Source organism: Furipterus horrens, unplaced genomic scaffold (genome assembly GCF_987537825.1).
Source record: "Furipterus horrens unplaced genomic scaffold, mFurHor1.1.pri manual_scaffold_8, whole genome shotgun sequence".
In the NCBI taxonomy this organism is placed as follows: Eukaryota; Metazoa; Chordata; class Mammalia; order Chiroptera; family Furipteridae; genus Furipterus; species Furipterus horrens.
Genome location: NW_028327178.1, coordinates 103,672,562 through 103,806,281, shown reverse-complemented (window position 1 = coordinate 103,806,281; position 133,720 = coordinate 103,672,562). Strand labels below are relative to the sequence as shown.

The window sequence follows — 133,720 nt, the reverse complement described above, 5'->3', positions numbered from 1 at the left end:
CTGAATGCAAGGTCCTTTAACAGTACAAGGGCCCGAAAACTGAACTTAGCACTCTCGCCAACCAGACACAACTGGTCTTGAAAGGAGTCGCTCCACATTCTTTTCTGAATTTGAACCTCCCCAAACAGGCCCATACTACTCTGTGAACATGACAACCTGGAGTAGCAGAAAGTGTTGCAAGTCCCAAACAAACAGAATGATCTTAGGCTTTGGAGCCAAAGAATCTCAGGTTCAATTCCCCAACAGGCCACTGCCTTGGTGTGTGTCCCTAGGTACATTACCGAATTCTTCCTCCATAAAAAAAGAACACTAATATCCACCATGCTGGGGAGACATGAGGCTTAAATGAAATAAAGAGGAGAAAGCACCAAGAACTGGCCCAGAGTAAGTGCTCAGTAAATAGTGGCCACTGCTCGTCGGCAGCCGTCCGTCTCGAGAGACGATGGTGTAGCTTCTTAAGAGTCTATCTGCACCGCCGAGAATGGCTGTGCAGTCCGACTCGGGAGTGACACGGTATCTGTCTCCTCCCGTGTTGAATCGACATCTTGCGATGACGCTGGAGTGTCCTCTCCAGTGAAGCTGAAGCTACAGAGCCTGGGCAGGGTGATATGGAGGGTCTGCTGTTGCCCATGCAGCAGACCCCCCCTCTCTTCGCAGCTGAAGGGTCCAAGGGAAAGACGGAGTCAATACAGCTTGGCTTCAGGTGCGCCGCAGGAGTTGCCGGTGTTGACTACAACGTCAAACCGCCTTAGGGACTCCGGCTCCGGATTTTCTGTCGGGGTTTACTCCCTTAGCCTTTCCCCTGAAGAGGTATGCCGCAAGGCAGCAGAGGTTTTTTGGAGTCAGAGTTTTCCTTCTCTGATGTGCCCTGACTGGAAGATCGAACCAGCGACACTTAGCTCGCAGGCCGACGCTCAATCCACTGAGCCAAACCAGCCAGGGGTAGTGGCCACTGCTACTATTGTTAATTACTCCCCCCAAGCTCAACAGCAGCAACAAAAAGGGTTTGATAAATAGCACACACGGGATAACGGGGGCGTGCTTCGGCCTGATCTTGTAGAGCATTTCAAGGGCCTTTCACACATCTTCACAGCGGTGGCTGCCAATTACAGGTGCGTTTCCGCACTTCGTTACAACAGCCCTGGCAGAACCACAGTTTGGAGATATTTTTTTCATTAGCAGCCGGATAATGAATGTGGGGGAACTGCATCACTGTGCAATTATTCAGGGGTCTGGGTGTCCCCCTGCCCACCCTGTGGCCGGGATGTACTCCTCTGCTGTGCTGCATGGCTCTGGCTACTTAAGGAGCCTTCTGCTCTGCTGAACACTGCTTTCCCCATCCAGAAAAAAAAAGTGGGTAATGATAATGCCTTTCTCCGAGGGCCATGTGAGGATGGGAGAGGAGTAAATGGCAGAAGGCAGTAAAGTGCCAGGCAAAGAGGAGATATTTAGTAATACTTTCTGTCTAAAACCACTTTGTAAAAATTAAAATGGATATCGTGTCAGGCAGGATTATCATGTTTGCAAATAGCAGACAACCCAGCTCCAACTGTCTTGGGGGAGGTGGGGGGTGGAGAGAGGGAATGTGGTGGCAGAGCGAAGTCTGAACAGAGCACGTTCCTAGGCTCACATAACTGAAAAGTCCCAAGGCCTTCAGGTGCAGTTCAATGTCATGAGGCCTCAGTTTCCCTCCAACTTACAATCTCCACCTCGATGGTTTCGCTCTCCTGTTCCAGCTGGCAGCTCAGAACTCTCCCTCCATGGTGACAACATGGATTCGGCACCCCAGCCTCTCATCGTCTCAAGTTCAAGTCTACCAGGAAAGAGCAAGATACCTTTTGAGTAGTTCCTGCCCTAAGTTATGACATTCGTCCCGACTGGAGTAACTTAGACCACCTGCCCATCCATCCCTGAGTCAGTGAGGCCACGAGGAGGCAATGCTCTTACTGGCCAGGCCCTGGGGACCTGTCTCCCACGTGGTCTGAGAGAGAATGAAAACAGGCAGAGCCAGCAGTGACCCTCTAGCGCCCTCTACTGAGAATGCTTAACATTGCACTCACGGCAAAGAAGAGATGCTTAGTAAGGAATTCTGTCCATTACAAGAGCAGGTATCAGTGGGTGAATGTGGAGCTGAGAGGCAATAAATTGGTAACCGGCATACATCCCCAGCTCAGAGAAATGCACAGAGGCAGCCCAGGGCAGGAAAGAAGCAGGTTAATAAATTTCCCAACGCCCGTCTTCTGCCTCCCTGGGCAGAGGTGGGTCTGGGGAAGCAGCACAGAATGCTCAGCTCAGTAGGCATTGTCATTACCCGCACTTTACAGAAAGGATAAGGAACTTGCCAAGGTCTCACGTGACCCAGCTCCACCATGCTGAACCACCCAGCCCTGGAGCCATCCTACACACACAGCAGTGAGAGAAAGTAGGGGTGATGGGGGGAGGCTAGAACAGAGACTCCTTAAAAAAAATATTCCTAGATTCCTAGAAGCTCAAATGTCAATGTTATCCCTTCTAGCAACTTCCAAAGCCTGCTTCTACTTGCTCAGGAGAGGGAGAGAGAGAAAAATAATCATTTCGACCTCTTTCCAGCAGGGAGACCAGCAAGAGTTGTCATCTTTCCCAGGACTGGCACTCATTTGCACATTGATCCAGGGTGAAAAGTAAGTGGGGTGGAGGCGTTGCGGGGAGTGGAGGGAAGAGGAGAGAATAATGCAAATGCAATCACCGTGCACCCAAGCAGGAGAGACTGCAAAACTGGAAAGTAAACCCAGCGAACAGCGCCTGTGTTGGGGGCTGTCTGCCAGTGGCGGGCGTGGGCTTAGACGAATATATATTCAGCAGCTGATTTGCACTGCAAACCCGGACCCGGAACAATCCAGTGGAGAGGGGCCTGGGTTGTGTTTGCCTTGGGAAATACAGATGTGCTTTGGGGGTGATCGTAGCCTCTCTCCTAGTCATGATAGATGGTTTACAGTCGCCTGAGTATGCTCTCCACCCTTGCTGCTCAGACTGTGGTCCACAGACCAGTGGCACCCACGCCCCATGGAAGCCCGTTAGAAATGCAGACTGTGTAGGATTGCCGTAGAAACTTATACTGAAATACAGTTATCAAATTATTTTTAAACAAATAATTGGTTCAATAATAAACGAGCTTCTTTATTAATCCCATTAATTAACAAGATAGAGCAATGGTTTAATAATTGCCATAATTTGGAGCTATTGCAGAGCATAAACATATCTCAAGATATTTTCATACATAGCCCTAGCGGGGAGGCTCAGTTGGTTTGAGGCTCAGTGGGTTTGATTCCTGTTTGGGCCACATACAGGAGGCAACTGATAGATGGTTTTTTTTCTCTCTCTCCCTCTCTCTCTCTCTCTTATCCTCTCTCTAAAAATCCATTTAAAAAAACATATCCTCAGGTAAGGATTAAAGAAAATGTTCATATATATTCAACAAGAGTAATGTAACATGAACATATCTGGGATTCTTTTGGTGCTAAGTGATAGTGTAAGGAAGGAAAATAATTTTTTTCCTTCTACCCTCCTCACTTCTTAGCTGGATGCTAAGAAAAGATCGAGTTACAAGAGAACAGCATAAATTTATTTAGTAAAAATTGTATGGGACCCAGGAGCCCTCCCAGGGAGAAGACCTAAAGCAGAGGCTATACCTAAGGGCTTATATTGGAGGTTGAACAAAGAATAACGATTAAGGAAAAATACCTGAAATACATAGGAGGGTAAAGGAAGATGAATCATTTTGACAAGTCTGTTTGTACAGATATTTCTTCCCCTGAACTCCATCACTCTGGTGACAAGGATGGTCCTTTCCTCCCGGTACAGGGACGACATCTTTCCCACAGCAGACTGAATCCAGCTACGAGAGGCATTTTATTGGAACCACACACTGTCTGGTGAGTCACTAACATTCTAAAACCTGGAGCTTTTACATAAAAATCTAGATTTCTGGCTTCTTGGCTGCACCAGGCCTGTATTCCCATGCAGCAACCATTGGGTCAGCTGGCCCTTTAGGTGCGCATGCACAGTTCTGTGCTCGGGTCTCGGAGTCCCCACCACCAGTAGCAGGCAGACCAGGCACTGCCTGACCTCCAGGTAGAGTGTTCAGGTTGCAATGCTTCTTTTAATAGAAAAATATTTCTCTGCACTTCGCATGCTTACCCAAACTTGGGAAATGAAAAAAATGTTAAGAAAGGACACGTGTTTCTCACACCCCCTGCCTTTCCCAATCCTTACGTGCCCTGCGTGACCCCCTGATTTATACAGTAGCAGGAAAGTGGGGGGAGGAAGCAGTTTGCATGCAAAAAATCTTTGAGGTTCTTTGGCCCATAACAAGGGCTGCAATAATGTTCACTAATTTCCCTCCTTCGGAGCTCATATGTACTCAGACAGACGAAGGTACCAGAAGCTGGCGTTCGCATACTTATACTTTTGAGCTAGATTCAGGGAGTTAGTTATGGGCTCAACACGAATTGCTTGGTCTGGAGGCTGCCAAGAACTGCTGTCTGTTCCCTGTCCTTCGCCACCACCTACTGGTCTTTTCAAGAACTACAACCATCTCTCCCCACTTCCCTGTTTGTAAACATCCAGATTTGTAAAGTTCCGTAAATGAGGTGAGAACCCTAACATAGCTGCGTATCTGGAAGACATTCTCGCGAGGGATCCCCTCTGTCCCCCATGTTCCTCTGGACCTTTCCGTAATTAGCTGTCTCTAACATCTGCTCCATGTGAAGTGTGCAGACTCGGTGGGCTTCTTCACAATTGTTTTATGGCTTCAATCTCAGACGAGAAGTCAATCCCCAAATGTGCATAATGTAAGTATGAGAAGAGCATCGTCGTTCCCAGGTCTTCACATGTCTGGCTGCTTGTCATTCTTCTCTCCTCAAACTCAAATATCACGTTACCCTCTGTCACATCACCAGGACTGATTTCCCTCACAGCTAATAAATATTATTTATCGTTTAGGTATTCTCTACCTGTTGATCCCAATAGAAGGTAAGAATCCTTCTATTTTGGTAGAATTTGACCCTCACTACCGCCCTTTAGGACTAATATTATTGTTATAAATACCCTTTTCTACGTTAAGACAGTGCTTTCTCGTGGTATAAAATTAAGGTCTTTACCCCAGCGATTCCATGGCTACAAAGTTAACCTACATTCATAAGTAGGGATGTGTGCCAGGGTAGTCATTACAGCATATACAAGTTTGTATTTGCACAGTGGAACCTTGGGTCTCGAACTTAATTCATTTGGAAGGCTGTTTGAGAAGAGATGTGTTTGAAAACCGAATCTCCTTTGTTTGAGCCTGAGTATCAGCATGAAAGGATTGTAGCATAGAAAACCAAACTTTTGTTCAACAACTGAGACATTTTTTCCATTAACAACTTAGTCTCAAACGGAATTGTTGAAGATGGGAGACTTTTGAGAGCCGAGGTTTGACTATAGCAGAAAATAGACCAGAAACTAGATAGGGCTCCTCAGCCCCGCAGCCAGAGACTCCCAGAGCATCCTTGGATAGAACTGTATTTCCATATACTTGGTTTCCCTGTATTCCTTTGTGTCTTACTTTATGCACAGAAAAACCTTTTCTCTTCCTGAGAAGTCCACAGACTCCAGCAGACGGCCAAAAGGAACTATGGGACCAAAAAGAATTCCTTCATCAAAAGAGACTTGTGGACTTGATCACGGTATGTCTCTACAGTGGAATTGTAACCGAGCTGTTAGAAAGGATTAGGTCTATGTACGTGTGCTGATCTAGAACAACCTCAAAAGTGCACTGCTAAGTGAAAAAAGCAAGGTGGGGAATGGAGTGGAGCGTTTGCTTACTGTGTAGTTAAGAGGGGGTGACGCTGTTACAGCTTTGCTTGTGTGCGCTCGGACCTTCTCAGGAAGGAAACGTGAGACACCGGTAACCAGTGCTGCTCTGGGGCAGGGAACTGGGGGACTCAGGTTGGGGTGGGGAAGATACTCCCTTTTTACCCTTTTTGTTTTATTTAGATTCTTTAAAAGCATGAGTAAACATCTTTTTTTAAAGGTCAAGTTGGAAAGTGTAAATAACTCTGAAGTGTAAACCTTGAAGCCACAACATTTAGTAGGGTCTCATTACACTTGTTGGGGGAAAGATAAATAAATACATGATAAAGTGACTACATACTTACTTTAAATATATATATATACAAGATCAAGGTCATGGTGTGCCCAGCTCAGAATCCTCTCCCAGACAAGGGCCCTGGGGTGACACCAGGAGAACAGGGCAGTCACAAGGTAGACGGAGAGGGCCCCGATCTCTGCACTCGCCCTGAACACCGTGCTGTGGGGTCCATGCACAGGGCTTCCTTCTTATTGTCCTTGAATCTTTTTTGCATTGGAGAATATCTAAATGGCTGGACCTCGAAAAATAAAAAATTTTATCTTACTCTAAAAAAAATTTTTAATTATGGTAAAAAAGCACATAACATTAAATTTGTCCCATGAACCACTTTTATGTGTATAATGAGTGTTAGGTGCAGCAAATTTCCAGAACTTTTTCATCTTGCAGAATTGAAACTCTACAGCCACTGGACCACTCCCCAGCCCCCAGCCCCCGCCCCCCAGCGCCTGGCAACTTCCATTCAACCTTATGTCTCCATGGTTTTGATCACCCCAGATACCTCATATAAGCAACTCTTAACACTTGCCCAGGGCAAGTCTGCCAACCTCTGCCTCCATTTCTTTATCTTTAAAGGAGTGATAATAATAGTGGTACCCTCATATGTTGTGTGTGACTTAAATGAGGCCATATTTATAAAGCTGTTAGTACAATGCCTTGTTCACAGGAAGTGCTATATAAGAAATTGGAATTGTGGTGGTGGTTGAGATGTATTTATTTTCATGATATGAAGGAAAAAATTAAACCAGTACTACAGAAAAATCTATAAGTTAATGGATATTGTTGCTCAAAATGAGACCGAAGTGTGTTTTTAATTTTAAAAAGTTGATTTAAAGACTTTCACTTTTTAAAATAGTGCAAGTGTACACAACAAGGTGTTTAAAGGGATCTAGCGCCCCCTCCTGGTAGTGGAAGGCAGCTGTCGGGCTGAGACGAGATGCTCCAAGTGCCAGCCCGGAGAAATGTGGCCTTGCTTAGCAGGAGCCCCCCACCGTGCCGCCGTTGTTCAATGATAATTCAGGGCTCAGTTGTGGCCCGGGTTGAAAGGTGGCCTAGATTCAGCCAGCCACTTTGCGCCTTCTCCAGGGTCCCGCTCTGGTGTCTCAGCATGGTGCTGCCCTGGGCAGCCTGGTTTGCTCCTGGGAATGTCTGCAGGCTTGAGGAAGGCCAGGGGAAACCCCAGCAGGAGGTCTTGGGGCCGGGGTGTCTAGCCCCACCCCCAACTCCAGCCAAGACACACCAGAAGGACTCACCTTACTGCCCTCACGCTCTTTATATATCATGGCATTTTGTTCTTAGTGGGTCCACAGAACAAATTAGTCACCAAGCCCCGCCTCCGGCCCATGGTTCCGACTCTGTCTGTCCTGTCACCTCCCCTCCTCCAACTCCAGCCACCCCCTAACCTCTGCCCTCAAATGCACTGAGCTTACCCCCCACCCCCAGAGCCTGTGCCCTTGCTGGCCCCTCCACCCAGATTTTCACACGGCTCATCTCCCTGGTGCCATCTCCTACAGATGTCACTGCAAACATCGGTCCCAAGCTGGCTGGCCCCCTAACTCTCTGTGCTACTATTCTGCTTTATTCCCTTCATGACATTCTCAATGGTGCCATTAATGTCTCTCTCTTCTTACCTTTTTATCATCTTTATTTTCCCCACCAACTGTGAGCTTCAAGGAAACTGGCTCACTCAACGTCTCAGTCCCTTTTCAGTGTTCAATAAACATTGGTTGGACGAATGAACATGAGCGTGAACATCATTCCCACTTCATACGCAAGGAAACGCAGGGAAGTGGAGTGACTTGCCAGACAGTTAGAAGTGTCCCTGAAGGTCATGCCTTTGCCCTATGCCACACTGCCCAAGACTGGCATTGCCACATCCCAGGATGGTCCAGGCATCCCCCGTGAAACTGCTCTTTCCTCTTGTGGGGTGTCTGTGGGGGTGTGGGGAGGTCATCTCTGACTCTGGTGACATTACATGGGGGAGATTTAGTCATCGAGTTGGCTCCTGGGCCAGCTCCATGGTGCAATCCCTTGGCCCATGATTCATCCCCACTGACATTTTCAAAGAATGTGTAGACACAGTATCAATGGAACTTCTCACTCACAAGGAAGAGTAACGGGTTACTCATGCCCTCAGCCACCGAATCAGCGACTGAAATGCCTCTGAGATCTGGACAAAAGGGGAGGCTGACGCATACTCAGAATTCAGACACGTCACACAGGTTTTTTTAAAGGGTCATCAACAATTCTAAACCCTTATTCAGACCATAAGGTGGTTGCCAGAGTGATTCGGTCAATCATCTGACAAATATTTATTGAGCATCTACTGTGTTCTAAGCACTAGGATACACAAGGAACAAAACGGGCGCAAGTCTCTGCCCTCCTAGAGCAAATGTTTTAGTGGTGGAGACAGACGGTAAACAAATAAACAAGGAAAACAGTATGTCAGAGAGGGGCTCCCCATGGAGAAAAACAGAACCTGGAAACCTGGAAGGAGGTGCAGTTTTAAATTGCTCGTTAAATTTTTTAATTATTTAGGAAAGACCTTCCTGAGAAAGTGACATTTGGGCAAGGCAGAAGGAATAGCCTATGCAAAGGCCCTGAGGCACACATCTGGTGTGTTGAAGGCTCAGCAGTGAGGCCATGTAGCTGCGGTCAAGTGAGCAGGAGGGAGTATAGGAGTCCAGGTGTAGAAGTCAGAGGGCAGATACAGTCCCCTGGCGAATTTGGTCATCACACTGAATGAGATGTGGGAGCCAGGGGAGGGTTTTGAGCATGGGTGCACTAGGACACCACCTAAGTGTTAACAGAGTCCCTCTGGCTGCTGTAGGATAACAGGTAGAGAGGGGGCAGGTAGGAGCAGGGAGAGCAGGGTGCATGGCCCAGAGGAGGTAGTGAGAAATGGGCAGATTTGGGTGTATTTTGAAGGTAGGGCCAGCAGGGTTTGATGGCAGATGGAGTGTGGAAATATGAGGAAAGGAGGAGGCAAGGATGATTCCAAGGTTGTGACCTCAGCACCAGGAAGGATGGTGGTGACGTTTAAGAGCCACAAACTCAACTTCCGGCCAAGATGGAAGCCTAGAAAGACACACTGCATCTCCCTCCACAACTAAGAAGGAATACAACTACCTCAAAACTAGAAACAACCAGAAGTCCCAGAAAATCAAACTGCATGGAAGTCCAACAAACAAAGATATAAAGAAGAAACATCCAGACAGGTAGGAGGGGCGGAGCCGGGGCGGAGAGGACGAGGTGTGGTGGTGGCAGCAGTGGTGGCAGCAGCAGGCCAGCAGAAAGCAGAGTTACATGTTTTAAAAAGTCAGGAGGGACACCTGGGGAGCGTTCCCAGCTCCTCACCAGATCATGCAGCTCATGGTCCCAGCACTGGGGAGAATCAAGTCTCACTGCTTCTGACAGTGCAGACCAGTGGGGGTTGGGGCGGAGGCAGGAAATGCCGGTCTCTCAGCAGAGTCCACTTGTTTAAAGGGCCCCCATGGTCCTAGAACATCCACAGACCCACCCACTCTGGGAACGACGGCAAGGGCAGCAGCTAGAGGGGCGCCAGTCCATTATGAAAGTGGGAGAGATGCCTGGAAAAGGGGTGAGTGCTAGGCAGATGGCATTGTTCCCTCTCAAACCCCTCCCCCACATATAGTGCCGCAATGTGGGGAAACAGTTCACCCTGTACTGACGATTCCTTAAGGTTCTGCCCCTTCCAATGTAACAGGAGCAACAGCTCTATCTAAGACACAGAGACAAACACACACAGGAGACTTCCAGCCAAGATGGAGGCCCAGACTGACATGCTCTGTCTCCCTCCACAACTAAGAAGGAATACAACTTCCGCAAAACCAGAAATAACCAGAAGTTCCAGAAAATAAATGGAAGTCCAACATATGAAGGTATAAAGAAGTGGTGCTCGTCCAGACGGGTAGGAGGGGTGAGGCCGGGGCGGAGAGGTCAAGCTGTGCTGTCTGCGGTGGCAACAGTGGCAACGGCGGCAGGACGGCGGTAAGCACAGACACCGGTATTTAAAAAGAGGCGAGAAGCACCTAGGGAGCACCCCCAGCTGCAGACCAGACCCGTCAGCTCGTGATTCCAAAGCCGGGGAAGGCAGATCCCCCCTTGCCTTGGACTGTGAGGCCCGGAGGGGGTGGGGACGGAGGAGGAGGCTCCCAGTCTCTCAACGGAGAGTGAACGGCAGGAATCCATCTTGGACCCCCACCCCCACACAGAACGCCACAGTGTGGTGAGAAGGGTCGCCGATAGTGAAGAGTGCACGGGGCTCCACCTCCTATAGCGTAGGAGGTGTGACAGCCCTTCCCAGGAAGCAAAGGTAAACACAAAACTCTCAGGATGGCACAGATCATGATGGAGATTCCGGTGACGCAGCTGACCAGACAGCAAATATCCAATCTAACGAAGCAGCAGATAGGAAATCTTTCTGAGGCACAGTTCAGAGCATTTTTTTATACAAAAGTTTACAGACGTAACAGCAGATCTTAAACAAGACGGGGAAGGAATGAAGGCTAGTCCTGCTGAAATGAACAAAAACACATATGAAACTAGTGGTGAGGGAAAGAAAACCAGGGATCAAATCAACAAATCAGAACATAGGGAAGGAACAAACAGTCAACCAGTACAGAAAGAGGAAATGAAAAGTGAGGGAAAAAAGGAGAGGATCAGAAACCTCTGGGACAGCTATTAGTGGGCCAACATCTGGATCATAGGGTTGCCAGAAAATGAAGAAGAAGAACTAGAAATTGAAAAATTATGTGAAAAAATAATGACACAGAACTTCCCTAACTTGGGGAAGGAAACAGACTTACAGGTCCAGGAAACACAGAGAGTTCCAAAAACCACACCAAGACACATTATAATCAAAATGTCAAAAATTAAGGATAAAGAGATTCTTAAAAGCAGCAAGAGAGAAGAAGAGAATTATGTACAAAGGGGTCCCAATTAGACTATCAGCTGACTTCTCAAGGGAGACCCTGCAGGCAAGAAGGGACTAGTAAGAAATATTCAAAGGAATGAAAAGCAAGGACCTACAACCACGATTACTCTATCCAGTGAAGCTGTCATTCAGAATAGAAGGGCAGAGAAAGTGCTTCCAGGATAAAGTAAAACTGAAGGAGTTCATCAGATCCAAACCACTGTTATATGAAATGTTAAAGGGACTTGTTTAGGAGAAAGAGAATCAAAACTATGAACATTAAAATGAAAACTGTGTCACAACAACCAACAACAGAAGCTAGGGAATTGAAACAAAGGAAAACTAAGTAGGCAACGAGAGTGGGAAAAGAATTATAGGTATGGGGAACATACAGTGGGGAGGTCAGCTGAGAGGGGGAAGAGGGGAAAGGGAGGGAGATGGTTCAGGAATTAAGAAGTATAGTAGGAGGGAGTGGAGTAGACAGGAAGATGTTGAGAAGAACTATATGCACAACCAATGGGCATGGACTAAGCAGGGGGGGACAACTGAAGAGAGAGGGGTCACTGGGTGGAGGGGAACAAGGGGAAAAGAAATTAGGACAACTGTAACAGCATAATCAATAAAGCACATTGAAAAAAAAAAAAAAAGAAGAAGAACCAAGGACTCCCCGAGGAAGAGCAGGTGTGGGAAGGAGGGTTTGGGAGCAGATCAGTATCACAAAGCAAACTTCTTCTTTGGGTTCATAGAGATTAAGTTCACCCCAAAACAATCCCTGCAAAAACTCAAACTCAGTCCAGTGCCAGGGACACTGCTCAGTTCAAGCCATTTGCAAGCAGCAGAAAAACACGTTCAATGGGCATGCAAAGCTCCTGCTGGAGTAAGAAGAGAGAAAACAGGCTGCCAGAGAAGGAGAAGGCTGAGAGCTGAACACAGAAGCCTCCTGCTCGAGGAAAACGCTCCCAGCCCTCTCTCCCCACACAGGATCCACGACCCACACTCAAGGTCACCTCCATTCATCAACTTTTCCTCCTGGGGTTCAACTGCAAAACCAGAAAGGACGCACCTTCTAATCTGTGGCTTCTAATGAATGCCCAGCTCCCTGGGGAAGGATCTCAATGAATAAGGAGGTGGGAACAAGAAGGGCAAAAGCCCTGAACAGCCCGAAGTGTCTAGAAACCTGGCAGCCACCTCTCGGTCCTAACGGCAGCTGCCCTGATGGTGTCTCTCACTTTGCCCAGTGCTGTGCCTTAGAGGTGACTATCAAACCTCTTAGCAGCACCTAAAGACAAACATACTCAATTACTCTTGACTACCCCCTGCTCCTGGCGACAGCAGGCACAGTTTCTGGATGGTTTTTAATAAAACAAGAGGGCCTGGTGCCAGGGGACGTGAGAACCACAGCCACTGTCAACTGTCAGCTTTTCCCGACAGGGAGCAGAATGAATGACAGCGACAGATGTGGCCCATGGACCCAGTGACATGGGACCGAGACGTCTGAAGAAGACCTGGACATATTGGCAGGGATCCCCGGGTAGGACTACCAGGAGGCCTGTAGGTGCATCCCAGAGACAAAGGATGACGGTCTGCCTGGGAGAGGGGATGACAACTGACCAAGCAGCGTCTGAATCTGGGGCCAGAAGGGGCCGGACCTGTGTTTGGGTAGCTCCTGTTTCGGGCTGCCCGGCACCCTCTCCACTTCTGGCCACAGGAAGTGGGTTTTCCTTTGGAGAACTGTATTCAGCCTATCACTTTGTCATGTCCCCCTGGCTGGTTTGGCTCAGCGGATTGAGCGTCGGCCTGCGAGCTAAGTGTCGCTGGTTCGATCTTCCAGTCAGGGCACATCAGAGAAGGAAAACTCTGACTCCAAAAAACCTCCGCTGCCTTGCGGCATACCTCTTCAGGGGAAAGGCTAAGGGAGTAAACCCCGACAGAAAATCCGGAGCCAGAGTCCCTAAGGCGGTTTGACGTTGTAGTCAACACCGGCAACTCCTGCGGCGCACCTGAAGCCAAGCTGTATTGACTCCGTCTTTCCCTTGGACCCTTCAGCTGCGAAGAGAGGGGGGGTCTGCTGCATGGGCAACAGCAGACCCTCCATATCACCCTGCCCAGGCTCTGTAGCTTCAGCTTCACTGGAGAGGACACTCCAGCGTCATCGCAAGATGTCGATTCAACACGGGAGGAGACAGATACCGTGTCACTCCCGAGTCGGACTGCACAGCCATTCTCGGCGGTGCAGATAGACTCTTAAGAAGCTACACCATCGTCTCTCGAGACGGACGGCTGCCGACGACGACGACGACTTTGTCATGTATTTTCAAGGTTTTGACATCTTGGGGTCCTGCTGACTCTGGAGGGGCTGCCCCTCCCTGAATTAGCCAACTCCTAGAGATACTACACAGCAAACACTGGAGGGCTCTTTTTGTCCACAAAGCAGCCAATCCAGAGCCCACAGCCCCAGCCTCCCCCTTGTCTGACCCTCATAAGCCCACTTGCCCTAATCACCCAGGGCCAGGTCCCAGGCAAGTCGGGTCAGCACACAGCCTCTGAGGTCTTCGCAACTAGCCAGTCCTAAACCTGCTTTCCCCACCTCGCAGTATAAATCTGTCTTTTTCATGTCCGTCCTCTCCTGATCCCCTGGCCTCGCCTTTCCTGAGTAATAATAAAACAGGCGTCTTAAAAACAGAACCACCTGTCCCTCCCAGTCCGTGGGATCCTGGGATCGGACAGAGGTGTACCCAGCTTAGGTCTAGGGCTGGGCATGTGACCAGATGTGACCAATCAGAGGGTCCCAACCCTGCTTACCACTGTGCTTACTAACTGCACAATGACCCTACTTCTGAATAATAAAGCCTTTATTATGCTCTCCGGGACAGATAAATGTCCACAGAATCCTTGTAACTAGGAGTGAAAGCAAATTGAAGTCCAAAGGAATTAAAAGTCTGAGCTCCAATCCACTTGCCCTTATGAGCTGTAAGAGCAAAGCCTCTGGGGTCTGTTTTGTTACGGGAGCATATATAATCTTGTTACCGAACCCCTGATGAACCATATTGGATAACTAAGCCGGCCGTAATTGGAGGTGGGAAAAGAAACAGGGAATTACTTTCAGTGAGGAGTACCGGGTAGGCTTTCTGTGTAATTTAAAGAATGTGTTTTCCCCAGCTCTGCTGAGCCAATCGGTCTAGAAGGAGCCACAAGGAGCCCGGGCTGATACTGGGGTTCAAGAAGGCAAGCCCAGAACTGGTACGAAGGACTGCTGTTCCCCGGGGGGACAGCTCTCCCCAGTTGTCCCCAGGCTTATCAGTTCTGCTTTAGGGGCAAGGGGACCAAAGGTGGGAAGAGGTGGGGGGACATCTATTTCCCAGTCTTCCTGTTTCCTCGGTTCAGTGCTTCTCAACCTCGGCTGCAGGTGGGAGTCCCCCGGATCCCAGGGTTGCCAGGTTTAGCAACTGAAGACAAGACTCCCGCTAACTTGGCATTTCAGATAAATAACGCTGTAGTACAGGCAGGTCCTATGCAATTGTTGGGACACAGCTGGACTGAAAAATGTATTTTTCTGAAATACAGTTAACTGGGCATCTTTGTGGTTTATGAAAAACCCTGGGAGATTTTAAAAAAAACCACACACACACACACACACACACACACACACACACACACACACACACACACACACGATGCCTGGCCCCTTAAATTCTGGCTTCTTTTTGGCTGGAATGCTGCCTGGGAACAAGGTTTTTCGAAGTCCCCCAGGCAATTTCCTCTGTGGCCACAGTGGAGACCCCTGCGCGGGAATGACAGTCCTGGCCCTCTGACCCTTCCTGGCCCTCTCATGCCTCCCCAGGGAGGACGACTGACCGACTCCGATGGAGAGGTGAGGAGAGGGACCTGGGATATAAACTATGACCCCTTCCTGTCTCCTCTTTTTGAGATTGGTGGGGCGGGGGCGTATCCTGATGAATAGCAGTGGGCCCTGCAGTCTGGTGGGGGGGGGGACAGCATATGAGCAAGGTTGGCTGTCCCTAAGCACAGTCCCCAAGTAGCTTCCTTAGTTAGAAAGGTGGAATTTTCACCTTTTGTCTACCTAAATCCCATGTCTCTTTCTCACTCAGTTTTGAACCTCTGCAGAGAACAAAAGCATGTTGAGAACCGACGCCTGAAGACTCCAACATCTGTCACCTCCTCTCCTTCTCCTGAGTTTGGCTCATTCATACTCATTCTTCATGTCTCAGCTCAAAGGGCCTTTCCTCCAAAAAGCCTCTTTTTTTTTTTTTTTATCTTTCTGGCCCATATCAAAATTGTCATTGACTGAAGCAGGATTTCACAACCTTGACAAAACTGCAATTTGGGGTCGGATAAATCTTGGTTGTGAGTCTGTCCTGTGCATTGTAGGCTGTTTAGCAGTATCCCTGTTTCTCCCCACTAGATGCCAGTAACCCATTCCCCTGCCCACCTCCAGCTGTGATAACCACAATGTTTCCAGACATTGTCAAATATCCCACACACTGTCATTGTGTTTAGGGCCAGTGCAGGCACATGGGACCCCACACAGTACAAGGGGCAGTGCAAATTACTGAGCCAGTTCTGGTTGCGTATCAGTGTGAAAAAGAAAATATCAATGTTCACTCTCCAACATGGATCAAACCCTCAACCTAGGTATATGCCCTGATCGGGGATCGAACCCGCAACCTAGGTATGTGCCTTGACCGGGGATCAAACCCACAACCTAGGTATGTGTCCTGACTGGGGATCGAACCCACAACCTAAGTACGTACCCTGACCAGGAACAGAACCTGCAACCGTTTGGTGCACAGGAGCACTCCACTGAGCCACCTGGCCAAGGCACACATCTCATTTTCTTAATGCTTCTTTCCCATGGCGACAGGGGCTTTGGGAGCAAAGAGAATAACTACCTTCTCACTGCTGCATCTCCCAGTGGTGACAGATAAAAGTACTAAAAAAAAAAAATTGAAGACAAGGACCAAGGGAGAAGCTGCAAGAGCCCTGCACCTACCCACGCTGAGAACAGAAGGGAAGTATAACCTCTGCTGACCCGCGTAAGTCGCTCTATTCAGTAGCCTTCCTTCCTGAGGCTGCTGAACATTCTACCCGACTCCTCATGCATGTCGAGGGCCAAGTGTACCCTGTGTGGTCTTTCACACAGCCCTCCATATGCTGTGTCAGCTGGACTGAGCACTAATCCCCAGATGTAAGAGGATAAGGCCCCGGGGGAGAGTTTTAACGCTGAATTTCTGAGCTCTGTCCATTCAAGGCAGGCCTTCACTTTGCATTAATTCTGGCCAATTTAGCTCGTGCTCCCACCCAAAAATCTGAGTCCACAAGAGTCAGATAAGCTGAGGACACAGGCCCTAGGTAGGCAAGTATAATGAGCACTAAGAAAAGGCTGTTTATGGTAAATCTATTTAAAGTGGGACTCAGCCCTGGCCAGGGTGGCTCAGCTGGTTGGGCTTCCTCCCGAAAAGCAAAAGGTCGCCAGTTCAATTCCAGGTCAGGGCATATGCCTGGGTTGGGGGCGCCTATGAGAAGGTACAAAAGGGAATTGATCGATGTTTCTCTCCCTTTTTCCCTCCCTTCCCCTCTCTAAAAATAAATAAACTCTTTAAAAAAATAAAAAATGAGGAACCAAACTTCAGAGTGAATAGTGGAGGAAAATTTTTTGATTTTTGTTGCAAACTGGTAAGTAAATTGGACATGCAGAGGGTTTTCTCTGGCCCACAATGCTTAACTTTCTTTAAACATTTGCAGCCAAAGATACAAAGATTTCCCGTTTACATCTGTGATTTCTGGTCAAAGGTAAGCCTGCATGCAAGTCAGTTGGAGAGCAGAGGTGCCCTTTTACCACCAGTATATACTCACATACCAAATTTTTACTTTTAATTTTGTTGTAGATATTGGAAATTGGGCAGAGTACCTGCCATTTCATGGAAACGTTGTTTATAACAGATTGGATAGGAAAGGGCAGGAGGAGGGTGGAAGGCTGGAACTTGGACTTGAAGATTTCAAAGCAAGCCAAACCATAATATACAGTTTAGAAAATGAGTACAACATAGGGTGGACCCTGAAGCAAACTTGAAGGGGAAAAAAAAATCAGAAATTTATAAGAGAAACTGACATACTATGAAAATGGCTTCCTTTATCTTGCTAACCTATAAATATCACTTTGATATGAATTCAAAATATTTAATATACAGAATGACCACTTTCCAGGTAATTCGAACAATGTATATCTTTAACATTTTTTCTGTAGTGTATATATCCTATGATTTGAAGTAGAAATAAGACCTAAAGAACATCTTTAGTAAACAATAAACTGAGCTGAAATATACTACCTGTGATCAATTCAGTAAGACTAAGTTTACAACAACTTAACTGCAGGCATAACGTAGACCACTTAAAAGAGCTTTTTGATTGGGAGAGGCAGGACAGGCAAATGATTTGCAGATTAAAACACAAAATCCCATCCCTTACAATATAGCTCACATGTTCAAGACACCCTCCAAGTAAACTCAAGGCAGTTCTCCAAAACAGAACTATAATCCAATTCAAAACTATATCATCCAATAAACTGCCATCCTCTTAAAGGTACTATGACCATCCACATCTTTCTCAGGTCAGATGAGGTGTATCAGCCACCTCAGTATTGCGGAAATGTCCTATCGATTTTGGCAGCCCAGGCCATGAGCCCTCCGACAACATCCTGAACTGTTAGAGAGTCTAACCCCTGGCTCGCTGTCAAGGACTGCAGGATCTTCACAGCTTTCTGGGATTCATTGCCCAGTTTGCAAATCACATAAACGGGGAGAGCTGCCCCTTCCTGTGTGCCTTGCCTCCCTTTCTGGATTGCTTCTCCTAAGAGTTTCAGGCTCTCCGCATCCCCCCGTTCCAAATGTTTCAAAGGGATGTGCAGGGCATGAGGCAAACGGCAGATGTCCACTTCCACCTGAGGCCTGACGTCCAGCAGCACGTGGGGTGACCCAGAATCCAGAAATCGCTTATAGTCGGCGACAGAAACTCGCTCCTCTGGGCTCAGCAACTGCAGGGAGCGGCACTTATCGGTGGCGGAGGAGCCACAGAAGGCTTCATAGTCCTGCAGGTCAGTGACAGTGGGCCGCTCCCCGCAGGCTGCACAGTCCGGCCTGCGGCTCCGCAGCTGGATACAGCGGAAACGTCCTCGGAGAGCATCGAAGAGCAGCAGTCGGCCGCTGTAGGAGGGGCCCAGGCCAGCGGCGATCTTCAACACCTCCAGCGCCTGCAGGCAGCCCAGGACCCCGGTGACGACACCGAGCACCCCGCCATCCGCGCAGTTGGTCACCGTCTCCGCGGGCGGCGGCTGGGGGAACACGCAGCGATAGCAAGGCCCGCCGTCGTAGTGGTAGACGGTGATCTGGCCCTCGAAGCGCAGGGCGCTGGCCGACACGAGAGGCCGGCCGGCCAGCACGCAGGCGTCGTTAACCAGGTACCGAGTGGGCGCGTTGTCAGAGCAGTCGGCGACCACGTCGTAACGGCGGACCATGTCGAGGGCCGTGGCCGGCGTCAGAGCCTGAGCGTAGGGCACGCACTCCACGGCCGAATTGAGACTGCGCAGCGAGGCGGCGGCCGAGAAGACCTTGGCCTGGCCGGCCAGCGCCTCGCCATGCAGCACTTGGCGGGGCAGGTTGCTCATTTCCACGACGTCGTAGTCCACGAGGCCGAGGCGGCCGACGCCGGCCGCTGCCAGGTACTGCGCCAGCGGGCAGCCGAGGCCACCGCAGCCCACGACGAGCACGGACGCGGTGGTCAGGCGCAGCTGCCCCTGCACGCCAAGCTCGGGCAGCACGAGCTGCCGGCTATAGCGCAGAATCTCATCCCGGGTCAGGGCGGCCTTCGGCGGCAGGGGCGACACCGCGACCGGCCGCGCTGGCTCTTCCTCCGCCAAAAGAGCCGCCGCCAGTCTCTGCTTCAGCAAACTCAGTTCCTTCTCTCGCTGGGCAACCTCAGCCTGCAAGGCCAGGACCTCCTCCCTGGCAGCCATGGCGTCCTCTTTCCCGTTACCTAGAAAGGCACTTCCGTTTCCGGTTTACCGTCTCCTAGCGACTGCAATAAACTAAACTTTATGTCGCTTTGGAAAAGGTGATGAGTAGACACGCATTTCCTGAAACAACCTCCAGGCTCAACTTTAAAGATTCATAAGCTCTGAATATTTCCAATGGAACCACAGAGAGGGCCTCAGGAGAGCTAGCATTCAACGACACAGGCCGGCCCCCTGTCCCCAAAGCTGGCACGGTCCGACTCGGTCCCTTTCCGCGCCGCGATGACGTCGTTCCGCTTCCGGCGTCTCGCGCAGTTCCGCGATGGCCTCCAAGGAAGCGAGCCGGACCCCTCCGAGGTCTCGACGGGGGCCGGAGGGGCGCGACCGGCGACAGGACAAGTATTCGGTGCTGCTGCCCACCTACAACGAGCGCGAGAACCTCCCGCTCATCGTGTGGCTGCTGGTGAAAAGCTTCGCGGAGAGGTAGCGATCCCGGGGCCGCCCTCCGCGGGGAGAGGGCTGAGCCGGCTTCCCCGGCCTGCTCGCCGGCCGTTGGCTGCGCGCGGCGGCGCGGCCCGCGCCCTCTTGGTCTGCTCGGGGGAAGGCTCGGGGAGGGGGGCCCCCCTGCGAGGGACGCAGAGGCGGATGCTCCAGGGGTCCTCTCCGCGTCCGGGTCCTTCTTCCCGCCCCTGGGTTTTGTGCGACACTCCTTCATCTTGACTGCACACTCCCCCCGCCCATCCGCACCTCCTTTTTCTCAGAAGGGCTGGTCGCTCGTCCCCGGGGCGAGGCCGTGAGCCTGTCCGCGCTCCGCCGTCTGGGCGCCGGGAGGCCGCGAGCTCACTCCCTCTCGCCCCCGCGCCGGTGCTTATGTAAGCGGGAGGTTCGGTGTCTGCGGCTGGGCGGAACGGCCTCTCTGGGGACAGCAGCCCGGCAGCCGCGCCGATCACGGGTGTGTGGTTGTCGTGGCGTTAGAACCTGGGGCTTGGAGGTTGAATTTGAAAGGGTTTATACAATACAGTTAAAAAAAAACCAAAAACGTTGGTAACTCCTGGTGTCAGTACAAAGTAACGTGTTTCTATGGTGACGCTGATCGGACGATGGTGTCGAAATATTTGAAGGTCTTTCCAGATTATCAGCACGTACATACTTAGCGAATTATTTTGAAAACCAAGTAATAGGCCATATGGCTGTGCTATAGTTTATCTAACTGGGTCATGTCAAGCAACACAGATTATTTTCAATTTTTTTTTTTTTTTTTTACTTTTGCTTCACAAATGAGAATGGGGACTTTGTTTACCCCACATTTTCCAGCCTTTTGAAAAGTACTTGATACATAGTGAGTGTTGCAGCAATACTCCTACTGTTGCTGGTACATCGGGATCAGGTCCTCATGGGGGTATTGCTGGATGGACAGACGTGTGCTCAAAAGTGATGGCTATTACCGAATTGTCCTCCCTGCAGTCGTACCGGCTTAGGACTCCCCAGCATCCTTCAGAGAGTGCCTGTTCCCCACGGCCAGTCAAGCTGAGTATTAGCAAACGTACATCGTTGGACATGCTAATTGGTGAAATACATCGCTGGGCTGTTCGTTGGTTTTTTTCCCAGCTGCACCATCGTATTCTTTTTTTTAGTTTTATTTTTCAATTACAGTTAACATTCAGTACTATTTTGTATTAGTTTCAGGCATATATCATAGTGGTTAAGCAATCATAAACATTGCTGTTTGATTTTTTTTTTTTGAATGAGGTAACTATTTTCACATACGTAGGCCTTCAGTTTTTATTCATCTCTTTTGACATTATCTTTTTAATTTTGATTTCTACAAGCTCTTTCCAACTTAGAGAAATTGCCACGTAGCTGATCTTGTTCCTGTTTGTCTTCTGATTATGCAATATTTTTGCTTTATTTTAATATATTTTATGTAGTGCAGTTTATCCTTTAATAGTCTGAGTGGATTTTTTAAATGAAAATGAAGTTTAATAAAGGAAACAACTATTGTCAGATGCAGTCAAATTACCTTATTAATATCTGCTCAGCGTGATTCCTTTAAGCTGCCTCACCCTCCGGTGGTATGGGTGCTTTGAAGTGGAAGAGAGAAATGATTTTGCTTATGAAATATAGCTCTGTCAGCCCATCAGCTCCAAAGCACGTGCCCAAATTTAAGGCACAGCTGGGAAGCTGAAGTCATCATATCTTCTGGTGGAGAACAGATATGCTGAGTTTTGCTTTCTGGCAAGTTTGCTGGGGCTGACTTATTTTTTATATATATATTTTTTATTTTACTTATTATAGAGAGAGGGCAAGGGAGGGAGAAAAAAAGGGAGAGGAACATCAGTGTGTGGTTGTCTCTCTCGCACCTCCAACTGGGGACCCGGCCCGTAACCCAAGCCTGTGCCCTGACTGGGAATCAACCAGCGACCTTTCGGTTCACAGCCAGCGCTCCACCCATTGAGCCACACCAGCCAGGGCTGGGGCTGACTTCCTTAAGTCTTTAGCAGCAGAGTGTGTTTTCTGGTTGACTTCTTGCCTGTTTCCTGAAGTAGGACCAGGAAGAAACAGAACGTTGTGTGTGAAAGTTTGGCTGTGCCTCGTTTTCTCTCCACTTAAGTTTCCCAATAAAGTTAACAGAAAGAATGTTTTTTAAAGGGAATAGATGTGATCGTGATCTCACGGACATCCAAGTATTGGCTCGTTTATAGAATAGAAACTATCTGGTAAAAACAGTGGAGAGCAGCAGAGATGTTAATTTTAAAGCATATTGAAATCTTTTGTAATTCTGTTAATTTCTTTTTATCTGGTAATGTAGGATAATGCATACAACTCCTTGATATAAAAGATTATGTTACTGTTATTCTAAAGTGGGTTTTTTAAGGGTGAAATTACATGGGATTTATTTCTGATTATGCTCTTTAAATCATTTGGGAATTAAAAAGAATAATCATTCAGAACTACTCAGTCATTTTGAGTTGTCTTTTAAATATACTTTTGAAATAGTTAATATAACTAAGATTGGTACTAAAGTTCCACAGTTCTATTTCCAAAGTAAGTAAAACTTAGTATGATATCTTATCATATACATATATATAAAAATCACTGTTTTCTGTGTCAGAATTTTCTAACATTCTAGAACTGTATAGTAGCATTTCCAGGAACATGCTCAGTTTGGAGGTGAAGTACTGAGTATTTGACATTTCATTTGATAATTGAAGTTGTCCTTAGTGATTAATATGGAAATAAATTTCCACTACTGGTTAAGTATTAGTAGTTTTAAGCCCTGGCTGGTGTGGCTCAGTAAATTGAGTGCCAACCTGTGAACCAAAGGTCGCCGGTTTGATTCCCAGTCAGGGCACATGCTTGGGTTGCGGGTTAGGTCCCCAGTTGAAGGGCGCATGAGAAGCAACCATACATTGACATTTCTCTCCCTCTCTTTCTCCCTCCCTTCCCTTCTCTCTAAAAAATAAGTAAATAAAAATCTTAAAAAAGAAAAAAGAATTAGTAGTTTTAAAATTATTTTTTTAATTTGATAGTACTGTAATCAAACACTACAGATATCTTTTTTTATTTTTATTTTTTATTTTAGTGAAATCAACTATGAAATTATAATCATAGATGATGGAAGCCCAGATGGAACGAGGGACGTTGCTGAGCAGTTGGAGAAGATCTATGGTTCAGACAAAATTGTAAGTCATGTGACTGTTTTCCTCTCTTGCCAGTTGTGTGTTTGGAGGGGAGAGATGAGAGACGGGCAGTACCTCCGCTCAGTCTGGCTGTCTAGAAGCTGGACAGTCAAAGAGCAACTTAGACACTTGGGATTTAGGTGCATTTTCATTGTGCTAGAGGTTTTACACCTGTTTGACAATGTTGGGTCAGTAGTTTTATAGCAAAATAGTCTGTAAATGAACTTTTCATGACTGATTATGACGAACTTGATGCATGATATTGAATTGACAAGGAATATTATAGAACTAGGTTGCAGTTAGTAATCTTGCTCCCTTTCTCGTGGTGTTCCCGTCCTTTCAGTAGAGAACACTGCCTGCGGGGAAAAGCATAGAACTGAGGAAGGTGACTTCTCGTGTGGAATAGGGACGTCTTTTCAGACTACTTGGAAGTGTTGTTTTTATTTTTATTTGTAGAATAGTCTTGTGGGAGTAGGTTGGCTTTGAGTCTTAAAATTCTGATTTTTCCACTGTACCTTGAAGCCTGTTCTTTGGGAGTAAGTTAGGCAGATGTAGAGTTCATTTCATAATGGCTTCATATATGTATGTATATGTATTTTTACTCACTGGTTTGCATTTTCAAATGTGTGAGAATACTAGAAAACTCGACTTTGGATAATTCTTGGGCCAAAGCATAGTCCATATTTAATTAGAAAGCACGTTCTAGGCGTTGGCTATTGTAGTTTATATAGACCAGACTTTTTCAGTCTTGGCACCGTTGACATTTGGGACCCAGTACTTCTTTGCTCTGAGAGGCTGTTCTGTGTGTTGTGGGATATTTAGCATGGGCCCTGGTCTCTAGCAGAATTACCCTCCTTCCCAGTGTGGCAACCAAAAAATGTCTCAGGGTTTTGTCAGATGTCCCCTTATGGGCAAAATTCTCCTCTCCTCCCAATAAAGAACCACTGGTGTAGACATAAAGAAGCCTCTTGGAGAACCTTTATTGATATTCGCAATTCAAGAAATAGTCACTGGGTCCAAATATTCTTGATTAATCTAAATTTCTGTTTTATTTGGAGGAGATCTTGGTTGGTGGGGAGAGTTAAGGAAAGTGTGTTACTCTTATGTGCATGGTAAATCTGTCCTGTAGTAGAGATGCTTTCTGTCTCTCTCACGGAGCAGCAGCTCACAGACCTGTCACTCCTCCAGTCTTCTCGAATATCTCCTATTATATAGGAGGTGGAGAGTGGCAGATTTTCTGTCTTCTAGCGGCGACTTCCAGTGATGCTAGGTTCATACGTTGGGCCAGTGATTCCCTAGTTTCTCATTTAGCACTTCTGGGCCAGGGCCACTGATGCACGTTTATTATATATAGAATACTCTGAAGTTATGCCATTTAATCTGGGAACATCAACCTGACAATATTTTGAATATTTATGTCATAGAAACTTAGCCTTGAGGTGAAATTGGTTGATTGATTTTAGGGATTGTCTACTAAACTGACCTCTACAAATTCTAAAACAACATTGATCCTTTTAGGGTTTCATTTTTCCCATCAACCCAATAAAATTCAAATGAGTAAGAAAAAAATTAGTGCCTGCGAACCAAGTGTCGCTGGTTCGATTCCCAGTCAGAGCACATGACTAGGTTGCATGTCAGGTCCCCAGTTGGGGGTGCAAGTGAGAGGCAACCACACAGTGATGCTTCTCTCCCTCTCTCTCGCTCCTTTCCCCTCTCTCTGAAAATAAATAAATAAACAAATTAATTAATTTTTAAAAATTAAAAAAGAAAGAAAAAAATTAGTATTTACTATGGTGATTTCCTTGTAGTACCAGGGAAATTCCCTATTCATTCATTATTTTATGACCTTTGAATCATTTAAACTAGAAAAAACATTTTCCATGTCAGGCCTTGCCAAGGCTTGCACTTCCTTGCCTTTAAGTGACATATGTATGTTTAGTTGAAGGGAAAGATGGATGACTGATGATTTTTCTCAGATAAAGTGGTGCAGCCCAGATGCTTTGTCAGCTAGCCTCTCAAGCTAGTTGAAATGAATGTTTCAGGGGGAAAAAAATAAAAACACAAGGAAAATTTAAATAAGAAAACTATAGTTGAGGAAACAGACAAGAGGGTTCATTCTTGCATGGCTAACTAATACATGGCAGAGGTGGGACGATAGGGAAACTGAGGACACATGTTATGAACCATTGACAGTGGTTACGAGGCAGGGAGAGCTGAGACTATGGAAGGCCTCCGTCCTTCCTGTGGAAGGCTTCTGTCGTGAGGGGCTTTGTTCCAGCCCCCAGCCTGAAATCAGAGTCGGCGCAGCAGTGCTGTGCAAATTATTCTCTGCTAATATAACTCAGGTACTAATGACTGAAAAGACAGAGGGACAAAGCCTGCATGGCACCAGGGGCCACACCTTCTGATGGTGGATACTGTCACCAGCTTGATGCTCTTCTCGGTGGCCATCCTGGCCATTACTAACAAAAGTATTTATGGTTACCTTTTAAGGAACAGAGATCATCATAGGTTAGGCAGCTCTGAATGTTTTAAGAACTGTGAGGTTAGTCAAAGGCCACATCAAGGAAGCACAAAAAGATGGAAGTGGTTTTTGTTCACATCTGCATTTGTACAGTAAGATGTGTTCATTACTTTTAAAACATCAAACATAACTATAGGATTGAGAGGTTTGACTAATTTATTAAAATATTTTGTTCATCCCCCAAATACCAAATTTTCTCTTAACAGAAAGATCAGTGCCCCAATCAAGTGTATAAAAACAAATAATTCATGAAACAAAAACTACACATGGCCAAAAATCGGCAGGGGGGTGGGGGGTAAAGAATTGCATATATGTATATGTGTCTGCATCTTAGAATTAGGTATTGTGCTGGTGTCTTTTGTTTTTAAATATAAATGCAGCCTTTCTGTATCATTGTTACTTTCTACTGTCTTGGAAATTTTTTTTGTCACCAAATGACCTCATTCTTTTAACTGTTCCATAACACTCTATCATATGTAATATGGTTTATAGTTTGTAAACTTGAACATTCTGAAACATATAAATAACAATTTTTTTTATTTGAAACAAAGATTTTTCCAGCTGAAATATGGAGTTATAGGAAGTCTAAAGGGAACTTGAAAAGATCGGCTTTTTCAGGGCAGAGATCAGATGGGCTCAGTATTTTGCCAGTAACTGTCACAAAATCAAATAAAATCGGACAGAGCTTGTCTGATTTGTCCAGTGAATTGCAATCATTATAGATGAGTGACTGTCTTGCTGTCAGGCAGGAGTGTATTTTATCTGACTTGTTCACCATCCCACCAAGACCTAGAGCAGCATGCATGTAGTAAAAATATGGATCTGCCCTGGGCGACTGGACCTGAAAAGGAGGGGGCAGGATATATGCTCAGGTGCAGTGTCTGCCTGAGCCTGTGTCTCAGAAACTTACAGCAGAGTCAGAAACTTGGCATTCTACTTTTTCGGAATTTTTCAGATAAAAAGAAAAGCAACCAAGTTAGGGTTTATATATGAAGCAAAAAATGTAGACAGACTGAGTAATTGACAAAACTGTAAGAGAATCTATAACCTTCTCGTCACTGGGCCTGTAGAGAATGAGATGGGACCATTCAAGCATAAAGTCAGATAAGTTGTTGGAGGAAGGATGATATCAACATTTTAAATCACAAAGGGAATTGAAAAAACAAATCAGACTACCAGATATGCCAAAATTGTATAGGATAAGTAAGACCCACAGTTTTCCTTGGAAGGAATTCATAGATGTTTAAAATGATAAGTCAAGTGACAGATGTAAAAACATTGTTCACAGAGTTTTCTGGATAGCACCAGAAAACAAAATTCTTGTGTGTAAATTTGGCTTTTATTATGAGGTTGGGGTAAAAAAAAAATGTTGCTTTCCCTTAAAAGCTGTTAAACTACTTGATTTATTACTAAATGCTTTTATTTTACTTTGGCCAAAAAATGTTAAGCAGACTTTGCTCTAAAGTCTAAGAAATGCACCTATACTGTTAAAATGAGTAGCACTTATTGAATAAAATAATAATTTGTAATAGATTTTTTATTATTTGTGTCAAAGTGTTGTTTCTTATTCTTACAGCTTCTCAGACCACGGGAGAAAAAGCTGGGACTAGGTAAGCAGAACCTCTCACTCCTTATACCTGCTTTTTGCCTTGGTGTGATTGTTCAACGTGTGTTTTCCTAGTTTGGAACAGGATGAAAGTAATAGTAACCTCCTGTGATGGTTTTTAATAATCTTAATGACATTTAAACGGCTTGAGCTGCCCGTATCAGTCAAGGCCCACCACTGTAATTCCTCTGGTTTGGGGAATTGAATACAGAGAATCTGGTTACGCAGGTGAAGGGATTGCTGAGAAGCCAAACGGAACAGTGAGCTGCTCAGAGATTATTAGTAATAGCTAGAGATTCCTACCCCCCCAAGACGGAGCAACAATAGGAGGTGTTGGTTTTAGAGTCCAGGACCCGTCCCAGGCTGCCCAGAGGGAGGTGGAATTGGTGGGGTTGACGATACCCGGCAGGAGCTGGAGCCACTGAGAATAAATAGGCAGTCAGTGCTGGGAGGCAGAGTAAGGGAGGGAGGCCACGCACACGTCCCCCTCCTCTCTCCTCTGCCTCCCACAGCTGTTTGGAAGCCAGTTGACAGGAGAACCTGGGAAATAACTTCCCTGTAGTACCGGGAAATGCCAGAGCAGGAATCTGAGGGCAGGCCTCTGGCACCAGCACACAGCCTTACCTTTGAGCATTTCTTTAAGTTACAAGTCTTAAAAAGGTATTCTTTATTTTTTAAAAAGAAAGCTTTCCCAGCTTTTAAACATAAAGAAAATCTCAAATGAGCTCAGTCATTCTGAGGTGAAGATTTAAATGCCTTTATTTTGTTGTTAGTCACGGTTGCTTATATTGAGAATTGGTATAATTTTACTAAAAAACGGGGAGCACGGGAGAAGCACAGTTCTGAAAACTTGAATCTGTTATCCTAAAGACTGTTAGTTAACTGGCATCATCAAATGTTCTGAATATCTGAATCCAGAAGGTTGTTTGGGATTAAAACAATCTGAACACGGCCATGAAAGCAGCCGAGAATTACGGATAAGTCGGTGGTGTATCCAGAAAGCTATGATGGTCACTTCTCAACAAAGTAAGGGAGAAGAGATCAGTCCTGCTAATAAGACACTGGGGGGTTGGGGTCAGAGAATACAGGAATAAGTAATTGACAGCTGTGCCTTTGGCCCCAAATACCAGAGCAGGGCTCTGCTGTACCAGGCTTCCTACAGTGTAGAGGACACTGGCAGGTAGCTTTTGTGGAAATGGGCTGGGAGAGATGGGAGGAGCAGAAGCAGGGAAACTTGGTAGGGATGGTGCCTGGGGCTAAGGTGAAGTTGGAGACGCAGGATGGACTTAAGAGATGTTTTTGATTGAGAATAAACAGTATTTCGTTACAGTTCAGGATCACCTCCGGAGGACGAATGTATGCTTTTCAGTGCTTACCAGTTTCTTCTCTGTTCAGATGTATATGTAAGCATTTCCTGGGTTTTCCTTAAATGGAGATAAATATTTTCATTCTTAGGAACGGCATATATTCATGGAATGAAGCATGCCACAGGAAATTACATAATTATTATGGATGCCGATCTCTCACACCATGTAAGTGGCATATTTCTTTAGTAGTGATTTATGTTGTCTTAGCCTATTTTACTGACTTACTATTTATTCTTTCTAAATTTCAGCCAAAATTTATTCCTGAATTCATTAGGTAGGTAAATTCTAATATTTGAAAAAATTGTATGATTCAGATCATTTATCTTACATTGATTTTGGACTTATTTTCATTCTTTATTCTTCATTAATTAAAAACGAACATGCTATTTTGTTTGTTATCAAAAATAAAACATATAGACTTGAGATTCACGAGTATATAAGATATGTGACTGATCAACAGGTAATTTCTTTGTTATCTAAATTATTCCAGACGACATAAAAAGATAGAAGGTGACTTCCTGTTAAATGGAGTTAAGCCTTGCTTCAAACAAATAGGGTTTATTCCAGGAATGCCAGAGTGGTTCATCTTCAGGAGTTCATCAACATAATTTATCACATTAACAAAGGAAGCAGTGTGATTAAGTCTGTAGATGCCAAAGGATATTTGATCAAATTCACTAGCCATTTCCAATAAAAACTTTAAAGCAGGAATAGAAGAAACCGTTTACACATGATTGATAAAAATAACCTAGTTCTAATATAAACATTTTACTATATGGTGAAACATGGAATCATTTCTAATAATTAATCAAGATAGGGCATACCAGCTACCGTTAAACACGGAGATTTTAAGTAATGTTCTAAGATATGAATTTAGTATAAATATTGGTAAGAATACAAAATTATATTTATTTGCAGGTACTATAATTATATTCTTAGAAAACCAAGAGACCAGAAAACCTCTCAGAATAAGAATTTGGGAGCTGATCTGAATATAAGCTAAATATAGAAAAACAAAGTCAAATTATGTCACTCCCGTTTAGAATAGTTCATGGAGTTCCCATTAACACGGGAGGGTTGGGGGGGGAGGAATCCACGCTGCTTTTTTTGCCCCTGAAACTGCTGAGTGATCTGGCCCCTGCCCGCCTTTCTGGACTGAGTACCTTGTGCTTCTCCCCTTTGCTCTCTCTGCTGCAGGCTTATTCCTTCCATTTCCGGTTCACACAGAGCGCTGCATTCCCTTTGCCTGCTCATTAGTGGCCAAGAATTTTTCGTCTTTTGATCTCTGCATAAAGTCACCTCAGAGATAGCATCTCTGCTTATATTTCCAGTACACAAAGCCCCTTTGACCTGATAAGGAAATAGAAGCAGTAGAGTAGAAAATGGGAAAGATACGAACAGGCCATATGTAGAAGAAATCCAAATGGCTAATAAACCTAGGAGAAGATAGTCACACTGCAATGTCGTCAGGGAGATGCAAATTAAAAATTATTGTTATTATTACCCATTAGTTTATCAAAATTAAAAACTTATCCAGCACTCTGGCCAGATGGCTCAGTAGGTTGGAATGTCCTGTATACCAAAAGGTTGCAGATTTGATCCCCCATAAGGGTGTACATGGAAGGCAGCCAGTCGATGTTTCTCTCTCATATTGATGTCTCTTTCTGCCTCCCCCCCAGTCAACAAACATATCCTCTGGGAAGAATTTTTAAAAACAAAACACTTGCCCAGCAGTACATCCAACGCCAATAAGATTGTAGAAAATGAGCACACTCAAATATTGCTGGAGAAAGTGAGTTGCTAGAACCTTTTGAGAAAGTAATTTCTGATGAGAGCTGTTAGGGTTATTTTAGCAATTCCATTCTGTTCTGCTATGGGTAGTCTAAGCACCAGGACACACGTTTATAAGAATGTGGCAGTACTATTCCTTGTGGCTGTGTTCTTGGAAGTGGGGGGACCCACCATGGAAACACCGTAGGAGAATATGGGTGTAATATTCCATGGAATATTTTTGCAGGTATTAAAAAGAATGGGGAAATTCTCTGTTGACCTGTAGGGATACCCATGATTCCATGATGTGTATTGTTTACTGGCAAAAAAGCAAGTTAAAAATGTACTTTTTTTGGATTTCAATTTTGTAAAAGTGACCTAAAACCCTAGAAGTGTATTCATTTTTGAGTTATCTTTCTATAAATAAAGAAAAAGACCTAGAATGTTACCAGGCTGTTTTAGCATTGTTTATTTCAGGAGTCGAAGAACAGAATGCATGGGGATTGGGAAAATTTAATTTTATTATTACATTTTAGGATGGTTTCACATGGTGCAGTCTGCAAATTTATTGTTGTAAATATTAATAAAGGGAAACAAATCAGATTTGAAAACCTTACTTTGAAAGACCTTTCAGTAGTATAGTTCATCTGTTTTCTTGGCATTGTTATTTTCTGGATGCAAGTCTTAAAAGTTCTGTTTGTGTGGCTCTTGAAAATAACTATTGAAAGCTCAATAGCTTTCTCTGATTAACAGCTAATTTATTTGTTCTGCAGGAAGCAAAAGGAAGGTAATTTCGACATCGTCTCTGGAACTCGCTATAAAGGAAATGGTGGTGTTTATGGCTGGGATTTGAAAAGAAAATTAATCAGGTACATATATGTGCTATAATTTCTCTGTTTTTTAATGCGGCTATTATATGTTTATACCTGGTACTTAGGTTACATTAGCATGCTGCATTGGGGTCAGGGTATAATACCCCATAAGCGTTTCCAGACAGCTTCTTACCTACAATTTCTCCTGATTACAGTATTTTATTTTGGATATTGTTCACTAAGGAAAAATCAGCATAAACCTTTGAACCTGTGGTAAAAACGGTGTGATTCAGCACAAATATATTCTATTGGACCTTCAGCTTTTTTTTAATTGAATATTTTATTGTCCTATTACAGTTGTCCCAATTTTCCCCCATTCTCTTGAGCTTTGATTTTAAGGGAACTATTCATCTATGTTTTGGGACTATATAGGTAGTTTTTTTCATATATATTTTTTATCATTTTAAGTAAATAAGACACTTAAAGATTTCGGGTTTTCTAAGCAGCATAAGGTAGTAAGGCTTCGGAGTCAGACCTGGGCTGAAGTCCTGATTGTTCCACTTAATTACCTGCGTCACCTTGCACGGTGCATGTTTTACCTTCTCTAAGCTTTACTTTCCTCATTGTAAAAAGGAAATAAAACCTGCTGTCTCCGTTTCCTAGTGCTGTATAACAGACCAGCCCAAAGCTTAGTGACTTACATAAAACGACGACCTGTCCCTGCCGCGGGCCCCCACGAATTGGCCGGCGGGGCTCTGCTGGCTTCCTCCGGGCCCGTTCACGCTGGGCCCCTCCGCTGGCGAGGCCGCGCTGCTGGGTGGCCCCGGGTGTCCTTCCTCCGTGCCGTGGTCAGCGCTGGCTGTGGCCGGGGCAGCTCCGTTCTGCCTCTGGCTCCTCGCCTTGGGAAGCTAGACCAGCTTCTTTACGTGACATCCCGAGGGCAGCGTGCAGCTGCCGCAGGCTTCCGAAGCCCTGGGTCCTGGGGCTGATGCCGTTCATCCTCGGTCGGGGCCCGCCTGTGACCACGCGGTGGGGAGATGGAGGGAAGGCCTGCCGCGGGTTTTTGGCCGTTCGTGCTTTTTATCCCACTTCATTCCCGTTGAAGGTTCTATTCATCTCCGTTTTGCCTTTTAACTGTGAACCTTGGGTGAGTCATTTAAAACATGTAAGTGCCTCTGTCTTCAGAGGAATGAAGGGGCTGGATAATACAGGGGTTTTCAGTTCTGCTGAACACTGGAGTCGCATCAGGAGAAAATGATCCCCCGCTGCTCCCACTCACCCTCCCTTTGTCATGCACACAGGCTTCCAGGGGATGCTGCCCTGCAGACAAGGTTGAGACCCACGGTGATCTCTCGGGCCTCTCTGTGTTTGCTCGTTTCAGCTGTCATTTAAAATTAGGGAGTTCCGATCAGAGACCGTTCACAACTTTTAGCCGGATCATTTAGTTGTACCTGCCATTGGTTGTGAATATCTGAGCTGACGGAACATATAAACTCCAGAGAAAGGTGATGTTATCACTTGCCCAAGGTCTCACTTACATGGTCCAGAATGAGAATTTGAAATCAAGTCCTTCAGACTCTTGCTGCATTTTATTTGAGATCCCAGTTTAAAACTACATTAAATAGATGTACAAATACATACATACACATATACTTGTATACACACGCACTCACATTCCTTTGATTGCACACATTTTAGAGGTTAAACTATGCCCTGGGTTTTTTTTGTTTGTTTGTTTGTTTTGGCGGGGTAGCTTTTAGAAGCAAATTGAAGGGGAAAAAGTTTTTGTGAGCCATTATTCCAGCTATATCCCTAACTATGTTGTTTATATAAAAATACTCTTTCTCCAGTAGAAGGCCTTGGTGGTTACTTTGGCTTTGGAAACTCTCTCCTGGCTGCCCTAGAGAACTTTATCTGAATCTGAGCTCAATAAAATTGCTGCAATACATAAGTCACTTTTCCAAGAGCACTTTACATCTTTTTGAAATGTTGGTAATAGCTGTTAGTCAGTAGTTGCTTGTAATTGATACTTAGTTGTGTTTGAGGCACAAGCCCTAAAGTCATTGTTATGGACTCAGTGTGTCTGCTAAAAATCCGTGTTAGAGTACCTTGGAGTACCTCACCCTGCAAGTGTTGACATTTGAAGGTGAGGCCCTGGGCAGGGAGTAATTAGGTATAGATGAGGTCCTGAGTGTGGGGGCACTCGTCATAGGGTTAGTGCCCTTTGAAGAGAGAGCTTGAGTCTCCTCTTCACCCCCCACGCTTCCTCCCACGAACCCACAGCAAGAGGGCGGCCATCTGTAAGGAGCGAAGAGGATTTCCTCTTCCTTGGACTTCCTCGCCTCCAGTCGCTGAGAAATGAGCACCTGTTGCTTCAGCACCTCTTCCAGTATTTTATTAGAGCAGCCCAAGCAGACTAAGGCTAACTTCACTGACTAAAGATTTCTTTGTTCTATAGAATTAATATTTTTGTAAAGTAGTGTTGCATTTATTTATGAAATTAGTGCATTTTTAGTACTTTGCTCTTGGTTGTGTTTCTCTTGCTTAGACACTATTTTTATAAAGAAAATCCGATTGTTTTATTTGACAGCCGTGGGGCCAATTTTATAACTCAGATTTTGCTGAGACCAGGAGCATCTGATTTAACAGGAAGTTTCAGGTACAGTGAAAACCTGTGATTTTATATTGCTGCTGTTTATAACTGCTTGCCTAAATTTCTTGCTTTACAATGCCTTACCTTAAAGAAATGCTTTCCATTTCTACCCTGTTTTTGTCCTGGAACACTAAAAAGGATGACATTCCTTAGAAGCTGCTAATAAAGCCTAAGCATTTTAAGAGAAATACTGTGCTTTAAAAAAAAAGTATCAAAGGTGGGGCTCAGGTTAGTGTGCTTGTTTACAAGAGTGTTACTGTCAGCCCCTAGGGGGCCCAAGGTGACCACTCACTGCTCATTCTGAACATCACTGTCACTGGTACTGTGCTCCACAGAAGACCGCCTCTTCCAGGAATTTTCTGCAGTTTATATGACTATTTTTAACATTGATCACGGAAAAGTTTAAAATCTTTAATATTTATGTAGAGCCTTTTCAGTTACCTTGTTCTCCATATGTTTTTAATAAAAAATTAGTATTTAATTGGTGCAAAGCCTCCTGCTAGGTCCCTGGGGGGTTTTTGTTGCTGTTTGTTTATTCTTGGGGTGGCGGGTGTGACAGGGTGTGTATGTGTTTAATTTTAGACTTGCTGCGGTAGATGAACTGTTCTATATGACCATGCCAGATGATTAAAGCCTGCCAGGTTTTTTTAATCTCTGAAACTAAGATGCCTGTTCATTTCTTTAAGGCCCAAACCTAGGCGTTAGTTAATAATTTATATTTTTTGACATTGACTTTTCCCACTAAATAACGTTGATTTTCTATCCTCCGTTAGCATTCACACACACACATGGGAGCTGACTGTGGAAGGTAACTAGTACCTGTAGTGTAACTGCAAGTCCTGACTATCAGTTCAGAGATAGTAAGACTGAGAGGATCGAAAGTGAAGAGAAATTTTATGTCCTTATTTGGTAAAATAAAAGTAGTTATGAGCCAAGGGCAACTGCCCTGCCCCCCCCCCCCCAAAAAAAAAACAAAAGAAAATGAAGAGAGGAGCCATCACAAATTAGAGGTCAAATAATGAAAATGAAGCCTCTCTAGAATTAAAATGTAAATTGGTTAGAAAGCAGAATTTGGTTTATAAAAGACAGATGGGGCCCATAAATGTATCCCTTTTGTTCCACACATCAAGGCAAAGGAATAATGTATTATCTGATTAAGATCACTGATTGCGCTGGAGCAACAATGCAGAGGGTAGCGGCACGTGCAGAATCTCTGTGCAGACAGCATGACCCCTGTGGACCTTACAGAACATAGGTGTGATGACTTTGACTGAAGACCCAAGGTGGCTCCATGGGTTGTGGTGATAGGGGCTTTGTTTTGGGGCCTGCTTACCCTATTGAAAGCTCTGCAGGTGCTTGCAAAAAAGCTAAAAGGTGATTCATTTTAGAGTCAAGCAAATATTGATTGCATGCCAAGCATTGGACAAGAGTCAAAGTCCCTGTCCTCATGGAGTTGATATATTCTAATAACATGGGAAGTACAACTACATAAAATAGGTGCAGCATCACATGAGGATTCTGTTGTTTAGAAAAACACGAGAGAGTAATGGTGCTTCATTGCCACCAGATCCATGTAGGGATCAGAGGCCGGGTGAGGACCAGGGATGGCCTGGAGCTCTGGAGGTCTCTTAGAACAGTGACTGAGTGTGCTCTGCAAGTATCGGAGCAGACACACATGTACACACATGTGAGCCTGTCAGTTTTACTACTTTTAAATAGTTCATTGTCTCTTCCTAAGATTAGTGCTTAAATACATGCTTTGTTAAAGTTCAACTTCTCATTAAAGTTCATTGGTTGTCATTAGATTCCTAGTATTTAAGAGGCATGTGCCTTTTACAAAATAAATGGGAACTCAAAAAGATGCTGCTCCAGGAAAACCTCCCGTGTCTCCCCTCCACCCCAGGCATTGCAAATCGAGGTGGCCTTTAACTGGGAACAGAACATAGGCCAAACTGCCTCTCCGTCCTTGTTCCAGAAAGACAGAGAAACTGCCGCTTTCCTTGTCACTGAGACTGTTGGGGAAGGGGGGAAGGGTGTTCGTTCACCTCCGTGACTGCACACAGGGAGCTCAAGACAGCGGCTGGCTTCACTCGCCGGCCTTCCCAGCCCGTCCTGCTTTGTAAACCCGATGAGCTTTGCGTTTGGCCTACAGTCTATCTGAAGTTGGGCTCCACGTTCCGTGGCCCATTATAAGGACCTCACTGTGACATCTGTTGGTGATAGCTGGGTCCCACCAGGATTGCCTGGGCCCTGGGATGCCTAGTTTCTGTCTTAACCTAACTCATCCTGGAGGGGCTTGTGTATCCCAAGGAATTCACTCAGTGGATCTGCAGAAACAGATGCTTGTCATAAACATTTATGAGGCAACGCCTGTTCATCGCTAGGTCCTTTCTTGTCATCTAGTTTATATTGTTGCTTCATTGTCTGTCAACTCTGTTGTTCTGATATTTGGAACAATTTATACTCTTCCAACTTTAAAAGTAAATTTTAAGAAAATGTAAAAATAAAAACAGTAGTGGTTCTGCTTTGAATGATTCACATTATTTTTATAATTTCTGATAGTATGGTAGGAAAAAATATTAAGAATTCATTTTCTGAATTATTTACAAAATACTTTATGACCTTTCTGCTTCAGGATAAATGTATCATAATATCAACTGTCAGGACTTTTCTATACAGTATTCCCTCACTTACCGCAGGTATTACGTTCTAGACACCCAACCCCCACTCTCCCGTGGTAGGTGAAAATCCGCACAGTAGGAACCTTACATTTATTTTAATATTTATATATTTTTTAAGGCTTTATAAACCCTTCCCACACACTTATAAACCGTTCCCAGTCCCTTATTAACCTTTCCCACTCCCTTATTAACCTTTTCCACACTTTCATAAACACTACTTATGTTCTTAAACATATTCTACACTCTTAAACCTACGTAACTTTAACATACGTATACAGTACCGCAAAATCCCGCGATATAGCGAAAAACCCCTGATAAATAATTAAATTATATTTTTAAAAATCCCACAATACAGTGAGGCCACGATGAGTGAACCACGATATAGAAAGAAACTACCGTATACAAAGGACTAGTGAATGTTTTAGGTATTAGAAATACCAGTGAACTTTTTGAAAGGTCAGGATACATGCAGGCAAGTATATTTATCCAGGTGTTTATATGTTTTCTTTAATTTTGTACAGGTTATACAAAAAAGAAGTTCTACAGAAATTAATAGAAAAATGTGTTTCTAAAGGCTACGTCTTCCAGATGGAAATGATTGTTCGAGCAAGACAGTTGAATTATACTATTGGCGAGGTATGCAGCTGATGGTAAATAGTATGTGTTCCTTATAAAGAAACAATAAAGTTTAGACTTTGCATGACAAAATGTTTAATTTTGGTAACTACCAAATAAATGTGAAAGGCTTCCAGATTTTTAGAATGCCCATGCAGTAACAGGTGAAAATTCACATCCCTTTCACATTAATACATTTGACCTACCAAGATTGAAAACATTAACGGAAGGCAGCATTCCCTTTTAAATAATTAAAAGTTACTGGTATCTTCCCCATCCTTGCCCTTTTTTCTGAGCACTCAGCATTCTGGGATGAGTCTGTCTGTGGCTTTTCCTCTTGCCATAGCCCATAGCCACCCACTTTAAAGTGAGTGGTAAGTCCCATGGCCCATATCTTATCAGGAGATGAAAAGCCCAGGAATTACGGGTGGGGGGGGGGGGTGTCTGTAGTATTTACAGCTAGCTAGTGAACTCGAGGGAAGACTCTCCCTGTTGAACACTAAGGCTCTTACTCAGAGCAAGAAATAGCCAAATTTGACAAATGAAAAAACTTAAAAGCCATTTTACTAATTAAGAGTATAATTTTTCCTTGAAATACAGTCTGAAACTTGAGTACACCAACTTAATATGCAGGATCAATGCTTTTCAAGCAGTTGTCAATTTGTTTATAATAGATAGCCTACTTTAAGATAATAAAGTGCTTGTTTAATTGTAAAGACTTGGAGGCACACACAGTTGCTGTAAGAATTGAAGGAATTGCTGTCATAGAACTAATCTTGTTTTGGTGGTATTAGTAATTTTTACATGCCTGCTATGCTTCCTTTTTAATATTTTAGAAAACTGACTTAACATGTATTTTTTTTAACTATTAATAGGTTCCAATATCATTTGTGGATCGTGTTTACGGTGAATCCAAGTTGGGAGGAAATGAAATAGTCTCTTTCTTGAAAGGATTATTGACTCTTTTTGCTACTACATAAAAGAAAGTTATTCACTTATATTTATCATGTTCATTTCAAGTTAAACATAAAGCCTGGTTGCTGATTTTTATGAAATGTACTCTTAGAGCATCAATCATAGGGAAGGTAAATTTCATGCATATCTTTTTTTCTGAAGAAATTCCATTTTATATGTCAAATTAAATTAGAAAAATGAGCAGTGTTCTCAGTTTTCTTTAACATTTTACTGTATTAATAAGACCTATAAATAAAAGTATATGGGAGTTTTGCATAAAATATTGCTGCTTTCATTAGAGTATTTGAGTGCAGAATTTCTTACATGGGGAAAATTTTGAAATATTCTCTATAAAAACTAGATTTATAGCTCTTTGTTACCTAATAGATGTCAGATGTCAAGAGGAATGCTAAATATAATCATGAAATATATATATGACTTTCTATATGAAATGAAAAAGAAATACCTTTGCCCTTTCTTTAAAAATGTATCTCGTATTTCTTAAATCAGATAAAACAATACACTTATAGCACAATTTTAGAGTTTGGTTCTTTGTAGCTGTTGAATTGATGAAGCAATTCACCTGCCAAAGCAACTCTACTTAAAATATATATATTTGAATTGGAAACAGCTTGACAACAGTTGATGGCATAGCTGCTTTTTTCTCTTCTGAGCAGTGACTTCTATCAGTAAAGAAAAATACTGATGTGGAAACAAAATTTAGCTGTTAGAGTAATTTTTAAACATCTTAAAAACTATATGAAGATTATTTCTTCCAAAATATTTCTTTTCATATTACTTCAGGACCTCAACAAAGCATACATCTTTACTAATAAAATAAAAATCCCTTTCCTATAGCTTTTCTCTCTGTTCAGTAAAGTGTTCTTGATGGTTAAAATGCAGGTTAAGTTGTTAGGTAAAGCCACTATAAATATTTCTGCTTACCTTCACTAAAGTAAGGATTTTCAAAAAGATCCCAAGTTCTAACTGTGACACAGCTTTTGGATCATACAGTGTCTTTAAAAATTTTGGGTAAGACATATTAATGAGCATACAAGGTTAAGATCAAGTTAACTTTCCTTCAGGAGTAAAGGAAGAGGCGTCTCTAAGTTATTTAATAAACATTTAGTGAACGGTACTCCTGAGGATTACATGTTCCTGTCTTATTTTGGCTACTAAAGTCAAGAAAATGCAGTCTGGTTTTTCCGTTTCTGTTTCTAACAGATCCTACAGAGTGTTAAACCTTTGATGGCATTTTGAACATTGCCTCTTCCCAGAGTTGAGTCCATAGGACACGTTACAAAAGGGGCGTGCACTGCTGCAGTTCCCTTTCACAGAGCTGTGCGGTGGCCCACCAGGGACCCCTTCCTCGGGGAAGTGACTTCTCATCATCAGTACCTGTAAAATGCATCACTGTTTGATGTAAAATTAGTTTTACGCCAACATAAATAGAAATAGAATACCCTTTTAAAAAGTGTTTAGAATCTATTCTTTTCCATGTAAACCCGAAGTTCGGTTTTCATTGTCAAGTGTGTGGAGCAGGGATGAAGAACTGCCTCAGAGAACCCACTGGGAGTATCGCCTTCTGACACCTCCACTGGAGGAGACACCTTTGCCATTTAATCTTTCCGTTCTTATTCCCACGATCATTACAGCACTATCACTACTGCAGTTTAAAGAGAGCCTTTGAGCAGTGAAGACTTTCACCATTTGGAAGTTATTTAGAAAAGAATCTGGACTGAGGCATTTTTGTAGTAAATGCAGTGACTTAAACTCTAAAATCATTTACATGTGAATCCAGCATCCCTTTTTACTTTGTAAATGAGGCCAAGGATGAAATCCAGATGTTGTCCCTTTGTATTATCACTGTATGCAATCTAAGTCTAACTAAGGAAAGCTCCGATCTTGTTTACTTCATATTAGCTTTTGCCTGTCTTCTGCAACATGTAATTGAGTCAGCTTTGTCTCTCTAAACCAGCGATTTTCAGCCTTTTTCATTTCGTGCTACACGTAAACTAATTGCTGAATTTCTGCAGCACGCCAAAAAAATTTTTGACACTGACAAAAAAAAAAGGTATGATTTTGATTCATTCCTGTGAGCGGCTGTTGCGTTGTTGGTTGTTGTCATTTTCTTAATCTGATAATCGAAGGGGAAAAGAGCCAGTGCCCCTGGCTCAGCAGTCAGGTATTGCATGTTTTTTACATGTTTGCACCACACTGGTTGAAAATCGCTGGTCTAAACCAAACGCTCTGCCCCCCGACACACACACACTATTTTTATTTTACAACTTTTCCCAGCTCTTTTCCTTTGAAATACTGATTTGCTGTTTAAGGGTGTATTTTATCGCAACTTCAGAAATTAATGGAATACTGCGTTACTAACTTAAGGTTACATTGAGCAACATGTAACCAGTTTGTACTGTTTTCAGTTCAGGTAAGGTTCTTCGGGCGTATAGTTTGAAACTGTTACCTTGAAATTTAGAGTCACAGCAAAAGTATTTACAGAACGGATCTTAAGAAAACAGGCTTGATTAATGCTTCCCAGTTGGCATGTACTACCCGGTACGTGTAGCCAGCGGTATGTTCTCAGACGCCTTCTGCCGTCAAAGGTGGGTTTTCAGATGCCGAGGGGAGACGTGGGCTGGGGTCCGTCTAATTTTACAGCCGCAAGCCGTCCACATGCTGCCCTGGGCCGCCAGGTTGTGGCCGGCCCTGCAACTGCAGCGGAGGGGTCGTGGTTAAGGATCTTGAGGGCCATTGGCAACATCATTTCTTGTTCTTCGGCCTCACCAGTCCAGTGGCCTCAAACCCCAGGGATGCCATTTGTTTTCTTTAGGCCGAAGAGGCCATCACTGCCTTGGAAGAACGTCAAGTCCGGGGGCAACAAGCCGCCTTCTGTAAAACAGCCCCTGGCCCTGAAAGGCCCTCGCCATTAGGAAGGCATCAGCCTTGGGGTTGTCTCTCAAGTCGGTGTGTGAAGCACGAGGCCCTCACACCTCCTTTAAGGCTGGAAGCCTCCGGCAAGGCCGCCCAGGTGTCCCTGCCCTTCCGGCTGCTGCCCGGCCAGTGAGCGCGCGGGCCTCCCAGCACGTGGAGCCGCGGGGCTGCCCGCACGCCCCCTCCCGCCAGATGTAGTCCAGGCCCAGTTGGGCCCGCGCACGGATCCCCAGCGTGGCCACCTGAGCGCAGGGGGTGCTGCGGCCCTCGGCATGTGCCTCCGCCGCCGGCGCTGCGGCCAGTGGAAGGCGCCCGCCGTGCACACGGGCCCTGGAAGCGCACTGCGGCCATTATTCGCGGCGCCTCCTAGTGGGTCAATGGCAAATCCTGGTTCTCGCGAGAGCTCCCCCTCAGTGGGGGGATTATATAATGCCCCTTAGGTGGGGTCGAGGGTGCTGGTGCCACCCTCCCTCAGAAAAAGTTAGGTGCAAGCACATGTGGGAGTAGCAGTTCTCCCTGGGGGACACACGGGGAAGGGGTATTGCGCTCCCCCTCCAGTTAGCTGGACAATGAGTCCTTATGCTAATGAGTCCTTACGTCACTTCCGCTCTTTCTCGGCCGCCATTTTGGCTAGGGCAGGTTCAGGGACTCGCTCTGAGCCGCTTGTATTGTCTGCTGAGGGGAGACGCGGGATCAGCCCCCTCCCCCGCCCGTTGCCGCCGCAGCCTTCGCCGGCCCGGTCTCCCCTCGCCGCCCGCCGAGATCCATGAGCTGAACTCCCGCCCCCCCTGGCCGCCGCCATCTTGTGCCCCCTCCCCCTCCCGCGGGCAGCGCTAAGGGGGATTTTGGCGTCTCAGGCACAGCTCCCTCTCTCGGTCCCCGCAGCTGAAGAGCGAGAGGAGCGCGGCCGCCGCCGCCCGCCTGCCCGCGCCGGTGAAGCGGCCTCTCCCACACCCTCCGTCTCCTCCCTCCGCCCCTCCTTTGTCTGCACCGCTCGACGACGCTGCCGCCGCCGCCCGCGCGGGGACTGGAGGGAGCCGCTCGCGCCGCCGCCGCCGCCCGCCGCTCTGTTGCGCCCGCCGCGCCCCCCGGCAGCAGCCGCGGCCGCGGCGCGAGCCGGAGCCCGCCGAGGCCACAGAGCCAGAGCGCGACGAGGCCCCGGGCGCGCCCTCGCCGCCGCCACCGCCGTGCCGCCGCCGCCCGCCCGCCGCTGCTACCGCCCGGCCCCCGAGCACGCCGGCCCCGCGCGCGCCTCGAGGCCGAGTCAAGGTAAGCCGCGCGCGGCCCCGCGGCCCGGCCCTGTCCCGACCCCGCGGGCGCCTTGTTGTTTAAATTGCCAGCCCTCCAGCCACACGCGCTGCTTTGCACACTCCGGGGCTGCCGGAGCGCCCGCCCTGCTCGGGCCGCTCCCCGGCTCTGCTCCGGGGGCCGGGCGCCTCCCCCTGCAGCCCGACCCCCGGCCCCCGCCTCGGGAGCCCGCGGAGGCCAGCAGCCAGCCCGGTCCCGGGGCTGGAGCCGCTGATGGCATCTCCTTCCACCCCGCCCCCAGCGAGAAGCTCGGTTCTCCCATCGCTGGAACTCGCCCCTTCCTCCAGGCCCCCACCCACACCCCCAAAGCCTAGGACGAGCGTCCTGCCAGGTCTTCCCACCCTCCGCCACGGGAAGGGGGACAGCCTGGGGGGCGGGGAGCGTGCATGGCACGGAGTGGAAGTCTGCCTCTGCTTGCAGCCCTTCCTCCGCGACGTGCCGGCTCCCCTCCTGTGCCCTCGGAGGCCACGCCACCCTCCTTACCCAGTCGCAGTGCCTGGGCAGCGCGACGTCTTGGGAGCGTTCTGAGCCCCAACTTTGCAATCAGCTGGTAGAAAATGGAAATCCTGAAAGCTGCGGAAAGATGTCTCTCTTTAATGCAATGAATGGGAGTAGTTCTCTGAGTACCCTTTTATTCACCCCTTCTTCCCTCTGCCCTGGCCTGCCTGCCCCCCCCCCCCCCCCGGGTGCCTGTCTGCTGGAAAAGGCGCGATTGCTTCTCTTCCTCTTCTGCCCAAGATCAGGCGCCAAGAGCTAATATCCCTTTTTAGCCACACACACCCACATGAAGTGTTCTTGGTGTTCTTTCATTCGCCAGTTCCCCTGGACAGTTCTTGCCATAACCCCATTTCTCAGACAAAGGGTTAGGAGGGAAAAAGAACCCAACTGTTCCTTGCGTTTGCCATTTTACTGCTGCCCATCCCCACACACCCAATTCCTATTCTTGATGCTCCTCGGGCAAGTGCCTTGAACCTTCAGGATGGGGTGGGGGCGGGAAATCTCCTGGGGACCTTGATACAGTTTCTCCAAATCTGCATTGTTGCTTCTGGTTTATGGCCATGAAGAAAATACCAGCCCCCACCCAAAATGCACCGCAGCCAAGTCGGCTAAAGGCAATGAGCGTGTGAGTCAGTAGGGGGCGCATTCCCCGCACCGGGTAAGGCTGCAGCGGGGGAAGGGCCCCAGAGTTAGAACAGGATGTGCTTCACAGCGCCTTCTACAGACCGAGGGAAAATGGGCCCAGCAAGACACTGCACCCTTAGTGGGTGAGCTGACAGCAACATGGCGAGGGATCCAGGGAGTCAAGAGCAGTGATTTTATGTCTTCTAGAGAATCCACCCTGCATTTTAGAAGTTCTGTCTTTACTTTTCAAAAGTGTTGACCCTCAATACTTTTGTTCTTGATGGATCACCTTGACACATCCTTGGTGCACGGATGTCCCCTTCTCTGGAATTCTGGAATTCTTCCACCTTGAACTTCGCAGGTGTCACCATGTCTTTCCAAGGGCGGGTGGTAAAGGGAAAAGCTTCAAGCCTAAGAGTAAATGGTTTGGGGTATTGCTGATTACCTCCCTTCTTCATGGCCCAAATCCTTCCAACTCTCACTTGAGAGTTAATCTTGAGGGGTAGTAGATGTTAGTGGGGTAGTAATTTTCATAAGCATGTAGCTGGGTGTCATGATTTGCAAAGCCTTGTTGGTAAACATCAAGCCAGTGTTGAGTTCTGCATTGTCAAACTCAACAGTTGATTGTAAAATTTTCTTTTCAGCTTTAGAATTGCAGTTGCCATTCATTATCTTAATAGCCAACCACCTTTGCAAAAGCGTTGACACCCGTCTTCTGTGAACACCCATCTCCTTAGGGTGTGTTGACTTCTATAGATTTTACTCCTCTTGTTATTTCCATAGGTGTGAGATGCACAATGCGAAACCTAGGCCCCAGCTTTTGCACCATGATGCACAGGGTTGTACTTTCTGTACTGAACTGATAGGTGGCCTAGTGGTTATGCCCTGTACTACCATTTTGAGGATCTGGACTCCGTTCCTGCTTTGCTCTTTGGACCACATTATCAATTCACACCGGTGGGTATATTCATTTTGGTGGGTGGGAACTGCAGCAACAGGGAAGCCAGAGACTTTTCCTGCTTGGTCTCCACCAAAGCCAACACTTCCAAAATTTCAGCCTAGCCACAGTTCTCAAAGAACCGGTTAGAGCTGGTTGCAGTCATGGGTTCCGAACAGAGAAATGACTTATGACTTGTATAAGAGAAAAATTTTAAGTTGCTGATACTGTTTAATCATTTGCATTCTGCACTCTTGTACATAAAGTATGTTCTCAATTATGCTATTTTGATGACCCAATCTCAAGAGTTTTTAAGCTTCTAGAAACCTTAAATATACTCTGATCAGAACAGGCCTTTTTCATGAACATGCACTTTCTACCAAAGATCGACAGTGGTTGACACCCAAGGGTACTTTGAAGACTTTGTTACAGGTGTTTTACATAGGTACACCAAGATAACGTTTATGGGAAAATGAATGGGTGTACCCTTTGATACACAGTTAACCACTTGGTGCTTAAGGAAGACTTTTCATTGGACATTTGCTACCAAGTAACATTTTGCTGAGTGGAAAGGGAGGCAGGTTGGTTGAGGTGTTCCATTAGACTTAATTATCCTGCTTTTATAATTATTCAGTAATTACAAGAATCAGATACTTAATCTAAGTGGATGTTATTTGTAAGTTTTAAAAACTGTTTAGTGTTTGTTAAACAGAATTCTGACCTGTATTTGATCTTTGATATATAGTTACACGAGATTTAAATGAGTAATTTGAAAACAACTTCTAACTTGAGGATATGTTTGAGATGAGGTTGTTGAGGATTCTTTTGTCTGGTTTAGCAAAAACCACCGAAGGTACAGTGTTAACTGATGGCCTTAGTGGCAGTAGCCGTTCCCCTGCAGGAAAAGTTGCTGCGAGCTCTTAGAAAAGCGTGTATTCTGTGGTTTCAAAGGTTTCCTGGTTTTGACACTAAAAAAAAAAAAAAAAAGGTGAAACAATTGTGTTTGAAGGCTGGAATTTAGATAAATTGTGAGGGTTCATTAAAGTATATAGTGAAAAGCCTTAATTAACTAGAGGGTAGGGGATGAGTATCCTGTTTAATTGAACTTCAGGTAGAAATTCCTTTATCTTGGCTCTTGTTAAAAATTTCCTAAGACTACCTTGCTAGCGGCTGCTGTACATTAAACAGACTAAGTCTTTGGTTTGGGCTCTTCGTTGGGCTGTGAATCTCTAAAGACCCTTGTTCACCTTGCCTATCTGGGTGGGAGTCATTGGTTTTAAACATACCCACTGGTCACTTGTTTTGCTTAAATTTCTCTCTTTCCTTAAACCGGGGTGCAGGAGAAGTTCTAATAAATTTATATTAAAATAAAATGTCACCATATTGAACATATTGTGTCAAGTAATTTCTCAGTTACTCTTATTTTGATGACCCAATCTCAAGAGTTGCTAAGCTTCTAAAAAACTTTAAAGATTTTCTGATTAGATTAGGCCTTTCCATGAATGTGTACCTGCTACCAAATAACCAATCAATAAATAGGGTTTTATCAAGTAAAATGGCGTTTGATTTTCATTATAACATACATGCATACATTTATTATTTATATTTAATTACTAAAAGCATAACTATACACTAAGTTGTTGCTTTCCTTGTAACTAGTTATAAATTCTGAAAAATGTCTATTATAATAATTACTAATATTTTGAAAATTTAAATACTCAGCAATCTGTTGGTTGCTACTTTTAAGATGTACACATTCTGGCTACACATTTAATTGAAAACTAGTTTAATAAGGAAGATAGAGCTTAGAAAAAGCAAGTAGGAATCGATTGAAGAAATAAAAGAAAATCTTCAGAATTTTTAAGTGTGCTTTTTTTTCTTCAGAGAAACATATACAGATAACAGGATTGCACAGGTTGTAATAGACCTTAGCAGATTACTCCCATTAATACACGTGTATACACACACAGAAGATGCAATCTGCTGTTCCAGAGTTGAAAATGTAAGTGCAGAGAAAAACAAGTAAGAATTAAACTGTAGATTTTTTAAATAACCTATCTGAATCTTAGTGAAATAAACTTTTTAAGAACGATGTAAAATACAAAAAGGAAATTTTTGTTGTATAAATTACAAGTTAATGCGTAGTTTACATCAAGATGCCCAGTACTGCTGTGTAATAAGCCACTTGTTCAACCTCAGCTCCCAAAAGACTTTCACTTTAAAAGAATGTCATAAACCCTGTTATGTCTTGCAGAAGGTAAAATACTTGCCATGAGAGTTTTAACTTTCATTTACTTGCCTAAAAAGGCATGAAGATTAAGAAAAATATTGCTCCCTTATGTAAATAACTTAATTATAGTTAGGTTAACAGAGCTTGATGTGTTATTAGCATCACATAAACTTACCGTTTTTCCTCCTTTAGTTTTGTAAACTTGTGGTATTCAGTCTGGAGTAAATGGCATATTTTGCGGATGTGCAGCACTGTCAGTTGTACATCTTATGTTGTTAGTTTGCAAACTTGGCATTTGAAACTGTTACGCACCAAAGCCCGACACTGACGGAATTGATATTTTGAATGTAAGAAATGTTTCTTATTTATACATTGGTACTTTCCACCTTGATTGTTGAGACACTTTATAAGAGAAACTATCCATGTTTGGCCAACATGAATGGCCATGGTTCCTTTCGTGGCTTTTTGTTTGTTTTCCTGACCCTGTTAATTAGAAAGTGATAGACAGGTTGGCTGTGCTCCCTCCGTCCCTCGGGGTCTTAGCACTCCTCACACCTGTGCTTTGGTCATGATCTACCTTTGATACCTGTCAGGTTAAGGGTCAGCTTCACTGAGAGGAGAAGGCTCCCTTCACATGATAATCAGGCTTCTCGAATTGAGATATATGTACATCAACCTGGTTGTATTGGGGTGGGGGGTATAAAGTCACATCAAATGGGAGCAAACTGGATAAAGCGCCAGTTTTGATTGGTGTGTGTACATTTTTATTCTAATCAGTGTAAAATCCAAAATTCTTAGCACTGTTTCTGTTCTGGGTTCCCTCAGCCGCATTGATGTATTCACTGTCCTCTGTCCTCAATTCTCTTGAGAGGCACTCACAAGCTTCCTTGGTTTATTGATCCCTAGCATAATTCTAAGGCAGCAGGTAAAAATCTAAAGAAATTCACTGTGTTCCAGGAATAAAGGAGAACATAAAAGATTTTTGGTAAGAGTTTACTAAGGGAAGACTACCCTGAACGTATACTGCAGTTTAAGAATTAAGTCAGAAACATGCGCATCACCTATGTGAGACTCACAGATTGTTTGGCCACCCATAGAATTGAAAATAAATCCTTACCTGTCCAGATTCCCTCTTCGGTAAAGAGGTAGATTTGTAATTGAGTTGCTCAGCTTCACGTTGTTTTTGTGTGTGTGACATTCTCCTGTGACTTGGTTGGTGCCTTTAATAAAGATGAGCTGTTTTAAGTGTAAAGGCCCCCTCGTTGGCCTTTTGTGGTATTATAAAATAATATCAATGGCTTGCCTGCTGTATTTTCCAAGTACTTTATAAATTATTCTCAATTCTCTCAGGACTGTCCTTGCTTCACAAATAGGGAAATTAAGGCACCACCGCATGCAGCCATGAAGTGAGCCCCAGAATGTGTCTGGGTTGATTCCCAGGCCTGTGCGTGGAACACGGGCTGTTATAATGCTCCTGTGAGCTGTTTGGTTGATGAAGGTCCCAGCGAGTGCCTCATGACTTCATAGTGATGCTCGGTACTTGTATGTCAGCTCACGCCCAAGGATACCAGATGTGCTCCACGATTCCAGAGGTTAGCCACACCCCCATCAGCAACAGTATGGATGAAAATTGTGGGGGTACAGGCTAGTTCAAGTAGCGTGTGTCTGGTTTCAAGTTATCTGTGTAAGGGTCTGAAAAGAAAGTTACATTATGGTCCTCTTGCTTTCCCCAATATTTTGGTTTAGGACAGTCTTTTTCTTTCTCCCCTGTGAGCAGTTATTTTTGCTGAAACAGATCATTGCTGGCTTTTGCCATTCTGCCATTTCTGTCTTTTTCTGAACCCTTTATACTCCTTTAAAAAGCTCACAGAAACTGTCCTCTCGAAAATCTAAATCTTTCCTTTTCTGGCAAAAGCTACCAGCAGTTGAGAACCTTTATGAGTGGTGTCTTTTGAAACCTGGTATATCTGAAGAAACTTCTGTCTAGTGGAAATACAGCAAAATTATTAAAATTTTAAGTTGAAATTATCAATTTAAGTCAACAGTTCTGGCTCTTGTGAAAGGTGGATTGAGATTTGGAGTGTCTTAATGAAGTGAGTACTCAGAATCCTGTTTCAAGATCAAGTTAGATTTAAAAACAAGAAAAATAAAAATAAAATTTCTCTGCAGAAAATGTAGGGATTGACCATTAAGTGTCAAAACCTGCTGTAAGAATAAGAGTACTTTGGCTAAGCCTGGACTCCAGGAGATGGGTTATAAAAGCTTGGTAAGATGATTCAAGTGTGTTGTATTTTTCAAGAATGGGGAGAAAAGTACATTTGCTGTTACTATGGGAAAATATTTCTGAGTAGGTTTCATAGAGTGTGGAAAATTTTTTAAGGGGTTGAAAATAACCTACTTTTGTCTTATGCCATTTAGATGCAAAGACCAGCCACAAGCTTCGGGAATGAGCCCGAGGACATATCTAGTGTCCTCTTAGGTGTGCTTGTAGATTGGTTTCCTTTTTTCACATTTCTCTTAAGCCAGGTTTTCCACCTGTATTGACAGCAAGCAGCTGTAAGCCTGTGGAGTTCTTAGGTAGACAGCAGAGCGGGAGCCCCTCCCACAGAGTGAAGCAGGGAATTGGTAAAGGCCCCTCATCTCACCCCCCCAAAAGCTGGGGTGGGGTATCAGAGACCGTCTCAGCCCTTTTTCTCTTACTCAGCAGTGAGGCATCTCATCTGGCCCCCTTTCACACAGACTGGACATGAACTCTGGTGTACAAGGCAGACTGGGTGTCAGGGAGCCATGTCCCCAGTTGCGGCTGCTCGGCTTTCCCCGGTCCCTCCCCGGGCAGCGTCTGCCCTGAACCCTGTTGGTTCCGGTGGTGTTCTAGACACTGTGGTGGTCACAGCTAGGACTCTGGTCTGAAACCTCAGAAGAACAGGGTAAGCAGCACATCATAGCACTTTCACTCGTCTTTCCGCCTGAAAGTCTTAAAGAAGGAGGGACTCACATATTTTTTTAATAAATATGCAAAATCTAGATCACATTTTATGTTTCTACACAACTGTAAGTCACGTAGGGTTATTTTGGGTGTTTGCAGATGTTCAGTTGCATAAGCATTTTAAGTGCCACAGAGCTTGTGAAGTTAAGAATACGCTTGCTCTGCCCTGGCTGGGTGGCACCGCTGGCTGGAGCGTTGCCCTGTGACCGAAAGGTTGAGGGGTCGATCCCTGGTCTGGGCTGGTACAGGAGGCAGCCAGTCAGTGTTTCTCTCGCCCCAGTTCTTCTCTCCCTTCCCCTCTCAAGAAGCAATAAAGAAAATGTCCTTGGATGAGGATTTAAAAAAAAAAAAAAAAAGCTTATTCTGACATGAATGGTTCACACACATGTAAAAATACTACTATATGTATATGTGTAAGTTTGCATGCACATTTTAATTATACAGGAACAGATGTATGGCAAATGCATCTGATTGTCAGGACCAATAACTTCATGCTTTTTTTCTTTTTTTAAGATTATACTCTGGTGTGAACTCATAATTTTCAAAGTGATTATTCCAGTGTCTGATCTGGTTTAAGGTCATAATAATAACTGCTTTTAAGCATTAACTGTCGTCATCTCATTTAATCTTCACATTTAAACAATACTATCCTTCTGGTTATACCATAAAGAAATAGACCTCCAGAGGTTACGTAACATTTTTAGGGTCACAGAGATAGTAAGTGGCAGAGCAGGTATCTAAACACAGACCTGTCCAGCTCTAGCACTGTGTTCTTAGTCACTATAACCTCTTCTGGCAGAGGGAAGCTCTCCTGTGCTTGTCACCTCACTTCTTGTTGCAGAAATTGGAAGTTATGAGGGGAAAGTTCTCACACATGGCTGATAAGTCAGCTAAGTTTTTGTCCATGAAAAGAATGTAGTCTTACTGCAAAGCACAGACTTTGATGTCGGCTGCAGGCTTTACCTCTCAGCCTTTTCTGTTATCATTTCAGTATCTTACTGTCTTCTCCCTGAGGCTCTGGGGATGCTGCAGCCCTTTCAGAGTGAGGAGGTCTGGAATGAGTATGGTCGTCTTCTGTACCGCTCCGTAGTCCAGAATCATTTCAGGTCTGCAAAGCTAGAAAATAGTTGAGCTTCTCATTAAAGTAAACCAGTTGGATTCAGTCTATTAAGACAGAATTAATTGGAGCCTCTGACATTGACAAAGTGATGATAGCAGGTCCTCATATAATGTCGTTCTGCGCGGCGTTGTTTCCAATGAGATGGCGACATCCGAGGGCCTGAACCTTGTTTGACTACTTAACAGTGTGAGGGCCGTTGGTGTATCGCCATGACGTCGCTCACTCGGTACTGCCCGGCGTGGTCTGGAGTTCTGTCAAGGCCTCCAAAGTTTCTGTATTGCGTCCAGGAATTGCTCTTCAGTATCTGTACTGTGCAAAGGAATCTAAACAGATGTTTAATATTCGTAGTTTGGGCAAAGAGACCCATCAGTGACAAATATCCCGAATTTTGAACCCAGGCTACCCCGCTGATAACATTGCAAGCAAGTCTTAATCTGGTTCCATATTCACTGCTGTTGCCCTAACTTTTCCAGTAGCCACATTTTTTAATTTTTTACCTCTTTTTACTTATAAAATATGCGTAACATAATGTCATTGTAACCACTCTTCGGTGTACAGTTCTGTGACATTGAGCGCACGCGTGCTGTGGCACAGCCGTTCCGTCCATGCGTCTCCTGAACGTCTGGCTTGCGAGACCGAAACTGTACCAATGGAACGGTGGTCCCCACTGCCCCTCCCCAGCCTTTGCCAACTACCCTCCTGCTTTCTGTCTCCGTAAACGTCACTGTTCTTAATGTCTCAGAGTGGAATCATACCGTATTTGTCCTTTGGGGAGCGGCTTCTTTTATCTGTGTTTCGAGGGTTCATCTATATTGCCAGTAGCCACATTTAAAAATATAAAAGTGAAATTAATGTTAATAATATTTTAACCCAGTACAGTATTCCCTCACTTATCGCGGGTATTACATTCTAGACAGCCCCCCCAATAGGTGAAAATCCACAAAGTAGGAACCTTCTTATTTTAGTATTTGTATATTTTTAAGGCTTTGTAAACTCTTCCCACACATTTCCAGTCCCTTATTAATCTTTCCCACACCCTTATTAACCTTTTCCACACTTTTATAAACACTACTTTTCTTTTTTTAAAAAAACAATTTTTTTATTTGTTTTGTTTTGTTTTAGACAGAGGGGAAAGGAGAAAAAGAGAGAAACATCACTGTGTGGCTGCCTCTCACTCGCGCCCCCACCTGGGGACCTGACGTGCAACCTAGTCATGTGCCCTGACTGGGAATCGAACCAGCGACACTTGGTTCTCAGGCCGACTCTCAATCCACTGAGCCACAGCAGCTAGGGGACTACTTATGTTCTTAAACATATTCTACACTCTTAAACCTACGTAACTTTAACAACATGCGTATACAGTACTGCAGAATCCCGCGATATAGCAAAATATCCACAATAAATAATGAAATACAATATTTTTTTAAATCCCACAATACAGTGAGGCCGCGATGGTGAACTGCGATATAGCGAGGAACAACTGTATACTCAAAACGTTCTCATTTTAACATTATATTTTTGTAAAGGTATTTATAAGATATTTGGCATGTTTTATACTAAATCTTGGAAGTCCTAAGTATGTGTTATACTTAAAATGGACAAAGGACTCAAACAGGCACTTGTGCAAAGAAGAAATACAGAACTGGCCAAAAAATCCCAAGGGTTGATGGGGACGTAGCAAAGCGGGAACCCTTGTGTACTGCGGGTGGGGTGTAAGGGTAGAGCTGCCCTGGAAGCACAGAATTATGTGGTGTGACGGCAGTACCTGGGGGATGTGCCACCCTGGACGGCCCCGTTCGTAACAGTGTTAGTCATAGTAACTTACGGGGGGAAGCAGCCTAGGTGTCCGTTAATGGATGAATAAGCAAAATGAGAACACGTAGCGTGAAATATTATTCAGCCTCAGAAAGGAAAGAAATTCTGACATCTATAATATGAATAAACCTTGGGGACATTATGCCAAGTAAAATAAGCCAGTCACAAAAAGACAAAAGTTTTACAATTTACTTATATGAATGTACTTAGAGTAGTCAAAAATCACAGAGACAAAATAGCAGGGGAATGGTGGTTGCCAGCTCTAGAGGGGGACAGAGGGGAGTTACCGTTTAATGGGCACAGAGTTTCCGTGTAGAAGATTAAAAAGAGTTCTGGCAGTGGATGGTGGTGATCATAGCACAATATTATGACTATTTAATATCACTGAACTGTACACTGTAAAATGGACTATCTTAACCATTTTTGTTATCTGTACTTTACCACAGTATAAATAAACAATAATTTTAAAAGCACATCCCAGTTCAGTTCAGACTAACCACACTTTAAGCTTAATAGCCATTTAAGGCTAGTATCTACCTTAATGGAAAAAACAGTTCTTAAAACTTCACAAACTTTGTAAGCAACATTAGTTTTCTTGCTGCATGTATAAACGCTGAAATACAAAGACTTTGTTTCTTTTAAAAGAAAAATTATATGTGCATAAAAATCTGGAAGGATAAATACTATCCCAGTGTTCACTGTTGTTGTCTTGGCGTAAAATTTAAGTGATTTTGTGTTCCTTGCCATATCCGTATTTAGTTATCTTATTCTGGGCTTTATTACTTTTTTCTTTTTGTAGTAGTTTTATTGATAGCATTCATATACCTTAACAATTCGCCCATTTAAAGTGTGCAATTAAATGTTCTTTCCGTACATTCACAGAGCTGTGCGACTCGCACCAGAATCACTTACAGAGTGTTTTTATCACCCCACAAAGAACTCGGTAGCAGTCGCCCTGTTTTCCCCTAGCTCCCCAAGCCCTAGGCAGCTTTACTCTCCTTTTTCTCCCTGCAGATTTGCCTTTTGCGGACAGTTCATGTATGTGGAATCATACAATGGGTGGACTTTGGTCACTGACTTACCATGATGTGTTCAGGGCTCGTCCATGTGGAGCACAGATCAGTACCTCATTCCCTTCTGTGGCTGGATCATCCCAGTGTGTGGCTGATACTACAGTCCGTTTATTCATTTATCGGTTGAAGATCTGGGTGGGTTCTCCTTGGGTAGTACGAGTACTGTGGAGAACACTGGCGTACAGGTTTCTGTTTGTTTGGAGCGTGTTTGTGTGGATGTATGCTTTCATTTCCCAGTTGCTTTTGTAACAAAATCGAATGGCACTTGATTTGGGAAAAGGCGCTAAAGAGGCAGTTAAAAGCTGGCCAGCCCCATGCCTGCCTACCCCTGCCCTCCAGGAAAAAAAGATCCTTGAAGCCTCTGCTTTTCCAGGCATTTGGGGGAAATTGATAATGGGAAGGTGATAAAGGAAAGACATAGCATACCTTTGTTTTGTGACAAGCTGTTGTTTTATTTAAGAATACCAAGGTTGTGATTTTTCTGGTACAAGATATTACCGTTACAATTTTGATAGAAAGATACCTTTCGGAGGTGACTGTCCAGTGAATGTTGGCGTCCACAGTGATGGTAAAGAGCACTTCGGGCAGACGGTCTCCAAGTGGAGTTCTTGGTTCAGTCCTTCTCTGCGTGTGGCGGGACTGTCTGACCTGAGATGAGTGTATATTCCTAATCTCTGTATCACCGCTTGAGCTATTACAGGGTGGGTGAACTTTTTCAAGCTCATTTCATCCTGGGGATTGAAGATCTGGTGCTTCTGGATGTATCTGTGTAACTTGCTGTTGTTTACTGTTAATTAACGTCAGAGGTCAGAGCTTCATCTGTGTGGGTAATCGCGGGAGGCAGGGGCGGGTACACTGCGTCGTCCTAGATCTGGAAATAACCTGGAGGCCCTGCTCTGTCACCAGCAGGCCGACCATCCTTAGACCAGTTGCTTCTCCCAGTTGCTGATGTATAAAGTGAGAAGTCTAGATTAGGCAAACCCAGTGGTTCAGAGTGCTGCTTTTCCATAACCCTGCAGCCAATACTACGGTTTGGACGAGGAATCTCTTATCTTTCCCAAGCCCTGTACTGGACATTTGTTCGTTTCATTTTAGGATCAGAATGCTCGTGCCCCGTCAGCTGAGAAGGCGCTTAGAGACAGCTGATGTTACTGCCCTTCTAACCAGACGTGGATTCAGGATAGAATATCTTTTTTCCACCAGCTGAACCAGCTAATGCTGAAAAGGGGCAGCACACAGGCAAAAAAGACTACATGGGTTGGTCATGTGTGTGAGGCGGCTGCCACCAACACAGATGCACCACCTTTCAGGACATTAATTTTAAAATAATATCCAGCTCTGGTAAGTGTGGTTCTGTTGGTTGGGCGTCATCCCGCAACCTGAAAGGTCCAGGTTCAATTCCCAGTCAGGACACATGCCTGGGTTGCAGGTTTGGTCCTCAGTTGGGGCGCATGTAAGAGACAAAAGAGGTAACCAGTCGATGTTTCTCTCCTTCTCTTTCTCCATCCCTTCCCCTCTAGAATCAATAAAAGGAAAAAAACATTTAAAAAGAAAAACTCTTAAAAAGTAATTACGATACCCAGAATTAGAGAGGGTCGTCCCACTTCACCTTCAGTCATGTTGCGTTTGGAATACCAGTTGATTCAGCGCATCAGAGATTGACAAGCTGGAGCCCACGTGTTGGTGACGGGCATATGTGCTATCGGAAGGGACGGTGAAAAGTGAGAATGGGTAACTCAGAGAAGAGGCAGAACCTGGGAGGGAAGCAGGACGTGTCTTAAAAAGTTAAAAGACTGTCATGTGGCCAAGTGACTAGACTGCTGTAGCTGCGCTGAGTTATGGGAGGGTCACACAACTTTGTAAAGAGGAAACGTGAACAGAGCTGTCCTTCGAGGTAGGGTTTGTGCTCCCCTCCCTCAAGGTGGTCCAGCAGAGGAGAGTCTCTTAGAGCAGAGCTCTCTGTGGGAGGGAGTCACACGCTGGTGACAAAAAGTGCCCCAGAGCATTCCTAGGACCAGATGGTTTCGTATGTACAAAATACTGTATTGAGGTAAACATACTCACTTTGTCTTCGTAAATATAGTCTCCTAAAGAAATAGGAGAACTTAAATATACGGAATTTAAAAATTGAAGAAAATCAAACGTATTTTTTCTGAAGTGAAGACAATTTTGTATTTGACATTTTACTCAATTGGGGTGTTTTTTTTTTCCCATTATCAGACAGACTGGTAAGCGTCAGTGCAGTTAAGAATAAAAGAAAACAGAAATTGATTACGTTACCTGCCTGCTGCTTGTCTTTATTAACAGTGTTGCAGTATTACTGTCCTGGACCACATACGTGATGCTCATTCAGATGGAGCCTTTAGTACAAGTGTGTCTTCATTTGCAAAGTAGCTTCTCTTTCTCGTTCTCCTGGGCTTTGCAGATTCCCTCCCCCGCCCTCCACTTTTTTTTAGCCTCAACACTACTGCACGCTGAGAGTCTAAGCTTTCTTTTCTTGCCTCTGTCCTGCTGCAGTTTTATCTGCTAATCCAGAAAAGCGTTCTGCCCGCGAGGGTCAGGTAGTTAACTTGTTCTGTGGTATCTGGGTCTTGACAAGGAGAGAAGACAGAGCTACCTTTCTGTGAAGAGCTGCTGGCACCTGGAAGGGTTTCTTTGCCCGAGTTTATAGGAAGTTGGAAGAGAGCTGCTTCTGCCCAGGGCGGTGTTTTAGGAGGAGACTGGTGCTTGCAGACGGAAAGTAGGCTTTGGGCTTGCGGACTGGAGGGTTCTCCCAGCGCGGCCTCACGAGGTTCATCTTTTAAAATACAGATAGCGATATATAGACCTTTTCACAACAGGTTTCCTTTAAATGGAGGGCTTAGCGACGCTTAAAAGCAAATGAGGTGTCTGTGTTCTCTTCACACCCCAGAATAGTCAGGAAAGAAGTGCATGTTGCTTATAAAAAGGAAGTGTTTTACGATGGCCACAGTTTTACTCAATGAATGATGTTGATGGGTATTAAATATGTGGCTGAGGGGGGGGAAGGAGGGAAAGAGGGTGCATGAATATGGGAATGATCTTTTCTTTCTGTGTAAGTAGTGTTTATCGTAAGCAGGTCCTGAATGTTCCCACAGAGGCACTGTACAACTTAAGTGTCGTCATGTGTAGCAGTGAAGTAACCGATGCTTTGATTCTCTTCATGAGAATCTTCTTAAAACGCCTAGCTTCTTAGAAAATAGCTTGGCTTACCAATTTGTAGTTAGTTAAAGAAACTTCAAATATCTTGCTCTTAAACCCCAGTGTGGGTTTAAGGTCATTACGTACTTTCATCAACTTTAACTGGAGTACAGTTGACCCTGTGGGCCCGCGCTTATATGCAGGTATTTTTCAGAAAATATGTACAATACTGTAAATACATTTTCTTTTATGACTTTCTTAATATTTCCTTTAGCTTATTTTATTGTAAGAATACAGTATATAATACATATACTGTATGCTGATACAAAATATGTGTTAATCAGCTGTCTATGTTACTGGTAAGTCTTCCAGTCAACAGTAGTATAGGTTTGGGGGAGTCAGAAGTTACACTCAGATTTTCAGCTGCACAGGAGGTCAAGTGCCCCGAACCCCCATGTTGTGCTAGAGTCAACTAACTGTACTTTGTTTAGAATTAAGTATCAAGGGTCTGGATTTCTTAAATGCCAGTTTGGGTTGATGATGTTTCCAAAACTGAAATTGTTTATATTATAGTAGCTTGAATGTCTTCCTAATTTTTATTAACTTAGAAAATATACAGCAGCCATTTTATTTACTAGTAATGATACCATTTCTGGTCTTTGTTGTTTTTCCCCCCTCCAGGTAAAAGATATTCCCAGAGAAACTGTATTTATCTTTACAGCTTTGCTGTAAAAATGTTTAAAAGACAACATCAAAGTATAAATTATGTTCTAATTTTCAGGCTTACTGTGGGCCTCCTATGACCATATTCTAATCAGACTAATTTTTTTTTTAGGGTATATTTTTACTAAACTAGGCATTCTGCTATAGCCATCAAATTTCTTGCTTTGGTTGATTTCCGAGTTAGGTCCAGATTTTATGTTTAAGTAACTATTTAAAGGAGCTGTTCAGGGACAGAGAACTTTTTCTTCCTTTCTTCATTTCACCCCAGTCCTTCCACTTTTTATCTTTTTTATATTTCAACTAAGATTTCTTCAGAAACAAGGGGTTCACCCCTTCGGAGGGTTGGGCAGGGTTAAAACCACTGGTTTATAATAAGGAGCTTACGTTTAAGTGTTTCCTGGAAGAAATGTAACCCTGTTGTCTGGCTCTCAGTGCATTGTTAGAAATATCTTCCTATGAAGATTGTTGAGTTGCATCTGCTGATGTAACTAACTCACTGATTGTCAGTCTGCTGTATGTTCGGAATTCAGTTCCCAAATTCAGGGATGGGCAAGAGTAGGTTTGCAGTTTTGAGTATGCGAAAAACAGTTTATTCTCTTATTATTTATTAACTATTATATTATTTGTATTACAACTGTAAATCTACTTTTGCCCATCCAAGTAGAGTTATACCAGCAGGTGATAGAAACTAGGACACATGGTCATATTTACTTCTGTGTTTTCTGACATGTAAAGTAACACATGTTCTTATTAGGGGTTTGGGGAACATCACATAAGAATGCATAAAAAATATCAAGAATTATATACTGAAAAATGCCGTGCTAGATCTACACTTGTAGTAGCTTAAAATACAACCTGGAGAGGCGTAATTTGGAGGCTTTATTTCCTCCTGGCTTGATTATTTATCTGTGCCTGGTCAGAGGTTTATGGTTAGGTTTTATGTTCTTTTTGTTTCGTCTTACTCTCTGATGGCACAGTTAGGAGTGCTTTTCTTTTTTCCCTTTTCTCTTTTTCCCTCTACCCCTAAAAACAGGGACTAGATGATACCATCTTTGATCCAGCGGCTCTGCAGAGGGACAGCTGTACAGAGACAAGCCCCACTGACTTCTTGGCGTGTCAGGGTCATCAGGCCTGGCCTGGAGCCTGCTGAGCTAGGACTGTCCTGTGCTGGGTTTCCCTTCATCTTCCTGACCCAGAGAACCCGAGTGCACCTGCCTAGGTGGCAGGCCTTTTGGCAGAGCTGTATTTTCATACGGATTATAATTATGTTCCCCGGTTAATGACCTTTCTGCTTCAGTGATGCATCCTCCTCCTCCTCCTCCTCCTGTAAAGAATCAGCCTGTAAATACTTCCTCATGAGACAGGCTCTGTCTGCCTTTATTTACCTTCTTGGTACTTGGAGTAAAGGAGTATTTTTGCTTGGAGGGGAAAGAGGTGTATGCATTTGATCAGTCTAATATGTAACTTATATGGCTTTAATTAATCTGTAGCCTGGGGCTAGAGGTCTTAGATTGGTTTTTTGGTTATCTGATGAAAGCATATGAATAGGAGTTCTGCCCAGGATTAGTAAAACTCAATGTTTTGGCCCCAATAGGTAGGTAAGAGTATAATTTGCAAAGGCTGATAGAAAAAAGGAGTATGACTCAATTATTCATTCAACAATAAATTTAAATAATACTGAAAGGATAAATTTAAGTCTGGTTCATCAGGTATTATATGCTTACCCAAAAGCTACTTATCTTTAATTGTTAATAAAACACTTGCAAATGTTAACTCTTATTAATAGGTCATTGAGCTTTCCCCAAATTCTTAGGATTTAGAAATGTTTTACTCTTTCTACATAGTGTTTTTGATTAATGAAACCAGGGGTCAGAGCGTCTTTCAGGCTGACCACATCATGGCCAAACTCCTGTTCTGCCTTTAGGCCCAGCTCACAAGTAGTAGTATTTTGCACAAAATTCCCATCTTCCTCTTATTGCTCACTTTCTCCTGTGTCTCACGTCAGGACTACCAGGGCTTCTGATTACAAATGATATGAACCAAGCAAAAACTATAATGTGTTTGCTCTTGTTTCGAAAAGGTGTGGTGGTGGTGGTGGGCTGGCTTTCGGGCACGGGTGGATCAAGGACCTTACACAGTGCCAGCAGGAGTCTCTCCCTCCCTCTGCTTCCTGCGTGTAGTGGCAGGTCCTGACTGCTTTTCAGCGTCCCTGTCAGCCCTGTTTGAGACACACATCCCACTCTATACACATCAGTGTCTACAGAGGTGGACCACCCTACCTGGTCGACCTGAGTCCCGGACACTCTGCGTCCTAAGTGACCGTACGTCAGTAGCGGCAGGCGTGGTCCCAGGAGGAAGTTGGGCAGGCGGACACCAGTATCTTTCCTCCAGGGACCTTGAGACTACCGTGTGCTCTAGGTTCGTCTCCTAGAATCAGTGGGCTGTTGAAGGGTAAGAACTGTGTGCTGTAAATCTTTCTCTTCCTAGTACACTGACTGGCAAGTGTGGGTGCTCTGAGAGCGATTGCACGGTGGTACCACTCCGTTCAGTTGGGTAGTTTTCCTTTTTCATGCCCTGAGCTGAGATGTTTATGGTTTGGCTAAAGGGGCTCTCTTCGTGTTGGGGTGGCGGTGCTGACCTTGTGAAGATGGCCATCCTGATACTCAGGGCGGCTCAAGAGAAAGGATTAGTGAGCTACCAGGGACGGATCTGGAGGGGGACGTAAGCCCATCTCTGGGTTCCTTTCAAAGCCCAGCTCCACAAATTTTTGACATTAATGTAAGACATCTTATAGAGTAATGACGATAAATACTGTTTTTAGCTCTCTTTCTATTCAAAAGAGAGGAAACTGTTCTTAATCTCAGGCAGTGAATTTCCTATTTGCTCTGTTCCTACCCTTTAGTCACTTAAGGTGTGGGCACCTCGTTTAGATTTCTAATTCAAAGGGCTTTTGAGGGGTCGGCAGGAGGCTGGCGGTAATTCTTGTAAAAGTATTTAAACAAGAAACCAAATAGATTGCATTAATGAACCCAGGAGACAGTCATTGATTTGAAGTTATCTTAACAGCAAGCAGTAGGCTGAAAATATATATATATAGGCCCCTTAAGTTCTTTTTCTTATCAGTCATAATAATTGACATTAATTGGTAGAGTCTGTTGGAGGCTTTCTTTCAAGAAACACATAGAAAAGCTCAGCACATATACACAAGAAATACTAACAGTGTCCCCCTTCTGGGAAGGGGCACTGCATGGCTGGAGGACAGGAGTAGGGGGGAAGCCTTCTTTGCTTATTTTCCTGTACTGTGTACCTTTTTGTATAACAGAAAAGTTTTTAATTTTTTTTTTTTTTTTTAATTTTTTTTCTTGTATTGATTCTAGAGAGGGAGAGGGAGAGAAATACTGATCAGTTGCCTCCTGCGTGCACCCTGACTGGGGACCGAACCTGTGACCTTCAGTATGCAGGATGACACCCACACCAAGCCAGGGCAAAAAGTGTTTAGGGGGGGGGGGCAGAGCAGAAGAATCTTTGTAAATTATAAATTATAATTTTGAGGATGCTAACATATAAATGTTATTCTAGCTCCAGATGAACAAATTCTTGGGACAAAATCTTGCCTATGTAAGCAAATACGTAGAGGACACCTCCATCTGGGGAAGGAGGCAGATGATAGAATTCGCAAGATGATCAGAAATGTCATGAAGACGATTATAATCTTAACTCAGAATACTCCACATCCTTCAGTGTAAACTTGAACTTGGGTTCCTCCTGGTTGCTAATCATAGAACAAAGAACCGTTTTGTGCAGCATTTTCCAATTCACCGTGTCGCTATTTTATCTATAAGCCTATTTAATTCTGCCTAAGTAAATAAACTTGAGGTTTACTCTGTGGCAGAAATGTCACTTTTATAAATTATAAGCTTCTTGTAATGAAGTTCCCTTATGAACATCCCCACTTTTTCATGATTGTAGGTGGGTAGACTGGTACCTACTGTGCAGTGAGGTGCTGCTTTGGCGACTTTGTTAGCTGTGGGCAGGCACTCAGGTGCCTGGTGTTCCCCATCAGAGAGTGGGGTTTCCTCTACCCTGAGCTTACGGTTTGACTCCCTGAGATGTTTCCTATGTGGCTTTAGTGGTGGCAACATTTCCAGGTCTTTGTGTCTTTGTTTTTGCTGAAATGTTGAGCTGCTTATCCTTGTGAGCAGATCTCTGCTCTGAAGGGAAGGAGAATTAACTTGGGAAGTTCCAGAACAGCTGCTGGGTTTTGGCCCAGGGAGAGTTCATGAAATGGCTAGGGAAACAAGGTGTCCCTTTAGCAGTCACCTTTCCAAAAGGTATAGATTTGGCCTTGAATGCACATTAAATTGTATCAGAAGTGACATTATACAGATGACTGGGTGGCAGAGGCGCAGATAATACCGTAGTGCTGCTTCCTGAGTAGCAGCAGTTCCATCTTGAAGGTGAGAAGGCTGATAAGGTTTTCTCAGTGAAATAACATTGCTCTTTTGGCCTCAATTTTGGTTCTTCATAAAAATATTTTGAGACTTCTAAGTTCTCATAACAGGTTCACAATTCCTAGGAGTTACTGATTTGGTAGGTTTCACCCTTTTTTTTTTTTTTTTTTTTTTGTTCCATTCTTCATAGTTAATACTGACTTGGGTTAGAATAGTAAATGAAGTAACAAGATTCTACATTTGGATTAGTTGACTTTATGATTGTGGTTTACGAATGGTAGTGGTACTACAGAGTTCTGTAACAGCCTTTATTAATTAGAAAAGCAGGTCTGCATGTATTAAGTTTTAATTCTTGATGCTTTTGTTTTAGGTTTCTAGAACTACTTTATATCCTACAAAATTGATGTAGATTATTAAATTGATGATAAATTGTTACCATACTTTATAAGAAACATTTATGGTCTCATTGGAAGACATAGAAATTCTCAACCACCCAAGTTGTACTAATTTTATTATCTTAACCTTTGTTTTTAAGGAACTTGGGAAAGTGGATCCAAGTTTTCTTTTGCTGTTATGTCATTTAAATAATTTTTCAATTCCCTCACACACATACAGGCTTTTCATTTTTCAAAATAATCCCTTAGAGTCACATAACAGTTACCATTATTCGCTCTGATGCCGAGTGCCCAGCTGTCCCGAGCTCAGCGTCCATTCCGTCACCGTGAGTGCCTTTGTCCAGTGTGGCACTGGCTGAGGGGCCAGCTACACAATTATTAGTGTTTTTGTTTGAGTAATATACAAAAACTTTTAAGAACATGTCTTTAAAATACCATAGCAGTGTGCAAGGCAGTTCCCAGACAACACGAGCTTTTTCCCCGGCACTCAAATTATGTGGTAACGATGCTGAGATGGTGGCCGTTTTCTATTTTCAGAGATTTAGGACCACAAGGGGAAAAGCACTCACACTTGATTTTTAAATAATCCATTGGTATTATTAACCTAATTCTCACCTTTGGAAGTCCATCACCAAAAGTTTAATCAGAATTGTGCCAGGTTAGACTTATAGTCAATCTGTAACATAAAGTGTCTTGTTAAAAATAGGAAAGATCAGAGAGCACTTATTTGCCTGCCTGCTTCAAGTGTTCAGAACGTACTAGAGGAGGCTATCTACTCACCCTTTTTTGTCAGACTGGGCCAGGGTTTTTGATCCTACCATCAGTGGAATTAGTAAATATTACAAGTTGTACGTGTTTTTGACTTGACTTAAATTTTTTTTTCCAATAGAAACTATGTTCCAACTTCCTGTCAACAATCTTGGCAGTTTAAGAAAAGCCCGGAAAACTGTGAAAAAAATACTTAGTGACATTGGGTTGGAATACTGTAAAGAACACATAGAAGTAAGTAGCATGCCATTTTTTAATTTTAACATGACTCAGCTTCTGATCCATTACTTTGTGCCAGCGGCCAGGACGGCGGACTCTTAGGCATGAGTCTGATTTTGGACCCCATCACTAGTTTCGCCGGGGCTTTCTCAGTTAGCCCAGCTTGTTCCCGTCTCACTGACAGGGCCTTTTTCGTCTTTGCGTCCTAAAGCAAGAGCAGCTGCCATTGAGGCCGTACACAGGTCAGACGTTTCACCGGGTGCTTGAAAATTGTCTCTAAATCCAAATCCTTAAAACCAGCCCTGGAAGGATGTAGAAATTCTTATCTCCAATTTACAAATGAAGAAACTGGAAGGAAATGGGTCCACCTCACGGCCAAGCATGTGGCAAGGTCTGTCTTTGGGACGCCAGAACCCGTTCCCATTCTGACACCCCCGAGTGTTCTGGGTGACCTTCTGGTTGTGGAGCCCTGTGGTTTGGGTGCCTGTGGTCTCTCTCTCTAGGTCTGAGCATTTGTTGGCCCTTTTGCCCCATCATAGACTATTGTCTTCCCCTTGTGTAGCAGTGTGGACTAGACAGACTTTTCCTGGCCTTTTACTCTGTGAGCTTGATCTGTAACAGCCCCGCGGGACAGCCGGGGCACCGGTTCCTCCTCTTCCAGACCTCACTGCTCCAGGTCAGGTCTTCCAGGTGGGTGGTCAACAGAGCCTCTGATGGGAAGAAATGTTTAAAGCCATGTTCCCCACTAGACTTTTAAGTGCCATGTGGTCAGGGACCTGGACTGCCTTGTCCATCTATGTATCCCCAGCACCTAGCACAGCGCTAGGCACTCAGTAAATGTCTGTATGGAATTGAAAATAAAAAAGCGATGTACTCTATTCAGCAGGTTTTCTTTTCCCGATTCCCACTGAGAGTCTAGGGGTTTGCAGCGCAGACTGAAGCTTCTCTAGTCACGTTGCCCCCAGCACTCCACTCCCTCTCAGCCCCTCCCGCTCAGGTAGATCTGCCTGATAAAACAGTCCGTTTTCATCACGCTCGGTGGGGTGATCTTCCTAAGCATAAATAATGCAAATAAGGTACCTTTTTCTGTCCTGCATTTGATTTCCCCCCCCCCCCCCCCATTATTAACACCAATTACATATCCTGGAATTTACATGTACTTGATTTTCCCACACTGAACTGTGAACCTTTTAGGAACAAGGGGAATTATACTCTAATACCTTTTATCTTTCTAGCATGGGGGAAGCAGGCCATTAAATTTTTAAATAAGAGTATAAATTTAATATTTTCTTAGAATAGTTTCCTTTCTTCCTTTTGGGTTCAAAAATCTTGAGTTTTCTTTCCAGTCCAATCCCCCTACCTCACCTCCAGTGTCAGAATATCACACCTGTAGTGCTATAAGCAAACAATTACACTCCAGTCTACTACAACTGATTAGTTACAGATACTCTAATGAAGGGTACTTTGGTATTAAAATGTGGCTACATTTTTTTAAATGAGAATTTCCAGCCTTTTCCTTGGAAACCTGGCAGACCATTAGGGGAATGTTTGAGTGATAAGTGTTCAGTGCAACGTCCCTATGCCTTTGTATATTTCCCAAGAGGTTTGTGACTCCTGGTTTAGTTCTTGATGGGGTAAATGTTCCAGTACATCACTCCAGCCCTCGTTAAGAGAAAGGATGTATAAGTAAGTTTGGGCTACAGTTGATGCCACTATGTTTTTGTAAACTTCTTTCACTGTTTTCTAGGATTTTAAACAGTTTGAACCTAATGACTTTTATTTGAAAAACACTACATGGGAGGATGTAGGACTATGGGACCCTTCACTTACAAAAAACCAGGTAAGTGACACAGGTATACTCCCTTTTCCGCTTTAGACCTTGTGTAATGATGAATTGTTTGTAGGAGTCCTACAGAGGGAAACGTCAAAACTGATTACAGTCATGCGCCGCATAATGACATTTTTGTCAATAATGGACTGAGTAGTGGTGATCCCGTAAGATTAATATAGAACTGAAACATTCCTATTGCCTAGTGATGTTGAAGCTGTTGCAAGGTAGTAAGTAGTGTTAACGGTTTACTCGTGTGTTAGTGACACTGGTATAAACAAACTGCTGGCACGCTGTCCGTCATACAGAAGTATAACACATACAGTTACGTACAGCACTAACATTTGATAATGATAATAGCTGTTAACTGGCTTATGTTTACTATTTACTTTTTATTATAAGACTATATTCTTTCTACTAAACATTTTCTAAGTTTGCTGTAAAACTGTATGCTATGTTATGCCAGAAACAGCTTCATGCATCTATTTACCACATCTCTTGATTGCAACATTCTTCTTGTGCTTGATTTAATCTTGTTTGTTTTGTTCATCATGACCCCTGAACATACCAAACCCACTGCTAATGTTGGCAGTGAGAGGCCATGTAGCGCGAGTGACCTGGAAGTGAAATTAAGAGGGTTAAGGACTGCGAAGGCGGAAACCAGTGGCGGTTACTGCTCAGCAGCCGGGCACGGCCCATTCCACCAGAGCCACGACCTAGAAGAACAAGAACAAGGTGACAGGAGCTGTTGAAGAATCTGCCGTATTAAAGGCAACGAGACTAACACAAATTCAAGAAAGGCTTATGTATCAGTCGTGGAGGAACGTCCAGTGACCTGGACTGAAGACCTGGCACAGATGCACATACCTCTCAGCACCGTGCCCGTCACAGCAAAGCAGAGCGTCTGTGATGATGAAAGAAAGGGCGAGACCCAGCTACGATGTCGAGTATACTCCTAGCTCTGGGTGGTTTCAAGGATTTAAGAATGAATCATTATTCACTACCAAATGCAAAAGTGAGTGGTGAGTGATGAGTGCTGGTGCTGATGGGAAGGCAGCTGGAGAATTTTTGGAAACTCTAGGTAAGCTTATTATAGAGGAAAATCACTTGCCAGAGCAAACATTCTGTATGGATGAAGCCTCACCACTCCAAAAAAGGGTGTCTGAAAGGACTTGAATCCGTAAGGAGGCCAAGGTCAGTGTCAGGTTTCAGGGCCTTAAGGGCAGGATAACAGTCTTGCTTGGGGGCAGTGTTACGGGCTACAAATGGAAACCTTTGTGTTCTGGCACAGGGAGAACCCCCCCGCCCTCCCCTGAGGTCTTCCCCATATCAATAAGCACACAACCAGTGCACTCCAGGAGTAATAGGCAGTCATGATGACCCAGCTCCTCCTCCAAGATGCCCTCCTGAATTGCTACACCAGCAAAATGGAGAAGCACTATTTGGAGAATAACATGTCTTTAAACATTTTGCCTACTATTGATAATGCTCCTGGACATCCTCCTTTTATTGGTGATCTCCACCCCAATATCAAAGTAGTGTTTCTCCCTCCAAACACCACCTCTTTGATCCAACTAATAAATCAAGGAGTTATAGCCACTTTTAAAGCCATGACCTTTGCCCGGGCTGTTCCTGCAACTGAGAGAGAAGACACTGATGAAATTCTAGAAGGATTATAGTATCTGTGACTGCATAAGAACCTTCTTGGGGTGATGTCACCTAGGAATGCATGGAAGGCATCTGGAAGAAGACGCTCCAGAGGTTTGTCCATGACTTCAAAGGATTTGCCAAGGATGAGGAGGTTGCAAAAATCAATCGGGCTGTGGTTGAGATAGCAAACAACTTTAATCTGGGCCTGGATAAGGATGACATTGAGGAGCTCCTGGGGGTGGTTTCTGAAGAGTTGACTAATGAGGAGTCGTTAGGACTGGAACAGGGACACATAGCCGAAGAAAAGGCAAGAGGACAGGAAACTGCAAGAGAAGGAAAAGAACCCCTTCCCCCGAGCCAAGGAACTTCACAGTGAGGGGTTGAGCAGAAAAGCTTCTGCAGACTTCAACAAGCTCCTTAAAAAGTTTGAAAACACGGACCCAAACACGGAAGGGTTCTCATTAACAGAGAGAACTGTTCATGGTGCATTATCAGCTTACAGGCAAATCTGTGATTTAAAAAACTATTCAAGCAAACCACCATGGACATCTCTGAAGAGTGATACCCCCTCCAGAAGAAGACATCGTTGTCATCAGAGATGACAGCTCCGTGCATTGGAAGACCAGACCTTCCAATGGGACTGGATTTGGAGGTGAAAGACAGTGATATTCATGATTCTGACCCTGTATAGGTCTAGGCTAATGTGTGTGTCTTAAGTTTTTAACAAAAAAGTTTAAAAATTGTTCTTTCTAGCAAAAAGCTTATAGAATATGGATATAAAGAAAAGATCATTTTTATACAGCTATACGATGTTTTTATTCTTTAAGCAGTTATTATAAAAAGTCAAAACATTAAAAAACTTAAATTTATAAAGTAAAAGTTACAGTAAGCTAAGATTAATTTATTAAAAGAAAATTTTTAATGAATTTAGTGTAGTCTACATGTGTAGTGTTCATCAAGTCTGCAGTAGTGGACAGTCATGTCCCAGGCCTCCGCCTTCACTCACCACTCCCTTCCTGGGTCACCCAGAGCACCTTGCAGTCCTGCAGCCTCCATCCACGGTAAGTGCGCTCTACGTACAGGTGTGCCAGTTTTTATCTTTTACACCATGTTTTTCCTGCCCCTTTTCTGTGTTTAGATACATAATACTCACCCATTGTGTTGCAGTTATCTATAGTATTCAGTACAGTAACATGTACAGGGTTTTGTAGCCTGGGAGCAACAGGCCGTATACCTTTCCGCCTAGGGGTACAGTAGGCTAACCCGTCTGGTCTGGGAGGTTCGCACAGCGACGAAATCACCGAACGATGTATTTCTTAGGATGTGTATCTGTTGGTAAAGCGACGCATGACTGTATTTCATATTCTCTTTAAGTGGTAAGGAAAACTAGGAAGAACTTTGTTGTTTTTGTTTTGTCGTTGGACTAAATCTTCAAGTATAAAAGTTAGAAATTTTGTTACTTAAAAGTTCTGCGGCCCGCCCTGCTCGTGGGGCTCAGTGCTAACCAAAGGGTCGCTGGTTCAATCCCAGTCAGGGCACTGCCCTGGGTTGCGGGCCAGGCCCCAGGTGGGGGCACATGAGGGGCAATCACACCTTGATGTTTTTCTCCCTCTCTTTCTCCCTCCTTTTCCCTCTCTTAAAAAAAAGTAAATTTTCTTATGTAAAAAGCAGTTCGGAAGCCCCCTGTGTACCAGCATTTACCCCCTCCCCAAAAAGTGCTACGTCGGTGTCTAAAACCCTCCCAGCACGTTGTTCATCTGGGGCGCCCATTGCAGCCCTTGTTTTTTCTAGAGAGGGACGAGCCAGCTGGCTCTTCCATTTAAATTGTCTTACTTATGTTGATGTCACCCACCTCTGTGGGAGGGGGAGGGGTCGGTGGTGCTCTGTAAGATAAGAGTGACAGAAAGGTGTGACTTAAATTTTTACGAATTGGAGTTAAAAACTGAGCACAGGGCACTAGCGTTGCAGCGGGTATCACTAAGTGAAGATATGACAGACGTAGAGGAAGTGAGTAGGTGGTATTTCCTTTTCCACAGGAAGAAGTGATGGTCAGTTCAAACTTGACCATTACCTATTTCAGTAGTGGCTGTAATTCTGGATTATTGATCTGTTCATCTGTTGGACCATACTTGTCAGGGAATTAACACTTTTAAATTCTTCCTCCAAAATTTGATAGTATAGTTAACTTGGTTCTGTCTTATTAATTCCGTAGGAAGAGATATTAACCAATAAACAGTATTAGAATAAAAAAGCTTCCAAGTGAGACACATACTCAGTTTTATGAATCCCAAAGCCTCATATTCTTACACTAAAGAAAGGTTGAGATTTAAGAAAAGATAGAGTATTTCATTTTGATTGAAATCAGTATCTAAAACAAAGTAGGTTTCTAGAAAGAAAATACAGTCTTTGGCCAACCTCGTGTCTCACCTGTCCTCACCCAAGGACCAGCTACACAAGTGCTAATGAGCATAGTTCTGAAGGTCGCCCTTTGATACCAGCACTTCTGCCTTTTGTAGAACTATGGACTCCTCACAGTCTGTAAGACGTTTTTTATTTAATTAATTTGAGCCGTAGAAGCTGTCGCTTCATTACCTTGAAAAGGTTAAAGCTGCTCTTGGTTACGAAGGAACAAATAGCGTGACTTGTAGAAGAAAGCCTGCTTTTCCCATCAGGTGTTTGATCAGCAGTGGAATCTGAATACTGTACTAGACTTCAGTCAGAGGGGAAAATGTTGGAGATTTTTGAAGATGCGCCTTTTTTCTATGAAAATTTTCCATGGTGAGAAGGATAAAAGGTGTATCGTTATATTTTATTGCCTGATTGTCCTACCGCGCTCTGGGCTCTGCATTTTCCTGTGTACTGAGTCTGAAGCCATGCTGGGTCACAGGGTGAAAGTGATTACCCGTGGTTTGTTCTTGTCATTTCTAACTATAGAATGTTTTGTCTTGAAGCTCTTTGTCTTTGGTTTGTCTAAAACCAGTCAGCCGATGCAACTGGTCTTTCCTCAGCATGGAGGAAGAACTTAGAACAGAGTTTTTTACTTACACTGTGGGACTCGAAAGTATTTAGTTTAAAACAGGTTCCTCACTTGAGTTTATATTTCATAAATTTATTTTGCCAAAGAACAAAATGCTTTTAAGAGTTTCAGTTCTAAAAATAAGTTTTCTATTAAGACTAGAGAGGGAACAAAACCCTAGAACCTGGTGTTGCCTGAGTGGCGTTCTGATCCCAGTTTTTGTCTTTTCTTTAGGATTATCGGACAAAACCTTTTTGCTGCAGCGCTTGTCCATTTTCTTCAAAATTCTTCTCTGCCTACAAAAGTCATTTTCGGAATGTCCATAGTGAAGACTTTGAAAATAGGATTCTCCTTAATTGCCCCTACTGTACCTTCAATGCAGACAAAAAGACTCTGGAAACACACATTAAAATATTTCATGCTCCAAACGCCAGCGCCCCAAGTAGCAGCCTCAGCACTTTCAAAGATAAAAGCAAAAACGATGGCCTTAAACCTAAGCAGGCTGACAGTGTAGAGCAAGCTGTGTATTACTGTAAGAAGTGCACTTACCGAGACCCGCTTTATGAAATAGTTAGGAAGCACATTTACAGGGAACATTTTCAGCATGTGGCAGCACCTTACATAGCAAAGGCAGGAGAAAAATCGCTCAACGGTGCTGTCCCCTTAGGCTCTAACGCCCGGGAAGAGGGTAGTATTCACTGCAAGCGATGCCTTTTCATGCCAAAGTCCTACGAAGCTTTGGTGCAGCATGTCATCGAAGACCATGAACGCATAGGCTATCAGGTCACTGCCATGATTGGGCACACAAATGTGGTAGTTCCCCGATCCAAACCTCTGATGCTCATTGCTCCCAAACCTCAAGAGAAGAAGGGCATGGGACTCCAGTCAAGAATTGGTCCCCTTGCTTCTGGAAATGTCCGGTCTTTGCCTTCACAGCAGATGGTGAATCGACTCTCCATACCAAAGCCTAACTTAAATTCTACAGGAGTCAACGTGATGTCCAACGTTCACCTGCAGCAGAACAGTTACGGCGTCAAATCCGTAAGCCAGGGCTACGGCGTCGGTCAGTCGCTGAGGCTGGGCCTGGGTGGCAGCGCGCCCGTGTCTGTCCCTCAGCAGTCTCAGTCTGTGAAGCAGTTACTTCCCAGTGGCAATGGGAGGTCGTACGGGCTTGGGTCAGAGCAGAGGTCCCAGGCTCCGGCACGGTACTCCCTGCAGTCTGCTAACGCCTCTCCTCTCCCGTCTGGCCAGTTAAAGTCTCCTTCCCTCCCCCAGGCCCAGGCCTCCAGAGCGCTAGGTCAGCCCCCTTCCAAACCTGCCGCTGCTGCCACGGGCCCGCCCCCGGCCAACACCTCCTCCACCCAGAAGTGGAAGATATGTACAATCTGTAATGAGCTTTTTCCCGAAAATGTCTACAGTGTGCACTTCGAAAAGGAACACAAAGCGGAGAAAGTCCCGGCCGTAGCCAACTACATTATGAAAATACACAACTTTACTAGCAAATGCCTCTACTGTAATCGCTACCTGCCCACGGACACGCTTCTCAACCACATGCTGATCCATGGCCTGTCTTGTCCCTACTGCCGCTCAACTTTCAACGACGTGGAGAAGATGGCGGCGCACATGAGGATGGTTCACATCGATGAGGAGATGGGGCCTAAGACAGACTCTACCTTGAGTTTTGATTTGACATTGCAGCAGGGTAGCCACACTAACATTCACCTCCTCGTCACCACATATAACCTGAGGGATGCCCCCGCTGAATCTGTTGCTTACCATGCCCAGAATAACCCGCCGGTCCCTCCGAAGCCGCAGCCAAAAGCCCAGGAGAAAGCAGACATCCCTGTGAAAAGTTCACCTCAAGCTGCAGTGCCCTATAAAAAGGACGTCGGGAAGACCCTCTGCCCTCTTTGCTTTTCGATCCTCAAAGGGCCCATCTCGGACGCCCTCGCACACCACCTGCGGGAGCGGCACCAGGTCATCCAGACGGTTCACCCAGTGGAGAAAAAGCTCACCTACAAGTGTATCCACTGCCTTGGCGTGTACACCAGCAACATGACCGCCTCCACCATCACTCTGCACCTAGTTCACTGCCGGGGGGTCGGAAAGACCCAGAACGGCCAGGACAAGACCAACGCGCCGTCTCGGCTCAATCAGTCGCCGGGCCTGGCGCCTGTGAAGCGCACTTACGAGCAGATGGAATTCCCCTTGCTGAAGAAGCGGAAGCTCGAAGATGACAGCGATTCCCCCGGCTTCTTTGAAGAGAAGCCCGAGGAACCTGTGGTTTTAGCTTTAGACCCCAAGGGTCATGAAGATGATTCCTATGAAGCCAGGAAAAGCTTCCTAACGAAGTATTTCAACAAGCAGCCCTACCCGACCAGGAGAGAGATTGAGAAGCTGGCGGCCAGCCTGTGGCTGTGGAAGAGTGACATCGCTTCCCATTTCAGCAACAAGAGGAAGAAGTGTGTCCGGGACTGTGAGAAGTACAAGCCTGGCGTGTTACTGGGCTTCAACATGAAAGAATTAAACAAAGTGAAGCACGAGATGGATTTTGATGCTGAGTGGCTGTTCGAAAATCACGACGAGAAGGATTCCAGAGTCAATGCTAGTAAAACTGCTGACAAAAAGCTCAACCTTGGGAAGGAAGACGACAGCTCCTCAGACAGTTTTGAAAATTTGGAAGAAGAATCCAATGGAAGCGGTAGCCCTTTTGACCCTGTTTTTGAAGTTGAGCCTAAAATCCCTAATGATAACCCAGAGGAGCACATACCGAAGGTAATTTCCGAGGATGCTTTCGAGTCCGAGGAGAAGCTACACCAAAAAGAGGACGGTGGTTCCAAGTATGAAACTATCCATTTGACCGAGGAACCAGCCAAGCTCATGCATGATGCTTCTGACAGTGAGGTTGACCAAGATGATGTCGTTGAGTGGAAAGACGGTGCTTCTCCATCTGAGAGTGGCCCTGGTTCCCAGCAGGTGTCGGACTTTGAGGACAACGCATGTGAAATGAAGCCAGGAACCTGGTCCGATGAGTCTTCCCAGAGTGAGGACACGAGGAGCAGTAAGCCAGCTGCCCAAAAAAAGGCTGCCACGCAAGGCGACAGGGAGCAGTTGAAGTGGAAGAATAGTTCCTATGGAAAAGTTGAAGGGTTTTGGTCCAAGGACCAGTCACAGTGGAAGAATGCATCTGAAAATGATGAGCGCTTACCCACCCCACAGATGGAGTGGCAGAACAGCACAATGGACAGCGAGGACGGGGAGCAGTTTGAGAACATGGCTGACGGGGTCGCCGAGCCGATGCACGGCAGCCTGACCGGAGTCAAGCTGAGCAGCCAGCAGGCGTAACGGCCAGGCTCCGGCGTCAGGGACAGGCTGCGGCCTGGGACGCGCTTCTCCTTGGAGTGTGACTGCAAGTCTGTGTTCTAACTGGTACTGCCTCTGAGCACTGGGTCATCAGGCTGTAAGGACAGGGGGCCGCTGCAGTCCCAATGGCTACTTCGGGGACACGGGCTCTTGCTTCAGAACTTGCTGTGACACAGTAACGAAATGTGAAAAACCGACAGGCTGGTGGCCTGCGTGTGCACGCGAGGAAAGCAAAGGTTTATTTTATCTGCCTTCTCAACATTTCTTTCCCTCTGTAAGATGTTCGGTCGGATGTCCTCCGAAGAAGTGTTACACTGACCCACCTGGTAGCATAGGGCCAACACACAAGCTGCCAGTCCACCGTGTATAGTAGACTCTGGGGAAAATTGGTTTTTTTCATGTACTCATTCTGAATAGTTGAAATGTATATTTGTACAGTCTTTTAGACCTATTCAAGTGATGCTTATGATACTGTTACTGTGTACCCACCCTAGGTTTCTTTTTTTTAGTGTTGCCCTTGCTGTGTAATAAACGCTGTATCTAGTTTACCTAGCAAAAGCTTGAAACGATGCTAGTATGGACTTTTCAACAGACTTAGTTTTTGCACATAACCTTGTACAATCTTGCAACAGAGGCCAGCCACATAAGATATATATCTGGACTCTTGTATTATAGAATTTTTTCTTGTTCTGAATATTCTTGACATTACAGCTGACAGACAAAAACTGGTATTTCAGATCTGTTTTCTGAAATCTTTTAAGCTAAAATCACATGCGAGAATTGACTTTGCAGCTACTAACTTTGACACCTTTTAGATCTGTATGAAAGCGTGTTGTGTTGCAGCAGCAAACCAATGAGCGCTGCATTTTGGATATTTAGTTTTATCTTTAGTTAAACACCACGTGGTGTATTCATTTATACCATCTAATATATGACACACTGTTGTAGTATGTATAATTTTGTGATCTTTATTTCCCTTTGTATTCATTTTAAGCATCTAAATAAATCGCTGTATTGTGCTTAATGTAAATATTTGCTTTATTACACATTACAGTTCTGTGTCCACTCTGTCTGGTGCCAGGTGGTGCCATGGCGCGCTCCTCAGATACGGAAGCCACAGCCGCTGAGGACACTTGTGGAAGACCGCGGTCTGCCAGTGACATAAAGAATGCTCTCGTGGCACCTGTTAACAAATTCTTTTGGTTTTGTCTTTTTCCTTTTTAACTGCTAAAATAAACATCCTTGAGTTTTTTTTTAGTTTCCCTTTTGTTAAAAGAGCAGAACCTACTTATATTATGTAAATGTCTCAATGATAAAAGGATGTAAACATAAGTTGGCATTAATTTGCAAACAGAATCTTAATGCCCAGGTGTCCTTCTAAATGAAGTAAATGTTAGTTTTCACCTTATGGGAACAATTGTACTAAACAGGTAACTACTCTCTTTTGTTAAAACTCTTGACCATCTTGCTATTAAGAAAAAGGCTTTGGAGATCACACGTTTGGAGGGCTTTCAAGATGGAAGGAGCTGGTATGTTTACTATGCAAAGATTCCCAAGAGCGACTCATACTAATAAGATCCGTAATTTTCAAGGAGGCAGTGTTAGCCAACGTTTTCAGCAGGTATTAATAATGATGGGATCCTCCAATCCATGCAGGGATATTGGCCTAAAGAGTTCCGAAGTGGCCGGTTTTTATAATTTCTAAGACTCTTTCAAAAGATTAATCTTGTTAATGCTTTTGTTACCTGAGAGTAGAAATTTGACCTACCTCCTAAAATGTCATGCTACTCAAGACAGGAGAAAAGCATAAATATCTTTAGGGTGTTAGGGGCTGGCATGGGGCTAAATTTAATTGTTACACAATTAGGTTAGACATTCTGTGGACACCAGCTAATATTTATAAAGGACAGGATGTCCCCAAATACCAAAACCAGGGTGGGGGGGGGAAATGGCATTGAGAAGGTAAGGTCTAATACTTGAGGATAGTAATACTAGCTGAATTTAAGCCGGCTCACATTTGTTTTGAAATTACTCTGCCTAATTAACAGGTGGGAAGAATTGGGCCTGGGCTTTTTAGTCCTCCGTGGGGTACTAGTGAGAGGCTTGCGCAGTAGCCCCGAGTGGGGGGGTCCTGGTCGGACTCTGAGCAGCGACGGTGAGAGTGCGTCCTTGTTGAGGTGGCGGGAGTGAGCCTTGTTGATGTTCAGAAGAGTTTAGCCACCTAAGAAGTGGACCAACTGAAAATGTTGCAGAAGCCCTAAAAGTGTCTCAATAAAAGCCATTTTATTAAAAGAATGTTGTTGCTACTGTTTGCTTTTGGAATAATCCAAAAATAAAAGCTGTGGCAAACTGCTGCATCATTAGAGAGTATAACTGGAAGTTGAACAACCCTGTAGATTTTCTTTTTACCAAGGAAAAACACAATTCCAGGGAACTTGTTGCCCTCCAGAGTTCTTGTGGCCATGATTCCAGAGTCGGGCTGACGAGCACTTTGTTTCTCTCCCTTTTCAGCACATCAAAGCCTTGTCCCTGTCCCATCTTCGGTTCCCTGTCATTGAGCAGTTACAGGGTCTCCATCAAATAGCTCTTTGTCCCCACGTGAGATCCAAGCTGTAGAGTATCTGTGTCTCTTATTGCCTCGTAGTTGTGTGTCTGTCTGGTCCAAATGCCTGCCCGTTTGTAACACTGCACACTATTTCAAAAGAACGAGTGAGTGCCAGATCTGAACGATCGAGCAAAGGTGCGGGAGGGGGGGTGCCCCATCTGAAGCCCTTCACTAGAAGCTGTTAGAAGTGGCTTTTGCCAAGTAAGGATTGCCACGAACGGGGGTTCCCTCCAGCTCCACTGTAGGGCAATAGCAGCAAACCCTCCAGGTGGGGCCCCGAAATCATCTTTAGGTGATGCCATGCCACACTGAAGCTTGAAACCACTTCGGATGCAAAGGCTCCTTACTGATGAAGTTTAATAGGACATTTAAGTGTATTTGGTTTCCCAGAGCATCAGGTGAGCCTTCTGACTGCCGCCACCCCACCCCCCAGCCCAGCAATGGTCTTTTCTACCCACTGTGATGCTCACCGCCCCCCCACCAAGTTTGTTTATTGGGTTGGCACTTGCAGGCATGTTCCACCAGAGTCTAAAAACAAAACCCCAGAAGATGAAGTAAAAGGAAGAGGCAGCTCCCACCATTCTGAAATGGTATTCCAACTATCAGTTGGCCACCGTTCAGTGCAGAGAGACTACAGCTGAGATCAACTCAACAGGAAGTAAAAACGAGGCATTCTCTACCAGCCACCCCTGAAAGGTGAGCTGGAAAACAGGTGCGAACTTGCACCTGAGGAGGGTCACCCTTTGCATTCTGCCACGTCCCATCAACTTCACTTTAATATGCACTGTGACTTGAATCTAGTGGGGACTGGGCTCACAGGCCAGCATGCAAGGTGAAAATGGCATATCCCGAACATCCTTAGGTCACGATTTCCAAGTGCACCAAACGGACACAGGAAGGAAGGTCCATAGTCATTTCCGGGACAGATGGCGCTGTGACAGAACAAAGGGCCATTGTTGCAGGTGTGTGTGTGTTTCAGAACGTGGTGTGTGTGCCTCTGAGACACAACCCAGCCTCCCCCGACTCCCCAGTACACCATCAGGTCTTAGAAAGATGTACAGGCATTTTAACCCGAACTGGTTTTTGCAATAAAAACCTTGCTGTACCTTTATTACTAAATGAAGCCAAATGGATATCCTAATATGCAAATTGTTCACCTTTTTGAAATTGATAAAGTGGAAAGAAAGAAAAGAGCTTTTCCAATGTTAATGGCGGTGCTGTATCGGCCCCATCTAGACTGGAGCGGAGTGTGACAGCTGAGGAAGGGCAGCAGCCACCTGGGGATCTAGGAATTAAAAAGACCCTGCCTCAGAGACCACGGCATAACCCCCGTGGCTGCGTCTGCCAGCACAGCTCTGGGGGCTCCTCTGGGAAGAAGGAGCCAAGAGGCTCCAACTCAGAGCCCATCCTCCAAGGAGGGGACATCTGGGCACCTTTCCTACCGGTGCGACGTTCCTGAAAACACCTGGAGCTCAGCACTTCCTGAGTACAGATTTACTCAACACGTCCTTGGCAAACATCACTGAAGTGCCCCTGGGACTAAGCTGCAGGGCCCTGGATTCCAAGGTAATCTGAGTCCTTGGAACAGTCCTTCCCAGCCCCAAATTTAAAAGTCCTATAAAGGGAGTATTAGCGCCAGGCTGCTGGACATGAAGGTTCAGAGGAGCGAACTTGGACTCAGGCTCTCTGAGTGCGGTCACTGGGATTCCCAGCCACACCAGGCAACCTTGGTCTTGGCTGAGGACTAGCCTCGAGGGGAAGGCTGTCTGCTGTGAGTGCAAAGACACATGAGACCCTGTCTCTAGACCAACACATCCTTCCCCTGACGCAGCGTTTCCAAACGACACTCATCCACGCTGCCATCATCATTTTTGCAACATCTGCCTAAGAACTCCTTCATGTACTTGGCACATTTCAACTCGCCTTTTTAAAAGGGAAACTGTCTCTACAAATGAAAGGACAACCAGCATAATTTGCTGTTTAATAAAAGCCTTTATCCATAAAAAGAAATACAAGACAGACAAAACATGATACTAAATTTTTGCCACCTGTAATTGCTTGCTGAGCTATGTGAACCTGAGACTTGCTCTGTTTGTTAAAAAGAAAAATGAGCCCTGGCCGGTATGGCTTGTTTGGGCATCATCCTGCAAAGCAAAAAGTCGCCAGTTTGATTCCTGGTCAGGGAACAGGCCTGGGTTGTGGGTTCGGTCCCAGGTCAGGATGTGGATAAGTGGTAACCGATCCATGTAGCTCACATGGATGTTTCTCCCTCTTTCTCCCTCCTTTACCCTCTCTAAATATTAAAAAAATAAATCTTTAAAATATATATATGAAACATTTCTAAACATGTTTCCTAATTGTTTTCTTTTAAAGAAGGAACATCAGAGGGGTTCCGGGCACACTCGCATCAAATGAGACTTTCTCCTTTGCCCAGTCCAGACAAAGAGCTGCATGAGCCTGTGTCTGTCTGTGTGGCTTGTGTACCTCACGCATGCCGGTGGCACCCAGCTGTAAGTCAAGAGATGGCTCTGGCTCACAGTGCTTCCCAGGGAAGTCTGGGATTACCTAATTCTTCTGGCTTTAGACTCCTTTTTCATGAAATGAGATGCTCACTGGCAGATAACAGGAATTCCAACAAAGACTGGGCTTAATAAAGGGGACATGCAGGTAACCCACTGTGCCCGAGTGGGGCAGGCTGCTCAGTGACATCAAGCAAGGGCTCAGATCCTCTGTCCTTTCATCCTAACACCCACGTGGTCTCCTTCATCTTAGGCAGGCACCCTGGTATTCATCAGGTGCTTCATTCACCTTCTCTGACAGGGTTTCCCCTCCCTCACTATTGAACAAGACTCTTAAACTCAGAGCCAGGTTGACCATTCCAGAACAAATTTCTGTGGCCCGTGGTTTAGGCCAGAGCTACGTAGGTGAGTTGCTGAGCCAGGATTACCTTTATTGGCTTAGATCAGTCAGCACACATCTTGGACCTGGGGTAGAAGCCATTCAATCCAAAAGAGGAACCAACGCAAAACCAGTCCTACCCCAAATCCAGGAAGGCTTGAGACAGAGGTTGAGGCCACTACACTTTTCAAACGAAGCTTCGTCATGCATGGAAAACAGAGTGCAGGTGTCAAAACTGGAAGAAGGGTAGCAAATCCTCCTTTAGAAATCAGACTGCCCCGGCCAGGTAGCTCATATGGTTAGAACGCCGTCCCAATACACCAAGGTTGTGGGTTCGAAACCCCAGTCGGGGGAAATGCAAGACTCAACCAATGAATGCATCAATAAGTGGAACAACAACTCCTCTCTCTCTCTCTCTCTCTCTCTCTCTCTCTCTCTCTCTCTCTCTCTCTCTCTCTCTCTTTCCCTTACTTTCTCTCTCTCTCAAATCAATATTTAAAATATTTAAAATCTCTTGACTGCTGTTCTTTAAAAGCACTGCTCCCCAGCCCCAGCGCACACTGAGGTCACAAAACCGAGCCATGCTGAGGCCTTTCCCCCAGGGACTCTGATGTAACTGGTGGGGGAGTCGGGTGGCTCAGCTGATTCCAATGGGCAGCCAAGACCAAGAACCACTGTTTTAAAGACACACAAGTGAACCTGGGCTACAGTGTGAGACTTTCCCTTATTAATACTATCGATCTGCTGTAGGTTTCCTGCTACTCAATAAACACCAGACAGCCTAAAACACCCACGTCCACACTCAAAGGCACACACAATCATACGTGTGCAAGCTAACGCCCTCATGTCCCCAGGGCAATGGGACCACGGGCCCACACGGAGAACCAGCGCTGCCTGGCCGGAGCCCTCGCAGCAGCCACACTGGCCAGGCCAACAGAAGAGAAGCATGCACCTGATGCTCGGGGTGCTCCCCCAGGGCTTCTCCCTCGCCTGCACCTTGGGCCTGGCTCGCCCAGAAGAGTAGGGCTGATGAACAACAGAGCAGCTCCCGGGAAGGCCCAAGGAGGAAGTCCTTCTGGGTGGAAGGACAGGCCTCCGACACTCAGCATGGGTTGCTTTGGTTCTTCAGGGGAACCATACATTTATTCTGACCAAATACATTTTATCTGCTGCAGCCTGCTCTGAACCCCTTCCTCCAACTCGCATCATGGGTAGCCAGCAAAGCAGACGGGCCAGACATCCCGGTCCAGAGGGCAGAGGCAAGTCGATGGCGCCCTGCCCGTCCATAGTGGTTCAGAGTCAGAAGGGCTTGCAATCTTTCCAAACCCCCAAATGGTTGTGCTCTTGATCATATGACACAGTGGAATTTTGCTTTAAGAAAGGGAGGAAAATGCCTTGATGCCTTCAGCTGCCTGGGTCGACAAATCACCTGACCCTCCCCACTGGCGACTCCCCTTCCCACCTCAGGACGAAGAGCTCTCATCAGAAATGGATGTTGGATTTTGTCAAGTGCTTTTTCTGTTGAAGTGATCGCAGGGTTTTTGACCTCCATTAATAGTGTGCTGCATTGATTGTCAGGTGTTAAACCAACCTTGCATTTTTAGGGGTTTCCACTTGGTCATGGTATATAATCCTTTTCCTAGGTTGCTGGATTCAGTCTGTTAATATTTTGTTGAGGACTATCGAACCTATATTCATGAGACATATTGGCCTGTAGTTTTCTTGTGACATCTTTGTCTGACTTTATAACAGTTACGCCCAAAAGGAGAGCCATGGACAGCACACATTTCTATAAGGAAACCCCCCCCCCACCCCTGTCCCCATGGAATCTGAAATTGGGGCACAGAGATGCTTGCTAGCCTGCCAGTTGCTTGAACTGCGATGATCCTGCACATACCCCCGTATCCTGGGAGTAAACTCTCCATGGTTCTAAGGCTCTCAAATGCCAGGCAGGTAAAGTCAATTAGTGAATCATCTGGATACAAGAGAAATCCGGAGCACAGGCACCTTCCAAAGCGGCTCGGCTGTAGCTCACTGCTGCCTCACAGGAACGTGAGCCCAGCATTGCCGGGAGTCCCAGTTTTTGAAGAGAAACTGGTGATCCAGTTCTTTGCCTGGACTGTCCAATTTTTAATTGCTGATAACCAATCTTAATTTAATTTTTGGAATAGGTAAACACCAAAAATATCCAAAAAGTATACAAAAAACCCACTTCTCACCCAAAACAGATAGTCACTGTTCTTGAATTTCTGTTTTTATCCTCCCAGAGAACCTCCATGCCTTTCTTTGACACACAGGTGGTGGCCTATCATGTACATGTTTATGCACTTCGGCTTTCTTATCTTGGTGATATTTCTATACCGATTCACAAAGAATTCCTAATCCATTGTTACCACCTCAGGGGTTCCGTCTACCCGTGTACGCATGGACGCGCTATAACTAAGCCAATCCCATAGAGACGGACACTTAGGTTCTTTCCTCTTTTCCTATTTCAATGCGCAGTGAAAAACTCTTTGCACCTACTGTTCTTCTTGTGTGTGTATTGGGAGGCTGGATCCCTAAGGGTGGACTTACTAGGTTCAAGGGTATTTCTGCTGTTGCTAGGGACAGCCACGAGAACGGGTCCTTCTAACAATGTCTGAGAACGAATGTTTCTTCAAAATTCCACCAGCGCTGTCTTCAAAAGACATTTCATCTTTGCCAGCCTGGTAAGTGCAGGCTGAATAATTTCAACCTTTTTTCATACTTACAGGTATAGATTGTGGTTGGCCAGCTTTTCAAATGTTTAAAGGCCGTTAGCATTTTCTGTGAAATGCCTGTTCTTAGCCTTTGTCCATTTTTCTATTTTTTTTTTCTCTTATTTATCTCTAGGAGCTGTTTGTCCCTCTGTAATATGAGCTGCAAATATCTTCTCCCTGTTTGTCATTTGTCTTTGTGGCCATTTGTCTTTCAAATTTGCTCAGGATTTTGTTATTTTGTTTTTGGGATTTCTTTTTTTTTTTTTTTTGCCATGCAGACGATTAATTATATATATACATATATATATATATGTATATATATATAATCAATTTTTTGATTTTATTTAGAGAGAGGGGAAGAGAGGGGAAGAGAGGGGAAGAAACATTAATGTGTGATTGCTTCTCACATGCCCCCAAATGGGGACCTGGCCCGCAACCCAGGCGTGTGCCCTGACCGGGAATTGAACCTGTGACCCTTTGGTTCGCAGGCCATCTCTCAATCCGCTGAGCCACACCAGCCAAGGCTATACATGATCAATTTTATCTAGCTTTTATGGCGTCTGGATTTGGTATGATTCTGTACTGTTTCTGCCTCCTCATAAATTAGTTTTTATACATTTAACTGCTCTCTGACCCACTTGGAATGTCGGGCCTGCTCCTGGCGTGCAGGCGGAGGTATGGAACTCACTTTTTTCCAGATGGTTACACAGTTGTCTCCACATGCAAACAATTTTAACACAATTCAGGGAAAACCACACATTTCTGTCAACCCAGGGGCCACGTCTTGAACCCTCTTGCTGTGACAGACGTGAGTTCCCACCCCCTGGAGAAGTGGGGAGGTGACTGGCGGAAGAGCTTTGCTTATGAAAATTTGCCATGGCCTCTTTAATGGTGTCCCTCTCCAACCACAACCACAGAAGAAAGAAAACTACCGCCTTTCCTAGGCTGCAAAGTGACCCTTGCGATGGACTCGGGACCTGCGTGAGTCGGTGAACAAGTCGGGCACTTGCTTTAAAGGGGATGCCTGGCAAGTCACCTGGGACAAGGACAGGCGCTCCAGAATTGCAGAAGCGAAAAGAACCGAGGCTGGGAATTCCTGGCAGGCTCTGTGTCTGGCCTTCCCTTCCCCAGGTATTTGCACTTGTCCCTAAAACTCATTGCTTGGCACTGCAGTCCCCCGGGAACTTGGAGTGGCCAGTTCTAGTCCATTAGCCACCATCTCCCCAGAGATGTCCTTACGCAACGTCACTGACTTGGGCCAGCAAAGCCAGAGTGAGCTACTTGGACATGCGGTAGCTCTCACTCTTGACTTGTCCTTACTATGATGTTTAAGGGCACTCCTCAGTCACTGCTGCTGAGGCTCTTAAGTGCCACCGGTCAACTGAGAAAAGCAGCACCCGGCCCTCCCCCCACCCAGCCACCCATTACCAAGTGCCCATGGCCGGGCTCGTGCCGAGGGCTGACGCGGGTCATCTTGCTTCATCCTCACAATGACCCAGCAGGCAGGTGCCATTATCCTCTGCATTTTACAGAGGAGAAGGCTGGGCTCAGAGAGGGTAAGCAACTAGCCCAGGGTCACGCAGCTGAGCCATACAGGAGGTGATGCCCCCTAGACAGGCTGACCTCGGAGCCTATAAGCTCTCAGCCTCTGCCCGGTGGGTCTGTATTTTAGGACAGTTAAGTCACTACGGCTTGATCACATGACATCACCTTTCACCCCTTCCTGGCACCTACCTGGTTCCGGCTCTGGAAGAACAAAGAGGCCTTGGGCTCTCCAGTGATCAACACAGACTCAACCTTCTGGAAGCTGGTGGCCTCACCCCTTGTCTGGAAAATTAACTTCCCATCGAATCTATGATCTTGCTGAGCAGACTGGGGTGCAGGGAGCATCTAAGCGGCCCTCACTGAAGACAGTCCTGATCAATACGACGCGGCCATGAGAATTAATGATCATACCTATGCATGGGGCGCCTCCCGCGGGCACAGTGTCCACTGGGCAGACGGACGCAAGGACGGCATACTGTGTGGACACCCTCCTGCCACCCTCCAGCCCACAGAGGATAGAAGCCTACAATGGGGGCTGCCCTGTTAGATGTCAGGGGGGGCCCGGGGGGTGGTTCTGGGCGCTGCCACGTCACTTGGTTTGTTTCTCCACCTGGGGGAGAGGTAAACAGATGTGCTCAGCTTGTGAGAACCCAGTGAGCCACACACCAAGGTGTGCTTTTCTGTATGTAAATTAGACTGCCATGATTTAAAATAATGTATACAACATTTTAATAAAAAACTATAGACGTTTACAAAAGTCATCACTGCAGAAAAAGGTCAGCTCTTCTTGAAAGAAGGGGTCTACTTTTGTCTTTTAATTCCAAAAATTATCCTAAAATCGGCAAGATGCAACTTTTCCTCTTCCGCTGTCTCACCTGATTCATTAAGTCGGTTTTTCCTTGAAATTCTAGTGCAGGTCTGCAGTTGGGTGTGTGTGCATGCGTGTGTTTTCTTGGCTCTACGAGGAATTCCAGAAAAACTGGAAATATGCATTACTAGCGTGTGGAATCTGGATTTGGAAGGTAACAGCGGGAAACTCGCCTGCATGGGGAGACATGAGAGCAAACACACCTTTGACACTGGGAAGTCCTAGTGCCCTCTGCACGTCGCCGGCTGGGATCTGCAGGCCGGCAGGTGCCCCCTGGCAGGTGCAGGCGGGGGGCTGCATCAGGAGATCTCAAGGCAGGTTCGCCCAGGCGGCAGGAGGGGCCTTGGAGGAAACACTTAGCCAGAGTGAAAAGGCACTGGGCACCCCCCCATCCCTGTTCCCACACCCAGACCACACGTGAGCTCCTGCCACCTTTATTGAGACAATTCACACACCAGTGGGCACTGGGGTTCGCGACAAACCAACCAACCGGGATACACCTGGTACCACACAGCCCGGTCACACTGAGTAAGGAGTGAGTCCCCCGTGGCTCCTGCGCAAAGCCCTTCAAAGAGAAAGTCCCCATTGTCCCTCAGGCACGGTGGCTCCTCAGACCTGACGGCCAAATGCTGGTGGAAAACGCCTTCTGCGGCTTCTCCCAGAGGCGCCGCCACACGCAGGTGCCAGCTGCTTCTCCAAGCCCCGTGGTGCCCCGTGAAGCCAAGGAGGAAACTCAGCGAATAAATCAATAACGGTGACAACAGAAGGAGGCACGCAAGCTGCCGGACACGGGCGAGCACCTCCCGGCGTCCCTGAGGGCAGGACCATGGTGCTCATAGACGGTGGCGGCAGCTGGCGATCTGGGGCGCCGCCTCCCCAGCATCCACAGGGAAATAGTCCTCGGTCCTGTACAACGTGGGCAGCTCGAACGTCGGGGGTGCCGGCGTAGACCGTTTCTGGAATGACAGAAAACGGGGTGCTCAATCAGTCATGTGACTCCACCTGCTCTGCGATCCAAGAATGCCAGCTGGAGGGCCTCATCCTGTGCCCAAAGACTCCATGATGCTTTCACAGCTGGGCCTGTGACAGCCGAAGCCGGCACGCCCGAGGGAAGCGGGGCCGTCACGCGGGTCCCGGTCTCCGTGGAGCGCCAGGCAGGCCTCAGCAGGGACAGACTGAGAAAGTGAGGACCCATGCGAGGGCACAGACAGCTCTGCAGGGTCCCCAGGAGCCTGGGCACAGGGCCTGCCTGCCGCTGGGGGAACAGAGGGACAGGCTGACTGTTCTTTCCCCGAGGACCCATCTGTGCCGCCTGCAGTGTGTCCCATATGCACGTGTTAGTTTTTTTGTTTGTTTTAATAGAACAGTTTTAAGAAGTGCTTCCTTATTTCCGGTGTGTCTTTTGTTACAGGGAGCCTGGGAAGGGGGGATTCTCCATCAGGCACCCCATCTAGTTAGCAGGACCCTCCAGGCTATATATGCATCTTGAGGACCCCCTCAAATCTGGCTGCACGCGGGGTCTCCTGGGAGAGTTACGAATGACTATGCTCAGACCCTGCCCTGAGTCTGATGTCACTGGCCGGCGGTGTGGCCTGGTCATCTGGGTACCTTCAAAGCTCCCAGGCGGTTCCCATGAAGAGCCAGGGCTGACCCCGACGACTGTGTCGGCTTCAAGGACAGAGGGTCTGCCAGGCTGTGCGTCGCTGCTCCACTAGGGAGACGGGCAGCGGGGCAGATGGGGTTTAGGGTGGGAGCGGATGGACCCTAATTAATGTCTGAGCCCTGCAGTCTGGTGTCTAGGGAGCACATACCTGCCCACATCTGGAAAATCAGGACCAGCTACTGACCTTGGCCAAAAGCCAGCCTCACACAAGGACAGACAGAATGTTGCGTCCACGCAGCCCCGATCAGCCCGCCTTGGCTCAGCCTATTGGAGGGCACCTGGGACACCGGCCTTTGCCCCCTGTGCCCCTTTTCCCAGCACCTTCCTGGGCTGCATCCTATCCCTGCAGATCGGACCCAAGTCCTCCAATGGCACTGTGACCAGAACACAACTGGGAGAGAGCCACGGCATGCATCTCACAGCTGGGGGTGCAATGTCGGGGCAACCCAGAGCTTCAGAGTATCTTCACCCAGCTCCTCCTGAGAACTGGCCCGCAAGCCAGTGCCTCCTACAAAGTACAACAGCCAAGTGAATAACGGCAGTTCAAAGACAAGCTCCCTCATCCTGACACATGGCTTGGGGGCCAAAGAGCATTTTGTGATCCTGAAAGGACAGGCTTAGGGCCCAGGCAAGGGTAAGGGCCCATGAGGGTCCCCAAAGGCCAGTGACCAGGCCAGGCCAGAGTCAGTGTCCTGGCCCAACTGTATTGGTTCTACCAACACAGGGCTTCTGCCTCCTCCCTCAAGGGGACAGACTCCCAAAAAAGGCGGAAAGTCAATCTAACAATGAAGGCCCCGAGAAGTGGTCAGAAGAGACTGATAGCAGCTTTAAATGTAACGGCGTCTTTAGATCTAGCGAGATCAGATGCAAGAAATGATGAGCTCTTTCCTCGCGCTGGAAGGAACTATCATCCCTGCATCTGGAAAGCAAGGAAAAGGGGGTGCAGGGAGGTGAGCCCAGCCAGAGGGCCCCGGGGCTTATTAAAGAGCTGCTGCATGTGAACTCAGAAAAGGGGGTTCTCATGAGGAACCCACGGGGCCTCTGAGGACAAACCCCTGCGGACAGGCTCACCCTCCCCTTTCCAAGGGCCCCCGGCCTGGACGATGGGTGGAAAGGCTGTGGAGGCTGGAGCTCCGTCTCGGCCCTGGAGCAAGCCCCTGACAACATCTTGGGGTGTGTGGAGAAATGCAGGAAAGTGACTCGCAGTTGGATGAAGGACTGTACCAAAATCCGCCACGAACAGGTGGCCCGTGATGAGCCAAGGGGACCCGGAATGTGGCCTCTTCATCTCCACGCGCTGCTCTAGAGAGCGGGTGGGTGTGTGCCGTTGCTGCCTGCCCAGCCTCCGCTTCCCATTCTGGTGAGGGCATCTTGATTTTTCTGGTGGAATCACTTGTGCCAGTCCCCCAGCCCACCCTACATTGGAAGGAGGGGTGAAAGGAGGTCTGACCCCCCCCTGTGATTAGTTCAGGGGAGAGCATGTGACCCAAGCTGGGCCAATGAGAAGCAGCCTTGGGACTTTTGCTGCTGAGACAGGGCTGTCCCCAGTCCCACCCAGGTTCCTGTGAGAATGGCCACGAGTCTGAGGCCCACTTCTGCCACCACGCTGGGGGCCTGCCTGAGAAGGACGCCAACACAGGAAAGCTGAGTTGGGAGACGGAGCAAGACAGAGACCTGGCAATATCATCTGAGCACCTGGATCCAGAGTTGCCTGAGCTAGCGTTACCCTGGGGCCCTTCCTGTTCTGGAGCCATGGAATTCTCCTCGCTTAAGCCAAGCTGACCTGGGTCGGTGTCACATGCAACCTGGAGTCCTGCTCAAAACAAGTAATAGACCCACAGTGCTGCCAGCGAGTGCTTGGAAACCAGTTCTTGAATCAGCAGGTGAGGGCCCATCTATGAGGCTGAAAAGAGCCTGGCACCCCAAATGCTATGGGGAGAATGGAAGCATCCCCCGGAGGCACCCAAATGCCGTGAAGACCAGCCCTGCCACGCCTGCTTCGTCTTGGCCTCTCCTGGCTCCCCACGATGAAGGGAGTCATCCCCATGTCAGAGGTCACAGGAACCAGGGTCCGCCCAGGCCTGTTCACCTCCAAGTCTAGGCCCCACCTATGACCCTCTCTCCTCCCAGGCTCCTGCCACTGACTCAACCCCTTGAGGACAGAGCAGCAAATGAACCCTTGAGAACTGCTCAAGGAACTTCAGAGATCTCCACCTCTCACCCCTCAACCCGCAGCCGCTGCTGAGAGTCCCCCTTAGGGCAGCCAGGTATGTAAGGGTAGGTGTCCGACTCAGGGCTCATGCCAGCTCTGGACAGGCCTGGAGACGTGGAAGCCTGACATCTTGACAGCGCAGGTCCACGCCCCCTACCTCCCAGACACCCTCAGTCCCTCCCCCATCTCAGAGCCCACCTGCCATCCTCCACCAGACAGACCTCCAGGGCGCCAGGCCTGGTGTGCTCCCGGGTCTACCCACGCTCCCCATCTTCCTCACTTCCACGCCGGACACCCGAGTTCCCAAACTCGCAGCCCACACACAAGAGGCACATGTGCCTGTGATTTTGTAACATGGAATCAACTGCAAACATTTCCCAGAAAACCAGATTGCCAGCTTCTCCTGGAAAACAAACCCCTGGTGGCCCCAGGTAGCCGAGCCGAGGGGTGCTGTCCTGTGGGCCACGGCCCCTGTTTTCCACAGCCTGAGGCTTCTGGTAGATGCCTCAGAGTTGCCCCCAGTCCTGGCATCTGCACCCCAACAGCTCCTTTTAAAGACCCCAAATGGCTATTGCAGCAAGTGTTTTTGGAGAGCTCCCACGATCCCTCGTAGGTCCTGGCCCAGCCGTATCTCTCTCTCTCTCTCAGGAAGCCCCAGCTGCCCTGCCCCGGTCCTGGCTGCTTTCCATCAAGGCCAAGGTCAGCAAACTAGTCCTGCGAAGGGCTACACAGTAAGTAGCTCAAGCTTTGCAAGCCCATGGTCTCTGTCACAACTGCTCAACTGCCCGTGCGGCACAGAGCAGCCACAGATGATACGTACGAACGCCATGGCTGCGTGCCGGTAAAACTTTATTTACAAAGACAGTGGCAGGCCGGCTTTGGCCTCAGGCCATCGTTGGCCCCTGAATTAACTCTGTCTTCCTCACAGAAACAAGAACAACAGACCGTTCCCTGTATCTCCCACACAAGCGGGCACTGAGCAGCAGGTCAGCAGACACGGGCCGCAGGGCCAGGCCCGCAGGGCTGACTGTCCCCAGGCCTGAGGGTTATTTAGCCATCCCTGCAGCTCCAGCCTGTCCTGGCTCCATCAGCCTCCTCCACCCTTAAAGAAGACACCCCAGGCTGTCCCACTCATGGGCCAGTTCTGAGGTTCCACAGGCTCGGCCCCAGGAGGTCTGAGGCCCCAGGCTGACCAATGGCGGGAGCTCCAGTGCCTGGAGGCCCGTCCTCATCCCCCCAGGTCACCAGGCACGCCCTGCCCCAGGGGCCCGGGAGAGGCCCCTCCCACCGAGGACAGAACAGCTACACAGGCTGTGTCCCGGGTGACACACAGAGTCTCCACCCTCACAGCACTCACTCCCTTCCGACAGGAGTTTCTCATCCTCTTGAGCCTCACTTTCCTGATGGGGGTCACACCGTCAGTTTCACGGAGTCCTGCCCAGAACACAGCAGTGATGCTGGAGGTACTGCGGCCACTGTGGGACATGAGAACAAGAGCCACGTGCTGGGAACAGCAGAGCAGCAGCCCGGAGAAGCCCAAGTCCCTGACCACTTCCTTGAGAAGACCCACGCGCTTTAATGGCCACCTCAGGACTTCCTGTCATGTGAGGAAAAAACGCAAAGCCTATTTGGTTAAACTAGTTAGTCTGTTTCTGTCGCCCAAATAAACACAGGCCGCCTGACACATTTGCTCCTATTCACATCCTCCCTCCAGTCAACAGTGAGCTGCCCAGCCACACAGACAGTGATGGGTAGAGCCCGGACTCAAACTGAGGTTGTTTAGAAAATGAGATGGCATCATCTCCGAAATAAAAAACTGCCAGATGTAAGAGCACGCAGATAGGAGGAGAAGCAACAAATATCAAATTAATTCCAAATGACTTCTGTGTGTATTACGTCCTCCGGGAGCTGAAGCTTCACGGTGCCCCCCCACCCTTGAGTGGGGGCTGCGCTTGGCGACTTGCTTCCAAAGCACAGGATATGGAAGGGCGGTCGGGGGAGTGACCGCCCAGAAACCTGGCTGGCACCCCCACAGCCAGATGGTCAGGGCTTCATCAACACAATGTCATGGTGACAGCATGTCCCCTGAATATGATGTCATGAGGAGGGCTCCTCACCTCTGGGGTGTTCCTCCCGAAAACCTACAACCCCAGTCCAACCATGAGAAAAACATCAGAGCTGCCCTAATTGAGGGATATGGTACAAAACACCCAACTAATAGTCCTCAAAACTGTCAAGATCATCAAAAACAAGGAAGATCTGAGAAGCTGGCACAGACCAGCGGTGGCTAGGAGACCCGATGAGCAACTCTAGAACACGGTTGGTATCTGGATGCAATCCTGAAACAAGAAAGGACGTTGGGGAAAAACCAGTGAAATATGAAAAACTGTGGAGCTAATGAATAGCAATGTACTGATGTCTCCCAGGCCCAGGGAAAGGAGATGTTAACAGGGGGAGCTGGGAGAGAGGTATGTGGGAACTCTGTGTTATCATAGCTACTTGTCGCTAATTCTAAAATGAAAACATTTGCTGGGGGTAGGGAGCAAACAAGCAGCAGCTCCAGCTGTCTGCACAATCCAAGCCCCTGGCGTCTCTCAATTCCACCCCAGTGACAGTCGTAAGCACTTCCTGAGAGCCCCGCCCATGAAGGACGCATCCTCACAGCCATGGAGACATGCAGGTGGCCACCATCCCACTTTGCAGAAGAGGAAACTCGGGCTCAGAGAGGCACTTGCCCAAGATCTCCCGGCTGGTAACTGGCAGAGCTGAACCCAGGATCGGCCCCAGCACCCAGCCAGGACAAGGCGGCCCCTGGAGCTGAGCTCTTCTCCAGGACCTGGGATGTCCCTTCAACATCTGCTTTCCAGCCAAGGACCCTCAGGGGTCCCTGCTTCCAGCGTCCTCAGGGATCACAGACGGGTGGCCTTTAGTTAGCATCTGGCCCACAGACACGGCAGCTTTTGGCTCATGCAAATTCAAAAATGAGTTAGCTGCCAACATGGAAGTACTGGGATGTTTCCAATAAATATTGAGTTCCTATTTCTCTTGAACCACAGAACTATCTGGCCACACCAGGCCCCATTCCTGCAGGTTGCAGAGAGCTGGCCATCGGTTGCCTCAGTCCCGCCTGGCCTGACTCACTCGTCCACACGACCTGCAGGCATCGGAGTTGGCAGTGGCTCCAGGCTCACATCACATGGCTCAGACCAGTCTCCCTGGGCTGCGGAGGAGCTGGATGGAGAAGACTTTGTTTCCAGTCCCGTGCCCTGGGCCCCACGGGGTAGGAACTGCCGTCCTGGTCACTGCCAAGGCCAGAGGCTGCTGTCTCTTCCCCAAAGATGGCCTCCCCCGGGGCTCACAAGAGCCTAAGAGGTAGGTTCTGTGATGGAGCCACTTCATGGAGGAGAAAGCAGCTCAGAGAGGCCAGGGGAGGTGTGCCCGGGCCACACAGCGGAAAAGTCAGGGCTGGGACTCACACCCGCTGCTCTGAGCCCCAGGCACGACCTTCCCCTTTGTCCCCACTTCCCTTCTCCAACCACCTCTGCACTTTGGGCACCTCAGGCCACGCACGGCTGTCCTTCCTGGGGAGCCGGTCTTCCAGAATGCTCTGACCCGGAGGAGAGCCCTTCTCATTTCTGTAAGCAGCTCCCATGTCTCCCATCCTGCCAGCAGGAGTGGGCCGGCCAGCCTCACGGTGCCTGCACATCACACCAAGGCGCTCGCTTCCGTCAGAGCCCTCCTGCCCAGCCTGCCCGACCCCTCCCCGGGCCTCCCCCAGCCTGGGGACCACCGCAGCGGATGGCCTGGCCGTGGAAGGCCGAGGCCCTGGAGACAGGAGAACAGGGGTGGGGGCTCCCAGAGTGGGCAGCGCCTGCCCAGAGGACCCCAGCAGCAGGGACAAAAGCAGTTGCAATCTCGTTATAGATGATGCTGACTCTGGGAGCAGTTCTAGAATGTTCCTGGATCCCCATGGATTCTGCTTTTAGCAGGAGGAAAGCATTAACATGAACACGAGCCGAGGAAGAGCCCTCAGAAGTTCTGCCAAGATACTGGCAGCCACATCCAAACCGACACACCGTCAGGGGAGGAGACCAAGGCTCACCAGGTGCGGGGGCAGGGCACGCCACAGCCCCCCAGAACTAGGCCTCTCTGGGGCCCCAGCTCCTGACCCACAGTCTCCAGCCACGGCCCCTCCCCCCTCCAGCTGCTGCCCTCCCGACCCCACTTCCTAGACGGAGATCTGACGCCCCACCTCCAGCCCACGATTTGCACTGAGGTCCCCCCATTTGAACACCAAGACCCCTAGGCTTTGCATCACATGGCCAGTGGCCACAACTGTCTGATTACAGACAAGATAAAAATATACTTACACGAGTATTTTTCATCGAGGGGCACCTGCTATATTCCAGAGACCCGCATCCGCCCGGGTATCACGCGCGTCTACCAACGAGGAAACGTGAGTCACTTTCAAGAGTGACGTCACTCACTGCAAACCCGCCCGCTAACCGGAACCACTGTCAGCCCAGGCCATCCAGACCAGACACCCCACTGCAACACCCAACCCATCCTCATCCCGTAGGTGAGGTCTTCCCAAGCCCCGCCCCCCACAGCCGCTGGTGCCGGGTCCGCACCCCTTCTCTGCCCTCGCCCTCAACTCACTCTCCACACGGCGGCCTGAGCGGTTGTCCTGAGAAACAAACCCGATGCTCTGCTAAGTACCTCACTGCAGTGAGACTCAAACCCAGCCCTGGGACATCAGGCTCTGGCCCCACGGTCACCAACGGGCAGGCCGGAGCCAGAACACAGGCGAGTCCCACGTGGTCTCCACGGGCCTGAATTCACTAGTTTTCTTGCTTTTGTTTGCTTGGTGGTTTTGTTCTCACCTTTTTAAAAATGAAATGTCATTTCTTTGTGAAAAATGGATTTCAAGCTTCTCTTTAAAAATCGGAAGCCTTGGCTCAATGGCGGAGATGACAGGCCGACACCGAGAAGTGGCCATCCATTTTCATTCTGCACTTGGCCCCTCAAGTCTGGGGACAGAGGTTCATCTCCAGTTGATCCCTGTGTGGTCCCAGGGTGGGTGTGCTCCATGCTGTGCCTTGGGAAGGTCACTCATGGACGCTCCCCGGACAAAAGGGGTGAGCGCTCCCGGATGGGCAGGGGTGGAATGTGGGGGGGACGTCAGCGGGTAGATTTGGCCATAGCAGACACTCTGGGCATAGAGCAGGAAAGGGAAGATCCTTCCAGCACCATGCCCAGGGGCCCGCTCAGCTCAGTGACCTCTGGGTCAAACCAAGATTCTCCCGCTCCCTGCGGGAGGCGTGGGGCCCAGGTACCCTGCCACCCCTGCCACTCCAGTTGCGGGCATGAGCCCGCACCACTGTGCTGAGACCCAGCAGCTGGCGATTGTCACATCGGGGCTGCACGTTTATCAATGGACTCCACTGAGCTTCGGCTGGCCTGCCTCGAAGGTGGCTGCTCCCCAAGAGAATGTTGGAAACAGCACCCATTAACTCTGGGAAGCAGAAGGCACCCAGACATAATCGACCATTTTGTCTGGGTTCCTCATGTGGGCAGCTGTTCTCCGTTAAATAAACAAACCATCGGGGCAAAAACAGAGGCAGCCAGCAGAACCCACAGGTAATAAGGAGCCACCTACAGACCCAGTTTGTGTCCCTGCCTGGCATGCAGGGGACTCTTCCCCAGGGCTGAGCAGCCACCTTCCGACAGCTGAAGGAACCCGCTCCGGAGGCCAGGCCTGGACTGTCACCTGAGCCCCTTCTCCCCTGATCCAGGGGGCCGGCAGCCGTGGGAGACTTTCCGCACACAGGAAAGGCTCCCGTCTGGACCCACGAATCAGCCAGGCCTGTCCTGCACCACGTGACCTGCACACTGGCCCGCAAGCCTCCTACGGTCACCATCACCACATTGATTCTGTCCCCTCGGGCTTGTCCTTCACCAGAGGCCCCGGCACTCGCCTCGGAAGCCCTTTCAAAGGAAGCTCCTGCGCTGTACCAGTCAGATGAGGACAGTTTATCCTCTGGGCCTCTGGGTGTGAACAGGGATGGTCGTCAAGGTCTGGGAAATAAGGTTTGCGAGGCAGAGAAAGAAGAAGAGGGACAAATACAGCGTGGTGGGAACAGGGGAAGCCGTGAGGAGCATCAGAGCCGGGAGAAGAGACAGACCCAGGGAGGCGAGACCGAAGGCTGATGGAGAACAAACCAGGAGAGAAAAACAGGGGAGGAGAGGAGAGAACCCGATAAGGAGGGGGTGGTTAGAAAGGGAGGAAATAGATGGAAAGAAGAAGAGGGGGGAGAGAGGGAAAGTGGAAATGGAGCGATCAAGAAGGGAAAAATGAGGAAATAAATGGGAAAAGGAGAGGGGAGGGCTGAGTGGCCTGATACAGAAGAGAAGTGGGCCACATAGCGGGTGTCAGGGAGTGGGGGTTGGGGGTAGGCGCAGGCTGGGGACAAGGAGACAGAGGTGAGGACACTGTGATAGGCGCTGGGGGAGTCAGCCCAAGAGGCCTTGGGTTCAAGGCCTAACCAAACCCAAGCCAGGTCACTGCGCCTGGCAAGGACACAAAAAGACACCATGTGCCAACCACATCCTTTTGTCAAAGAAATAATGTTCTGAAAGGAGGAAGGCCATCTGGGCAGCCAGATCAGCCTTTGTTGAAAGGACTCCATCTGGCCTTAGGGGTAGCCCTTCACTCCTTCCTCACTTGATTCAGGTCTCCTCTGGTCCAGACTGTCCCCAGCGCCTGGCCGCTGGCCTCAACAGGCACCCAGCCCTCTACGGCTGCAAAGAGAGGAAAGGGGAGGAAGAGAGACGCTGAGCACACTGTCTCCAGGAGTCCAGTCCCATGTCAGCCCCACCCCGCCGCAGGGACTGCACCCATGTGTCGGATAGAGCCTGGTATACAGTAGGTGTTTAATCAATACATGCAAGGTCATCGGCCTGGAGCCCGCCGCCTCCCTGGGTGACCTCATTCAGCCTCAAGGCCACAGCCCCCAGCTCCACGCCAGGTGCCTCCGCCGCTAAACTGCACCCTGGAATCTCCCACTGGGGCTCCACCTGCCACCGCGCCCACACGGACCCTCTCCATTCACACAGCAACTGGGATGCATCCCTAGGGAATAATGCTGCGAGGGGGGAAAAACCAACCCCAACAGGTAACACACTGTATGATTCCACTTAGAGAGCATTTTTGAAAGAGCCCAATTTTAGAAAACGGAGGGCAGATTAGCAGTTGCCAGGGGTTGGGCGAAAGTGGAGACAGAACCTAAATAAAATACAAGCGTACAGAACCGACACAAATGTATAGAACTTACACCCGCACACAAATGAGCGCCAGTACAAATGTAAGGAAAAATGGGGCGATCCGGAGTAAGAATGATGGATTGTATCCATGTCAATATCCTGGTTGTAACACATTTTTTAAAGATTTTATTTATTTATTTTTAGAGAGAGGGGAAGGGAGGAGAGAGGGAGGGAGAGAAACATCCACGTGTGAGAGATGCATCTATCGGTTGCCTCTCGCACGCCCGCAACCGGGGACCTGGCCCACAACCCAGGCACGTGCCCTGATTGGGAACCGAACCAGCGACCTTTCAGTTCCCAGGCCGACACTCAATCCACATGGCCATAATATTGTACTACAGTTCTGCAGAATGTTACCACTGGGGGTTACTGGGTGACAAGTATACAAGGATCTCTTCGTGTTATTTCTTTTAACTGCATATGAATCTACAATGACCTCGATAAAGGATTTTAAGTGAACACACACACATACACTAGACCACGTTTCCCCGCCTCCACTCTGGCCACCTGGTCCGGGCTACCAGCGTCGCTCCCTGGCCCATCCCAGCAGCTCTGACCTTCAGCCTTACACACCCTGCATCTTCCTCCTCCTGGGCCAGACGAGGGGCAGGTGGCCTCTCCAAGCCCTGCAGGGCCAAGTCCTTGCACAGGCCCCATAACCTGCTCCTTTCGCTCTCCCCACCTTCCCCTGAGGCTCCGACGGGCCACCTTCTCAGGGCCCCAGACACCTGCATACTTTCCTCCCTCCACAGGTGCCAGCCACCGCACACTGCAGCCTCTGGCCTTCCCTGAGCTGCCCCCACCCCCAGACATACCTCTCCCTGCCCTTCTTCACTTATCTGTCTCCCCTGGGGCACATTACGTGTTACACCAGACTGTCAGCTACCAGGGGGCAGGAACATTCTCTGTCCTCCCTGGATTTCGAGATGAAGCTGCCCTGGGTTCACACAGATGAGTGGATATGTGTTGAATGAATGAATAAATGCATGAATGAAAGGAAAGATGGCAGGTGGATGGATATTTGGCATCAAAGGAGTTAAGCCCAGCCCAGGAATGGGGGAAGGAAGAGGTGAAAGGCTGGGGTCACACATGTGGCAGCTCCTGGAACAGCCAAGGAGAACTTAAAGGAGAATGTGGGGGAGGGAGAGGTGGGAGTGTGTGTGCACAGAGTGGGGCAAGCAGGGCTGTCTCCAGGTACAAAGGGAAAGAAGCCCTGGACAGGACCTCCCAACCCAGCCATACTGCCCAACCCCCACATGCTCTCACGAGAACCAGACATAGGCTGGGATGGAGGTTGACCTCACTTTCTGAGGCCTCCGGGGGGCCTCGGGGCCAAGCCTTAGGGGTTCCCACCATCCGCCCATCCACATGCCCCCTACATGTGGCTCATGCAGCTTTGGGAAATGAGGGTAGGAGACGCAGCGGGGGTCGCAGAGGTCCTCAGATTTGAACTTGTGGCACCCCCTCTAAAGCTCCCCCATGGAACTACCAGTACAGAGAGCAGGGTTCCTTCATCCAGCACAAAACATTGTGTCCCATTTCCAAATCCCTCAGCTGGCGGTGGCCGCCCTTTCTAGCTGTGCGACCTTGGCCAACTGACCCTCTCACGTGGACACGGGGCCAGGGTGTCAGGCCCACATGACTGCAAAGTGCTTAGAAGACAGTGCATGCGCAGCGGCTGCCGGCTGATTTCATTATTACGAGAGCCCCCTGAATTCATATGCTTTTAAATGCCATCATTAGCTCGCCAACAGCCCAAGGGTACAATTTCATAACATTGCATATTTAGTATTAAATGCATTCAGTCTCAAAACAGGAACATTCAAACTAAATCACAACTGCGGGAGCCAATTCTAAGCACTGCTCTAATTTTTAATTACAAGGAGCCTCAAAAATTGTAAGTGCCGGGACATCTCTCAGCCACCAGAGGCATGGCTCATCTCTCGATTAGGGCGCTTGGCTCATAGTAGGTCCTCAATAAATGACTGCTGGCCAGACAGTGACAGATCACTGGAGGCTGCACAGGGCAGCCAGCCCCCGGAGCAGCTGTGGCCTCCCATTTCTCCCCCAGCAATGACTACTGTCATCTGAGCCCCTCCGGGCCACCCCCTCTCTCTCTCTCTCACACACACACACACACACACACACACGTACAAACATGCACACACACACACAGGCTACTGCCCCAGGCCTCTGAAGCCAGGTCCAGACCATGAAGAGCTGCCAGACACGGGAAAGGAAAAGGCGGTCAGGGCCACCGTGCGGGGACCCCCAACCCAGGTCACAGTGGGCAGCTCCCGCCCAGCGCTCAGCACTGCCCAGCCCTGAGCAGCCCATCCCGGCTCTAGCCCATCACGGCACAGAAAAGCCAGCGGCTGCCCTCTCCAGCCGCGCTGCCATGTTAATGATTAGAACTCACCGAGTGCCGGGAACTTTGGCCTTGACTTTAGGTCTGGCAATGTGACGAGGCACCTGGATGAATTTCCTGCTTAATGAGACGTGGTTTATTCTCCCAGCAGGAAGTGACCGTGGATGGAACCAAGGGCCTTGCAGGCTCCCTGGGCATCAAGGGGATCACACGTTCTTTGGGTACCCCAAGGCCAGCACACAGGTATCTGCACTAATCAAGGACTCATCTCTGCGCATTGCGTCCCCTCGCAGCGGGTGATGGCTGATGGAGACAGCACGTCCTCTGCCCAGCCCACCTGTGCTTGGAACACTACGTGACCCAGTGTCAAGAGGGTGCCACACATCGGGCCATGATGCCCCCCCCGTCCTCTCCTCGCCTGTGCCAGCCACGCCCCCCGACTTCCCTTCTCTCCTTTGCTGTCATGCTCAGACGTCAGAAGCACGTGTCTGCTGATGGCCTACCTGTGAGGTACCTCCTACAAGAAACCCGCCGGGACCTGGGCTCATCGTTTCTTCATCCTTTGGTGCTTCATCCACAACTCCCACGTCCCAGGACTCACTACACATTAGGCATGTCACTGCGGGACCCCCTCAGGACGCACTGTACCCACCAAGGACGCCAGGGCTCTGAGAAGGGCAATGGGTGCCATGGAGTCACCTGACTTGTGGACACGGACTGGACTCAGACCTGATCGCCCCTCCACGTCACACAGGTGGGTGGCCTTCTGGGCCCACAGCCTCTCTTTCCTCCTGAGGAGGGAGGGGCCTTGGTGAGACCCCCGAGGGGAACAGAAGAGATGCAGGGGAGGGACCATGAGGCTTTGTGACTGTCCGTGACACGGGGAGAGACACGGGGGGACAGGGACAGAAGCAGAGACAGGCAGATGAGTGATTCAGAAACAGAGACCCAGACAGGCACGCGGTGACAGAGAGACAGAGCCTGGAAAGGGCCACAGCCCCTGGGCCGCCCCAGTGTGTCCAGCGAACACGTGGCCCGTGATGGGGAAGACATGGGAGAGGGAGACTCAGAGAGGGGACCACAACGCCCCTGGGACCTGTCCCCCGAAGACCCAGCATCACGCTTGGGCAGGGCCTCGGCGGAGGGGCCTGCTCCTGAGCGACCACCTCAGCCAGGCTGGCAGCGGGCCCGTGTGCGCAGCGGGGAGGCTCAGGGAAGGCCAGGCTGGGGGCAGGGGTAGAATCATCAGCTTCTCAAAAGGGAGCTTTCTGCGAAATGATGGCGGCAGCAGACACTCGCTGAGCACCTGCTGGGCATGGCCCACGGGTCCCACCCTGAGGTCAGCGGGAGGCACCCAGGCTGCTCCTCTTCCCTCCTCCCCCGACTGTGGGTGAGTGACCCATTTTTGTCTGCCTCAAGCTGCTCTTGTACAAAGTGGGGCCAGTCATGGCAGAACCTCACTATTGAGTGAATGGGGACAGAGGCCAGACCTGCGGACACCATCCCTGCTCTGGGACCCATCTGGCCAGATTGGCTCACCAAGCCGCCTGGAATCCCAGGCCCCACTTCCCAACATCCCCCAGTGGGCCCAGAGCAGCTGCTGAGATGGCAGGGGGGCTGAGGGTGCTGGCTGGGTAGGCATCCAGGCACGCAGCCATGGACAGGACTGGAGCAGCCAGGGGCCACAGTTCCGAGTCCCATCCTGCTTGCTCAGCACAGCGCCCCCACTTCCAGTTTCCTAGGCCCATCCCCCCTGCTATGCTATCAGCGGCCCCTCCTCACCTTCTCTCCCACCCCCAGTAAATAGGCATTGGACCCGTGCCCAGGCCAGCTACCATGCTAGGCACTAATGTACCACAGATCTTTGCCAAGGCCGAGACTTCTATGAGCCTCTCAGATTAGTCTTCAAAATCAACTGATTTCACGTAAAAATCTACATCCTCTACCTCTTTCTTATGAAGAAGGGTGAGCCCAGGCCTTTCTGAGCCTTTATTTCCGGCTGGAGTTGAGGGCCCCTGCCTCTTCTGTTGGTCACAGTCCCCACCCAGCCCCTCTGCCTCTCTCAGGGCCACACCTGCTCCTGGTGGGCACTTGGATTTCAACCCTTGGGACATGAAGAGTGTGGGGCTCTGGAACCAAACATGCTGATGCCTGGATGGCTAAGTTAAAATGTTCTCACTTCTGTGTGCCTCAGTTTCCTCGTCTGTAAACTGGGAAGGGTAACAGTGAGTAGCTCTGTAACAGGTGAGCATAGAAATGAACCAAGCTAGGGCAGGTGGTGCCGGTCTGGAGAAGAGCCCAGAACGCCCGGCTGCCTGCATCATCATAACTACTGAGAGTCAAAGGCAGGAGAGTCCTTGCACCTACTCCTGAGAAAGTCTCCATCTGCGGGTACCACAGGGGAAAACACAGCCAGAAGAATGGGTGCCTTCCCAGAGGTGGTAATGTTCCTTGGACTTGGACTTGACAATAAATAAACTTGATCAGGCAGAAAGCAGGAAGGGTATTCTAGGCAGGGGACCAGCCTATGCAAAGGCCGCAGACAGTGTCCACCAGCCCCTGGGAAGGCAGAGCCTGGTCTGAGGATGCTGCTGTCCCAGTGAGGCCCCCAATGGTGACCAGGTTTGGAAAAGGGTCCATTGAACATGTCCCACCAATGAGGGAGAGGCCGGTGAGCTTCCATGCAGCCTCAACAAAGAGCCCCTCCCAAATAAAAACACTTGCTTGTCAAAAGGAACTTCTTCACACACCCTCAAAACCTCCATAAGAATGTAATGTTTTTTTAAAATCTGGTTTCCAAACCAGCTCACCAGGCGCCCTCTGTCCCTCCCCAGCACATGTAACGTCAAATACCCAATCAGATCCGTTCGTGTGTGATGCTGAGCGACGCACCGGGAGCCAGTTGGGGGTGGGGGCGCTGCTGAGGGGGCTGCTGGGGACCAGCGCCACCCTCGGCCCTCCACTGTCGCGTTAATATCTGCCATCTGCTTATGTTGCGTTTTTACCGCAAGGGATGATGGGGGCAGAAGGAGAAGGAGAGGCCGGTTCGGGGCCGGGAGAAGGCACCATGGAACCCCGTCTGCCTTCTTTGTGTTGGTGGCTTGCTGGCCTCCACCACCAGATAAAGCCCCAGCCAAGCCTGCCTCCTTCCGGGACTCCCCCTCCAGGGGGCACTCGGCAGAAGGAGCGGGAGGCCGCCCAGCGGGGCTGAGCGGGCCTCCCTCCCTCCCCTTGGGGTAGGGGTGGAAAGGGGGGAGCGGAGGGGGGCAGTGGGGGAGGGGAGAAGACACCAAACCTGGCGCAGAAGACTCCTGCAGGCCGGCCAGGGCACCGCAGCCCCGCCCACAGCCTCCATTACCTCCGAGCCCAAGAGGCGGCCCCAAGCCGCAGAGAGAGAGGCAGTTGTGGACACTCCATCCCCGCTCTCCACCGCCTGGGCACAGCCTTGGGTGAAATCTGGGGAGGCCCTCAAGGGCCAAGGAAGCTATGGAGAGCAACCACTGATTCATATTTACTGCACGCCTACTGTGTGCTCAACCTCGGTAGGAAACGCCAATGGCCACAGGCAGGAACTGAGAGCAGATGACTTGCGCCAGATGGTGGCTTGGAAGGCATGCTGCTCAGGGCCCAGACCCCTGCTTTTTCAAGAGATGCCAGAAGTACAAATTCTTATGGAAGACTTGTTTTAAATGCTGGAAACGAATTTGAATTAAATGTATACATGTTCCAAGCTGGCCAGCGAATATATGTTAATGGGGTAGATGTGGCCCAAAGATCTCCGGTTTGCAGCCTTGGCCACTGAGGCTGCAGTCCCTGCCTTCGGGAAGGTCACAGAGGGAAGGGAGACTGAACAAAGTCAAAGCTGGACCAAAGCCTGAAACTGCCACTCATGCTGTGTGACCCCAGCCAGCGAATAGCCCTTTCTGAGGCTCAGGTCCCTTCCTCATGAACTGGAAGAATAACATCTACCTCTGGGGCTGTCACGGGAAGCTGACCCAAGGCACAGAAAACACTAGATGCTCAATAAAACTGGGCTGTCCATGACGCTGCTGCCAAAAGCCAGAGGCTCCCGTTGGGCTAGCGCAAAGAAGTGAAGGGGCTGTCTCCCCACTCCCCCCTGGTCCCAAATGCCTCTGAAGGTGGGGGGCCTACGGGGTACAGGCCATCAGCCTAAAATCCAGAGCTGGGGAGGGTGCTAGGAGTGACAAACAGGTGCAACCGATTTTCTCCCAGTGTTTAACATTTAGGAAAAAACAAAACAGACGTACAGCTTTTTCCCCAAAATAAGAAAATCTGGCTCTACCCCCATTTCCTGTAAGGCTGCTGCTGGGCCACATCTGCCCCTTTAGATGAAGCCTGGGCTCTGCAGTTCACCCCAGTGCCCCCACTCCTGACTGGGTCACACGTGGCAAACACAGCCATTTTTGTTGCCAGATTGCCCTGTGGGCTGAGCAGGTGGGCCAGGCAGGCCCAAGGCCAGGCCAGGCCGCAAACCCCCAGCCAACCTGGCTCTGCGTGGGGGTCAGGATTTGGCCCCAAGTGGTTTTGCTATTAACCAAGAGCCTTGCTTGGAAAGGACCACACTCTCATCCATTGGAAAATTAATCAAAACGACATCTCGTGAACAAGAAGTTTTGGCTCGGCAGAGAACGAACAGTGGTTTACAACAAATTAGCAGGGCTGCTCTGAGCCCCGGGCACGGGCGCCCCGGGGAAGGCCCGGCGGGGCGGGCAGTAGCCCCGTGTCGGCCACCGGGCCACGACTGCACCTGGATGTGTGGGACACGGTGCCACCTGACGTGGTCTCCCCGCCCTCCCAAGGCCGGCAGCCCCATGACTGGCTCCATCTTGCACTTTCACTTCTGCAAACGCTCTCCAGATGCGACAGGCCCTCTGTGCGCAGGCACCTCCTCGGGCAGGGTCTCGGGGTCCACACTCCCATCCAGGAGGCGGGGGCCCTCACCCGGAGCCTCTTCTCTCTCTTCTGATGGGACAAGGGCCCCGAGACCCCACAGTGCCAGGGCTGCAGTGAGCTCAGGGGGCAGGATATGTTTGCAGATGGGGGACACGCACCCCCCTAATGATGCTCAGACCTCGCTGCACCATCTCAGCAAGACACCGCCGGCCCTGAACGCCGCAGCTCAGGGCAGAGCGCGAGGCCTGGAGGTTCCTTCAGAGAATCGAATTTGACCACTCACCCCCCACCTAGGAACTCCTCCCTGGCTTCCCATTGTCCTTAGAACAGCCTTGAACTCCTGTGCATGGCCTAGGCCTGCTCACTGAGCCGCCCACCCCGGACGGCCCGCTCCCGCTCGGCAGCATGCTGGGAGTCTCCCTTCAGAGCCATTGTGCCGTGGTTTTCTCTGCGGACCCCCGACTGACTTTCCTCATGATCCAGCTCTCAGCTGACATGGCCCTTCCTCCAAGGCCATCCTGGACTGCCCCCCACTCAGAGAAAGCTAGGGCCCCCTTTACAAATGACTACCTATGGAATTTGCTTCGAATTTGGTCATTGTATTCACCCACAAGACAAGGTTTGTGAGGGCAGAGATCACAGCTCTCTCTCTCTGGGAAGTCTAGGGTACAGTTCAGAATGTGGGTTCATACGCTCATGCCCAGCTGTGTGACCCTGGGTAACCTCTCTGTGCCTCAGTTTGCTCACCTGTAAGATGGGGATAGTCAGAGCCCCTCCCGCATGGGTGCTGAGTTGGGAGCAGCGCCTGCTCTGCCGGGCCGGTCCTGGGTCCCTGCCACCGTGACACCTGTTCACCGCTGGGCGAGGAAGCAGTCTGTCCTGCGCCGGGACGTTAGGTACAAGCAGAGCTGCCTTTTCAGACCCATTAGTGCTCAGAACCCTCCTCTGGAGACCTCCGGAGTCCTTCTCTCCTGTCGCTTTGCATCGAATCCAAACCCGTTTTCCAGCAAGCACAGCGCTGTGCCCACGGCAGCTAACCGACGGTTCTGCGAGGCTCACAGTGGCTCTGCCACCTGCCCACGGTCACACAGCTAACAAATGCCACAGTGAAAGCGCGATACAATTCTTTGTTAAAATTTGGGGATGTTATAAGGATCCATGTAGAAGTATAATAAAAAACTTTTCCTCTCTGCAGTGCAGCATGAAAATATGGACCTTTGTACCACGAAAACATAGACCATAGCAGGAAAGCGTGCACATCTCTGTGTGTGGGCGCCAAGGGCCCAGGGTGCCAGGCTGGGCCTCGGTCTGGGAATGACTGCAGGCCCCTCAGGCAGTTCAGCTGGAGATCCAAGGCCCCGGCTTCAGGGGAAGCTTGTTAGCAGGTGGTATTCCTGCCTCCCCTCCAGGGCATCCCAGGGCCAGCCCGGGTTCCAGGCAGCACCCACTCACATGCGTCCCTGGTGCTGGCAGAGGGGAGGGGGGGCTGCTGCCCGGCCCAGCTGCCCCGCACCCTCCCTGCAGGCTGAGGAAGAAGAGAGAGGGAGGAAGGAGGCAAGGAGCAGAGAGGGGGCCTAGAAAAGGCAAGGACCAGTTTTCTCCCTGCCCCCTCCAAAAGACCCCCGCCCAGCTCCAGGGTAAAGGCTGAGAGCCCTCCCTCCTGGGCCCCATGAGGGGGTCCCCACCGTCCCCTGACTAGGGGAAGGCCACGGGGACAGCGATGGGTGTCATCCCACAGGGACAGGACCCCACGCCAGCATTCCTGTGGCCCCAGGCAAGGCCCGAGAGCCTCTGTCCCACCCCGGCCTCTACTGCACAGGACACTTGCAGGGCAGGTGCGGGCAGGAGATAAAGTCTGGGGGTGTGAGGAGCAGCCCTCACTACTGCAGGGAAAGGGGACTGGTGTCTCTGAGGGGACAGCAGTGGTGAAGGAAGGGCAGAGGCCACCACGCACAGGCACTGAGTGCAGCTGATGCCGGGCAGTGCGGACTCCTGGCCTGGCGGAAATCCAGATGGAAGAAACAAAAGATCATCTGTGGGTGCATCCTGTGAGGACCCCGCCCCCCAGACAGTGGTTCCAGTGGTTGGAACCGGGCCCAGAAAGACCTGGCAGAGCCAAGTAGTGCAGAGCCCTGGCCTGGGTCCAGGTCTCACAAGTTCGAATCCCAGTTCCACTTCTGGGTGGGCAAGCAACTTGACCCTTTGGCGCCTCAGTTTCCCCATCCGTAAAATAGGGACAATGACCAGAGCTACCTCACAAGGCGGGATGTGAAAGCCCTGCAGTCAAGCCCTGCAACACAAGTGGTAACAACCATTATTCTAGAAGGACACCTCAGTTTGTACCCTGGGGGCAGATGCAGCCCTAGGAACCCTTGGGCTTGCGTGTGTGTGTGTATACCACTCACTTGCACTGCCTGCCCCAGACAAAGCCCTCCCGGGGCCAAGATCAACATGCTGGGGTGCGGAATGACTCACCACCCCTGGGCTGTGACAAGTTTCCTGGAACAAGTCACCACAGGTAGGCCTGGGGGCCCCCCAGTCTGGCAGAGATGAGGAGGTGCAGGTCCCCGCATGCCCAGCCACACCCCGGTGGGATCCTGCTGCCTGAGAGGGCAGGGAAACCGCCCCCCTCCCCATTTCAGAGCCTCAGGGGCCTGAGTTCCAACCCCACCACTGACAACATGTCTCTCCCTCTCCAGACCTTGGTCTCTGCCTCTAAGCAGTGACACTAGTGTCAACCACACAGGAACAACCGTAGAGATGACAGAAAAAGATGGGGAAGTGCAGACACCAAGGGCTCAGCAAGCCATGGGTAGCCGGGGTCCTCTGATCTTCCTCCCCTGGTGAGCTTCTGAAGCCACCAATGGGCAGAGGACTGTGTGACTGGGCTGCTCCTGGTCACCGAGGAAGAGTTACCATAACTCCAAGGAGAGAAAGAAAAAGAAGCAGCTTATGATTTCATTGTCATTGGAAGGCAAAAAAAAGATTGCATTTGTCTGGAGAGAGGGGAATTCCCGGAGGGCTTCTCAAAAGAGGTGGCATTAACTTGGGTTTTGAAGGATCAATAGGAGTTTCTAGACCATGAGATCTGTAAGGCCACTGTCTAGCTGTTACTGGCCTCGGGCAAGTCATTCACCTGGAGGTGGCAGGTGAGCAGCACAAGCATCGGGCAGGTGTAGGACGAGATGGAGCAACAGGGTCCTGGCAGGGACTAGAGAGTGAGTGTCTAGTCAGGCATCCCAAGCCCCACTGTCTAAGTAGCATTGCCTGGTCAAAGAAAATGAGTTCACAGGGGCCAAATTCTGTCCATGGGCTGCAAGACTGCCACCCCTGAAACTTTCCAGACTTCCATTTTCTCATCTACCAAATGAGCGTAATGTTAATCAATACCAGCGTGCACAGTGACTGGGCCGGGCAGACGAGTCAATGCACATGAAATGCCCAATGAAGTCCCTGGGACTCTGTAAACACGCAAAGTGGAGACATGGGGGCAGGCAGGAGGAGCGGGGGAACAGAGGAGGGGACCCACAGAAAGACCTCAAAGAACAGTGAGAGACCCCTACCAGGGGCAGGACAGGGTGGCTGGCTAGACACCTTTCCTGTGAAGGGCAAGGCCCCAGGGACATGTCAACCACGGTCCACTCCAGCCAAGTCCCTTCAGTTCCCTGAGCCTCAGTCACCTTGTCTAAAATGGGGGGATGATAAAATTACCTTCTCCAAGGACTGGCGTGTGAATTAGATCCCATATAACACAGCATGTAAAGCACTTAGAACAGACCTAACTCGAGCCATTATTCTAATGACCAAATCCAGCCTCGGGCAGGGTTTCTCACGCTCAGCTTTGCTGAGGTTTACAGCTGGGTAATTATCTGTCGTAGGGGCTTTGTAGAGCGTTTAATAGCATCCCTGGTTTCTACCCATTAGCACCCCTCCCAGATGGACCACCATGCTCAGCAAACAGCAGGCGCTCAAGAAATGGTGGATGAGTAAGCAAGAGGTCACAGCAATGAAGCCCAAAGCTCAGAGCAAGAAGAGGAACCTGAGGGAGTGACTGAGCACCAGGCACCTAGGCCAGCCCTCCCCGGGGCCAAGCAGACACGGTTTCCTGTCTGCAGAAATGAGACATGCCCTTTGACCTCCCATTTCCTGAGCCCCTCTCCCACTCCAGGGTCTGGGAGGAGGCGGGAGGCAAGGAGATACTCACATTCCTTAAGGAGGGGAGCCCCCTGGAGCCCAGCCGCCTCCACCCCCACAGGGCCTGTGGGAAGGCCCCATGGTCCTGCTCCGCCCAGAGCACGTGGTCTTCCAGGTAGGAGACGTGGTGTCCCACCATCTTGACAAAGGCCTAGGGGAGAGAGAGGACAGTGGGGATGCCACACCTGCCCCAGGCTGGAGGACATTCCTGGCCGCACTCCACCGGCCAGCGGAGAGGCCAGACCCTCAATCACTGCTACCCGCGGGCTCCTGGAGAGGTCAGGCCTGCGGAGCAGGGAGGTCACCTTCAGGAACCCTGACAGTAACAGTAACAGCTCCCATCGCTAACCAGGCTTGGTCAAGGCCCTCCTCGTGTCCTTCCACATTCTCCCTATGGGGACCCTAGTTTTACAGAGGAGGGACAGCAAGGCTTAGAGAGGCTGGGTCACCGGCCCAAAGTCACCCAGCTCTCTCCAGGCCCCACTCTCCCCGGGGCCGCTGTGCCACAGTGCCGTTCTCTGTTCTGAATGAGGTGAAGGCTGCTCATCCTCCTAGCCTTGTGCTGGCTGTCCCCTCCACAGAGAGGCCTTCCCTGACCACCGACTCTAACCCAGCCCCGAGGTACGGAGGAGGCACCTGTCTTCTGAGCCCTCCCCGCCCTCTGAACTTCCTTCTTGACTCCTCACAGACCAGCTTCCTTTAGAATGTGATTCTGAAGCAGCAGGTGCTGAGTCAGTATGGTTCAGGCTGAGACCAGAGCCTGGTCAGCTGGAAAGGGCTCAGCTGGGTGGGGAGGGCCTGAAGGCGTGCGCACACGGAGGAAGGAAGGCATGTATACATGTGGGAATGCATGCGTGCACAGAGGAAGGCATGTATACATGTGGGAATGCATGCATGCACACACAGAGGAAGGAAGGCATGTATACATGTGGGAATGCATGCATGCACACGGAGGAAGGCATGTATACATGTGGGAATGCATGCATGCACACGGAGGAAGGCATGTATACATGTGGGAATGCATGCGTGCACAGAGGAAGGCATGTATACGTGTGGGAATGCATGCATGCACACATAGAGGGAGGAAGGCATATATACATGTGGGAATGCATGCATGCACACATGGAGAAATGAAGGCATGTGCACATGGAGGAATGAAGGTATGTTACATGTAGGAATGCATACATGTGCACACGGAGGAATGAAGGCATGCACACACGGAGGAAAGCATGCATGCACACAGAGGAATGCATGCACGAATGCATGTAGGAATGCATGCATGAGCACATGGAGGAATGAAGGCACATGCACATGGAGGAATGAATGCACACATATGTGAATGAATGAATCAATGCATCATGTATCTTCAGCAGAAAGACATTGGATGAGCCCAGGATGGTGCAGTGCCTCCCTGGGGCTCTGGCAGGAGCGGAGCTAAAAGGCTGAATAAACCACATCAGGGGTATGCGTGTGTGCACGTGCATGCACGTGTGTGCACACGTGTGTAGTGGGGGTGACAAGGGACCACACGCCGGAAGCTTCCACTGACCAGAGCTCCAGCCCTCCAGCTTGGAGGCCTCTCCTGGCCAGCACATCTGGTTGTGAAACAGAAGAAAGTCCTGCAGGCCCTTTCTCCAGCCGATTCCAATTTTACGCTCCTTGTGCTAATACCAGGCTGGCGTGGAGTGAGGCCATGCTGAGGAATGTGGGCTCACGAGGTCTGACCCGCCTCCCAAATGCCTGCCAGCGAGGGCAGCCCAGCCCAGCCAGGCCAGCGAGAGGCCAGACCTCGGCCACCCCAGCGTGCAGCCAACTCGGGGAGACACACATGCATCCACACAGTCGGGAGCTGGGGGACAGAAAGAGAGTGACAGCTGATCATAGCCACCCTGGTGGCTGGTTATGGAGTATGGGTGACTTCTATGTTTTCTTTTCCTATACAGTGAAAATATGACTTATTATCAAGAGGGAGTGAGGGAGGCTGGGAAGGAGGGAAGGAGGGAGGGAAGGAAGGAAGGAAGAAGGAAGGAAGGGAGGGAAGGAGGGAGGGACGGAAGGAAGGGGAGAGAAAGCCCCATTGTTTTAAAATACATTTGTGAGTTCTAATGTATTTGAACACTACTGGCAAAAGCTCCAGCTTCAGAGCAGGTTCCTGCCCAGAAAGTGCCAACATTCAGCTTTGAGGAGCAGTCAGGAGCACAGACTCCACCACTTCCTAGCTGTGTGACCTTGGCCAAAGCACTTCACCTCTCTGTGCCTGGCTACTTTCTCTATAAAATGGAACCAACGAAAGGACCTTCCTCCTCGGGCTGCCGAGTTCTTATGAAGAAAGCACTGAGTCCCTGGCTCAGAGCAAGTGCTCAATAAACATTAGTTTTTGTTATTAAAATTGTTAAAGGGCCAAGTTCTGGCCTGAGAGGTCACCTTGTGGTTCCTGAGCTCTCCCCACCCAATGGGTCACACTGATCTGAGAACAGGGCAGTCTTGGGCTCCCTGGAAGCCCCGGGGGCCCATGCCCAGCTGGGCAGAGGGGCGACCATGCATCCCGCACAGATTCGGCCTCTCGGCCTGTGGGCAATGGCCACTGTGACAGCTCATGCTCCCTGAGCCCCTAGATGTGCCAAGTGCTGGCCTAACAACAACCCTGTGAGGGACAAACAGCACAGCCCCGATTTACGGAGGAGGAAGCTGACCCTAAGAGGACGTGGGAGCAGAGGCTTAGGCAGGGACTCTAAGTCGCCCTTGGTAACTGTGGTCCGCAGAGTCATGGCCCCCAAAAGAGATCCAGCGCCCAATTCCCGGACCTGGGAATATGCTGCCTTCCACGGCAGAAGGGACTTTGCAGATGAGACTAAGGATCCGGAAAGGGGGCAACGATCTGGCTCATGCAGGTGGGCTGACGTAATCTCAGGGTCATACAGAGAGGAAAGCGGGAGGGTCCGCCTAGGAGACAGGATGGAAGACGCTACGCTGTCAGCGCTGCAGGCAGCCGGAGGGGCCATGAGCTGAGAAATCAGGCGGCTTCTGCAAGCTGGACCAGGCAAAGGCATGGGTTTGCCCCCAAGCCTCCAGAGGAGCCCTCACTTGAGCCTATGAGGCACATTTTGAACTTCTGACCTCAGGAGCTGTAAGATAATAAATTCATGTTTAAGCCACCAATTTGTGATCACTTGCGGCGGTGGCAATAGGAAACTGCTAAGGTAATGCTTTGTCAGCGTGTCTCTCCCACAAGAACATGGCCGTGGACTCTATCTGTCTTTCTCGCTACGAGTAGTGCATAGTAGGCCCGCAATAAATGTCAGTGGACAGAATGCTAAGGAAAGAATCGGGCTTGACAGGTGGGCTGATTCAAGCAAGACGAGAACCAAGGCTGCAAATCTTCACTTTTTTCCCCTTTTTCCAACGTGGGGAATGAGATGCAAATGAAAGCTATTCCAAGGGCAAAGTTTTAATTATATTCTTGCCTTATTCTCTGACAAGAATGTTAATTCTCCACTAACTCCAGTGCTGACTGCCATGCTCTGGCCCTCTGCAGCTCAGAGGGGCCTGTGTCCCTTCTGTCTAGGTGACTACTATTAAACTGCACACTCCTCCCAGCCTCCAAGTCCTTCTCTGTGCGAGGAGCCAATATCCCAAGCTGAGGGCCGCAGTTCAATGAAGAGCTTAGATCCCAGTGGATGGAAGTCGAATCCTAGCTTCTCAGAATTAGCTGCGTGACTCAGGGTAAGTGGCTTACCTCTCAGAGCCTTTGCTCCTCTTCCAGGAGATGGGACAGGGAGGATACCAACTTTCCAGGGCAGCAAGAAGGAAAATGAGATGGTGTGCAGCTCAGCCCACACAAACAACAGGCAGGGGAAAGAGGCAGCAGTGAGGCAACAGGGCATGGTGGAGACTGTGGTGAACTGGAGAGCACATGCCTCATCTGAGGGGCAGCTGCCACCAGCTCTAAAAAACAGCCCGGGGGTTGGAAATGTTCGTTTTCTCAATTTTGGGTCGTGGGGGAGTTTACATGTGTAAAAATTCACTGAACTGTACACTTAGGTGTGTGCACTTTATATATTTATACTTTGAACAACAAATAGATGAAAGTATTTAAAGAAATGTAGGCCCAGAGTTATCAAACTTCTGAATTTCCAGAAGCAGCTTAACATTCAGATTTTTATATAAAGTACTCATACCTTTTAACTAGGATACTGTCTGTAAATTTAAATTCACCTGTGCCATATTTTTTAAACGCCGCATGAGTGTAGGCCCCCATGCCCTGCTCTCGATTGAATGCCTGGCACTCTCGAGGGCAGGTCGGTATCTGGGAAGATCGGACGAAAGAGCCAGAACAAGTGCACAGATGCCACAAAGAAGCCCACCTCTAGCCGGTCCACTTTGGTGTAGATGCCACGCATTTCCACCACCTTGGCCTTAAGGAGAGGGATGTCATCCTCCAAGATCTGCGAAGTGTCGCTCCTGATCTGCAAGGAACAGAACAGCTCCTCAGCCCCCGCTGCTCCATCACCACGTCCTCCCGTCAGCCTCTGGGATCAGCCAGGGGCTGCAGAGCCTGTGCTGATGGTGGAGACACCTCGTGGCACCCTGCCCAGGGTCCCAGGGGGGGACCCACCTCACCAACTCTCGGGACCCAGGCCTAGCCAGGTATTCTTTACTGAACCGCAGATTAAGCATTTCCTCCCAAAACAACCAAAACCAGCCCCAAACCAAATTTCTTCATTTTCTAAACCACTAAACAGGAGCAAAGGGAAAAAATCCAGATCTCTAAACTGAAGTCGAGTTTCTCGTGCCCTGGAATTAATTACACCGATGAGTTAATCATTAACACTAACAATGTTAGCGGGAAAGCAAGTCAATCAGGGCGCCTCTACGCGCAGACAGGGCGCTGAGCGCTCCCAGTGCACCGCGCATCTCATTTAATGTTACATTTCTTCTGCTCAGAAGGCCCCCGAAAGTGACTGTGAACTTCTGAGGCCACCACCTTCCCTTGCTCACTGCAATCGGACCCTTCAGAGCCCAGAGGGCCAAGCCCAGCCCCTCAGTGTGTGAGAGAGAAACCCCCGTCCATGCTACTATGTCCTCAATGTGCAGAGAGGTAGGGCACACACCACTCTCAGGTTCTACAGAACAGCCAGATCCCGTGGGGGAAGCCGGTCAAATGCTAATTCCCAGGCCCCTGTGAGTCTGGTGCAGTTTGTGTGTCCAGCCAGGCTCCAAGGCTATGCTGGAGTAGGGGGTCTGAGGACAGTCGGAGAAACACCAGCGGGCACAGGAGCTGGACTTGGGACATGGACTGGAGTCTGAACTTAGCTCTACCCAGCGTGAGCTGTGTGATCCTCAGCAAGTCACTGCACCTCTCTGGGCCCTCCTTTGCTTGACTGCAACTATGCTGGCCCTTGCTTCCTTGGAACGCTGAGAGGACAACATTTAACAGAGTGTCTGGCATGGCATGTGCAGGTAGCTTCTGACAGGGTCCTCAAGGATCCCTGCCTGCAGGTATTCACACCTTGTGGGATCCCCTCCCCTTTGTGGGCTGGACCTAGAGACCCACTTCTAACGAAGAGGAGTCAGCCAAAATGAGAGAGGTTGCCCCTGAGACTCGTTCACGGAAGACTGTCACTCCACTTCGCAGGTGGCCCCTCCGTTGCTGGCTTGTTCATGCATGATCTCTCTCCCTCCCCCTCTTCTTTCTCACTTGTCCTATGGGTTGCTCCCTTTGATGAAGAGGCCCACACGGCGAGGAACTGAGGGCCTCCAGCCAGCTGCCCATGAGGAGCTGAATCCAGACCTACTGACTTTGCCTGGACCCAAGCCTGCCCCCTGTGTGCCCTGAGGTGGCCGTGGGACTCTGAACAATGGCACCTGGCTAGGATGCACCCAGACTCCCCACCGACAGACACTGTGAAATACAATTGCTGAAGTCATGAAGTTTGGGATCATTTGTTAGGCAGCAATAGATGAGTAACACAAGGTGACGCTCAGGATAAGATTTGAATTTCAAAAACATTTTTAGAAACCGTGCCTGAGTTTCCTCCTCTTCCTGCCCAAGTACAGGAGGCTTCTGGGGGTCTCCTGAAATTCTGTCCCCACCACCATTAAGATGCCTTCTCCCCCTTGCCCTGGGTTTCTCGGAAGCCAGCCCGTGACCCTGCACGTCCAAAACCACAGTCCTCTCCCCGGTTCCCCTCCGCCGGTCACAGCACAGCACTGCCATTGCCGTAGGCACCTGGCTCCAGCCCACTGTCCGGTGGCCCACTCCCTCCCTTGGCCCTGACCCCATGGGGTTGCAGATTGTCCTGAGAGGGTGGCGTCTGGCTTGGGCTGCCTGGTCTTAGTCTCTGCCCTGACCTCCCTGTACCTCAGTTTCCATATCTGTAGAATGGGGGTCACATTGGTGCTTCTCTCGAAAGAATCCTTTGGGTATTCAAGAAAATTTTCTGTCTGGACATGACCCGCAGATGTACCTGGTTGGACTTGCAAAGTGTTTTAGTTTTTAAATTTGATTTAATGTCCAACTTAAAAATTTAAATGGGCTCCTAGGAGAAATGGCCGGTTCCGGGGCTGGGGCAGGGAGAATTTAAGAGTTTGGAGCAACCCGTAGTGCCAGAGAGTGAGGAAGTGTTCAAAAAACTGAAGGATGGGAGCGTGTCAAAGGAACCCAGGAGCCAACCTGAGAGAGCCCAGGGGCCAGAGCTGGAGCCATGGGAACAATAAAATAAATAATAGAATACCGGATGAGAACCAAAAGTATGAAATGAACACACATGGGTCTCACAGGAGCAAACGATGTGAGGGGTCCGTGGTCATGTCACTGTGGGGAAACCTGACCAAGACTAATGTCCCAGTGATGTCCTGTGGGTGTCACGTGCCCCTGATATGATGGGACGGGAAGGCACCTCACCTCTGTGGCATTCTCTCCAGAAACCCGTAACCCCCCCATGTGACCACAAGAAAAACATCAGACAGGCCCAAACTGAGGGGCCTTCTACAAAATACCTCACAAGGACGCCTCCAAAGCGCCAAAGTCATGACAGGTGCCATCAGGGATGGCAGGACACTGAGGAGACATGACAACCGAAGGCAGTGCGGTCCCTTGGATGGAGCCTGGGACAGGACCGAGACATTGATAGGAAGCTGGTGACATTGATTGAAATCAAGTGTGGAGTTTAGTGAGTAGCAACAAACCAGTGTTGGTTTGTCTTTTTTTAACAACTTTATTTGTTGTTAGAGAGAGGGGAGGGGAGGGAGAGAGAGAGAGAAAAAAAAAAACATCCATCGGTTGCCTCTTGTACGTACCCTGACCGGGGACCAAACCTGCAACCCGAGCATGTGCTCTGACTGGGAATTACACCGGCGACCTTTCGCTTTGCAGGATGATGCCCACCCAACAGAGCCATACTGGTCAGGGCAGGATGAGTGCTGGATTTTTAGTTTCAACAAAGGTACGTGGTGATGTAAGATGTTAAAGGAGGAAACTCTATGTATTACCTCTTCAGCTTTTCTGTAAATCTAAAACTATTCCATAACAGAACACATAAAAATGACTGAAGAATACTGAAGTGGTTACGTTTGGATGTACAAATTCTCTTAAGAGTCAGCAGCTTTAGCCACATGGGGCCTATGTCCCCCTAGGCATGGAAGGCTGCTCCCTCCAGGTGGGACATTGGCTCTGACTTCCACAGTCACCACCACTCCCTAATGCCTCACTGGCTCCCGCAGGCACCTAGATCTGCTACTGTGATAGAAAGAAGTCCTCAATACCCCCTTGTTTCCCCAAGGCCACATTTCTAGAGGGAAGCCCAGAGCAGATAGTTCAGGGCAAGGTCAGAACACAGTGAATCTAATGCGATCTTTTCTTTCTATTAATTTGTAAGGAAACGTATTGGTTTTAGGAACCTACAGGAGTGAGGGGAACATTGCAGAGAGAAGATTCTCAGAGCTCCCTGCCTTCCTTTAAATGTGAAGGAACTGGAAGAACAGAGGGTCTGTGGACTGAGCCCGAGCCCCTCCCTGAGGACACTTCCCCACAGAACTCCGGGTGTCAGGGAAGTATCCACACCTGCCCCAAAGGCAGGCCATGTACTTGGGGGAAACGTAGAGGGTCATCTTTGGGGAAACGGACCCTGTGAAGAGGAACTATTTTACCTTCAGCCTTACTCTACAGGGGACGAAACTGAGAGAAACTCAGGAAAACTGAATGAGCTGGCCCAAGACCGCAAAGCTACAAAGTGGGAGGCGGAGGACTCTCGTCCAGGTTGGTCTGAGGCCACCACCCAACACCAGAGCTCCACAGACATGTTCCACCTATGTATTATCCACGTAGAGCCAGCCTGTCTCAAAAAATAAACAAACAAACGAAAACAAAAACAAAAGCACAACCCAGTTAGGTGCCAAGACATAAAATTAAAGACTATTTCCCTTAGAAACCCAGATTTCTGGTTGCTGAAGACCAGGCCACACTGAGGCCAAGTTCCATGTGGCAACAATCAGCTAGAGCTAGGTGACAGCTGCCCCCTTTGGTTAGCCATAGTCCCCACTGCTCCCTAGTGTATCCCCAACATGGTGTCCATGGGTACACTATGCACTTTTCTTTCATAAGGAAGTCAAAGGAAAGAGACGACTCATTTCTTTTCATACACCCAGCCCACCACACATCATCACGTCACAGGCATCTGAGTTTGCGCATTCTGGACGTCGCTAAGAAGAGCGAAGAGATGTCAATGAGCAATCAGTCCTTTTTCAGCCCCTGCCAGGACAAACCCCCAGCCAGGCTTATTAGGCTGGGGGCCTGTCAGACCCTTCCCTTCCTTCCCCAGCCTGTCCTCCCCCATTCCCCATAGCTGGTCTCCAGAGCCCCAAAGTCTGGACAGTGGAGGTGGGGGTTAGCACAGAGCAAAGACGGCTGTCCAAGATGATTCAGGGCCCCCAGGAAGGAGAGCCAAACGCGCTTGACCCAGGAACACACACCAATGCCAAATGCAACTGCTGGGCTGAGGCCAACAGGAAATTTTCTCCATTTATGTGAGCAAAGGAAGAGTCTGCTGCAGCCAGAAGGTGGGCCCGCGGCCACTGAGATTGCAGAGGGCCTGGACAAGCTGCCCAAAGCCCAGAGGGCACTGAGCCAGAAGGCTGTCCAAGTCCCGTTTCTGTGTGTAACCTTGTCAGTGTTACCACCGTCTGGGGCTTTGATATGGGTGACAACAACCTTGGTAGCTACTGTGTATGGGTCACTTAGTACATCACAGGCACCGTGCTAAGCAATTATTTTTAATTGAGCACAAATGACACACAGCAGAGTGCCCAGGCCTTCTGCGGCCAGCTCCATCGAAGTGCATGTGTGTTCACATCTGTGTGCCCACCGCCCACACCAACGCACACACCGTCCCAGCACGCCAGAGGCCCCGTCAGGCCTCTCCCCAGGCATGGCACCCTCCTGACGCTCACTTCTCTCTGACTCCCGTCATTAATTAGTTTTGCCTTTTATTTTTAAATCTTCACCCAACGATGTGTTGATTGATCTTAGGGAGAGAGAGAGAAACATCAATTGGTTGCCTCCTTTATGCACCCCGACTGGGGACTGAACGCAACCCAGGTATGTGTTCTGACGGGGAATCGAACCCACAATCTTTTGGTGTTATGGGATGATGCTTCAACCAACTGAGCCACCCAGCCGGGGCAGTTTTGCGTGGTTTTGAACTTCCTATTAAAGCAACCTCACAGAATAGATTCTCTGTCTGGCTTCCTTCACTCAGCATCACATCTGTGAGAGTCATCACGCTGCTGGGCACAGTCCCTTCCTTCCCAGGTCTGTGTAGGAATCAGTGACAACTTATTCTCCCACTCCTACTGCCGATGGACATTTGGGTCGTTTCCAGTTTGGGGCGTCGTGGACAAAGCTGCTCTGAACACTTGCGTTCAAGTCTTTGTGGACACTCGTCTCAATTATCTAGGAAGAGGTCTGCTGGGATACAGGGTGTCTGTTTGACTTCACAAGAAAGTGCCAAACTGCTTTCAAAGCGGCCGCGCTTCTTTGCATTCCCACCAGCAAACGCATGAGAGCTCCGTTACTCCACATCCTCGTCTGCACTTGCTGTTGTCAGCCCTTTTCATCCCGGCCACCCCCCCGCGGAGGGAAGGCGCACATCCCTGCCTCCTGGGCCCCTCACGCTGACTCTCTGGAGATGGATGCCACCTGTAGCGGGTTAAAGACGTCCGCAACTTCTTTATGCTCCTTCCGGGGGCGGGGAGGGGGGGTATCTATGTCCGCTCTCCTTGGATCTAGGTGAGCTATGCGACTGCTTTGACCATAAAAAAAATACAACAGAAGTGACACTGTGTCAATTTCTATATAAGCCTCCAGAGACTGGCATCTTCTGCTTCCCGTCTGTTGGAATGCTCGCGCGGGGGGCCAGCCCGCCATGCCGTGAGGCAGCCCAAGCTAGCCACGTGGAGAGGCCGCGTGAAGAACAGGTATACCGACCAGTCCCAGCTACCGTACACTGCCAGCTCAGACCCCTGACAAGCGAGGGAAGGTGCCACCGGGACATTCCGCCCCCCCAGCAGGCGCTATGAGGCTCAGCCAGGCTGGACTCTGTGCCCTGCCCTGGCCCACATCATAAATGGGTTGTTTACACCATTAATTTGCCGGAGCAATAGATTGCCAGAGGAGAAAATAAAGGTACAGAAAGGCGACACACTGAGCCCCAGGCCCCACAGCAGGAAGACTCCGAGCTTGAAGTGGCAGCCGTTGGCACTCTATCTAAGGTCAAAACAGGTCACAGGCACATGGTGGTAAATTCTAGTCTCAGCGAGCGAGTGATCAAGGACAGGCCAGCACAGGAGTTAATGCATCAGACAGGAAGCCAGCCACTCATTTCGAACTGTCTGATTTTTATCAGAAATGCAGTGGTTTCTCTCTGGACCATGTGCCAGGGAGTCTGGCTTCTCTCAGGCCTCAAACTTGATCAGTGGTTCCAAAAGCCAGGGCAGGGACCCAGACAGTGGTCCATGGTGTGACATCACCTGCCCCCCCAGAAGTCCCCACCAACCCCTAGCTTTGATCAAGAAAGAAATGCAGATCTGAGCCAGAACTGATAGCTGGGGACCTCTCTCTGTGCCACGGAACTCATAACACCTGGAGGCAGACATGCCAGGTAAGCTAGGCATCAGCTGTTGGGGCCCAGAGGACCCCTGATCTAAACAGCATCAGCACAGCACAGAGCATCAACGTGGGGACTCCAAACTCAAAACGCCTCCAGGGGCCACAAAAGTGCTGACTGGGCGCAACCTATCAATACAGACGCCCTCGTCTGCACATAAACAAGCTGGAATAATTTTCACATCCATGGGAAGTGCACTCTCCTACATTGCTTGAAACATGGGGCCCTCTTGGTCAGGTTTTATTTGCCCGCTTCCAGTAGGGCCCAAAGTACAGAGAAATATACTTTACCGTAACACACACCAGCAGGTGATAGGCGTACCTGGCAGGGGGCCGTGGGGAAGGTGGCGAGCTGCCACAGGGGACAGCCACTATGCAGCTCTCGCTGATGCTGGCCAGGTGGGAAAAAGCACCCATGGGGGAAGCCAGATCTTTGTTTTTGTAAGAAAAGCCAGAAATCCAGATATTTTTGCATGACATTCTATAAATGTCAGCAGCGAATTCCTTTTCTTTTTCCCCCTCTGGGAAACACCCAATATATCTGCAGGCAGGACTGGGCCTGTGGGTCACCTGTGTGCGACCTCAGTATTAAAATCTTTGTATAAAAGCATCTCCAGGCTCTGAGTTTGGAGAGGAGCTTCTCCATGCAGCCTGCAATCCTGGGCCTCCTGGCGACCCAAACACTGACTTCCCAACCCAAGAAGCCTCGGCAGTTCTCAAGGCAGCGTGGCCTGGGCCCCCCTCTGCCTGTCCGGGCCGGCTCCCACCCCCAGCTGTCCTCCTGGATGGACAGTGGGTCCCTTTTCACAGGAGAATGATGGGCTAGGACTTGCCAATAAAAATGTCTCTGGATCACCAGTCCACACCACCTTCCAAATTCGCCCCTCCCTATTGGGCCCTCCCTGATCACACTGGGCCTGGCATACCACACCCACAGCCCAGTCCTGCCCGACACCCGCTCGCCCAGTGGTTGAATTCTTTCAGCTGCGCCTTCAACCCCCCACCCCCAAATTCATCACCACCTCTTTTGCGAAGCTGTCCCAATTTCCCAGGCAGAATGAAGACCTCTGCTTTTTGGGGTTTTCTTAGGCAAACTAGTCTTAGGATTCCATGCCCAGTTCCTTCCAGATGCTCTTTCTCTTTTCAAAACCTCTGCAGCCTTGCTTTGCACCTGAGCACACCTTCATGATGGCATTTCTACCCTAAATGACAGTGACGGGGACAGAAATCGGGCTCCCCTGACAGACTGGGAGCTCAGGAGGAACAGAGTCGGATCTGACTCTCTGCATCCTCTGACTCACACGGGACCCACTCAGAGGGGGCGTCCAATAGCTGCTGATGAAGAAAGGGCTATCCAGGCCGTCCAAAGTCTGTCTCATCACCCAGCGCCCCCCCCCCCCGCCCCCCGAACCACCATCAGTACTAGGAAATTGGCTCTCAGGAGAATGCACATGGGAACGTCTGTCTGTCACTGCTGCGTGCTCCAGGCTGCCACCAAGCAGGCCTGTTGCAGGAATGGAGATGGCATGGTGCCCACCACGCTGGGTTGCTTCTGGGGGGGGGGGGGATGAGATGAGACGGGTCCCTGGCACAAAGCAGATGTTGAGTCAACATCTCAGGCCGCTGTTACTGTTACTTCCTTAGGCTCTCATGGACCTGGCTTCTCGGGGGCACAAACCTATCCCACAGGCCCAGCCGGGCTTCCCCAGCTCCAGGGACAGGCAGGGCCTGGTCACAGTGTAGAGCTCTAGCCTTTGGGCTTCCAGGCAGAAGCCTCCATCTCTGGTTGCTTGGGAATTGCCAGAAAATTCTCTCATTGCTCCTTGGGGCCTCACACCTGCTGGCAGCCATCCTGGGGCTGCCAGGATCTAGAGATCTCTGCAGAATCTGGAGTGAAGATCCTGTCTTCTGGGCCAAAGGTAGCACATCCATGTTCTGCCCCACCCAGCCAAGGGGACTGGATCCAAAATAGCAAAAGAAAACAGAACAAAAAGCCCAAAAGGAAGAGAGTAGGAGGCAAAGGTAGAGAGGGCAAAAGGACTCAGACAAGACCCAACGCCCAGCCTGCCGGGGGCTGCGTCTGGGCTGCAGGCTCCTCTAGGCCGCACGGGCCTGAGCCATTTCCTGGCCGGCTCCATGTTTGCCTGGCGGACTGCGCAGAGCAGGGGAAAGTTAAATATAGTCTTAGCATCCCCGCTGAATGGCTCCCCGCATTGGTGCCCGAGAGTGCCACCTGGTGGCCCACTCCTGGCTCCTCCATGGAATAAAAGCCATGTGGGGGAAGGACATGGTCAAGATGGCTGCCTGAGGACGCCTTGGCGTTGGGAGTGGGAGAGAGTGGGGTGGTGTTCCTCTGGCCGCTGCCCCTCTCCTTCTGGTCGCTGAGTCCCCACCCGAGTGGCTTCCCCAGAAAATCTCTAGGAAGGGCAGGCGTCAGGCCTGGGTCTCAACCCACACCTGCCGGCAGACACTCACCATGTCAATCAGAGCGCAGAACTCCTCCAGCCTGAGGAGCAGCCCCTCGATGGTCTCCTCCACCTCCTTCGCCTGAAAAGAGACAATATCCTGGAGATTAGCAAGTGGTTTCCAGGGAGACAAATGCCCTTCGTTAAAAAGAAAAAAAAAAAACCCAGCAAACTAAATCTTAGGATTATCTGCCCAGTTCCCTCCAGACCTCCCTTCCCTTTTCAAAACCTCTCGTGGGCTCACTTTGAACCAGGGATAGGCTGGCAGCAATCTTGACACCTGAGGACAAGTTAAAGCCCCCGTGGACCAACCCCTCTATGCAGCTTTCGAAAGAGATAATAGAAATACCAATTGCAAATAACAAAGCTACCTGTATCATCCCCACTGTTCAGCTGAGCAGACTAAGGCTCAGAGAGGTGAGGTAACCAGCTCAAGGATATCCAGCTAGCCTGTGGTGTGGCCAGGATTCTCATGTAGGTTTGAGTCCACAGCCTCAAAGGCTGCTCCTACAAACCCTGAGAGCCCTGGCCAGGTAGCTCAGTTGCTTAGACTAGAGCATTGTTCTGATATGCCAAGATTGTGGGTTCGATTCCTGGTAAGGGCACATAGGAGAAGCAATCAATGAATGCATAAATAAGTGGAAGAAAAAATCAATGTCTCCGTCTCTCCGCCCCTCCCCCACTTCCACTCTCTCTCTCAAATCAATAAAGAAAATTTTAAAAAGAAAAAACAGACACACCAGAGAGGAAACATGAGTTGCAGAAGGTGCAGGATACAAGCCTAACCTTGTAACAACACCGAGAGATATGTGCATGGTCTGCAGACAAAGGCCTGCCATGTGTACCAACCGGTGACAAGTCAGGCAATATACTTACACTAAAATAGTGTTTGTTGTTTATCAGAAATTCAAATGTTCGCTGGGCATCCTGTAGTTTCTTTGGAAACCCTATTCATGGTCTTTACTTATCCCAGGAGAGTGGGGATTGGAGGGTCTCACAAGGGAGAGTTGAAGGTTTTACTTTATTCCAAGGGTCCCAAACTCAAGCCATCGGGGCCGGGCGGCGACGTGAGTGCGCGGAGTGGGCCGCTGGGTCTCCTGGTGGTCTCCGAGTGCCAGCGCAGCCAGCCACCAGCGGCAGTTGGGAAGCAGGCCCGGGGGTGGCAGGTCCTCCCATTTTTCAAGAGACCAGAAATTCTCATTTTATGGGAAATGTCCCAATTTTTAAACAGTGGCACAAATTCAAAAAAAATAAAATTTTTTAAGATTCCATGGGCCAAACTAAACATGAAAGTGAAAGGGGCTGCCCGTTTATAACCACTGCTTTCGTCACTTGTGTGAAAATTAGTGTGAACCTTCCCCACCCCAAGTATGTACAGCTTTCAAGGCTTATAAAACACCTGCTTTTTTCTTTGCTTATTTGTTTTCTAATTAGCAGGCATCTAGGAAGAAACTTCGCCTAGACCGTGAACCTCTTTCGCTGCCTTACCAGGCCACATCATTCTGCTCCAGGGAGGCAACACCAGACATTTCTGGGCAGGCCTGGCACCGCTCCCCACACCTGAAGGCTCCCTCCCTGCCCACTTGTCCCCAAGAAATGTTTATACAGTGCCAGAGCCGGCTGTGTGCAGCGCAAGCCGTCGCCACCACAACAAAATAAACGACTGTGCAAAGAAACATCTTTCCGGCTGCAGTATAAATAGTCCCCAGTTGCAATTTTCAGCCTTGGAACCTTCATCTTACAGCTGGGACTATTTCTGTGCCTGAACGGGGGAGTCTTGGGGGGGGAAGGGGGGGTCGACCTCAGCAGAGGGAGGAAACACACAAGAAGTTCTCCCCCAAAGTAAAATTGTGGTTAAAAAAATGTCTTTAATGCACTAAGGGAGAAAGAAGGTGAGAAAAGGTTTGGTTGTTCCTTCTGATGCAGAGGAAAACAAGCAAGATGTGGGGGAGATGCACGGATGGGGTCTGGGGACCCCCCCGGGGAGCACAGGTAGACAACAGAGACCACCCCCCTTGGACACACAGCCTGAAGCTCTTCACTCACAGAAAGCACATTTCAACCTACCCTGGCATGTGCAGAAAGGAAGTTAGTCAATCCGGGGTTCAAATCCTGTCTCCTCTTTTGCCAGACGTGTGACCCTACCCCAAGGGCATAGCTTCTGCATTTTGGTGGGTTCCCCTGTGACAGGAACCGCCACTAGGCAGGACTGTTAGGAGGTTAACCTGATATAATAAATATGGCTAAATCGTTTAACAGAATGCCACCACATAGTAGGTGCTTTCTCTATCCCTCTCATAAAAATGGGGGCTCATCACTATATGGAGAACTCCATAGAGCAGGTGCTGGAATGTCCCCCTTTTATGGACTGGGAGCTTGTCACGCAGCCCCATAAATACGGACCCAGATCGGACCCTGAACACTCTGACTCCAGAGCTGAAGTCTGGAACCCCCAAGGTGCTCTCAGGGGAAGGCAAAGTGTGGCCCCTTTATTGCCACCTGTCAGCTAGAGTCCTGGGGCGGTGCCTCAAAGCAGGCGGGAGCCCCGAGGGCATCCGCTCACTGTCCAGTGGGCTAAGGGGGGAACGAGCCCCAAGATGTTCCCAGCCAGCACGGAGGTGCTCAGGATCAGCCACCCCGCCACGCCCACAGCCATTCATGGGACGATTTTCTCTCCAGATAATCCGCTGAGTGGCCTCAGACTCCGATCCTGCAGGCTGCAGCCCACACACCTTTTAACAGGCCCATAATGAAAACGAATGCCCCCGCCGTCCTTTGTGCCTCCCTGGGCACAAATTGTCCCACTCCGAAGGGGAGGACCCACGTGGCTCACTTCAAGTGGCATTCAGGGCATGGCCAAGGGACACTTTTTTTTAACACATGTGAGTCATGGCATTTGTTTTTTTCTTCTCCCTCCCTCCCACCTACCACAGGGCCAGTGAAAACTTCCCAGCTGGGCTGCAAAAAATAAGAAAGAAAAAGGGCTTGCCCTGCCCACCCCGTGACTGGCACAAGAAAACAGGGAAAGACCCTCCACGCATGATCTCCTCCAACTCAACAGGTGGCAACACCACTGTCCGGCTGCTCCGGCCACATTCCTGGGCATCCTTGACACCTCTCTCCTTCTCCGCCCTCGTCGCATCCCACCTGTACATAAACCCTTGCAGCTCTGCCTCCAACACGCATCCCAAACCCGACCGCTTCTCCCCACCTCCCCCGCCACCACGCTGGCACGAGGTACCGTCCTCCCTTGCCGGGGCCAGTGCAGTAGCCTGCTCACGGGCCCCCCGTTTCCTCTTTGGCTCCCCTTCCACCCACTCCCCTGAAAGATCCTGTTGAAACCAAAGCCCTCCTCAGCTCGAAACCTTCCACTAAACCACAGCGACAAAAACGGAAAACGGCAAGGGCTGGCGGGGCTGTGGGGCACCTGAAACCCTCACGCGCTGCTGGCGGGGCCGTGGAATTGTGCAGCAGCTTGGGACGCCGGTCCGGTAGTTCTGCAAGTCTTAAATAGGGAGTTACCCTACGATCCAGCCACACCTATGAAAGGATATCCAAACATATCCCAAACATACTTGGTTACAAAAATGCGTACACTGTTCATCAGCGCCAAAGAGGAGAAATGCCCCGTGTCCGTGTGTGAGCGGACGAAATGTGGCCCAGCCACTCGGTGGAAGATTATCCTGCAACAGAAAGGAGCGCCGTTCTGACACCTGCCGCGTCATGGATGAACCTTGAGAACATGCTGAGTGAAGAAAGCCGGACACACAAGTCATGTATGACGTGCTTCCTTTGATGTGAGCGTCCAGAAGAGGCAAACCCACCGACAGAAAGTGCACTGGTGGTTGTCCTCCCCCAGGAAATGAGGGGAAGAGGGGATAGGGACCTGCTGCTAATGGTTATGGGGTTTCTTTTCTGGGTGAGGCAAACGCTCTGGCATTAGGTCATGGTGACGTTTGTACAACGTAAGTGGATATACTAAAAAACACTGAAATATGTCCTTTAAAAGGGTCAATTTTATGTGATATGCACTATATCTTGGTTTTTTAAAAATTCTCTCCTGTTTTCCACCTCACTCAGTAATGCCAAATAGCCTGTCCCTTCCCTATACCATCCGGACCCTCTACCTCCTCTCCAACCTCATCACCTACTGCTCACTGCCCACCAAACACATCAGCCTTGTCCTCACCCCAGGGCCTTTGCACCTGCTGCTCCTTTTACTGGTAAAGTTCATCCTATGCTTCCTTTGCTCAAAGGCCTCTCCTTGGTGAGGCCTCCCCTGACCTTGCAACTCCCCCACCACTCCCCATCCTGCCCCAATTTCTTTCTCATTAGTTTTACCACCATACTGTGTATTTTATTTGTTTCTTGCCATTTTCTCCCATCAGAATAAAAGCTCCTGGAGGACAGGAGGTTTAGTCTCTTTTATCCCCCTTTGTATTCCCAGAGCTTAGAACAATGCCTAGCACACAGTAGGTGCTTCTGTTTCTAAAGCTGGCACTCCATCTCCCCTCTATGCTACACACCTTTGTGCAATATGACTTTGCCCATGAAGAGGTGGGACCCATTCCTGCCCACCCCTGCATCTGGCCTGGCCCTATGCCTTGCTTTGACTGGTAGAATGTGGTAGAAGCAACACTCTGTGACTTCTGTGTCTAGGCTTCAAGAGACTTTGCAGCATCTGAGTCACTCTCTTGGAAGACAACGGCCACGTGAAGAAGCCCAGGCACTCTGCTGGAGAGGCCACGTGGAGGCGGACTGAGATACCTTGGCCGACAACACCAGCTGCCTGACATATAAGTGAGGGCCTGCTGGACCTTCCGGTGTGGCCAGGCCTCCCGCTGTATGAGGCCCCGCGAGCAGGCTCGGCTGACACCGCGGCAGAAGAACCGCTCAGATGAGCCCTGCCATCCTACAAAATCATGCGCCATGAAGTGGTAGTTGCTTTCAGCCACTAAGGTTGGGTGTAGCTTGTCACCTGACAATTGGTCACCGGTACAGTGCTCCATGAATAGTCATTGCAAGAAAGAAAGGAAGGCAGGAGGGAGGAAAGAAAAATGAGCAAGGAAAGGGGGAAGAAGAAATGCATTCTTCTGGAGGCACCCCCACCTGAGAACAGCAGCCTAGACGGCTGTGTGATCTTAATTACCTCTCACTGTCTCTGTGCCTCAATTTCCCCATTTGAAAACTGCAGGAAAACAATCCTCGGACTCGCTTGTCTCGAGGTGGAAGCTGAAGAAGGTCAACTAAATAATTTCTCTGGGTTCCTGACAGTGAGATGCTATTCCCATAAAAGAGGTGATGTCACTTGGAACCTACTAGGGTGTCCAAACTCAGAGGGACCCAGAAACCAGGCAGGAAATGAACACAAGGGAAGTGGGCCAGCTTAAGAATCGTTCCCAGCACACCCCTTGTTTCAGTTTCCTACTTTTGACGGAGACCTTTTACATTCCTCTAAGAAACACAGCAGCACAAGCAGCGTAAGTGGCAGGTGATACTCCGGGCAGGGAGACACCAGGGAGGGGTAGGGACTGTGGCCTACAGAGACCTGTTGCCCCACCGAAAGAGGGAGGCTGCTACTTGGCTCCAGTGGTTCGTTCTAGTGGGAATGTGCCCAACTCGTTTTGTTCGAGACAAACCATGGTCCGGATATTTATGCAAACCTTCCCAATTCAAAAATGTTCAAAACTAACCTAAAAATTAAAAAACACTGACAGCCAAACAAACCTGCCTACAGGCTAATGGGGCCTTCAAACCTCTGGTGTATTGGTGTCTTTAAAACACAAACATGTATGAAATGTTCAGAAAAGACAAATCTGTAGAGATAGAAAGTAGATTAGTGGGGGGCTTGGGGAGTGAGGGCTGAGGGGAGAGGGTTTCTTTGGGGGTTAATGAAAATGTTCTAAAGTTGATTGCGGGTGATGGTTGTGCAACTCTGTGAACATACATACAAAAAGCCATTAAATTGTACACTCCAAGCAGGTGAATTGTATGATATGTGAATTATATGACAGTAATGCTATAAACACACACCACACACACACACACACACACAAGACTCCTCTTAGAAACTACAAGGTCCATTCAGCCCAAGCCACTCAACTGAAGTCCTGCACCTTTTTACTACGACAATTTTGGAGAGACCAGACATTTGAATTTTTATCTGAAACTCCCACTTTTTGGAAACCGCCAAATATTGAGGATTTTAAAAATCAAACCGCTGTGCTGACCAAAGGACACCCACTCGCAGCCACACGGAGTTGCAGGCACATTTTTGGCTTCTGCTCAGCTCCAAGCTCTATACCTGCCCTGGGCTTCCTCCAGGAGCTGGGGCCAAGCCAGAATGAAGGGAACACAGGGCCCTGGGTTGGAACCACAAAGCAAGGCAAACAGGAATTCCCACCCTTGCCCCAGAAGGGCCCTTGACCTGGAGGGTGGAGAGTCCAGGCAGGGCTGACTACTCTACTCTACACTTGCCCTGCCCCTGACTTCTAAGAAAGTTACTTTGGCAACAGTGGCCAAAATGTAAAATGCACCTATCCATGGACCCGGTAACTCTCCTACAGACTTACGTGCAGAAATGCGAAGTGACGTATGTGTAGAGGTACTTACTTAATGCAACAGACTTTGTGACGGCAAAAGACTCCAAGGAACCTAAATGCCTGTCCCCAGGGGAACAGTCACCGGCATTATAATTCAGACAGGCCATGAAATTCTGTTTAGCCGCTGAGATGAGCGGGCTGCTCTCTGCGTACTCATCTGGAAAGATCTCTAAGACGTATCGAGTGAAGAAAGCACAGTGCAGAAAGCGGGGGGTGAAGTGGGGAGTGGGGAGGGAAAGGACCTGTCGTGCCTGCCCTGGAAGGGGACCCAGACCTGACTGGCGTGGCCTCTGCAGAGAGCAGCGGGGCGTTGCGGGCCCCCCAGCTACGAGGGCCTCACTCAGCACTCTCTGGCCACTAGGGCCTTGAGATTTTGTAGCCTGCACATACGTTTTTTTATTTGTAAAACAACTTACTTCAAAAACAAAACCAACTCCGATTTACTTTTCCAAAAACCCACAGGCCAAAGTTCCGCCACGCAGCTCAGGACAGCCGGGGGCTCAGCGGGACCGAGGGTTTGGCAGCTGTGCTCTGCGAACCAAACGCCGGCACCCGTGGCTGGCCTCGGTCGGATGTAGAGGCCGGAAAGTGGACACTGGACCTCCAGCCTGCAGGGGGCCGTGCCTGTGAGTGGACAATCGTGATCCTGAGCACAGGGGAAGGGCAGGCGTCACCCACCGCCGAACACCGCATAGAACGGTTCGCGCGTGCCCGTCGCCGGCGCCTTCCCACCTGCTCCGACTGAGCCCTAAGGACGCAAGTGCCCCTCACGCCCTCTCACCTCCCAGCGCCTGGCACCGTGTCGGCACCTGCTCAACACACATCTGCAGAATGAACACACAAGGAATCGTAGCTAAGGTGCCCAGACTGCTTCCTGGGGGCCAGACCGCGTGCCAAGCGTTCCCCGTGGATTTTCTCATCCAACCCTGCAACTACCCACAGGAGACGAGACAAGGCACCGAGACGCACTCCGTGCAGAGCCGAGATCCGAACCTGGCCGTGCGGCTCCAGAGCTCCCGTCCCGCCACCGCTCAGCCCCACCTGACCAGTGGCAGGAGGGTCGGGGCATCCACACGTCTGTAAAGGGTGTTTCTTTGCCTGATACACAGAGCCACTCAGTACAGGGGCTGTGGACACCGCAGCAGGCAGGACGGGCAAGGTCCCTGTCCTCACAGGGCTGCCACTGGAATGGGGACATTCACAGAAGTGGGACAGGCCAGGCCAGGGGAACCCCAAAAAGGCTTGCGATCAAAATCACTGGGGTGGGGGGCAGTTTCAAGCTCAGATCCCCAAGCTCACCTCCATCTCAGTCCTCCATCAACGACCACAGTGATTTGCCAGCAGACAGGCAGGCAAGGTCACTCCAGGCTTAAAACCCTGCTGGTGAGCAGTTAGAACCCCAGCGGCCAGTGGCATCCAAGCAGTGAAATCAGAGTATCCAGGGCTGGGAGCCACGCATCAGTATTATTCTTATTTTTTGAAGATCTCCAGGTGACTCCAATATTGGCAAAGTCTGGAGACTGTGGCCGTGCCCTACTGAGTGCTCTTGACCTTGGTTATACCCTGCCTCACCACTAGAGATTGGTTTAACTCCATCTCCTATTAACAGATGAATGAAATAGGTATTTTTGCCTTTTTAAGTTTGTACTTGCGCCACGCACACCTCCGTGCGTCTTACCTTTCGTCCTCAGTGGACGGGGAATGGGGCAGTCAGAGCTGACCTGGGCTGCGGGCAGCTGGCCACGGTGCAGAAGCATCACCGTGCGGCCAGCCGTGCTCACGGGCACTGGGGTCATTTCCAGTTGCTGGGAGCTGGTCCGTTTTAAAGGTTCTCGGTTGGTGCTGAAGGTCAGCCAGGTTCCGGGCTAAGTCTCCCCCACGGCACAGCCGCCCTCTGACAAGACTGTTCAGAGCCCGGATGGCTCCCTCCAGAGCCAGGAGAAAGACAGGAACTTCCTACTGACAGAGGCTGACCCTCTCCAAGCACCCCCCTTGGCCTTGGCTCCTCACACTCCTGAAGGTTCTGACTCAGGGGGTGTGGCCAGCTGAGTCCACGTCCAACTGACGGGCACATCAGTGGCCTCTACCCTCGACCCCAGAAGCAGATCCAGTCTCCACACCCACGGCCCTGGGTGTGGCCCTGCCCCCTCTCCCCCAGGATCACCGAGGTCCCCCCCTCGACACCTCCTCACCTCTCCCCCATGTGGGCCATGCACACGCCGCCAGACCTTTGCCCTGTGGCTCCCTCCCGTCCTTCCTGCGTGCCCACCCCAGCCCCTCTGCTGTCTCCTTCACGGCGTCTATCACCACGTGGCGATGCTGGTCGTCAGCAGTCTGCTCGCCTGAGAGCGGGCACTGCGCCCGTCTCCCGGCCTCTCCCTGGTGCCCAGCGCAGTTCCCGGCACACAGCAGGTCTGCCGCAAAGCCCGGGGGAGCAAATTAACACAGACCCACAGCTTGCGACAGCATTGACTGTGCCCGGCTCTACCCACCGGCTCCCGATCTGAACACCTAAAGCTTGACTGCCCAAAGGGGACCAGCAAGTCACAAGGACAGAACACATGTGAGGAGACGGGGCTCCTGTAGGCACATGGTGTTCGTAGGTTGGACTCAACGGAATATTCTTTGCTTCCAAAGAAATAGCCTCTTCTACATTTTTCTTAAAACTCAAGGGTATCTTTGGCTAACCTATGTCTTCCTACTTTAGTCCAGACACGTGGTTTAATGAAATAGCACCCTTTTCTCTTACCATGACTACTGAAAAGTCAAAAGTTCAAGCACAAGGGCAAATGGTGACTGACACCAGCTTCAGTATGGGGGACACAATAGGGAACAGTGGGGACTGTGGCAAACAAGGGGCTGCAACTAGGAAATATGGACCTAGGATTACGAGACTGTTTGTTATATTAAATAAACAGGAAGTTCAGGTTTGTTTTTTTGTTTTTTTAATGAAAATCCCCCATTGAAGAAACCCTCTCCGGATCAAACCATTAACTTCCAAGTGCTGGATTCAGCCTCTGGGCCATCTGATGGCAATTCCTGATCTAATCCACGTGTGGTTCAAGGTCCCAGATGCTTTCTCCACCATCATCCTCTGCCACTAAAGCAAAGAGCCCGCATGTGAAAAAGTGCTGGTTTCTGTCACTGCCTTCCATCTGGGCCATGAACCCCTCTGGGGGCCATACCTGCCCCATGTCCCAGCACAGGAACCAAATGGAATTCTGAAAGAGCCTGCTCAGAAATTCACCCGTGGGTGAGGGCGTCAGTGCTCAGCCATGGGGGGGGGGTGGCTGAGCTCCCCCTCTTGGTAAGTCACAGAGCATCCAACAGGCAAATATCTCTCCCTACCACCTTGAAGCAGCTTTCCGGAGACACCCCCTGCTGAAACTCCCCCCAAAAGAGGAAGTTCGAAGCAGAAAGAGATAGAAAGCAAAACACAGAAAAGCTGGTTGGACAGAAAACTCCCAGTGCAGTGGAAAATAATAAAATGCTCACCTGCCAGCCAATCTCAATCCGCTGTCCCTTGCGAGCTCCCGTATCCTCTCCTGGGAGGCAATACAGAGTCCTGGGCCCGGCTTCCGCCCTCCTCAGTAACCTCCCTCTGCTCCCCTCTACCTGCTGCCCCTCTGTCCCAAAGAACACCTGCTTCATCCCACCCTGGGCCTCTGCAAGTTCTGGTCCCTCTGCCTGGAGTATCTTCCTTCTCCCTCTCAGCCAACTCCTATTCATGCTTCAGGGCTCAGCCTAAATGACGCTTCCTCAGGGAAGCCCTCCCTGACCTCGCCTGACAAGGTGGTGGTCCCTCTGCTATTCACCCTCCTGGATCCTAGATCTCTGTTCTTCCTCTTCCCTGCACATTCCTCTGTGGTCACCACTAGGTCTTGGCTTTCTCGGAGAGGCCTTCCCTGCCGCTTGTCCCCCAGACACACCGTCACAACACCCCAGGTCACATTCTCCATGGCCTTTGTCGCCTTTAGAGGTTTTGTGTGTTCCATGTTTATTGTCCCACCAGAGCAGGGCCCTTGTGTGTTTCACTGCTGTGCTGTCCCCAGCGCCTGTCACATAGTAGGGGTTCAAGGTGTTCAATGAAGCGGGCCCACTTGGCCAGGAAGTGGGCTGGTCTGAGATTCCTACAGCTCCATTTACAAGCCAAAAGTGGTTTTGGAGGGGGGAGGGTGCCAGGCCTGTCCCAAACCAAGCCGCCCTTGTCCCACTCATCTGCCCATCTGCAAAGAGCCTTGGCTCAACGACCTGCTAATGAATTCAGCTTTAAATAGAGGCTGCAGATGACGACTCTGATAGTTTCTGCTGCTTTTGGTAAATAAACTTCAGTAAGCACTCTAAGTGGGTTTACTGCCATACAAGCTGCAGGGAGCGGAACTCTTCATTACAGCCCTTACAAATGAGCGTGAGCCAACCGGAGTCTGCATGAAAGAGAGCCCCGAGTGAGAAAATAAAGTTAATACACAGAGTTTCTCTCAAAGGCTGTTTCTAATAGAGACTAAATGAAGCTCAGGTTTAGCCACTGGGCACAGGGACACCTCGCTGCTGAGGGCAAGGGAGAGAGGGACCAAAAAGGCACTCAGTTTATTTAAACCAGTAAAAATCTGTGGACAACCTAAATGCCCATCCCTGGGGGCACAGGTCATAAGTCCCAGTACACGCACAGGATGCCCCCAATTCCATGATTGACATAACCCCCTCCTAGCCACTGGGTCACTGCCAGGATGCAATGCCATGACCCACAGAGTACGTGTCCAGGAAATTGAAGTAATTGGCATTTAATCGTGGGATACCAGGAAGCCAAAGAATGATGTGGACCTACCCTCTCTCCTCAGGAAGCCACCAGCTTCAGCTGACTATTGAGCACTTACCATGTGGTCCGTCCCACCTGAGATGTGTTGTAAGTTCAATATGAAAACCCTGATTTCAAAAACTTAGTACAATGAAAAGAAGGTAAAAATCTCATTAATTTTTTTTTACATTGGTGACGTGCTGGAATATATACTGGATACACTGTAATTTTACATCATTGAAACTAATCACACCTGTTTCTTTTTCCTTTATTATGTGGCTCCTAGAACATTCAAAATTACATGCATGGTTCACATTTGTGGCTCAGATTAGGTTTCTATTGGACATGGCATTCAAAAAGATTGAGATATCATTCACTCTTTTAAAAGTGTGCAATTCAGTGGTTTTCGGTATATTCACAAAGTTGTGTAGCCATCGCCACTAATTCCAGAACATTTTCATCACCCTGAAAAGGAGCTCTCTGTACCTATCATTAGCAGTCACTCCCCATTTGTCCATGCTGTTTTGAGTAAAGAAAAGCAAGTTGCAGAACCGTATTGCAGTATCAAGTGGAGTTTTATAAAAACGAACATATATTAATACTTGTATCAGTGGTTCTCAACCTTCCTAATGCCACAACCCCTTAATACAATCCTCATGTTGTGGTGACCCCCAACCATAAAATTATTTTCATTGCTACTTCATAACCGTAATTTTGCTACTGTTATGAATCATAATGTAAATATCTGATATGCAGGATGTATTTTCATTGTTACAAATTGAACATAATTAAAGCATAGTGATGAATCACAAAAACAATATGTAATTATATATGTGTTTTCCGATGGTCTTAGGCGACCCCTGTGAAAGGGTCGTTCGACCCCCAAAGGGGTCGCGACCCACAGGTTGAAAACCACTGATTTATATGCATGCCCACATTTGTAAATGCATTTTTTAAATGTTTGCAATGCTGTGTATCAAACTCTTACTGATGGTTATCTCAGGGATCTAGGGTCTGGGTGTGAGAGAAAACGGAGTGGGTACTCACCCTTTATTTTATATACTTCTGCACTGCTTTTGAGATTTAAAAAGAGAATGAGTTGAATTTCTAGTCCTACCTAAGTAACTCTTTGTGGACTTGGGTAAGTAACTTTTTCACAGCCTGTCAACAGATTGGCTTCCGCTGGAAGAATGGTCTAGTTTTAGATCTACTTCTTATTCTGCGCGTTTAAAATAGTACAGGCAGAGACGAGGTGTTTTCCCTCCTAGCAACAGACGGAACGAGGCCGGGTGCGTCCCCGCACAGACGGAGCCTGTCCGCCTCCTCCCTGGCAAACGGCTGGCAAACGACTGGCAAACGGCTCCCAGCGGAGCGGCCCCGCGCCCTGGCAGGGGGTCGGCCTCCCCCAGGACCCAGCCTGGCGAAGGGTAGCAGCTCCCAGTGCGCCTGGGTCTGGCGTCCCGGCCGAAGCTGGCGGGCCGTGGGTGGGGATGGGAGGCCAGTCTGTGTCCCCAGGGGCGGTATCAGCTGGAAAGGGAAGCCATCGCGACCTGCCGCGCATATCTCGGTAGCGCCAAGGAGTCACCGCTCCGCGAAAAAGGGGACCCTCGCGCCCCTACTCTCGGTCCGGAGCCCTTCCGCCGGGTGCGAGAGGATGCTACGGGGAAGCTGAGGGTTCGCGTCGAGATACCAGCACGCTGGGGGCCGCACCCGTCCACTTCTTCCCCAGGCGCGCGGGCCCCATACTCCCTCCCCCAAACCCGAGACACTTCCATCCCCCAGTCCTCTACCTCGGTCCCGGGCTCGGGGGTCAGGAAGAGCGCAAGCTCACGCGCCCCGCTGCGCACGGGCTCCAGCCGGTCGGCGTCCAAGAGCAGCATCTGGAGAGCGGTGTGGTCCAGCTGGCCGAGGCTGCCCGGGAGCCTGTCACCGGGTCCCGACCCCGGAGCCCTGCCCCCGGCCGGCTGCATGCCCCGCGGCCCGCCTGGCGGAGGCGGGTCAGGTGCGTCCCGGGAGGTTGCGGCTCACGCCTCCCGAAACGCCGGGCCGAGTGGGCAGCGCCACCCAGTGGCGTGCGTTGCTCACTGCGCCCGCCCCTCGCACCACCTGGTAAACAAGATATTCTCAAACTCGCCTGCAGATTACAATCTCCTGGGACTCTTACAAAACTTCCAAAATTCGGCCCACACACAGTCTCGGGTGGGAACCTGGGAGTAGGTATTTTTGAAGTTCGCCAGGTGATTTCAACATACATCTGAATTTGATCGGTGTAAACGGACCTTTTTTATTGTAATCGGAGGGAGCAATGGTTCCCAACTCCCGCTACATTTAGTAACGCCCTGGGGAGCGTTTAGAAGTCGGGAGGCCAGGCCTCATCTGAGACGGAAACAGCCAGAATCCTTGGGGGTGGGGCTGGGCACCGGTTGTTTTTACAGCTCCGCGGGCGATCCAGCGAGCATCTAGGATAGAGAACCGCTATCTT

General features: G+C 48.6%; 4 protein-coding genes across 7 annotated transcripts; 2 read left to right on the top strand and 2 right to left on the bottom strand.

The window, feature by feature from the left end:
* Positions 1–17,379: 17,379 nt before the first annotated feature.
* Positions 17,380–19,627, bottom strand: MOCS3 (molybdenum cofactor synthesis 3). Its single transcript, XM_090286571.1, has one exon. The coding sequence runs from the start codon at positions 19,126–19,128 to the stop codon at positions 17,752–17,754; it is 1,377 nt and encodes a 458-aa protein (XP_090142697.1). The 5' UTR covers positions 19,129–19,627; the 3' UTR covers positions 17,380–17,751.
* On the top strand, positions 19,415–38,327 carry DPM1 (dolichyl-phosphate mannosyltransferase subunit 1, catalytic). Its single transcript, XM_090286572.1, has 9 exons — positions 19,415–19,608; positions 22,709–22,808; positions 26,906–26,939; positions 28,391–28,467; positions 28,551–28,576; positions 30,846–30,941; positions 33,475–33,543; positions 36,740–36,854; positions 37,709–38,327. The coding sequence occupies exons 1-9, from the start codon at positions 19,448–19,450 to the stop codon at positions 37,811–37,813; spliced, it is 783 nt and encodes a 260-aa protein (XP_090142698.1). The 5' UTR covers positions 19,415–19,447; the 3' UTR covers positions 37,814–38,327.
* A 3,592-nt stretch (positions 38,328–41,919) lies between these two features.
* ADNP (activity dependent neuroprotector homeobox) lies at positions 41,920–73,976 on the top strand. Of its 4 annotated transcripts, none has more exons than XM_090286567.1 (4): positions 41,920–41,993; positions 62,933–63,045; positions 64,778–64,870; positions 69,759–73,976. In XM_090286567.1, exons 2-4 carry the CDS (start codon positions 62,938–62,940, stop codon positions 72,867–72,869), a joined length of 3,312 nt encoding a protein of 1,103 aa, XP_090142693.1. In that variant the 5' UTR covers positions 41,920–41,993; positions 62,933–62,937; the 3' UTR covers positions 72,870–73,976. The 4 variants fall into 4 exon arrangements, with proteins under 4 accessions (XP_090142693.1, XP_090142694.1, XP_090142695.1 ...); XM_090286568.1 differs by lacking the exon at positions 41,920–41,993 and adding an exon at positions 44,048–44,111; XM_090286569.1 differs by lacking the exons at positions 41,920–41,993; positions 62,933–63,045 and adding an exon at positions 63,403–63,421.
* Positions 73,977–84,374: 10,398 nt separating this feature from the next.
* On the bottom strand, positions 84,375–133,313 carry BCAS4 (breast carcinoma amplified sequence 4). Its single transcript, XM_090286565.1, has 5 exons — positions 133,029–133,313; positions 119,852–119,923; positions 110,580–110,681; positions 106,226–106,366; positions 84,375–84,497 (listed from the first exon to the last, which is right to left on the bottom strand). The coding sequence occupies exons 1-5, from the start codon at positions 133,206–133,208 to the stop codon at positions 84,375–84,377; spliced, it is 618 nt and encodes a 205-aa protein (XP_090142691.1). The 5' UTR covers positions 133,209–133,313.
* Between the last annotated feature and the right edge of the window lie 407 nt (positions 133,314–133,720).

Coding starts and splice junctions, on each gene's coding strand:
- MOCS3 (XM_090286571.1), bottom strand. CDS start 19,128: ATGGCTGCCAGGGAGGAGGTCCTGGCCTTGCAGGCTGAGGTTGCCCAG.
- DPM1 (XM_090286572.1), top strand. CDS start 19,448: ATGGCCTCCAAGGAAGCGAGCCGGACCCCTCCGAGGTCTCGACGGGGG. Junction 22,809..26,905: donor TCTATGGTTCAGACAAAATT/GTAAGTCATGTG, acceptor TTATTCTTACAG/CTTCTCAGACCACGGGAGAA. Junction 33,544..36,739: donor GATTTAACAGGAAGTTTCAG/GTACAGTGAAAA, acceptor AATTTTGTACAG/GTTATACAAAAAAGAAGTTC.
- ADNP (XM_090286567.1), top strand. CDS start 62,938: ATGTTCCAACTTCCTGTCAACAATCTTGGCAGTTTAAGAAAAGCCCGG. Junction 63,046..64,777: donor ACTGTAAAGAACACATAGAA/GTAAGTAGCATG, acceptor ACTGTTTTCTAG/GATTTTAAACAGTTTGAACC. Junction 64,871..69,758: donor CTTCACTTACAAAAAACCAG/GTAAGTGACACA, acceptor TCTTTTCTTTAG/GATTATCGGACAAAACCTTT.
- BCAS4 (XM_090286565.1), bottom strand. CDS start 133,208: ATGCAGCCGGCCGGGGGCAGGGCTCCGGGGTCGGGACCCGGTGACAGG. Junction 106,367..110,579: donor CCAAAGTGGACCGGCTAGAG/GTGGGCTTCTTT, acceptor TCTCTCCCCTAG/GCCTTTGTCAAGATGGTGGG. Junction 84,498..106,225: donor GGCTCCCCTCCTTAAGGAAT/GTGAGTATCTCC, acceptor CTGTCATTCCAG/AAACGGTCTACGCCGGCACC.